At 37.3% G+C, this 144179-nt stretch overlaps 1 protein-coding gene and 1 long non-coding RNA gene across 2 annotated transcripts; both read right to left on the reverse strand.

Moving 5' to 3' along the window:
- Positions 1–34319: 34319 nt before the first annotated feature.
- LOC137764116 (uncharacterized) lies at positions 34320–94691 on the reverse strand. Its single transcript, XR_011073916.1, has 6 exons — positions 94511–94691; positions 90894–91074; positions 61257–61364; positions 56151–56218; positions 36700–36893; positions 34320–35091 (listed from the first exon to the last, which is right to left on the reverse strand). It is a non-coding gene; the product is annotated as an uncharacterized lncRNA (long non-coding RNA).
- A 37041-nt stretch (positions 94692–131732) lies between these two features.
- Positions 131733–140838, reverse strand: AREG (amphiregulin). The gene is made up of 6 exons (XM_068542152.1): positions 140556–140838; positions 139207–139455; positions 136399–136600; positions 135523–135678; positions 133448–133559; positions 131733–131988 (listed from the first exon to the last, which is right to left on the reverse strand). The coding sequence occupies exons 1-5, from the start codon at positions 140614–140616 to the stop codon at positions 133466–133468; spliced, it is 762 nt and encodes a 253-aa protein (XP_068398253.1). The 5' UTR covers positions 140617–140838; the 3' UTR covers positions 131733–131988; positions 133448–133465.
- Positions 140839–144179: the final 3341 nt, after the last annotated feature.

Below are 144179 nucleotides of genomic sequence, written 5' to 3' on the forward strand. Positions count from 1 at the left end.
AGATACAGTCTCAAACAAGCAAGATCTTAGAAAATACAGCATTCATTAATTACTTTATTAGTGAACATAATCTAGTGGTCCTGACCCCCATATAGTAATATTTCCTTTGCTGACTGCAATTTTGCCAAAACAAAAATAGGTAAGCACTGAGTGAAGGCCTAAGTGCTACATTAGGCTCACTTGTCCTCAGTAACTGACTTCTTGAACTGAGAACACCATGGCATTTTTAAGTGTAAGTAGGCACCAAGGACAAGTCTTTGGCTTTAGTTTGAGTCAGTTGGTAAGTCTATTGGAAGTAAATAGGAGTGCCGTTTCATCTTCGTAACCGCAAAAACACTAGAGTCTCTCTACAGTGTTTCATATAGAGTTCACACCATGGGGTTACCTTTTAGGAATTTTAAAAATCAGTATATTTAGTGTTTAAGAGCACAGCCTTTGGGATCTGTAAAGGTGGTATATAGCTCTGTGATGCTGGTTGAGTAACTTAACCTCTCTAAGCCTCAATTAGTCTTAAAATGGAGGTAATAATATTGTGGTCAAATATTAATCAAGTGAGTGTACAGAAAGCACTTATCAGAGGACCTGGAACATAGTAGATTCTCTGTAATCAGTTGCCCTTTTGCATGTTATAACTTAGATTGAGTCTGTAAATTGGACTTGTTTTTACCGTCAAAAGTACCAAAACTTATTTACATAAAAAGCAAGATAATGATTGTATTTTAAAACTCAGTCCTTCTGATCAACAAACATTTGGTGGACACCTAGTCTCTGTTAGACCAGAGTTAGATGGTAATGGTACAAAGATGAGTAACATGTGATCTCTAGTTTTAAAAAGATTGTGGTCATAAAGGAGAGATAACCACATACCCAGAATATTCTAATATTATATTCTAATATAATATGGAGATTATTTAAAGGAGACGGACATAGAGTTTCTCATTCGTGTTTCTCAGAGCGTCTTCTGTAGAACATCTTATCAAAAGTACCAAAACTTGCTTAAGAATCACCTGAGGCCTTTGCTAAAATGCAAATACTTATTTTCATTTTTTACCACTGATGCAGAGGGAATCGCCATGTTTAACAGGTGATTCTTGCTCCTAAAGCTTGGAGCACCCACTGGTTTGTAGGACCACAGAGGAAACATTCTTAGCTTAACCCAGAGGTTCAGGAATGACATCTCAGCTGAGTCTTAAGAGTGAATAGAAGATAGCTAGGTGAAAAGAGGCAGTGAGAGCTTTCAGGGCTCAGGGCTCAGGGCTCGACAGATGTGGCTGCAGACAGAAGTGGTGTGGCGTGGATGAACAGTGGGGTATTGAGGATCACTAGAGCTCCCAGTGTCATGGGGCATTGGGAGAGGGCAGGAGAGTGTGGTCATCAAATATAATGGAAGTGTAGATTCTTGGCAAATCGCCTCTGTATGGTTTTTACCTTATCCTCATGACTTTTCCTTGTCTCACATATTGAACCATCTACAAATCATGCCTATATCAGAGCTTCTACTGAATCACTAAAGAATAGTAGAATAACGGGGTAGAAGAGACACAAGGGATTTTGAAATATCCTAAATTTTCCCTTTTGCTTCTAGATAGATTAGATTTGAAAACAAAAGAGGGTATTATTCGATGCTCATTCTTTATCTCTCAGTTCGTAATAACCCAGCAGGTCTTTCAAAGCATAGTAGCAGATGCCAGCAGACCAAGAATTCCACTGGTGATATCAGGTGAGTTAGCATTCTGTAGGTTCTTACAGCTTGGTCCATGAGGTGTGGCAGCCTGCACTTTTTCACTCTTACTGAGATTTCTCATAAGCTGGGATGCCTCAAAGATAGAATATGTCACACCTTCACTTGTTGGGATTGCTTCACTGTCCAATGATCCACCTTCTGTAGTCTGTAGAATTCTCCTTGTAGTGAACGACCTTGGTTCCTTCTTAAGAACTGAAATCTATGAGCAGGGAGACTGTTAGAAGTTGTGGTTTCATCAAGGGGAATGAGACACAACCCAAAAGCAATGGCCAGACTTAATTGTGTCCTCTTCTAACAATACCACTCCCAGCGGTCTTTGATCCTCAGGGAAGCATGTTTGCCTTGGACCCAGCATTTGGCATTGATCTAAATGATTTCTATCTCAGGATTTAGTGAAGAGATTAATAATCTCCCAGCTTGGTGAGAAATGCTGTGCTTTATATGTAAGGTCAACAATTATTAAATTCCACTGGACATTCCTGAATAGGAAGAACAGCAGTGACAGATCTTTATCTTTGCTTATCTACCCAATGTAAACTGGACTCTCATGGTTGGAATGCCAACACCCAGTGCTGAAACATTAATTAACTCTTTGCTAACATCTTTCAAATTCTCTGGGGACATCTTATCATTTGTTTCTGTTAAAAAAATTTTAAAAAATAACATCAATAGAAATCAAAAGGATATAAAGCTTACCCTTAATGACACCCTCCAATTATACTACTTTTATTTCTTGTAATATTATGTTGTAATTGAGTGATGCCAGCAGATGTATGATTCATGAGTTTTGCTCAGTTTTTAATCATATGAAACTTTTGATTAACAATCAATTTATTATTTCCACACCCCTGCACACAAATTATTTCTCTAAGGCTTTTTATATTAATCAGAGCTCATGTTGCAACTAACAGAAATCGAGTCCAAAACATCTTAAACTTTAAAAAAGGAGTTTTTTTGGCTTATATAACTAAAAGGTTTAGAGTCAGATTCAGGTATCAGTTGGTTCAGGGATTCGATAGATTTTATCCAGAATTTCTTTTTTTGCCTAGCTTCTCAGGTTTGTGGCATATGTGTTTGTGTGTGCTGGTGGTGGTGGGAAAATGTGTGCAGGGAGTGAGTGTGTGTTTGTCAAATTCTCAGCTCTGTTTTCATCACCAATGGCTTTAGTACATTGACTAAGAATGAATTTTATCTATGATTTGGATTAAGGAGGGAGAATGCTACTTCTGGCAAATGGAAGAAGGGCGCAGAAGTTTAAAACAAAATGTCCTGGGGAAGCTGCAAATAGGTTGGTGTGGCTGGAATGCAGGGTTCCTGTTGGGGAGTAACAAGATGGATGGACAGATGCCATATAAGAATGGGCTCTGCAAGTCTTGATAAAGGACTATAGATGTTCTTAGGTCAGTAATAGGGAGTCTCTGAGCACTGAAATATCATAAAACTTGGGCTTTAGTAAGATTATTCTAGTATTAATATGGAGAGTGGATTTAACGAGGTTAAAACAGGGAACCAGGATTGCCCATGGTGAATAATGAAAGATAATGGGGATCTGAATCTGACAGAAAAAAATGGAGGTATAGAGAAGGGAAAAATGTTAAATATCTTCACAAGTTGAATATTCAGGGTTTAGTTGTAGATTAGAAGTTAGAAGCAAAGGAATAGAAGCAATCAAGGGAGAGAGAACAGGTATAAAACTACTTCTGGGCTTCCAACTTGATGAATTGCAGTCCATTCAGAGATAGGGAAAATAGAACAAGGAGCAGATTTTTGCTGGAGTTGAAGGGTGTTAAGGGACAGATATCCCAGTATGGAGCATATCATCCTGCAATAAACTCAGGTGAAGACCAGCAAGCATCACCTGTCATTGGCTCAAACGCTCATGCAGAAGAGGAAACATGGGTGCTCTTCCTCTCAGGGTGCTGCACAGGGACGTGCTTGCGCTGGGGTGCGGCTGAATATTCTGTAGGACTGGGATCCCGTGGAGGGACCCTACTCTCATGAGGCTCTTCTTTTTACTTGTACCAAACTGAGAGCAACTTTATGGGAGAAATGAACATTTGGGGACAGAGGGCAGGCAGTCAGAGCTTACCACGCAGATTTGTTGAGGGGTATATCCAAGGAAGATTTCTGAAGTTTTATCTCATTGATAAAACCTGAAGTGTTTGGACTTTTTACTGATAGGAAAGATGACTTTCTTTTAAGTCACAGGAGTAAAATACAGCTGAGTGTTTGAGATGTGAACCCCATCTACTACTGCATAGAGCATTTCATACAATTTTTCATTACCATAAAATGAGGCAAGGTCCCTCCCTGACCAAGAGAGGTGCATAATTATATACTGGCAGAGGCTAATATAACAGGAAAGGTACTGGAAAAGCAATACACCTCAATTCAGTGACAGATTTGCTGAGCCACAAAAATTACCTGTGTTTTCATTTCTCCTTGTGGGTGATTAACTAGGACGCCATGTTTAAAGTGTCACAATCCTGTTTAACCACATTTGAAACATGACTGGTTACTACCCTCATCTCTTTTAGGAGGCAAGTTAATTCTCTTTTCTCAAGCCCAGCCCCTGATACCAGCAGATATTGTGTGTAAAATGGGTTACCAAGGAGAGAGTATTTTCTTATTATGAGGCTAATAAAATGCAGTTTAGTATAAGCTCCATAATCATAAAGATTCCATGAAAAATTGTTTTGCCTTTATTTTTGGAGAGTGGAATTTCCTTGTGTAAAGCTTATGGGGTTATTCAGAAAACTGACGGTGATTCATTCCTGTGTGTCAAACATTGTGCAAACAGATAGCATAGGAAATGAGACTGACGTTCAATATGAACATATGGAGATAAGAAAATAAAGGCGTATATAACTTGACATTGAATTTTTTTTACAGAACGTTTGAGTCACTTCACTTATAAAATTCGCTTCTCCTCTTTTTTAGTTGATATCCTTTCTGCTCTAGAAAGTGGCAATGACATAGGAGAGTATCACCGGTGAACCCCTAACCCCCAATGTCAATTCCTGAGATATGAGCAAAAGTCAAAAGACAAAGGAAGATAAGGAGGTACTGCTATAATGATTAACTCCCAAGCTTTTACTCAGAGTATAAATGGAGAAAAGAAAGCTCAATCTAGTTCCATTGAACACTATATGGCATTAAACAAAGGGGAACAAAGAGGTAAGTGGACAGTGTGGGTAACTACTGAAACTTGTTTGTCATTTCTCCCTGTCCACAACTCAGCTCTAAGGTGTCCTGGAAGTGTTCCGTCTCCAGATGATTGTTAATGAAGATGAGATACAGCTTAAAAGTAATGTCCACAACTCAGCTCTAAGGTGTCCTGGAAGTGTTCAGTCTCCAGATGATTGTTAATGAAGATAAGCTTCATTAATGGGCTTAAAAGTAATGTCCCCCATTAAGAGGAATTATTTTAAGGGTGACATTTTCCAACCCTTCCTTTCAAGTGGCCTCTTTTCCACATATGATTAGTAAGAGGCCACTCCACTGCCCTGGTGGCTGGTCTACGAGGATCCAACTGTTTTGTTTTCTTCCAGGCAATGTGTATTTTAGAACAAATTATAAAGTAGGAAACTTGTGAAGGTTTTGGAAATTGCAGAATGCCAGTAAAGGAGACATTCCTAAGCCTTCCAAATCATAAATTATGTATATATTAAAGCTACATAAATAAAAGCACTTTATTTGGGTATTTGGATTGCATGCTCTTGAAAAGTCTCAATTAGGTTAATCTTCTAAGTTGTATGAAAGGCTATTATAAGTTGTTTTTTTTTTTTTAATTTTTCATAGTGCTGTGATTCTCCAGCTGAAAGAATCAAAGCATAATTACCTTAATGTATTTTCTGGTCACTATTGAATCTCTGTCTAATTTCCACAATTATTGGCCTTAAATTCCAATACCAGTTCATACAGCCTTAGGGAATTTAAGCTAATTTTAATGTTCATCCAAGCAAGACAGAATTATGCAGATATTCTATTGGAAAAAAGTGCCCATAATATATTATAAAACTAAACTATGAGTTCTAATTGTCATGATTTGGGGTTTAATGGGCAACACTGCTGCCCTCTATTATCAGATACTTAAAAACTTCATAGAAGATAAAAAGTCATGGGTGTTCACATGAAAAATATCAAATATGTGAGCTGAAATTACAGTGAAGGTGATGAACAACAAATTCAAGATTAGAGAGCTCACATAAAAACCATTGTTGCAAGATCATATTTATCTTATAAAGATTTCCCACATAGAGAAAAAACCAATTAAGCATGCGTTACAGGTTGAATTGTGTCTCCCCACAACTTCCTGTGTTGAAGTCCTAACCCCTAGTACCTCAGAATGTGATTTTATTTAGCAATAGGGTCATTCCAGATGTAATCAAAGTTAGGATGAGGTCATACCACAGTACTGTGGGTCCCTAATCCAATATGACTTATAAAAAAGAAAAGTTTAGAGGCAGACACACTCACAGGTAGAACACCATGCGAAGGTGAAGGCAGAGATTGGGGTCATAAAGCAGAAACTAAGGACTGTCAAAAATTTCCAGTGAACCACCAGAAGCTAGGAGAGCGGCATGGAACAGATTACATCCCTCATAGTCCTCAGAGGAACCAACCCTACCAACATTTTGATTTTGGATTTCTAGCCTTTAGAACTGTGAGGCAATACATTTCTGTTGTTTAAATAGAGCTTTCACAATTGGTAGTGCTTTGTTGTGGCAGCCCCAGCAAATACAGCATGCTTTTGAAATTAAAGACTCACACCTACATTTTCTGAAAAGAGTGAGAGAGTTTTCGTGGTCTTCTCTGTGTCAATTTGTTTATCCCTTTAAATCAGGAGTCTCTAAGTGTGCCAGGAAGAGTCACGTAGCTCCTCTGAAAAATGTCATAAAATCCAGCTCTCTTCAGGAATATGAGTTTCTAGTGAACTAGAAAATGCAGTTAGAGAAAGTGTGATGCCAATATCTTCCAGTGTCCTGGGACTAGTGGCTTCTGGCCATAATGCTGAACTTGAGCTTGGGTGATTTTTCTACCACAACCCTTCTCTGTGGCCTACAAGCATTTGAATTCAAAATCTGAACATGACAAGAATTCTATCAGTATGGGACATGGAGAGGAGGTTATATAATGAGAAATAAATATTAGGCTGGCCTAAAGTATCTTTTCGCTAACATTGAATTCCAGAAAGCAACAAGGAAATGTTGCATCATTTTGATGGAAAAGTATGTGATCCTCACATTTCATATATAGTGAATTGTTCATACAACTAGATTATGAAGGTATAATGCCAATGAAAAGAAAAAATCTCCAAAAAATTGGTAATGCTTGTGGTAGATTGTATTTTCCAGTGACACATGCAACAGTATTGCCTCTTGAATATAGGTGGGATTTTGACTTGCTTGTAACAATTGAAGTGCAATGAAAGTGAGGCTGTGTGAATCCTGAGACTAAATCATGAAAGATGATACAGTTTCTGCCTTGTTAATTGGGACTTTGGCCTTGGAACTCTTTGATACCGTATAAGAAGTTTGACTCATCTGAGCTGTCCTTGCTGTGAGGAAGCCCAGGCCACATGGAGAGGCCACACAAAGGCGTTCCAGCTCAGAGTGTCAGTTGAGAGTTCTAGACTGAGCTGACATTTGAATTGCCAGACATGACTTCAGATGATTTCAGTCCTCAGCCTTTGAGTTTGCCCAGCTGAGGTTTTCAGAAATGTGGAACAGGAAGAAGTCATCTGAACTATGTCATTTAAAATTCCAAACCATAGAACTGGTGATAAAATAAAATGGCTCTTTTATGACATTAAGTTTCGCAGTGGCTTGTTATGTCACAACAGTAACTGGAAAAGTAGCTTGGTGAACATTGCTTCTTGTGCAGAAGTCCCATATGTGTGCTTTGAAATGTTTCTTTCTCTTTAATCCACAGTCTTGCTGGCAAGCAATGTGTTATTTAGGAGCTATTTATTAACCTTGGAAGAAAATAGAAAACATTTCTGATTTGTTCTTCCTTCCTTTAAGAGGGGTTTCTACAGTTCACTACTCTTGAGGGTCTCTCTCAAAGCCTCAACTTTTAAGACCTAAATCTTCATAGATACAATCATGTCCTTCTCTTAAGCAAAAAATGTACATTTTTATATACATTTATGTGTTACTTATTTACTATTTTGGCATAAAAACTTTCTTTATATTTTCTCAATAATATAACTTAAATTAGACTACTGCAAGAAAACTGTTATTAATATTTTAAGATATCTTATGTAATTTTCTCAAGTTTTCTTAATACATAAGTAGTTTAGGATTTTAGGTCTCTTGGTTTAACAAAGTGGCTTTGCTACTATTAATGTCTAGGAATGTTAGGTCATTTTTACTAAAAATAAGTTTGGTTGGAACTTAGAACATGAAATATGGTGTTCACCATTGGTTTTCAAGTTTTTCTCTTATTATTTTAGATGCAGGGCACTGGTATTATATAGATTTCTTCCTTAGTGCTTGAGGCACATGAGAGCATACCCAACTTTTGGAGGCATTAAGAAGAAATTAGAGGAAGGTGTTTGCTTTTAAGCCTTGAATTTTCTTTGTGTATACAAATATAGTAATTAAATAAAGTTCTCTTTCTTTATTGTAACCAATTTCCTGTCTATAGTGGCAGATCTCTTTTATCTTAGAAGTTGTATTCACTGCCCAGACTTACATTCTAGGAAGCCCAGGACAGTCAATGGTAACGATTAGGGTAATTTTTTGTTGCTATTTACAGATGACCTCAGACTTTTACTTCAGTCTCTTTACAGAGTACAGGATACTAGTACAATTACACTGCGTTTACGTCATTGGGTGTTCTTGAGAAAAGGCTTTATCTGTCTCGTGTCAACAGATGATTTTCCCCAATAGAAAGGATAATTAGATCAGAAAGAAATCTCAATTTCCAGGGGGCCAATGCCTGAACCTGATTAAAATCGTCTATGACGATGTTGGGCTTATCAGGGATCTGAGGAGCAGTAGAGGTGGCCCCATTAAGCAGAAAGTGTTTTCACAGTGGTGGATTGTTTTCTCTGTGCTTTAAGGCCATTCTGACCTTGTGTGTAGGGCATACCTGCTGAAAGTTAAGTAGATTTTAACAACCAGGTTGTAGATTGCGGCACATTACTTTTGGGTCAATTGTCAAGATCTCTCACATTTGTGAGCTCACACTATTGTTTGTAATAATCTAGTTTCCTATCATCTAAGGTTTTGTGATTCATGGTGTGGTTTATGGAATAGTAACTTCAGTGTTACATGAGAGCTTGTTAGAAATGCAGAATTCCAGGCCCATCTCAGACCTACTGAATCAAAGATTTCCTTTGAACAAGGTCCCCAAATGATCCCCCATGCACATTAAAGTTTGAGGTACACTGCTCCGAGACAGGAAGTCCTTGTAACTGAATGGGCACAGCATTATAACACTGAAAGTCCATGTGTCCACTCCTATGTATGTGTGGAGAGAGAATCAATTGGGGATTTTTCTGTCCTAATTAGTATTTGAGGATATGACACTGATGGGTGCTCATTCTGTAAAATCATTGGGATGATAGTCTCACACTTCTAAATATTTAGCAACAGTGCCCTTTGTTTTCATTCATTAAAAAAAAAAAAGGCATAGTACTTGAAGAGGTATATGGAAACCAGGAAATGGTTACATACTGTTGGGCAGTATATAAAATTTCAATCTTCTGAATGTGTTCATGTGTGTATGTATTTGTATAAAGAAATGTGGATGAACTTGCTTCAGCATGATGGCTCTGATCCCCTCAGCATGGTTGGTGAATTAGAGTGACTTTCAGTTCCTTCCAACTTAATTTTCCAGATTTTCCAAATTTTCTACCCCGAGTCCTTTCAATCCTTTTATTTAGTCAACAAATATTGGGTTGGCCAAAAAGTCCATCACATCTTATGGAAAAATCCAAAGGAAATTTTTGGCCAAGCCAATATTTATGTACCAGGTATGTCTGGTTGGAAGACAGAGGCTAGAGAAAAGGAGACTCTCTAGGAATCATGAGGTAGCAAAGGAAGGGAAAAGGTCAAGTGGGAAGTTTCCAGGTCAAGCCCGGTGGAGGACTTCCTTCCATGGATTCGTCTCATTCTTGTGTCTCCCTGTCACTGTGCACAAGCTTCAGCTTTGCCTGAGCTTTCTTTTCTCTGGATGTTATGCACACACTTGTCATTGAATCCAATTTTTGTCCTTGAACACAAACACAAATTAATCAATATATTGGGTTGGCCAAAAGTTATCTTCATTTTTTTCTGTGAGATGGCTCCAGTAGTGCTTAGTTGTCTTTAACTTCATTCAAAACAACCTTGTTAAATTGTCTTGTGAGAGCTGTCATATCAGCATCCATTTAAAAAAAGACATCAAAATTGGTGAATTTTTGTGTTGAAGGTGGAAGAAATAGCAATATTTTCAGCATATTATGCTTTATTAAATTTCAAGAAAGGTAAAAACACAACTGAAACGCAAAACAAGATTTGTACAGTGTACGGAGAAGGTGCGGTGACTGATTGGATGTGTCAAAAGTGGTTTGTGAAGTTTTGTGCTGGAGATTTCTGGCTGGACGGTCCTCCATGGTCGTCGGGTGGACCAGTCTGATAGCAATCCAATCGAGACATTACTTGAGAACACTCAATGCTATACCACGCGGGAGATAGCTGACACACTCAAAATGTCCAAATCAAGCACTGAAAATCATTTCCAGCTTGGTTATGTTCATCGCTTTGATATTTGGGTTCTGCATAAGTTAAGTGAAAAAAACCTTCTTGACCGCATTTCCGCAGGTGATTCTCTGCTTAAATGTAAGAAAAACATTCTGTGTTTTAAAAAAAATTGTGACGGCTGATGAAAAGCGGATACTGTGCAATAATGTGGAATGGAAAAAATCATGGGGTAAGCGAAATGAACCACCACCAAACACACCAAAGGCCAGTCTTCATCCAAAGAAGGTGATGTGTATACGGTGGGATTGGAAGGGAGTTCTCTATTATGAGCTCCTTCCAGAAAACCAAACGATTAATTCCAACAAGCACTGCTCCCACTTAAACCAACTGAAAGCAGCACTCCACGAAAAGCGTCCAGAATTAGTCAACAGAAAGCAAGTAATCTTCCATCAGGATAACGCAAGACCTCATGCTTCATTGATGACCAGGCAAGAACTGTTACTGCTTGACTGGGAAGTTCTGATTCATCCACCGTACTCACCAGACATTGCACCTTCGGATTTCCATTTATTTCGGTCTTTACAAAATTCTCTTAATGGAAAAAATTTCAACTCCCTGGAAGACTGTAAAAGGCACCTGGAACAGTTCTTTGTTCAAAAAGGTAAAAAGTTTTGGGAAGATGGAATTGTGAAGTTGCCTGAAAAATGGCAGAAGGTAGTGGAACAAGAGGGTGAATACATTTTTTAATAAAGTTCTTGGTGAAAGTGAAAAATGTGTCTTTTATTTTTACTTAAAAACTGAAGGCACCTTTTGGCCAACCCAATATCTTGTACAAATACAAAAATAATCGCTGACTGGTGAGGGGATAATTCTCACATATTTCATAATAGAATCAGTTTTTAACCTCTGCCATGTTTTCATTGTCTGATAGGACCAGGTTATTTTTAAGAAAGATTGAAATAAAATTTTATCTTAAAACAAAATCAAACTAAAAGCCCTGCTTGTTACCAAAGGACTTAATTTTTGCAGGTTCAGCTTCCATCTGTATATATGTCAATCCATATTGAGTTTGGATAATCTTGCAGCAGGCTTCATCCTGAAAGCAGCCATTAGCTATTTGTCAGGATTTCACTCTCTTTTTTGTACCCATCGGTCTCCTCTGGTACATATGACTGCTGTCTGTTCTGGAACAGAGTGATCTGCTCCTTTGCCCAAAGGCTGGAAAGTGCATTTAAAATGTATTTTGCTCTATCATTATTTTTTCACGGTATTTCTGAGAACACGGGGCCTGGTGTAGTTTTGGGCAGTAGTTTGACCAGAATCCAGCTCATTTGTTATTCAAACATATAGTACAAGTAATTTATAGAATCTAATCTGGAAATGATAAAATAGTAACTGAGCCACCCAAGGCATAAATATTGCTGATTCATTCTGACTTATTCTTAGTCATGCATTTATTGTTTAAGTCAAAAAAATAATGATTAATAAATAAATACACCCCTTGTTATATGCACTCCTTTGAAAGCAAATCTCCATGCTTTCCAACAACTATCCTAATGACTGCTTTTAGGCAATTGACTCCAGGACCTGATAGTAGAACAGGGGAATATTCTCAATTTCTGTTAAATAATTTAAAAATAAAAAATGCCATGGCCGCAGGGAGGAAGTGGCTCAGCTACCGGGAGGCATAGCCCATTTATTTAGTTAGGTCTAATTATTCTGCTGCACATACTAGGCAACAGGATGGTCCCTACAGCCACCCACTGTCCTCCTTTCTTGCATTTCTTCCTAGAGCCTTGAGGCTGTGTCCTTCGGCTCACTCTGCTGGTCAGCTCTTTTGCTCTCAGTTCTGTGTCTTTAAGTATTCTCTGATATTCGCTTTGCCACTACAATGCTTTATAAAATTTGCAGTGAAATGGAATCCTTGACTCCATTCTTATATATGTGCCAACCCAGCAAATATTAAATGTTGCAGAAAATCACCATGCTAAATTAAATAAAGACAGAGCTCAAGGTGAGAAACATAATAATTACTTTAAGAGACTTGGGCTTCTCCTTGCTATTGCCTAAATAAAAAAATACAGACATGTTTATCAATCTTCCTTGCTCACGTTTTCTTCTGCACTATTTTATATAAGATATGGCTTTAAAAAGATTTTTTTTATTGTAGCTGTGTTCGGTAATGAATGTTGACTAGACTTACCATGGTGATGCTTTCAAAATGTATCCAAATATTGAATTAATATGTGTACACCTAAAACTAATATAATGTTATATGTTAATTATGCCTCAAAAAAAAAAAAAAGGTATGGCTAATCTCTGAGAACAAACCCTTTGTGTAAATCATCTAATTTAGCACATCTTTTTCTGCTACAAAAGTGCACTGCGGCAAGTCAAATATTACAAAATATACCCTCTCTGGGCCTTAGTTTCCTCATGTGTATAATAAGGAGTCAGATTTTGTGAACACAAGGTTCGTTCCAAGTCTGAAATCTCTAGGTCCTGCCATTTCTAAGTGGTACCTGGGGCCAGCAATGGGAAGGCAGATGATATATAAGTAAGTTAGCCACACTCCATTCTATGCTAACCTTGGGCTGTATACATGCTTCATAGAATTTAACACGTTTTGTTGTAACTATGTATTTTCACATTATTCTTCCCTTCTAGTCTGTGTGTTTCTTGACAGAATACTTAACATTTACTTCTCTTTATATACCCCACCCCATGACATTTTCTGTACCTTACTAGGTACTAAATGGTTTTTAGATGACCATATAATTGACCACCATCTACAACAGGAGTCTGTAAACTATGGCACGTTGGCCAAATCTGTCCACTGCCAGTTTTATAAATGAAGGTTTATTGGAACACTGAGTGCTCATTCATTTATATATTATCTGTGGCTGCTTTCCTACTACAACAACAGAATTGAATAGTTGTGATGGAGACCACATGACTCAAAAAGCCTAAAATATTTACTGTCTGCCTCTTTTCAGAAAAGTTGGCTCATGCCTGGTCTGGAGCATAAGAAATAAATTATTTTCTAAGAAACAGCCCAAGAGTCCCAGCACCCTAAGGTTAACCCTGTTTTCCCACAATCCCCTGAGTATACACCTCTTCTAAAATGTGTGACAATATATTTGTAACCTGTCTTTTCCACTTGACTCTGGGTATCTGATTAGCTTTCTAGGGGCCCTGCATGATATAGGTCAGTGGTCTCTTTCAAACTTTTTAGCCACTTAAACCTTAGGAGAATTTTGGAAAAACTAGCATATTTTAAAGTTGAGATCTAGAATGTTTCATTAGACACTTAGATTGTTGCAAAGGATATAACTTTACGCAGATGTAAATATTCACACTTTAAAATAAAACTGTTACATCCAAGAGTGTTCCACACCCAGTATCATCCATCTAAAGAGATTTTGGCTTCCAGTTAGGATGGAGAAAGGCACAAGACAAAATTGTTTCTACTCTAAGTTTGAGAACAAGTCAGAGAGTCTACAAAATCATGGTTTGTAGAGCCCATTAGAGAACTGAGGTTGCAAGTCCACCTGGTGAGCTGAGATCCAAGGGTAACAGGCCCCTCTGAGGAGAGGCAGGACAGAAGCGAGCTGGTTGACATTTGGCCCAGCAGCGAGAACAGGGGGTTGCCATAGAAGTGGAATTTATGGGGTGTGTGAGTTTGGTGTGTCTTTAGGAGCTCATTCACCTGCCAGCTCTGTCCTTGAACTTCTGCCTTGTGCTTACGAGAAAGATCCAGTCAGGGGTTGGGATCAACTGCAGAGGGGCAGAAGGAAACTTCTGGGGTGAAAGTCCTGTTCTATATCTTGTGTTGGTGGTTACAAGATGGATAAAATGACCAAAATTCATCAAAATGATTCACTTAAGAGAAGTGAATTCTACATAAGCAAATTATATTTCAGTAAAGCTGAAAAAACACAAGTTGGGGTATATAACAAGTGGCAGAATTTTGTAAGCAATATGATACCCCGTATGTAATTTTTAAAACATGAAAAAAGACAATATTATTTATGGATAACAACATGCATGGAAATGATAAACACCCAATTCAAGATCAGGCGACTTTGGTGGAGGCAAGAGGAGAACAGGATAAAGAGGAGGACACAGTGGGCATTACCTGAGTATGTTGTGCATTATTTCTTTTTCAAATATCTGAAGAAAACTCGACAAAAGTTTAAGATTTTATATAGATGGATGATGACTTTACAGGTACAGTATTTGAAATATTACCTTTTGGGATTAATGGAAGTAATCTGGAGTTAAACTCACACAGTACAAAATTTAAACAATAAATAATATCGACATCATTTAAGAAAAAAGGGGGAGGTGATAGATGAAGGTAGAGGAGGGGGCAGCACATTCAATGTGTGGATTTTTTTTTTTTTTTATGTCTTTGCAGCTCAAGTAAAAATCCGTCCAAAAGCACAATTATAAGTCTTGCCATTCCTTTCTGTGTCAGAGCACATTGCCCTTCTTTTTTGGGAAAAATAGATCCCTACTACCCAGTGAGGTTTTCCCTTTGTAAATCTGAAGGAGTTCTGGTTGCCAGGTCTACCATTTGAATCTATCTTTGAGGACAGTCACTTAACACTTTGACAGTAAAAATGTATAACCTCTACAAGTGTAACACATCAGGACCCTATGGAGCCTTCCTGGGACTGAACCCCCTCCCCACCATGTCTTCCACCTGCCCCTTGTTTGTAAAAAAACTTTAGCCTTCTAGGCCTTCCCTGAGTTCCAAAGCATAAATTTAACCAGAGAAGTGAAAAAATGAAGAAGCAAAGGGAAATAGTCAAGCAAGGCAAAATCATAGTAGTTTAGCCACTCAACAATATCAAGGACTTTTAGTTCCTCCTCAAGGGCTATAGATAATATTCTGAACCATATCCTTTGAGCTGCTTTGCAGACACTGAAACCCCTACCTGGTGGAAGAAGTTAACTGTATGCTGCCCACAAGCACGCAGACCACAGGTCAGTTGGAACCAGAAGGTTGATGATGTTGACTCTGGATTACCTTACCACCAACCAATCAGAAGAATGCCGATGAGCTGATCATGAACCCCACAACCCTCCTCCTTTACCCTGTCTTTAAAAATCTTTCCCTGAAAGCCATCAGGAAATTTGGGTCTTTGAAGCACTAGTTGCCTGGACTCCTTGCTTGGTGTCTTGTAATACATGCCGCACTTTCCTTCACCACGTCCCGGCATCAGAAGATTGGCTTTATTGCCCTCGAGAAAGTGGACCCCAGTTTGGTTTGGCACCATGAGCAACCAAAAGAGAATGATTATATTTGGACATTAGTTCTCTGGGATCCCCAAATTTGTTTTCTTCACGTCATGAGGGGATAGTTACTCAGCAAATTTCTGCTTCAGGTCCCTACTTTTTAAAAATAAAGTTTCCTCCCTGAGCACCTTCACCTCCTACCACTTTTGGTCACTTCCACCCCTTCGTAGTGTGTGGATTGATCTGGGGGAAGATGTTAGCCCCTGCACAGAGAGACTACAGAGATTTCCTGCTCCTCCTCCTCCCTTTCTCCTGACCTTGTCTTCCTTCTCTTTCCTCCCCCTGTTCTTCTTCTTCTTTTTTTTTGTTCTTCTTCTTCTTCTTAACAGGGATGGCAATTGAAATCTTGGTTATGCTTTAACACCCATGATCTTTTCCTATTTTTCAGTACCTTTTTTCCTGACAATATTACAGCTAAGAACTCAGAAATACAAGAATTTCCATTTTAAAATTTTCTGTAAATAGATTTAAATCTATCTTTGAGCCTGTATCTTACTTTTCTGGTAGAAATTAAATTTCACCCATTATTAAGGTGCCTTCTCTTCCCATGGGCACGTACCACAGTATTGGGATGTCTCTGTGGGTGTTACTCATTACTTCACACTTGGTGAGACCACCTTTGTTCCAGTGTGAATGGTTCCTAGCGTCATAAGTCACTGAAGCATGGACATCTGGGGGCTGAGTTTCCATCAGCCTGGGGGCACCCTGGGGGCATCTCTTTGAAATCTTGAGGTCATGTTGCCTCCCCTAGATACTGCCTCTGATAGTAATTAATGTTTCCATCTTCCACTACATAGAGACATCTTTATAATTGTGAGTAATCTCTTCTTTTTCTTCTTTTCATACTCAACTATGATCATTCTCCCCTACAGTTGCCCTCCAAGGTTCTCATCCTTTTTACCTCCCTTTCTCAGTGGGAAGCATCATCTCTTCAATGAGCTTAATCATTTAAAAGGAAAGAAAGAGCTCTCCTCTTCAAGCATCAACTATTTTCTGCCCTGCAAAAATCTCAAGGCAAGTAAATATAATGGCCAGGCCACATACTTGAGATGGGTAAAGAAAAAAAACAAAAACAAAAAACATGAGCTAATTATATTCTAATACACTATCCTGAAACACAAATGATAGAAATGATTCCTGAAGATAGCCACAGTGTATTTTTGAATAACTCACCTCTGGGTTGAAAAGGCATTTGTAAAATTCTTTAGCCTCCTTTAGACAACTAACTTTTAGAGTTAAACTTTCCTATGTTAAACTTCTCAACTCTGTCACTTTCTAATTCTGAAATCTTGGATCTCTGAGGTGAGCACTGTGATGTGCCTCCCAGACTCCCCCTCAGTGAAGGATCTGTTGCCTCAACTTGGGAGTGATTTTTGCAGACAACCTTCAGTCGTCAGCCCCTCCAGGGCTTGCCTCCACTGCAAAGAGCCTCCTCCCCCAAGGTCATGCCTTTCCCTGGGATGGTCCACAGTCAGTGACTGATTGATGCTGAGATGAAAAGGCCTGGCTGTACTTGCCTAACTTTGGATGACTCTGAAAGGCGTTCTAGCTCCAGAGTTCTCCCTGGTTGGTTGAGGCTGCCCTTGAAACTGCATCACAGCTCCACTTCTTCCTCTCCCTCTGCCCATTACTTCACCCTCCTCTCCCTTTCACTAGTGTAGATCGCAAGCGTGCTGCTTAATAAACATCCTGCCTGCAAAACTCCATCTCCAGTCTGCTTGTCAACCTGCAACACTTTTTAAACGCAACTTCTTCATGTATCACAGAGCTATTGTAAAGATTACATGAAATAGTATATGTCTTACTATAGTGCCTGACGTATTATAAGTCCAATAAATGGTGGAAACTACAATTATTGTTCTCCAAAATCATTTTGCTAACTGATATTCTCAACCACTCCTCTTTCTATATTTCTAGTCGAATCTAGTCAAATCAGAATACACAAATAGAGAGCATCTTTGTATTCAATAGTTAAAAGAGAGTCTATAAAACCAGACCAAGAGGATAAAAATTCTCTCTTTCCTTGCTATGGTTGCTGAATTTCTCTATTGACCATATGTTGCAACATTTCTGCAAACAATGGCTTGAATTGTATTCTTCTGAACTAAAGTAGGGAGTTCTAACTGTGACACGACACTTGCCAAAATGTTTTCATTTTGATGCCAAGACATCTTTGAAAAAATACTGTGTATACCTTAATTTTGTCAAAATGGAAGTATCTATAGATATTTACAGAGAGGTGGGTAACTGAGAGTAGAAATTCCAATATCTGAATATAGTTTTTGTTTAACCACCCTCTTTGAAAGTTCCTTGGCCCACTGTAATGCCCTGAATTTGACTGTTTTAGATTAGCTCCCTTCCTTCTTCATGACAGGATGAGAATATAGATATAGCTTATTGTTCTCCAATTTAGTGTGCATGACAGTTCACTTAGGAACATATAGAAAATGTCAGGATTAGGGTGCTGCTCTCATAGGTTCCGATTCAGTGTGTTTGAGTTGTCAGGAATGGGCATTTTTTAGCAAATGCCCAGGTAGTTTTGATGCTCACTGTGAGAAACAGTTGCATAGCAAATGGCTCGATTAATTTCCATTCAATCCAGAGAATAAAGAAGAGGGAATAAGTCTAATTTGCCACACCTAGGATTTCAATTAGCGTCCTGTGGAATCCACATGAGACACTATTGAAAACGTTCAAACAGTCATCCCTGTTCCAGGCTAAACTTGTCATGACACCCTTATTATTAGGTGAATTTTTAATGTTGTGAAGCATGGCTTGACCTAGGATACAGCACTTACTTGTTTTTTTCTTTCCTTACCTCAATGACCGCTCTTTCTCAGTGTTTGTTGGGTTTTCCCAACCTCTCTTGGTGTATCCCAGGACTCAAACCTTGGTCTTCTCCTTCCCTAGGTCATTCATTCTCATGACTTTAAACAACATCCATTGAATAATAATTTCTAAATTTGTGTTTCCAATTTTGAATCCCTGAGCTTCAGATTCATATATCTGTCTACTGGGTAGGTCTACTTGAATGCAGAATTGGCATTCCAAATTTAATTTGTCCAAAACTGAGATCTTAATTTTGTCTCCCCAACAATTTATCCCCTTGACTCATGTATCTCAGCAAATAATAACTCAATTCATCTATTATCTCAGGAACTTAAAATCATTTTTTACTTGTATTTTTATCTCCCTCAGGGTCCACATCAAATGGATCAGCAAACCTATTGGCTATACTTCCAAAATGTATTTGCTATCCAAGACTGGATTTCAATAGACTGTACTTTTCACCACTTTGATAGCTATTACCCCAAACAAAGCCACTACTATTTACTGTATGAATTCCTCTCTGGATCTTCTATTCCTGCCTTCCCTAAAATATATTCTCAACAGAGCAGCCAAAGTGATACTATTAAAACATGTCTGGTCATATTAAGACCCTTCAAAATTTTCCAACTCACTTGAAGAGGAGTAAAAATCCATGACCCTACCATGTGTCTTAGTCTGCCTGGGCTGCCATAACAAGGTACCAAAGGCTTGGTGACTTAAACAACAAAAATTTATCTTTTCATAGTTCTGAAAGATGGAAGTCTTGGTGGGGGGCAGCACCATCAGTCTCTGGTGAGAATCCTCTTTCTATTTCGCAAGTGGCCACTCATTTCACTATGTATTTACACAGCAGAGAGAAAGAACAAGCTCTCTGGTATCTCTCCTTATAAGGGCACTAATCCATCTAACCCTAATTACCTCCCAAAGGCCTCACCTTCTAATATCATCACGTTGGGGGTTAAAACTTGAAAATACAGATTTTGGGGGGACACACACATTCAGTCCATAACACAGCATACAAGACCCTTCACAATCTGGACCTTGACCTTATTTCCTACCTCTTTTTTTTTTCACTCATGCACATCTAACCATCTCTGTATCTTTGCTCTTCCTTGAACCTTCCCAGGCATGAGCCTACCTTGGGGTCCTTGCATTGGCTATTTCCTTTTCCTCATATGGCCAAAAGTTTCATTCCCTTACTTTATTCAGGCATTTGCTCAACTGTCCATTCATCAGAGATGACTTCTCTTAGCTCAAGTGCACCAGGAACACACCTCTACTCAATGTTGGGTTTCTTAGCTTGTTGCAGTGGGATAGGCCGCACACCATGGTGAGCTGTGTGGTGTACCAGGAAGAGTGTGTTGGAAGAAGACTATCACAGGGCTCAAGTTCGTGCTAGGTAATTTAGGGGAGGAGTCAACGAAGCATTGTTATGCTCTGAGGCTGTCAGAAAATGAGGGCAATTTCATAATTGGGCACCTTAACCATTTTTAACTAAGAGGAATGTAGTGAGGCTAAAGCTGTAATTGCAAAGGGTCAGCAAGAATTAGCTATTATTCATATTAGTTTGATGAGGGGGATGTTTGGTTATTTTTGTAATTTGCACGGTGTTCTTGTTTTTATCTGTGCTCAGACATGATTACTATTTGGTCTTGTTTTGCTCTTGCTCTAATAGAATTACAACAGTGGTCTTATCTGGTTTTAGTTCTGTAAAATTGTTTATGTTCAGCAGGAAGACACTGTGGCCATTTCCAGGTTGATAGCAGTCAGGGGCTTTTTTTCATACTCAACCTGAAACACGACTTCTCATTGTTTCTCTCCCCTTATACTACTTTATTTTTATTTCTTATTTTTCTTCTTAACACATGTCACTCACCACTATAGTACAGCAAACATATTGTTTATTTGTCCATTATCTGTACTCTTCTACGTGTAAATTTCTATGAAAGTCAGTATTTGGATTCACTTGTTTCATCCTCCGTACCTTTTTATTCTCCCAAATATAATAGATGTTCAATATGTATTTGCTGAATGTATTTGCTCAATAACTTTATAATTTTCACAAACACACATTAAAAACAAATCAATATATAAAACGGCCAAAAGATGAACAAACATCATCTTCATAGTGTATGAAGTTAAATATAATTCAGATGTAAATAAAAGCACAATGAACAGATGGTTACCAAATGACATGTAGTAATGAATGCTGTATTACTATAAATCATGGTGTGACTTTTACAACAATCTTCAAGTACTTGACTATCTTTTACACAAAGTAGAACTAGTTTTTTTTCATCTCTGCAAGAAAAATTGGGATTAACATAGATATAAAAGTAATTCCCCAACTGGGCAGGCTGCTAAAGATAGACTAGTTAATACATATGAATGAATTATTATATAACTTTTAAGAAGAAAATAAAAAGTACTAATTTGATAATATACATTCATATTTTTTTCACACCTGTACAATAAAGTTTTCTTTGAATAATTCTCATAAGTAAGTGAAAGGGAAGAAACTTACTTTTATGAATTATACACATACCCTGTTTAAGGCCACTGCCCATATTACTTTGCTAATATGCTGCTTATCTTTAAAAAGATGTACTGTGTGCATGTGTGAGTACTCATCCACTATGTGTGTATACACATTCCTCACTCACCACCCAGTGAGCTGATTACTAGTACAGCAAACAGAACTGAAAACCTCCTGCAAATATTGCCAGCCAGTAAATGCTCAGGGACGCTGTCTGGAGAGTGGCTGGGTCAGCGTGCCCTCAGTTATGAAATTAGTTATGAAAATTTCTGAAGCCAGAGCTTCCTAAAATATTTCCTCTTTATTTTTATTTTCCTCTTGAGATCTCATTATTATTTCCTTTTTGAGGAAATAGGTCATATTGATCTGTTGTAAAAATTGAAAACACAAGATGTTAACATTTGAGGAAGTGAAGAAAATAAAGCTTCTATACTTCTAAGTTCTATGTCTCTATGATCAGAGTTAATGGAATAACAAATATATCAGATCAGCCAAATCCAATAATGATAATACATACTAGCCATCACTTATTGCCACTGTGTATCAGCTAATGTGCTAAATGCTTTATACTCAGTCTCCTTTAATTCTTACAACACTGAGATTTATAATTCCCATTCTAGAGAAAGAAAAACAGAGGATGAAAGATATCAAAGTTCACCTTATAATTAGCAAAGTAGGCATATAAACTGTGGTAGATAGAACAACAACTCCTCAAAGAAGTCCATGTTCTAATCTTTAGAACCTGTGAATATGTTACTTTACATGGCAAAAGGGACTTCATGTGACTAGATGTGACCACAGAAACAGAGGTTGGAATGATGTGCTTTGAAGATGAAGGAAGAAGCCATGAGCCAAAGAATGAACATGGTCTCTAAAAGCTGGAAAAGGCAAGGAACAGATTTTCCTTTACGGCTCCCAGCAGGAACACAACCCTACTGACACCTGGATTTTAGCCTTGTAGACCCATTTCAGACTTCTGGCCTCTGGAACTATAAGATAGTAAATTTGTGTTGTTTTATATCATTAAGTTTGTGGTAATTTGTTACAGCAGCAATAGGAAACTAATACATAAACTAAGGTCTGTCTAACCCCTCTGCTATATTGCCATATGATAAGATGTGTATTTTAGCTTACTCACTAACTGATTGGTTACATCTGGCAAATTAGGCTGAAGGACAACAAGAATCACCCTCTAATTAATGTAGGTCATATCGCTTCTGCATATTTAGAAATTACTTCATGAAACATGGTCTCTGTTTTGATTGTGTATGTTAAGGAAGTGTATTCTTTCAATGAGTTGCTCCAGATGAAGTTATTTGTGTGCTCTGTCCAAAATAGATCATTAATTTATTTAAGAAAGAGTAATAAGCAATTTTAATATCGTATTCAGTCATCTGTTTATACTTATTGTATAACTGCTTAATCTGCTAGTTTTAACATGCATGTTGATTTGTCCACTCAAGTTAATCTCTCTGTGTGTATGTTTTGAAAAGTATGAAGGTGAAAACTCGGCTATAGTTAGTCCATCATCAAAATAGATTTATAAACCAGGATCATTATAACTGTCTTTATCAGCAATCTTCCTTTAGCAGGTATCTCACTATGGGATTAACAATTTTTCCCCCAAATGCTAGTTTCTCTGTAAGGTGATCTCAGGTGAATTGCCCATCATTAAAGGAGAGAATCACAGTGTGTTAGTTTCTCTTCCACATCAAAAAGTGAAGTTTGACAAATATGGAAACTTTCTGAAGGAAGATGATAAATGTCCCCATGCTGGGACTGCCTCCTTTCATTTACCAAATATTTACTGAGTATCTACTAAGTGTTGTAGGAGCTAAGATCACACTGCTGGGAAAACTAGACAAAGAATGGGGTTTACTTTCAAGTGTTCAAGAAAAAAAAATAACAGTAACATAAGGATCAGAAGAAGTTCCATGAAGAAATAATAGTAAAATTGAAAGTGAATATGCTGTGAGACCAATATTTGGTTCTAACACCCAGAACAGAAGAAAAAGTGGAGAAATAATTATCTCAGGGTTAACTCACTTAATTATGAATGAATAATTTGGGGGAATTTAGATCTTATTTAGAGCAAAAGGAGAAAGACCATTAACTACAGATCATGCATATTGGCTCATCTGTTTATTTGACACAAGCATTCACTAATATTCTTTTCACCATAAGCCCCTCTGTACCAAAGACTGGATCTCACAGGGACAATGGCAGGAGACAAACGCTTCAACATAACATTCTGGACTTGTCTTGTTGTATCTTTTAGTCTATACCACACAAGTTTCTACTGAATGTTGCCATTGGATGTGGTGTGTCCAAGAAAAATATCATCACTTCAGAAGTTGGCTTTGGTTGTTTGATCATCATTACTCCATCTTTTGGCACCTTTGGGACTAGTCATTATCTTTCAAAGGTAAGCTCATGTGAGGCATTGGAAAACACATTCTCAACTTCCAAGTAGAGTTTTATGTCCCCCTAATCTGAACAGCATTATACTGAATATCTGGAAAAGAAGTCTTGCTTGATTTAAACCTTTCCTCATTGTCTATAGGTAAAATCTCAGGTTATTTATGTATCTCTAAAAAATATGAGTAACAACCAGAGTTGATTTGTTTTCTATTAACACTCTTTAATAATATAATCTATGGCATTTTGGAGGGTTGCCTGACATTTCACCATTAAGCAGATTACTAATAAGGATTTTATATATAAGGATACTGCTAAGTGGTCTGCTTACTGGGAGTTCTCTGGAAATAACTGAAGATCAAATATAAGCCTGGTCTTACATAAAGGCGTTAAGAAAATATTTTTTCTTTTCTTGATCTTTTATGCTCTTTTAAAATTGGCACTGTCTTCCCTCTTTGGGAGAGACTACAGTTTATTTCCTTTTATCGTAAAGAGGTAGGAATCATCCTAGTACTTCTGCCTGAAGTTGTGATTCACCAACCTCTTTGACGGTTTGACCCATTAGCAGTAATAATATCTCGAGGTCTTCTGGTGTGGTTAGGAGGACAGAGGGGAGGGATGTCTGTTCCTTTTATTGTTGCACTTAGACAGAATTTAAGGCCCATGGCAACAGTCCAAACACAATCTTCTTTTATTATCTTATTGAGGACAATATAGGGCAAGTTTTCCCTTTGTCTTTTATATGTTAAAAGTTCATTCATGGGTGCATACATTCACTTATTCAATAAATACTCTTATAAGCACTAGGGATATAGCAGTGGATAAAATTAGACAAATCTTTGACCTCATGGAGACTACATCCTGATGAAAATGTTCTTTTCACAGGGAATTTGCTGATTTTACATATTCATCTATTCTTCTTCCTTACTGCAGATATGTGACATGTCATTTGGAAGGGCCCAAAGACCTTGTATAATTTTACTTAATCCCATCTTGTTTTCTGGGAGAGGGGAAAAATTATTACATGGGATTGTCAGAGAGATTTTAGGCCCCCAATAGAGGATATTCCCAAGGATTTTTCTACAATAGAGACTTTCCCATTTACTTCCTGCATTTACTCAGAATTCTGATTGCAGGAGACAGAAATCAAAATCAAATTAGCCAAGTATAATGGGGAATTTAGTTCCTGGAACAATTGGGAAGGCAATGCTAAGGGTAGAACATTGGGGGACTCAGAAGCTGCAAATAATGCTGAAATCTCTCTCTCTGTTTCTCTCTGTCTCTGTCTCTCTCTCTGGTCTCCAGACTCTGATTCTTTCCGTACACTAGTCTCATTCTATCCTTATTCAGACAGGCTTTCTCCAGGTGTCTCTCGTGGATTTGTTGTGATGTCTTACACAGAGAGGCATACTTTACCTCTTGAGAGGGAGGCAACCTTCGAATGAAGGAAATCTCTATACTCTGGAGAAAAGAAGTCATGGCTACAGAGAGCTGTAGGATTATATCATTTCTGCTCAGTGATCCTAAATTGTGCATAAAATACCTGTGTACCAAAGTGCCTATCCCTAGGACAGATCATGTGATCATGCCCACATGAAGTTGGGAAGGCAGGCACCATTCCCAGAGCAAAGGATACTGTTCCCTGAAGAGATGGGAATGGGATACTGGGAAGAAGTTGCCAACTCCCTCCTGCAGTCTCTCTGCTCAGTTGAGCTCATGGGCAAGGATCATCTCTGCCCTCAAGTGTATGGGAAAATGTTGGTCCTTTTTCACCTTGGTGCTTTTCAAAATACAAGTCCATGAAGATGGATTTCCACTCTTCCCTCAATACCTGGGACAATGCGTGGCACATGGTAGCCAGCAAAAGTTGGCTGACCGAATGAGCAGGAAACTACTAGAGGATATTGTCCATAAAAAATAAAGTAAAGCAAGAGAGAAGAAGACACAAAATCTGAGAAACAGGGTATCCAGTATAGGATGGAGAGGATAGAAATTCCCAATATGACAGTAAAGCAGCAGACCTTGAGTTAACCAACTTAGACTGGTGCAGATCAGAAAGCTTGGAGAGAGATTATAAAAAGAAGATGGAATTTGTAGACTACAATGTACTTAATGTTCGAATACAAAGAAAGAAGATTTGCACAGTCAGAGAAGAGTTTGGATGAAAATAGTGATAAATACACAGAAAAAATGACAAAGGAAGTTAGCAAGGTATACCCTGGGGATTCCAAAGAACTTGAAAACAAAAAGACAGGAAAGCAAAAAAAGGTGCTCAAGGTACATGAAATGGCTCCACTGTCAATAACATCTGCATCATCATAACAAGGTAAATAATGAAGAGTGATTCATGCAAACTTTTAAATAACCACATTGGGAGAACAGAGGCGCAACTCTCTCCATGTATATGGTGGGACTGTGTGTAGCGTATGAGAAAGCACTAAGTTGTTAACATCCACAATAGATGGATGAAACCAATACGCAGGGCTTAATACTGAAAAATCAAGAAGTATCAATGTAAGCACATTTTCTAATGGTATGGAAATAAATACAAAAATAATCAGTTAAACAAGATGTCTCTTTGGCATAAGAAACATGGTTGGGGGAACAGGAAGCAAGCCTTATGTAACTGTGTGACTCTCTAACTATGTGCATTAACTTTAATAAAAACTACATTTAAAATACCTATAATATCTTTTTCCATGTGTTGGCAGCCTTTGATACCAAAATATTAACTGATAATTTTCTATTCCTCTTCTTATCTTCCCTCCTTTCTCCCACACATAACAAAAACTGTTTTCTACTTTGTAAGGTAAGAGTCCTAGAAACCTCTCAAGCCTTTCTTCTCCAAATGAATGACTAATGATGAGTTTCAGGTAGTAGGACAGCTAGTGAGGAGACAGTTTGAGGCCACTCTCAGTGCTCCTCCAAACATTCCTCATGACTTACCACCTGCCTGAGCTACTTCTAGTAAGGCGGACTTCCCCAGAGAGCTGTAGAAAGGTGGGCAGTTTTGAGATTGATTCTGCTCTGGTTACTCTATTCCAAAAGCCTTGTGTAGCCCAGAGGTCTTGGGATGTTAAAGTGGCCATTTCTAGTCTAAGTGTCTTGTTATTCATCTCCAGTCAGGCTTGATAAGCTCCCTAGAGTGGGGAAATGTTGTCTGCACTCTTTCTTAATAAATGCGCTTAGAACAACTGGTCACACCCAACTTCTTGTCTGTGAAGTAAGCATAAGGTAGAAAATCCATCTGAGATACATGGAACAGTCTTTGTTGTTTCTGAGAGCACAGAGTTTCCCTGTTTATGTATTGTAGTGTATTATTTTACTATTGCTGCTGGGAAAAATCACCACGATCACAAATCACCATAAACTTAGTGTTTAAAATAATACAAATTTGTTATCAGTATGGTAACAGTTCTGGAGGTCATATATCTGACATGGGTCTCACTGGGCTAAATCAAGTTACCAAAAAAGGCATATTCATTTCTAGAGGCTCTAGGTGTTTACTTGCTCATTCAGGTTGTCATCAGAATTTAGTAACTTGTGATTGTGGGGCTGAGATTTCCATTTGCTTGTTAGCCTTTGAGGCCCATCCCTAGATTCTAGAAGATTCTCACATTCCTTGGCTCATGGCAATGTTCCTCCACCTTCAAGTCCAGCAATGGCAGGTCGAGCACCTCTCATGTAACATCTCTCCCTGACTCTCCCTCTGTCCTCTGACCCTTCTTTCTTTATCATCTCTCTCTCTGACAACAGTCAGGAAAGATTCTCTACTTTTTAAGGACTCTTAAGGCCTTTAAGGCCCCACCCAGATAACTCAGGAAAATCTTTCCATCTCAAGGTTCTAAATGTTAATCACATCTGCAAGGTCCCTTTTGCCATGTAAAATAGTATATTCACAGGTTCTATGGATTAGGAGGTGGACATGTTTGGGGGCAATTATTCTCCCTACCAAACTCAGCTTCAGGGCAGAATTAAGAAGATGAGAAGAATGAAGGAGGAGAAGAAATACAGCTGGTGCTGCAGCTGTATGTGTGGTCTGTGTGTGTGTGTAATGCATACAGCTGTGTGTTTATGCCTGTGTATGTGTGTGTTTTAACACATGTGTGTGTACAAACACAGTGCGTATGTATAGGTTGTCATTATGAATAGATAACTACCTTTTTAAACTTGCAATCATATGAACAAAAACTTTAATAACAAAAGATTATAAACATTATGTTGATGTTGCAAAGGATAGCCTCCTTTCCCTCATTCTTTCTTCTTCAAATTCACTGGACTCCAATTCACAGTGCGGGCATGGAGATATTAATTACAAGCCATTCTGGCTGGGTCCAAATGTGAAGAAAATAATCTTTATTCCTACTTCCAGATGTAAGAGTTCTAAATTAAGACTATTAAATGGGTCACTTTCTCTGAGTTGAATTTTCTGTGGAGGAAAAAGCTTCAATGATTTAATTGGTTGTTTAGTGGAGTAAGGAATATTAAACTGCTAACTCCATGGAGACATAGCCTTTCTGTACAGCTTTGGAAAGTGTCTTGAATATAAAATAAAACTTTGTTATACTAGATTGCCACTGATTCAAAGTCTAAGGTTATTTGAATAGGCACTAAGTAAAACTGTATCCATGTCGTTCGAGTTGGATCTTGTTATGCAACTAAATATTGTAAACAAGATTTTAAGACAATATGTGATTGAAGAAAAGTGTCTTATCTTTCACTCAAGCAAGTAGCTTAAAAATACAGTTGATACAAACAAGCAATACTCACTCCTGGTTTCTGTATATAAAATTAAGTACATGTATATAAAATATATTTAGTAACAATTATGTTCTTACTTTTAAAATTTCACTTTATGGGTTTTCAAAACGTTTAACATGGTCAGCTTTATGAACATTACCTCAAAAAGGTTATATAATAATTTGACGGGGCTGCCACTCTTTTCTTGCATAGGCTGCAATTACTGAGGTTTTCATGAATATGAATCCAGTAGGGGAAATTTTTTCAATACCAATTGCCCTCATGCATAAGATCCTAGACATTATTTTATACATTCACTGAAGTTTTATTGACAGACTGCTATTTATAAGACTGGGAATCATAAAAATCAGACCAAGTTTCCACTTAATAGTTTTTAGAAGTTCATCGCCTGTGAAAGAATTCTAAGTCCTTATGACAATTTTAATATAAAAAACATGACATTTTGCTTTGTTTAATGTTTTCTTTTGCTGATTAAAAAATGAATCAGATGGCCAACAGACACATGAAAAGATGCTCAATATCACTAATAATTAGAGAAATGCAAATTGAAAGTACAATGAGGTATCACTTCACATGGGTCAGAATGACCATCATTAAAAGTCTACAAATAATAAATGCTGGACAGGGTGTGGAGAAAAAGGAACACTAGTACATGTTGGTGGGAATAAAAATTGGTGCAGCCACTATGGAGAAGAGTATGGAGGTTCCTTACAAAACTAAAATTAGAGTTACCATATGATCCAGCAATCCCACTCCTGGGCATATAGTCAGAGAAAACACTAATTCAAAAGATACATGCACTCTAATGTTCATAGCAGCACCACTGACAATAGCCAAGACATGGAAGCAACCTAAATGTCTGTCGATAGATGAGTGGATAAAGAAGATGTGGTATATATATATATATATATATATATATATATACACACACACACAGACACACACACACAATGGAATATTAGTCATAAAAAAGAATGAAATAGTGCGATTTGCAGCAACATGGATAGACCTAGAGATTATCATATTAAGTGAAGTAAGTGAGAGAGACAAATATTATATGATATCACTTATATATAGAATCTAAAAAAAGATGATACAAATGAACTTATTTACAAAACAGAAATAGACTCACAGACATAGAAAACAAACTTTTGGTTACCAAAGGGGAAAGGTAGGGGAAAGGATAAATTAAGATTTTGAGATTAACACATACACACTACTATATATAAAATAGATTACCAACAAGGACCTACTGTATAGCACGGAGAACTATATTCAGTACCTTGTAATAACCTATAATGGAAAAGAATCTGAAAAAAAAAATGATAACAGTCACTTTGCTGTACACCTGAAACTTACATAACATTGTAAATCAACTATACTTCAATTTAAAAAATGTATTTTTGAAGAAACGGACTAGCTCATTTTAAATTTTATATAGAAAAGCAGACTGTTTCCATTAATACTTTTTTAAAAGCTCATCACCAAGAAATAATTCCTTATGACAATTTTAATATAAAAAGCATTTTCAATGTTTTCTTTTGATTAAAAAGGTCATCTTTTGACAATCTTAAAAAGAAAAACAAGGGTAGACAAGCTAGATTACATGATTTCAAGATTTACCAACCTATAGATATAAGACAGTATGGTAGCAGTATAAGGATAGACATATTTATTATTGAAATGGAATAGAGAGTCCAGAAATAGACCCAAATGCATATGGTCAGTTGATTTTTAATAAAGGTACTAAGGCATTCAAATAAGTGAAAAGATAATATTTTCAACAAATGTTACTAGAACAACTGTATATCTGTATGAATAAAATGAATCTTAAACTTCACTTCATACCATATTAAAAAAGGAACTTGAAATAGATCATAGACCTAAATGTAAGAGCAAAGATGGTAAAACTTCTAGAAAAAAATATTTAACCTAGATATTTACTCAAGAGAAAGAAAAACATTTGTATATTCAAGGACTTGTTTGTAAATGTTCATAACCGCATCATAGCCAAATAATGGGAAAACTCAAATGTCCATTGACTGGTGAATGGATAAATAATTTGTGATATAGCCATTTGTAGAAACTGCTAAGAAATAAATATAAATAATATGAAAATAGGAATGAAAAGGATTAATCTCAAAAATCTTATACTAAATGCAAGAAGTAAAAAAAAAAACCAAGACTACATAATTGCATTTTTTTGAAATTCTAGGAAAGGCAAAACCATATGATGTCAGAGAGTAGATCAGTGGTTGCCTGAGGCTGTAGGGAAGGGAGAGAATTCATTGCAAAGGGGCATGAAAACACTTTTAGGGAGCTAGAGTTATTTTATATCTTGATTACAATGATGGCTTTACAACTACTAAAATTTATTAAATTATGTACTTAAAATGAGTATATTTTATTATATGGAAATTGCACTTCAACAAAGCCATTGAAAATGTGTGGGGGGGAAGACTTCCCAAGAAATGAACCTGAAGTGCCACTGACACATTTTAAATGACAATTTACTTGACTCTCTGAAGGAAAAATAACAAAGTTGTATCTTTAATTTGATTATTGTACTATTAAAATCTTTGTATCTTTTGGATGAAAGAACAATTTTTATAGCATAGACTCTGTCTGTATTAACTCTTCCCACTCTTTCCCCAACAACTGTAATAATGGCCCAATAAAGAGTTATTAGCAGGTCTAAAACAAAGTAAAACCTGGTTTCTTCAACACTTGTTACTAAAGTTCTCCGAGAAGAGAACTACTAGTACCAATAAACATAAGAAGGATCGTAACCTCACATCATAAACTTTAAAAAAGTGACCATGATTCAATAAAATTTAAAAAAATAAAAATAATAAATAAAAAGTGACTATGAAAATTAGAAACCTTGAAAACTCTGGTGTGGTATAGTGGGAGAAGGCCCTCAACTTCACCTCTATCCTCAGTCAATTGACAGATTCATGAGAATTCTCATGAATGCTTTGTACTTGTAAAAAAGTAAACTGGGGTGTAAATGGGAAGATCTGGGACAACTTAAGGAAAAAGACTTAGAGGGAAGAATGGATGCCAAAATTTACCATCTTATAGGTCTGTTGAATCGGGGTAGATGAGAAAAAAATCTACAGGAGAGAATTGCACTTGTGGTAGAGCGGGCCCTGGTACTTGATGTTCCTCTGGTTCTCAAAGACAAAACCATGGCCAAGTCCTCTAGCCGGGATTGTGGCAAGGCACAGCCGAGTTCTTTGCCTTTCCCCCTCTTACTCTCTCTTTGAACGTTGGCTAGAAATCAACTCTCCGTCCTTATACTGAAGTTCACTAAAGATAAATTAATTGAAGGTATGTTGTGTAGAATGTCAAGGAGAAGTCATTCAAACTATATGAGAGACAAGAGATGGTACAGCACTGCTTAATTTAAGCACGAGACAGATACAAAGAAATGGCATGGCAACTAAACAAAATAAAGGAAGTGCCACTAGGTACAAAAATATCATGAGTCCTATAAGGTAAGAAAACATAACTACAGAAAAAAAGATTGTCCTACAAATTTGTGCTGTAGAAGAAAGTAACAAGAATATAATTCAATAAAACAACTTCTAAAATCTGAAACAATAGAAGAATGAGATAGAAAAATCAATTTCAAACTAAGGAAAAATATCTAAATATGATAGAAATAGCAAGTAATATATTAGACATGGTCAACAGACAAATAAATGGCTTGATGCAAAACCTTGAGATAATCATAGTTAACATAGAAGGAAGAATAGAGATTGAAGAGACCATTTTAATTTTTCCTTTCCAATATGTATGCCTTTTCTTTCTCTCCCTTCCTTCCCTCCCTCCTTCCTTCCTTCCTTCCTTCTTTCCTTCCTTCCTTCCTTCCTTCCTTCCTTCCTTCCTTCCTTCCTTCCTTCCTTCCTTCCTTCCTTCCTTCCTTCCTTCTTCCTTATGGCACTGACTAGGACTTCCAGGAAAATGTTGTATAGGAGTCGTGACAGGACACCCTTGCCTATTCCTTAACTTAATGGGAAAGTATTCAGGCTTTCACCATTTCTCAAATTTTTCTGTGATGAGGTTCTCAGATCTCAATGTCCAGCTGCATTTGGTAGATATAAAGCTATGTGGTATTCAAAGATATTCAGAATAAACCATTTTTTCAAGTTCCCTTTCTGATCATCCCATATATTTCAGATGTTATAGGCCTTCCTTTGTAAATGAGAGATAACACAGAAATTAATGCCAGTGATTTGCAGAAAAACCCAAATAGCTTCTTTGACTTTTTGTAGGCTTATCTAAGATGAATATATCCACAGATAAATTATCTGATTCTTATTTTGTTCATTGGAAATCACAGATAAACCATTCTATTTTCCTCTTCCCCTCATGAACACTAGGATATTTATACATTTTCAAATAGCTAGACTTTCAATATGTTCTCATAAAGATTTAAAAATTCTATCCCTTTTCACTTCCTGATCATTAAGGGTGCGTAAGCACGGGACTGAAACATTTTATAACTAGGACATGTGCAGTGGTAGGTTGTTCCAAGGACTGTTAGAGTTGAGACTGCACCATCTGTAGTTGCTATGAAGCCATTGTGACTATCTAGCTGGTGAAGAAGGTTGGAGCCATATTTGGGAATACATTCATGCTGCTGACCTGTGCAAGGAGTTCTAGTTCAGTCCTTTTGTGTTTTGCTAATTTTGCTATTGATATCTCTGTCCTAGGTCCTGAAGAGTGGATGTGGTAGTTCTTCTATTGCTGTAAGATGAGGCAGACCACATATGTTTTACAGTTATCTATTTATTGTTTGAAGAAATAGTGCTCAACTGTTTCTTTATCTGCTAAGGCTAAAGCTAACAAAGATTTCTTTCTTTTTCTCCTTTCTATTTCCCAGTTGCTCTGAAAATAGAAGTAACTGTTAGTTACTTCTTTTAAATTATTTCATGTATCATTTCTTTTATCCACCTGCCACAACTGATACAATGACGACTGCTCATTTTTTTCTCTTTTAACAAGACCCACTCCATCTGAATATCCAGAATAATGTGTATGGTAATGTACTCTTTATCCTTCCCTGCTCACAAATTGATTATTTCAATAATTACTGAAATCAAAAGACTTAGCCCAAATCATGTATATATCTGTAACTTCTCATGCATTTATTAATTCCTTCCTTTCTTCTTTCAATCTGTATATATGGAAAACCTACTATCTATATTTGTTAGATACTGTTCTTTAGAGTTGGAGAAGAAATAGTAATAATAACAATGATAATAATAATAATAAATATTAACCCTTCAAAAACATATAATTAGAATGGGAAACAGAAACGTAACAAAATAAAGAAAAAGAAATGTTGTAAGTGTTGTGATAGCATTAGGAAAAGTGTGCTATGGATGCAAAGAAGTAAAAGATGACAGATTCTGTTTAACATGGAGTCAAACAAAATATCTGTTAAACAAAAGAAAGAGGAAAGTGTTCCTAGATGTTTGTAAGTTTCTAAAATATGTAAGATCATACACCCAACACTGGGAGTAAGAAACATAGCCATACTGTCAACTGCATCTGACTTTAAATTAAATGGAATATTCCGTATCCTAACACTTGTCCTCTGCAGAGTAACACAGGAAAGAAACTACTTCATAGACAAGAGAACACGTTTTAAACACAAGGGTCAGTGCAACCTGGGACCTGAGAAGCCCTGGAGCTTTGAAATTTCCCAGGAAATAATAGACTTCTATTATAGACTTCAAGTCTTATAGCATTGTCATCGTGATTAAACAAAATCAATATACCTTTATCAGCACAGCACTTTAAGAAGTTTTATTCTAAAAAAAATAACATGCACATGAATATTACAGAGGTGTCTAAACATGAAATGGTCACAAGTATAGACCCAAGATTATATGTAAATCAAAGGGAAATTTCAGCTTGTTGCTCAGTGAAATGAATGTGAGACATCTGAAACTTTATTTAGAAAAAGGACAATTCTTTCTTTTCTAGGAAAGACATTGATTGTAATCTGAAAGTCACCACCATAGTTCAGTAAAAGCACCAGTACACATACCCAGTCCCATGTTATTGATAAAAGGTAGTTGGAGGACCATTCAGAATTATATTCCTTGATTGGTTGATTGATTGCTTGACTTAAAACAATGTCTTGAAAATTATGAGATGTATAGAATTGGACTAAAATTCAGTTTAACCACACAGCAATTTTACTTAAACTACTTAGCACTGGTTTCTACTACCTGGAAAATGTTTCGATGCTGAGTTGCATTGTCTGTTGACTGTGACAGCATTAGATTCTCTTTGAAGGGTTACTCTCATTACCAGGAAAGAACATGATTACACTCATGGTCAGAATGCACAGTACCTTGGGAATATGAACATCCCTAATTTCTTGTTCAAACAAACATGCTATGTGGTTTGTTTGAAGTCTTTTCTCATGACTATCTGTTCTCACAGGACAGGTGAAGGCAATGATTCCTTTCTTACTAATAGTGCTCTGCAACTCCAAAAACATTGCATGTTTCTTAGCGAGCAGGAACATTGTGGGTGTTGATAACTTTTTGACATTTATTGTTTAAAAATATGCACTCATGGGAAAAACATAACAGTTCAGAATGAAGTGTAAAATCCCTTACTCTTGCACTCCCTCATTCCAACAAATCTTCAGAGGTAACCACTTAACAGTGTTTCATGTTGCCACTCAGTTATTTCCCATTTATATATATGCATATGTCCATACCTTCATTTTTTACTTAACACAGGTCATACTTCACTGTCTTGAGAACGTGTACTTTAACCTGATGAACAGAAAGTAACAGAAAGTTCAACATTTCCTTGTCATTTAATCATTTCAGAATAAACTCAGAACTTTGAAGTTTTCTAAGCTCAGTTAAATTTTTAACCATCAAATCTGATATGGTCACTACCTTGATTAACAGAGTAAAGACTCTGGAGCAAGTCTGCCTGGTTGGAAGCCTCATTCCATCACTTTCTTGATATACGGCTTTAGGCAAGTTGCCTTAACCCTTTGTGCCTCAGTCCCCTAATCTGAAACACAGGACATAATACCACCTGCTTTGAATTGTTGTACACTGAGTTCATATCTCTTATATGTGTCAAATAGATATTGGCACATCCTAAACACTACATTTTATCCATAGTTATAAATATTATTATGATTCAATGGCCTCTTATTGCTCTAGGTCTTAAACCTATAAATTTACTGCTAAGGCTCTACATGATCTGCCACTGCCTGTCTTACCAAACCACGCCCTGTTCACAAGTTCTTGAAATGGATCAGGCTTCTTCACCCCTTAGGTCTTTGTACCTGCAATTTCCCCTGTCCTCCCTTCATTTTATAGTACCCTACCCCTTCTCTGGGTAGCTCTCACATCCTTATGTCTCAACTGAAAAGTCACTTTTTGAAAAAAAGTGTTCTATGGCTCTCAAAGTCAGATTTCCTCTTATGAAAGTGAGCAATAATCACTTATTTATCACCCATAAACACTCATGACTGTGAAAGGAGGTAGTACTGGCTATTAATCTAGGATGGTAGGCATACATGGGAATTCTCCAAGACCTACTGGGATGTACACATTTTCTACCTATACTACATTACTATAGCATCTTTTACTTTTCTTCTATACATAAATTTACAATTGTATTTAATTAATTATGCAAGCATTTGTTAATGTCTTATCTTTCTGCCTGTCTGTCAGCTCAGTGTGTCTTATTCACCACTGTGTTGCCAGCTCCTAGAATACTGCCTAGCACACTGTCCCCAGAATATTGTTAAGTGAAGAGTGAGTAGTGGTCCTTGTTGTATCAAAATCAAAGCAGGTTCCACATTGTGCCATTTCAGACCAGTCATAGGTACAGAAGACTGACCTTTCTCTCATTTGAAGAAATCATTAATCTAGCTTCCCTCTTCCTGGTCTTACTTAGGTCTTTGCCTGAGGCCTCCTTTGAAGAGGTAGCAAATCCACTGTTGTGTGATTCCTGTATAGGTCTAGAACTCTTGATGTTGTGTCCTTAGCTTGACAGCTTTCCTGTACTTTTGGTTTACAAAGGTATATCAGTGTGCATGTGTCTGAGGCAGCAAGTTAAAGCGGTTGCTGTTATTTGTGTAATTATAGGGATCTGGGTTAAGGCCAGGAGAATCTGGGGCTATACACACTTCAGTGAGTGGCTTGGGCAACATGCTTATTTCTATACAACTAACTGTAGCATGGAAATAATTATTGAAATAGAACCAATATTTATATTATCTTGAGGTTTCTAACCGTACAATAGAAGTAATATTTAAATGGTCAAATATTTTGTAGAATATCCAAAAATTTATTAATATTTAGAACTATAGGTAAAAAGTACAAAAGAACATTTTCCAAAATTTATAGAATACGTACATTTATTGACTTGGTTCTTCTGCATTGCCACAGGTAAGACATCAAAGTAGGTCATATTTCAATAATGGTAGTTCCCATGTTTGGGTTCTTTGTAGATTACTGTGGATGCAATGTCTGACTCATTGGTTTAGGAGGATTAGGTGTGCATTCCTCCTGGATCACATTCCATGGGTTATAGCAAGGTACACACTCCGCTGAATAGGAAATTGGATCAGTAAATGGAAACTAGGTAGAGAATAGAACATAAGCATGCAAGCTTTTAACAACACTATCTTTTTTTGCCTCTGGACCTCCCTGACACAACCTCATTGCATTACCTTCTTTGGAATGAATTTAGATTATAATTTTATTTATGTTTCAGTGCAAGAATTTAATTAGTAAACTAGTTATATTCTAGAAGGCTCTCTTTCACCACCATAGAATGCTAAAGTGTTCCCTTAAAAACCCTTCGGAAAAAAAAAAACAAAAACCCTTCGAAAAGTCTTAGTTATTCTAGAGACATTTATATATATACCTTTCACTCATGCCACTGATTCCTTCATTCATTCAGCATGATATTTACTAAGAATCCCCTCTTGGATATAATGAATCAGTGAAATTTTAAAATGAGAGACAGCAACTTAGGCTCTTTGGTTTCCACCCTTACTATAAAAGGCCAAAGTTGAAGTCCATTCCCTATCTAAGGTTTCATCAATGTCACTCTAATGCCAAATCTCCTAGAAGAAAAAAAAAAAGTTTTATGATCTCATTTCCTATTTCCTTGAGAGGTTTCAGGGTTCAAAATCATTTTCTGGTTTCCCATGACTTTCCATATTTCTAAGCTGTCACCTCTAGTTTATGTAAGGTAGTATAAGACAATATTCTTAGGGTCCCCTGCACCCAATAAAATCTTAACCAGTTATATTTCCTTATCATTTTTCCTTCTTATTTGTGCTCTAAATATGAAAGATCTCTCAAAATCATGAACTGACAATTGTTTATAGTAGTTGTTAAGATTTCTCCTTTGAAACTATAACAAAAGGTGATACATCTTTTATAATAATAGGAAGTATTTTTTTCTTCATATTCAAAATGATCTTGATAACAATAAATTACTTAGTTGGAGAACAGATTTTTTTCACTGAATACAGTTGGAATATTTCTGCTGAATTCGTGCTGTGTCTCTATGATAATAAAATATCCAGCCATTAGAAAAAATGAATTGGTTCATTAAAGTCATCTCTAATTTTGTCATCTTTTTTTTTTTTTCTAGTCAAGCTTAGCTGGCTTTAAAATGTCTCCATTTGAAGAATGTAAGAAGTATATCTGCTTAGTTTTTGCCTCCATAGTTAAAACTAAACATGAGGAAAAAATGAGGTTGGAGGTGGGTTGAAAAGGAAAACAAAAGTAAGGAAAAATAAAAGTAAAACTGAGTTTTCTTCTCACTAATTCCATAGGCACATTCAACTTCTAAATTCATTAGGTGAAGATTTTTAGCCTTTTTATTTTTGTATATTGTTAAATACTTCCAAGAGTCAAATTCAGATCCAATTTTCAGCTCTTCATTTTCACTGAAGGTTGTATAGTCAAAAGAATATTTTTTTTTCAATTTGGTAGAAATAAGTCACCTAAGAATTTTAATGTAGTAATATATTCCTGCCTTTAACTATCTCCATTAAAATACAAGATTTGGGTAAAGTTATCACCATTCCATTTCTTTTGAAAACAATCAATTACAAGAAAAACAAATACAGAATATATGTGTATTTTCTATTTCTTCCCCCAAACAATTATTTCTCTATAACCTCTGGAACCAATAATTTATTTTATCCAACTTCAACCTGTATAAAAACTAGTAGCAGAAAATCCAGAAGTTATCTTTGTAGTAAATTTGGTGGTTTAAGAATAGCTAGTTTTCCCGGGTAAGTAAGAGACAAGAGTATCTTAGGGGAGTGATGGCTAAAGATACACTGCATTCAGCAATTGTGGCATAGTTCACTATATTACCAAACTGTAAGCATTTAGATAGGAACAGTCCTTCTCAATTCCTCAGAATCCTCAAAGGCTGACATTGTTTAGGAACTCCTTTCCAAAGTGGTCCTGTTAGGCTAAAACGTCCCAGTAGGTTTTTTTGTTTTTCAATTGGAGTATAATTGCTTTACAGTGTTGTGTTAGTTTCTGCTGTTCAATGAAGTGAATCAGCTATATGTATACATCTATCCCCTCCTTCCCACCCCACCCCCCATCCAACCCATCTAGGTCATCACAGAGCACCAAGCTGAGCTTCCTGTGCTTTATAGCATGTTCCCACTAGCTATATATTTTATGCATGGTAGTGTATATATGTCAATCCTAATCTCCCAATTCGTCCCACCCTCCACTTCCCCCCTCCACCCCATGTCCACATGTCCGTTCTCTATGTCTACATCTCTATTCCTGCCCTGCAAATAAGTTCATCTGTACCATTTTTCTAGATTCTACGATATTTGTTTTTCTCTTTCTGGCTTACCTCACTCTGTATGACAGACTCTAGGTCCATCCACATCTCTACAAATGACCCAGTTTCATTCCCTTTTATGGCCGAGTAATATTTCATTGTATATATGTACCACATCTTCTCTATCCATTCATCTGTCGTTGGACATTTAGTTTGTTTCCATGTCCTGGCTATTGTAAATAGTGTTGCAATGAACACTGGGGTACACATGTTCTTTTGAATTATGGTTTTCTCAGGATACATGCCCAGTAGTGGGATTGCTGGGTCATATGGTAGTTTTATTTTTAGTTTTTTTTCTTTTTTTTAAACATCTTTATTAGAGTATAATTGCTTTACAATGGTGTGTCAGTTTCTGCTTGATAACAAAGTGCATCAGCTATACATATACATATGTCCCCATATCTCTTCCCTCTTGCATCTCCCTCCCTCCCACCCTCCCTATCCCACCCCTCTAGGTGGTCACAAAGCACCGAGCTGAACTCCCTGTGCTATGCGGCTGCTTCCCACTAGCTATCTATTTTACATTTGGTAGTGTACATATGTCCGTGCCACTCTCTCACTTCTTCCCTGTTTACCCTTCCCCCTCCACGTATCCTCAAGTCCATTCTCTAGTAGGTCTGCATCTTTATTCCCATCTTGCCCATAGGTTCTTCTGACCATTTTCTTTTTTTTTTTTTTAGATTCCATATATATGTGTTAGCATATGGTATTTGTTTTTCTCTTTCTGACTTACTTCACTCTGTATGACAGTCTCTAGGTCCATCCACCTCACTACAAATAACTCAGTTCCATTCCTTTTTATGGCTGAGTAATAGTCCATTGTATATATGTGCGACATCTTCTTTATCCATCCATCTGTTGATGGACACTTAGGTTGCTTCCATGTCCTGGCTATTGTAAATAGAGCTGCAGTGAATATTGTGGTACATGACTCTTTTTGAATTACGGTTTTCTCAGGGTATATGCCCAGTAGTGGGATTGCTGGGTCGTGTGGTAGTTCTATTTTTAGTTTTTTAAGGAACCTCCATACTGTTCTCCACAGTGACTGTATTCCCAGTAGGTTTTAACCAGAGTGTAGGGCTTGGTATTAGACTGTGAAGAGTATCTACTAATACAGGCCAGGCAGGTGTAATGAAATCATTCTGGATTTCTTTCTTAAGCTTATGATGGTGAAACGATGGTGTTTAATTTTTTAAATAATTTTTACAAAAATTTGGAATGCTTATGAATGGGTACACAAAGGGAATGTGTTGAAAGGCACAATGGTTGAAAGCATGACCTTCAGGGTTCCACGGACTGGGGCTGGCTCTGTCCTGGCATCATCACCTACCAGCTCTGTGTCCTGGAACAAGTTACCTGGCTTGCTGAGCTTGCGTTTTCGTGTGTCCTAGGGCACAGTGAAGTCTGGGGTAGATATACTTGGTTGTCTATGCAAAATCCACTCCCTTCCTGCTTCCTTGCTAACACAGCAACTAATTCGCTCAAGTTTTGGGCATCCTTGTAAACAGAGCAATCTGGACCTCTTCTCAGTCTTAAGAGGAAAATATTGATTAGGTTAAACACTATTCACCATGAGAGAATTGTTATTTGAAATAACAGATTTCCGTTATTATTTACACCATTTTGAATCTGGTCTAATTCTAGCTCTTGCAGCTGAAAGCATTTGAACAGATACAAATAGTTACCTCCATATAGTTGTTTTGAAAATTAAATGAGATGACTCATGAAATGAGTGCCTGGCACAGCTCTCAAAAGTACTTACTGTTATGATTATTGATGTTGTTGTTGTTAAAACTGCTATGCAATGTTCCTCATGTCAGAGGAACAGTTGCTATGCAACTGCTTCTGCAATGTACCTCATGTCAGATTTCAGCATTAGTTTCAGGCAAAATTATGAGGCCTGAATTGGAAGAAAAAGGGGGGAAAATCATTTTCTACAGCCTATTTTCCTCCTTCAGGATGTCCTTCACTTGCTTTTGTATCCCTGCATACCGCCAACCATGCAGAAAAGGGATTAGTGATTATAACATATGAAGGTATGATGTTTAATAATTTTTAACCCAAAATAATGATACCCCAGTGTTTGAATTCCAAATACCATATTAAGTTAGTAAGAATTTGGGGTAAGTGAGACCTCTCTATCTCTAAAATGTTATCACATAAGTTTACACCTACATCTAAAGCCAAACCTTCCAGCATACAATTGGTCACTAAATCCCATATAGTTTCTTATCTAGTCACTGCCTTGTAAGAGAAGAATTCCTCTCTCTGGTGTAATTGTTAACACTGGATAATTACTGGGTGGTCCTGAGCATTTCAGATCAGGATCTGTTGACAGTGAGAGTACTGCTCATTTTTAAACCAGTTAAGAGAAGCAAATTTGTTTTTTTTTTTTTTTTTTTTTTGCATAGGACTTTTGGGGGGTTTTAAACTGGGAAGATGTGTCTCCCTTGCATTTCCAGTGGACATGGCCACTGTATTTACTGTTCTAAAGTTGCGAAGAGTTGCTAATTCCTTCAAACCATGAAAAGGGACGGGTGTGTGCTGTACATTGACTCACAAAAAGATGCAACCTCAAGACTTTTCAAGATTATTTCTTCCTTTAGAGCTCTTATTTGGTGTGAGATGCTGCAACACACTTCAAAATGTAAAGCAAATTATTAGGTGTGACAGCTAACTATAGGGGAAAAACGGACAAACACTACTTCTCACTTCTATCTCCCCATAAGAAGAAAGACAGAAATCTGAGTATTTTCCCAAATACCTAGAGTGCCTTGAGATCAATTTTATGACTGATCTGCTAGGCAACTAACTATACAGAAGACAGCCCTCTTCATTCCAATGTCCCCAAGGGGGGCTTTAATGGGACTGTTTCTTCCGCTGGGTGTTATCCTTACTGGTAGGACTAGCTAGATCATTGGCAAAATCAGGGTAAAATGAAATGTGAGGCCCCTTGTCCAAAAATTATTAAGAATTTCAAGACAGTGGCAGCAGAACGTTAAACCAAGCATAAGGACCTTCAGATCCTGACCTTGACACTGACCCTGACCCTGATCCTGGCCCTGTGAAGCTGGTCCCACTGGCAGGGGCTGATTTTACTAATCTCTCTGCTTCTTTAGAGTTGGGCACGTGAAGCAGTGGTAAGAGCATGGAGGGAGACAAACCTAATTGAATGCCTGGCTCTTTTCCCTCTAAATGTGTGAATGTGAGTGAGATGCAGTCTCAGCCTCCTGCACAACGCTGCTCCGAGGCTTAAATGCTCAGGGCACCCAGTGCAGCACTTTGCAAAAGAGAGGCTGAGTGAATGGTTTCAGAGGGCCTGGGTTTAAATTCTGGAAAGATCTAGTCTTTTGTCTGGGTGACTAGGACCCCATTTGAGTGAGTGTTAGGTCATGCTTTTCTGACTTTACTCTCTTCTGTAGTCCACACCCTAATGTCAGCTTACAGATAACTGGTGAATGTGGTCATAAGGAAAGCTGAGTGAGGGATCTTGAAGAGGTCAGCATATCAGAAAAAATAATTCAAAAGGCTCAGCAGTATAATATTTGCGTAGTAGATGGCATGTTGTCATCACTAATAATGGAAGATACTTTCCTTTCCTTTCTTTTGTTTTAATTTGTTAACATACTCCAAATAGAAAATTACATTCTAATATTTTTCGCTTTGAATTGACAACTGTAATATATTTCTAGTAAAAAAGCAAATATCTAGATTCTAATTAACAGAGAAAGAGGGTGCTCCTTTGGAAATAACCAGCTAAAATAAAATAATCATTTGTTTGAACTTCATAACTCGTGTTGGAAAAGTGGTTGACTCGGCTATCTACTTCTTGTGCTCACATTTCTAAGAATGGTCATAATGAAATTAAACAGGTAAGAGGGAAACACATCATGTGTAGTATTAATTCTCATATAGCTGAATTGAATGTCAAAGAAAGCTTTAGATCAGCAGTAAAATAATCTGCCCAGGTTTCTTGTCACTCTGTACTTAGGATTTCTGCCCATCCTTGAAAAAAGTTGTGACAGGAGAGAAGGAAGTTTCCCTTTGCACTGGGATTTAGTCCTTGAATATTCCTCCAGTGTTGACTGACACCTGCGAAGACACATGATTTTTGGAAAACCTTCTTTTAATAAGAGAAGATATTGATGCCTGGAGACGTGAAACAAACATGATACCTGGGGCTATGCAGTTTACAGGAATGATGGTATTTCCATGTTCTCTGGAACTGGGAAGATTGTCTCATCCAACAAATATTTGTTCTTCCCGGTGAATAAGGATCTGCCCAGTGTACTTATTGCTTGATTGTGTTTATGCTCCTTTGTGTTTGGCTCTGTCTACATGGGTGTGAGATTAGACTTTTAACCCCCAAGTGGTGGGGCTGGTGCTCAGTGTCATCTAATAATGCCTTCAAACCCCTACGTAAATCTATAAGCCAGGACAGTCTGGCTTGATATCATGATTAGGAATCTATTTTGAGATTCAGGCCTCACATAATACACATACAACATGAGGCCAGCCAGAAGTCGTAATTTTTAACGATTGATTTTTGACACACCAACTCATGATTAGCAAACGTGGGGGCAATAAGAGGATGAAGGGAATTGATTACATAGAATAGAATAGACGATATTCTCACATAAGCTTTTCATAGAAGCATCAGTCGTAGGCACCCAGCCCTGTAGATGAAGGAAAGTGGATGGCCACACCGGTAAGACTCCAGAAACAATAATAAATATAAAACCTATGAGGAATAATTAATCAAATGAAAAAAACTTAAGAGGCTCGATTTTCTCCTCCTTAATCCCAGTTTGCGCCAAAACTGTCATGGATCCTTCAGAGAACTAAAACTCCACAAAGTTTAAAATATACAAGTAACTGACAAATGAGAGATTATAGTGAATAAGTTCTGAAATTTTGCAGGATCTTTGTGTGGCTGTCTTTGACCTGAAAATAGGAGCCTTTTGTTTATAGCCATTAGTGCATTCATTCCCCAGTGATAAAGTGGTGGTTTCAGATGATTGGCTATGGGCGTGGAGGTGGACCAGAAGTTAGGGGAGAAGGTGGTATATGGATGGGATTCACACCATAACACAGAAGGCAGCAGTGATGTCAGAATCAGTCAGACTCAGGTCTAATCCAGGCTCTCCTGTGTTCTTTTGAGAAAATTATTCACAAGATCTGAACCTTGAGTTCATAATCTCTGAAAAAAGGTTAAACAATCACACCTACCACAATGAATTGGAGTAGTATAATGCAGTAGCTAAAAGCATCAGATCCATCCTCATAATAGATTCATCACCTTGGTCAAGTTACTGAACCTCTGTATGCCTCAGTTTCCTCACTTTTACATTGCAGTGAATGACACCTACTTCGCACAGTTGCTTTGAGAATTAAAGCTCCTGGCACTTAATAATTGCTCAACAAATGTTAGTTATTATTCATTTTCAGCAAATAGATATTGAGTACTTTTTATTTGTGGGACGTTGGCCCAAACCACTGATGAAACTAACTAATGTACCTTGGTCATAGAAGACACCCAAGAAATATTTGATGAATGAAAGGGAAAGCAAGCCTCTTTGTGTGTCCCTAAGATTTGGTTAGGCTTTGAATATCCAATCCAGCATTCTTTATGTGTCATTGGACAAATGGCTGGTTGTTTTTTTCCAACTGGCATTTCTGATTCACAGTGAATAGAGTCCAAAGTATTCCTTTACCCAACAATCAATAAGATTAACAGGAAAAGATAAATGATTCGCTGTACTCTTCTGAGGTATTTTTGTTTTGGACCAAGTGGTGATAGGGACCAAGCCAACAAAAGGAAAAGATTAACGAAGTGATCACAGGGATCTTTCTTAAAAGGTACCTGAGATGGAAAATAAAATACATATTTTTTCGACTGTCAAGGTCAAAACCCATTCAGGGAGAGCATTCACTGCACAATGGCTGTCAAGATACACTAAAGCTTGCTGGATCCACTTACCCCAATTCATTAGGGCCTTGGAAGGTTTTTTTGAGAGATCATAATTATGCACTATGCAAACATATTCTCAACTACAGTTTCAACCTGTTGATATTTCTAATAGGCTAATTTGCTTGAAATGTAAAACTCTAAAGAAGTAGACTTTGTAAGTAACAATAACAAGAAAAAGGCAAAAATGATATGTCATCTAACCTGACTGTTCAGTGCTACATAAATGCTATTGATTGTGCTTAAAAACAAAGTATGCCAACATCTATGGCGCATAAACAAAATACTGTGACACAAGCACATTAGCTTTTGGTGAGAGCAAATGCCAATATACACCCCTGAAATTTCAGAGGCATTTTGCAAGCACGGGCATTAGGGAGGATCTGCTGGGGTTAGGATGGATTGGCACCTCAGAACATTCTCCCTATTGTTATGAATAAATGAATCAGCCACTTAATTTCTATCCTTTCTGAAACATGGGGAATTCCCAAGAAAAGATTTCTTAATACTCTGTCCTGAGCAACAGAGAGCAAAGAACTTTAATTGCTTCGCTCCGTTTCCCAACTTACTTATTTTTTATTTTTAGTTCTTAGTAGTAGGATGAAATAATAGTCAAGGGTTGGGAGAGGAGAATGAGCATGAAACGTGGTTTATAGATTAAATATTTTTAAAGCCTGGTTTGGTAGAACATTTAAAAAACAGATAGAAAGTAAAACAATACCTGAAAACATCATAATTTATTTTTATGATAACCATTTGTGCTCATGTTTAAGAAAGTCCAGGTCTGTATAACCTTGACCTATTTCTCATTTTTGAATAGTTTTTTATACCATTGTGGTTTCTGCCTCCTAACATCCATTTCTTCTTCCAGGAGTACATCTCTGATCTTTCTTTGAAGAATTACTTCTATATAGCTCATCACCTGTTAGGTTAAGGTGGCACTAATCTCCCATCTCCAGTCTAACCCAACTACAGGGGCTCGTGACCTAGATCAGGTAATAAGAGCATTCTGCCACTTTGGCCTCAGGGTTGGCTCAGAAACAGGCTTGTCCCCAGTGAGGACAATGGACTCAATCCCAGGACATATGTGTTTGCCCACTTAACGAGTTATCAGGCTATGACTCTGGAGCTTCTAGGCCCTATTGTAAAGGAGAACCTACTGGAGAATGAAGCCAACACAGAGAATCACAGTGGTGTTTGGGCATTTGCCTTCAGTCATATCTGAAGCTGGAGCTAACCCTAGACATCTCAGTATCTAGGCCAATAAATTCCTAATTCTTTTTTCGGGGGGGGATGAGGAAGGTGGGAAAGGGGAATAGTTTTTTTCCAAACCTAGTTGGAAAGGGTTTCTCTAAATAAGCCATACTGGAAAACACTCTATTCCCTTTGTTTGGAAAACCTTCTTGCCTTCTCTTTACCTCTCAAACGTGTGCTCTTTTTCAAGGTTCAGCTCAAACCCCACCCCTTCCAGGAAGTCTTCCTTGACTATCCCAGCCTAATCCCTTCCTTGACTCCCTTGACCTCTTACATGACTCAGTGTTCTTAGTTCTTATTCCTTGTCTGCCACGGATTGTTGACCTTGTCATGCTAGTTTCTTTTTTTTTTTTTTTCAGGTGATGATCTTATTTCCTAAAGGGTAAAGCCAGTCCTTAAAAGTTCTATGTTCTTCAGCCTTTGCTATAGAAGGTTATAGAAAGAAAGTGAGCAATATATATCTGTGGCTTTAATTAAATGCAATGAAAATGTATACAAGTACATTTCTTATCCACTTGTTAGTCCAGAATAAAACCTTGTATGAAATACATGGTTGCACAGTCATAAGGAAGATAAACAATTACCAGGGATTGCAGCTATGCAGATGATACTATCTGATGTAAAGGGAAGGGCAAATAGAGAGTATCAGAATTTTCAACTCATGTATATTATATTGTGAACACGTTTTTATTGCTAATAGATAAGGGACTCAAGGCCAGTATCTTCTCTGTTTATCATGTTTCACTCACAGTATTCTCAATATCAGTAAGAGTCTTGGGCACAAACAAGATATAATGGCATGTTGAACTGAAACCTAAAAACTGAAATAAATTTTAGTTATTTAAACATCTCAATCAGGAGTCAGTGCCACCACATTTAAGATCATTTCAGCACAATCACCAAGCTTCAGGTAGAGACCACACCCTTGCTTCCCCAAAGACCAAAGATGATTGCTGCCTTACTCCCCTGAGCACTCAGCTACTGCAATCTTTTTGCCTTGTTCAGCCCTGCATGTTTTACTAGCCTCATTCTACAATCTGCCTGCCACCAATTTGTAAAACTTACTCATATCAGTAGACAGCTGTATGAGGATCAAATCATCCAGATTTTCCTAGCAACACTGACTTACATAAAGGTGTTGTGCATATACCGTAAGTCCAGAAGGTTGTAAATAAAGTTTCCAACGAAGAGCTTAAGGTCTAACAAGAGAAGGAAACCTTACTTCACACTAAGTGAAATAAGCCAGACAGAGAAAGGCAAATATCATATGATATCGCTTATATGTGAAATCTAAAAAAACAGTGATACAAATGAACTTATTTACAAAACAGAAATAGACTCACAGATATAGAAAACAAACTTACGGTTACCAAAGGAAAAGGGGGAGAGGAGGGATAAATTAGGAGTTTGGGATTAACATATACATACTACTATATGTAAAATAGATAGCCAACAAGGACCTACTGTATAGCACAGGGAACTGTACTCAATATTTTGTAATAACCTATAAGTGAAAAGAATCTGAAAAAGAATATATATATAAAAAACTGGATAATTTTGCTGTACAACTGAAACTAACACAACATTGTAAATCAACTATACTTCAATAAAAAAATGTTGACAGTTCTTATCTCTGAATGATTATATGTCTTATGATTTAAAATTTTGGGGTATACATTTTTCTGATTTATTAAATTAATTTTTTATTTAAAAAAAAGGAGAAACCTGAACATCAGTCTTTGCAATGTAAGAGGAGGCAAGGAGAGGGTCCACACGACAACAGACCCAGCTCCCCCGCCCCCAACCCTCCCAGCGTTCCCAACCCTACACTTCTCCTTCCGTCCTGGTGGACTGAGTTCATCATAGATCTCAAGAACTCTAAAAAAGAGGAACTTGGGATAGTTAAAAGCAACACAATTTTCCTAGTCATACAGTAAATTAGCAGCTTTCAAATCTCAAGGTTGCAAATCACAGCTCTGAGTTTATGATCTCAGATTCAGCTTTTTTCCAGTCTCACCACCAATTATGCTTTTTTATTAGAGATGGGAAAGTGGTTTTCTGAATTTTTTTTTTATAATGTTGCTTCAATTAAAAATAAGTCTTTTTGTTCCAAATATACATTTCATCAATTCTGCTTCACAGATGGTATCTTATAACATAAATCCTCTGTTAGACCATTTCCTTTCCCACACTGATCACTGCAACGTTCCTTTGTGAACGTTTATTTTCCTGTTCTCACTGGTAACTGGTAACTGGTGGCACTTCAAGGTGAAGAAGTTGTTTTTCTTATTCATTACATATTTGACTAACGCTAGAAATTACTTCCAATTCCAATCTCTCTGCTTATCCTGTTACTTGAGAAATTTGAGTTTGCTGCTGTATGAAAATAGCAATTTGGGAGGACCTTCAAGATGGCAGAGGAGTAAGACGTGGAGATCACCTTCCTCCCCACAAATACATCAAAAATACATCTACATGTGAAACAACTCCTACAGAACACCTACTGAATGCTGGCAGAAGACCTCAGGCTTCCCAAAAGGCAAGAAACTCCCCAAGTACCTGGGTAGGGCAAAAGAAGAAAGAAAAAACAGAAACAAAAGAACTGGGACAGGACCTGCACTTCTGCAAGGGAGCTGTGAAGGAGGAAAAGTTTCCACACACTAGGAAGCCCCTTCACTGGCAGAGACAGGGGGTGGGCAGGGAGGAAGGTTTGGAGCCACGGAGGAGAGCGCAGCAACAGGGGAGCAGAGAGAAAAGCGGAGAGATTCCCGCACAGAGGATCGGTGCCGACCAGCACTGCCAGCCTGAGAGGCTTGTCTGATCACCTGCTGGCCGGTATGGGTGGGGGCTGGGAGCTGAGGCTCGGGCATCGGAGGTCAGACTCCAGGGAGAGGACTGGGGTTGGCTGTGTGAACACAGCCTAAAGGGGGCTAGTGAGCCACAACTAGCTGAGAGAGAGCCCAGAAAAAAGTCTGGACCTGCCTAAGAGGCAAGAGACCATTGTTTCAGGTTGCACAAGGATAGGGGATTCAGAGCACCATCTAAACGAGCTCCAGAGATGGGCGGGAGCCGCGGCTATCAACGCGGTCACCAGAGGCGGGCATGAAATGCTAACGCTGCTGCCACTGCCACCAAGAGGCCTGTGTGCAAACACAGGACACAATCTACACCTCTCATCCTAGGACCCTGTTCACCGTGCCACTGCCAGGGTGCCATGATCCAGGGACAACTTCTCTGGGAGAACACATGACATGCCTCAGGCTGTTGCAATGTCACGCCGACCTCTGCCGCCGCAGGCTCACCCGGCATTCCATATTCCTCCCTCTCCCTGGCCTGCGTGAGCCAGAGTCCCCTAATCAGCTGCTCCTTTAACCCCCTACTGTCTGGGAGAAGAACAGATGCCAGAGGGCGACCTACATGCAGAGTCAGGGCCAAATCCAAACCTGAACCACAGGAGCTGTGAAAAAAGAAGAGAAAGGGAAATTTCTCTGTGCAGCCTCAGGAGCGGAATAAATCTCCACAATCAACTTGATGTACCCTGCATCTGTGGAATACCCGAATAGACAGTGAATCATTCCAAATTGAGGCAGTGGACTTTGGGAACAACTATAGTCTTGGGGTTTGCTGTATGCGACTGACTAGTTTCTGATTTATATGTTTATCTTAGTTTAGTTTTTAGCGCCTATTATCATTGGTGGATATGTGTACTGGTTTGCTTGCTCTCTTCTTTTTTTTAATTACTTCTTTATTTTTTATTTTAATATATTTTAATTTTTTATTTTAATAACTTTATTTTATTTTATTTATTTCTTTTTTTCCCCTCCCTCTTCTTCTGAGCCATGTGGCTGATAGGGTCTTGGTGCTCTGGCCAGGTGTCAAGCCTGAACCTCTGAGGTGGGAATGTTGAGTTCAGGACATTGGACCACCAGAGACTTCCTGCCCCACGTAATATCAATCGGCAAGAGCTCTCCCAGATATCTCTGTCTCAATGTTAAGACCCAGCTCCATTCAACAACCAACAAGCACCAGTGCTGGACAACCCATGCCAAACAAATAGCAAGATGGGAACACAACCACACCCATTAGCAGAAAGGCTGCCTAAAATCTAATAAGGTCACAGACACCCCAAAACACACCACCAGACACGGTCCTGCCCACCAGAAAGACAAGATCAAGCCTCATCCACCTGAACACAGGCAACAGTCCCCTCCACCAGGAAGCATACAAAACCCACTGAACCAATCTTAGCCATTGGGGGCAGAAACCAAAAACAACGGGAACTATGAACCTGCAGCCTGCGAAAATGAGACCCCAAACACAGGAAGTTAAGCAAAATGAGATGATAGAGAAATACACAGCAGATGAAGGAGCAAGGTAAAAACCCACCAGACCAAATAAATGAAGAGGAAATAGGCAGCCTACATGAAAAGCAATTCAGAGTCATGATACTAAAGATGATCCAATATCTTGGAAACAGAATGGAGAAAATGCAAGAAACGTTTAACAAGGACCTAGAAGAACTAAAGAGCAAACAAACAATGATGAACAACACAATAAATGAAATTAAAAATTCTCTAGAAGGAATCAATAGTAGAATAACTGAGGCAGAAGAATGGATAAGTGACCTGGAGGATAAATTAGTGGAAATAACTACCACGGAGCAGAATAAAAAAAAAAGAATGAAAAGAATGGAGGACAGTGTCAGAGACCTCTGGGACAACATGAAATGCACCAACATTTGAATTATAGGGGTCCCAGAAGAAGTAGAGAAAAAGAAAGGGACTGAGAAAATATTTGAAGAGATTATAGTAGAAAACTTCCCTAATATGGGAAAGGAAATAGTCAATCAAGACCAGGAAGTGCAGAGAGTCCCATAAAGGATAAATCCAAGGAGAAACACGCCAAGACACATATTAATCAAACTATCAAAAATTAATTACAGAGATAAAATATTTGAAAAAGAAAGGGAAAAGCAACAAATAACATACAAGGGAATCCCCATAAGGTTAAGAGCTGATCTTTCAGCACAAACTCTGTAAACCAGAAGGGAGTGGCAGGACATATTTAAAGTGATGAAAGGGAAAAACCTATAACCAAGATTACTCTACCCAGCAAGGATCTCATTCAGATTGAACAGAGAAATTAAAACCTTTACAGACAAACAAAAGTTAAGAGAATTCAGCAACACCAGACAAGCTTTACAACAAATTCTAAAAGAACTTCTCTAGGCAGGAAACACAAGAGAAGGCAAAGACCTACAATAACAAAACCAAAACAATTAAGAAAATGGTAATAGGAACATACATATCAATAATTACCTTAAATGTAAATGGTTTAAATGCTCCAAACAAAAGACATAGACTGGCTGAATGGATACAAAAACAAGACCTGTATATATGCTGTCTGCAAGAGACCCACTTCAGACCTAGGGACACCTACAGACTGAAAGTGATGGGATGGAAAAAGATATTCCATGCAAATGGAAATCAAAACAAAGCTGGCGTAGCAATTCTCATATCAGACAAAATAGACTTTAAAACAAAGACTATTACAAGAGACAAGGAAGGACACTACATAATGATCAAGGGATCAATCCAAGAAGAAGATATAACAATTGTAAATGTTTATGCACCCAACATAGGAGCACCTCAATATATAAGGCAAATGCTAACAGCCATAAAAGGGGAAATCGACAGTAACACAATCATAGTAGGGGATTTAAACACCCCTTTTCACAGATGGACAGATCATCCAAAATGAAAATACATAAGGAAAAACAAGCTTTAAATGACACGTTAGACAAGATGGAGTTAATTGATATTTATAGGACATTCCATCCAAAAACAGCAGAAAACACTTTCTTCTCAAGTGCTCATGGAACATACCCCAGAATAGATCAGATCTTGGATCACAAATCAAGCCTTGGAAAATTTAAGAAAACTGAAATCATATCAAGTATCTTTTCCAACCACAATGCTATGAGACTAGATATCAATTACAGGGGGAAATCTGTAAAAAATACAAACACATGGAGACTAAACAATACTCTACCAAATAACCAAGAGATCACTGAAGAAATCAAAGAGGAAATAAAAAAATACATAGAAACAAATGACAGTGAAAACACGATGATCCAAAACCTATGGGATGCAGCGAAAGCAGTTCTAAGATGGAAGCTTATAGCAATACAATCCTACCTCAAGAAACAAGAAACATCTCAAATAAACAACCAAACCTTACACCTAAAGCAATTCGAGAAGAAGAACAAAAAATAAGCCAAAGTTAGCAGAAGGAAAGAAATCATAAAGATCAGATCAGAAATAAATGAAAAAGAAATGAAGGAAATGATAGCAAAGATTAATAAAACTAAAAGCTGGTTCTTTGAGAAGATAAACAAAATTGATAAACCATTAGCTAGTCTCATCAAGAAAAAAGGGAGAAGACTCATATCAACAGAATTAGAAATGAAAAAGGAGAAGTAACAACAGACACTGCAGAAATACAAAGAATCATCAGAGATTATTATAAGCAACTATATGCCAATAAAATGGACAACCTGGAAGAAGTGGACACATTCTTAGAAAAGCACAAGCTTCCAAGACTGAACCAGGAAGAAATAGAAAATATCAACAGACCAATCACAAGCACTGAAATTGAAACTGTGATTAAAAATCTTCCAACAAACAAAAGCCCAGGACCAGATGGCTTCACAGGCGAATTCTATCAAACATTTGCAGAAGAGCTAACAAATGGTCTTCTCAAACTCTTCCAAAATACAGCAGAGGGAGGAACACTCCCAAACTCATTCTACGAGACCACCAACACCCTGATACCAAAACCAGACAAAGATGTCACAAAGAAAGAAAACTATAGGACAAATCACTGATGAACATAGACTCAAAAATCCTTAACAAATTCTAGCAAACAGAATCCAACAGCACATTAAAAGGATCATACACCATGATCAAGTGGGGTTTATCCAAGGAATGCAAGGATTCTTCAATATACGCAAATCAATCAATGTGATACACCGTATTAACAAACTGAAGGAGAAAAACCATATGATCACCTCAATAGATACAGAAAAAGCTTTTGAAAAAATTCAACACCCATTTATGTAAAAATCCGCCAGAAAGTAGGCATAGAGGAAACTTTCCTCAACATAATAAAGGCCATATATGACAAACCCACAGCCAACATCGTTCTCAATGGTGAAAAACTGAAACCATTTCCACTAAGATCAGGAACAAGACAAGGTTTTCCCACTCTCACCACTATTATTCAACACAGTTTTGGGAGTTTTAGCCACAGCAATCAGAGAACAAAAAGAAATAAAAGGAAACCAAATCGGAAAAGAAGTAAAACTGTCACTGTTTGCAGATGTCATGATACTATACATAGAGAATCCTAAAGATGCTACCAGAAAACTACTAGAGCTAATCAATGAATTTGGCAAAGTGTCAGGATACAAAATAAATGCACAGAAATCTCTTGCATTCCTATACACTAATGATGAAAAATCTGAAAGAGAAATTAAGGAAACACTCCCATTTACCATTACAACAAAAAGAATAGAATACCTAGGAATAAACCTACCTAAGGCAACAAAAGACCTGTATGCAGAAAACTATAAGACACTGATGAAAGAAATTAAAGATGATACAGATTGAGAGATGTACCATGTTCTTGGATTGGAAGAATCATCATTGTGAAAATGACTATACTACCCAAAGCAATCTACAAATTCAATGCAATCCTTTTCAAACTACCAATGACATATTTCACACAACTAGAACAAAAAATTTCACAATTTGTACGGAAACACAAAAGACCTCAAATAGCCAAAGCAATCTTGAGAAAGAAAAATGGAGCTGGAGGAAACAAGCGCCCTGACTTCAGACTATACTACAAAGCTACAGTAATCAAGACAGTATGGTCCTGGTACAAAAACAGAAATATAGATCAATGGAAAAGGATTGAAGGCCCAGAGATAAACCCACACACATATGGTCACCTTATTTTTGATAAAGGAGGCAAGAATATACAATGCAGAAAAGACAGCCTCTTCAATAAGTGGTGCTGGGAAAACTGGAATGCTACATGTAAAAGAATGAAAGTAGAACACTTCCTAACATCATACACAAAAATAAACTCAAAATGGATTAAAAACCTAAAAGTAAGGCCAGACACTATAAAACTGTTAGAGGAAAACATAGGCAGAACACTCTATGACATAAATCACAGCAAGATCCTGTTTGACCTACCTCCAAGAGAAATGCAAATAAAAACAAATGATAAACAAATGAGACCTAATGATAGTTAAAACTTTTGCGCAGCAAAGGAAGCCATAAACCAGATGAAAAGACAACCCTCAGAATGGGAGAAAATATTTGCAAACAAAGCAACTGACAAAGGATTAATCTCCAAAATATACAAGCAGCTCATGCAGCTCAATATCCAAATAACAAACAACCCAATCCAAAAATGGGCAGAAGACCTAAATAGACATTTCTCCAAAGAAGATATACAGATTGCCAACAAACGCATGAAAGGATGCTCAACATCACTAATCATTAGAGAAATGCAAATCAAAACTACAACGAGGTATCACCTCACACCAGTCAGAATGGCCATCATCAAAATTTCTACAAACAGTAAATGCTGGAGAGAGTGTGGAGATAAGGGAACCCCTTGAACTTTTGGTGACAATGTAAATTGATACAGCCACTATGGAGAACAGTATGTATGTTCCTTAAAAAACTAAAAATAGAACTACCATATGACCCAGCAATCCCACTCCTGGGCATATACCCTGAGAAAACCGTAATTCAAAAAGAGTCATGTACCACAATGTTCATTGCAGCTCAATTTACAATAGCCAGGACATGGAAGCAAACTAAGTGTCCAACGACAGATGAATGGATAAAGAAGATGTGGCACATATATACAATGGAATATTACTCAGCCATAAAAAGAAGCGAAATTGATTTTTTTGTGGTGAGGTGGGTGGACCTAGAGTCTGTCATACAGAGTAAAGTAAGTCAGGAAGAGAAAAACAAATACCATATGCTAACACATATATATGGAATCTAAAAAAAAAATGGTTCTGAAGAACCTAGGGGCAGGACAGGAATAGAGTCGCAGACATAGGTAACGGACTTGAGGACACGGGGAGGGGGAAGGGTAAGCTGGGACGAAGTGAGAGAGTGGCATGGACATATATACACTACCAAATGTAAAATAAATAGCTAGTGGAAAGCAGCTGCATAGCACAGGGAGATCAGCTCGGTGCTCTGTGACCACCAAGAGGGGTGGGATAGGGAGTGTGGGAGGGAGGGAGACGCAAGAAGGAAGAGATATGGGGATGTATGTATAGGTATGGCTGATTCACTTTGTTGTTCAGCGGAAACTAGCACAACCATGTAAAGCAATTATACTTCAATAAAGATGTTAAAAATGTTTAAAAGAAAAGAAAATAGCAATTTGAAGAGATGAACGTTTAACAAATGCTATAAATAGCAACTGACGCTCTTGTCATTATAGTGAACTACAGCTCCACACCCACTTCCTTTACTACTGTCTGTCATTAGCTATTATATTTGAAGTGAAACTTGTTTCTGGTACAGTCTGTACAATGAACAAGGAAACCATAAAGAGATCAAAGGATTAGTGGAAGAATTTGTTCTCTTTTACACACAGTGAATAAACCTGACTTTCAGGCATTCACACTGGCCAAAGCTCCCTTGGACTTACCAAATTTCATGCGTATATCCTCTTCTGCTTACTTCTAAGGAATATCCCAAGTGCTTAACATAAGAAATCTAGTAAACAACAACAAAATATTCATGGAAAGGCGTTACTTCCTTAGGTGTCTGAATGGGTAATTATCCTAAACTCACTCTACAAATCCTAAGACCCAACCCTTGCTGTATAGCCATGCAGCACGGTATCCATTTCTAAAGCAGCTTCTTTCCACTAATCTTGGAAATGTATTTATACAAGTGCCAGATTTGCAGTTTCCATGAGGAAAGGTATTTGTAGAGGTAAAATTTTCCAAGCCAAAAATTACCTTGTTCCTCACAGAAACAAAAAGTATTATAAGAAAATTTGTCACAAACGTGGATAGAGGTGTTGGCTTATCATATCTTCTGAAATATATGGCTATTTAATTTGGTTTCTCTACTCCATCGTTTCTTCTTTCTAAGAATAGGACCGATGTCCTGGTCATTCAGGCTTCCATGAGGTGTCTTTGGGTTTTGTTCTCTGTTCCTGCTGCTTTTGGTTCCAATGTGCTTAGTCCCTTTTACCCTCGGGAGGTGCACAGGCATCCAGTGCTGGAGTCTAGGATGGCTGTGCTAGCTTCTTGTGTTGAGGAGACGCATAGAGGCTTTGGGGACCGAGAAGGTGCCGTCTAAGGTGCTCTCTGACTGAAGACGCTTCAGTGCCATTTCCTCTCTGCTGCTCCCAGCCGGTTGGAGCAGGACACCTTGTGAAGTGGGTGAAGTGGTCCCTCCTCGAGGTTCCAATGTGAACTGGGCATAAGCTTCTGCTTTTTTCAAACTACCCCTTCTTGTACATGAAGTTTCTATCACTTCACTACTCACTCTCGTCTCGGGGTGAAGCCCAGGGACGTAGGGATGAAGTAGATGCTGAAGTATATGTTGCTGTAGGCAACATCTTCATCCCTGTATTATACTCAGTTTTATAGAGTGAAATATTGAGCTAAGGACCTCAGTCTCTGGAGTTGGTCTGACTTGGTTTAACACCTGACTCATCCATTTGCCAGCTGTGCGACCTTAGGCAAAGCTATTTCTACACCTTAGTTTACACATCATAAACCATTATAATAGTATCAACCTCGTCAAGGTTTAAGTGAATTACATAGTACCTGGGAAATAGAAAGAGTGAAAGCAAAGTGTTATAAACTTCTGAATCTTATTGATACCGAAAGAAGAGTTATTTTCTCGGAACTGCCTCACAAATAGGAGCATTCTGAGGGCACCAAACAAAGTTAGTCATAAGCAGCACTTTGAGCCTATGATAACCTCCTCTCTACATAAAGACTTCTACAAACTAGGAGAACTGAACTCAGTGATGTTAGAGATGATGAAACAGCAGCTGTCCCATGAAGAAATTATTGAAAGGAATATAGACAAAAATATTTGGAAAAAGTATTATTAGATGTGTATCAGGTAGTTAATGAACAGGAAGGAATATTATGTTCTCATTCTAAATAATAGTCACTTTCATAAATAAATGTACATTTGTAATTTTGTATTCTTTTTCTTAAGGAGGCCCCCAAAGTTTCATCCCCCTCTACAAATCTGAATTTTGTCACTGAAATGCCCTTAATCTTTTCTAAAAATAATGAACCCATATAAGAATTTTATGCAAAATCCACGCAGTTTTTTCCTACAAGTTCAGGGAGTTCATCTGTTCCCTTAAAGCTCATCCATTGACCTCTCGTTAAGACCTCTGGTTTTAAGGAAGAATCAGCTAAGTTTGGTATTGTATACAAAACAGTTGTAAAGGAATAAGATACAATTGCTGTTCTGAATTTCCTCACAGGCACCTCAGCTTTACTTCTCTTCTTCCCCCCTTATTTCCCCCAGGTTCTCATAAGCCTATGGCTTTTCTGCAGCCCAAGGTAGTAGGTAAAACTTTGGAAGGCTGATGGCCTGGCACAGGTGAAGAGAGGTTTAAGTGTTCTTACCTGTGAGCTCTCTCTAAAACAAACATTCCTCAGAAGAAAATTCACACTTATGAGGGGTAAAGAGAGAGGAGAATTTTTTTCCTGTTGCCAACTATTTCAAATAAATCATTGGCTTCCCACATGCTCCCATAGCAACTTGTGTTTATACCTACCTCACCACACCATGCTAATGTGATCTGATTATTTGTCCTTCTCCCAGACTATGAGGTTTTAGCAAATAGAGATTATATTACTTATCATTGTGATTCAAGTTTGGGAATATAGTAAGTCATTAATAAATGATTATTGAGTGAATGAATGAAGAGAATGAAAATAACTAAGTTTTGTTAGCTACTTTTTATACCTGTTGAATAGAACCAAAATTTCTTTCCCAAACATAATAACCACAAAGCATCCTACAGTTATGTTACTAAGAACTTTTATTCCCTTTTTAGCCTAAACACATATAGCTAGCCAATGTAAACTAGTAGCAAAATCTGAGGTGATATCTGTGAATAGGAAATATCTTTGAGGTTGCAACGGAAAGATTTGTGCTACATATGGATTTCTTTCTACATTCTTTTCAGTATTGCTGGTTCGTGGCCTCTGGGTGCATTGAGAATTTTAATAATTAAAACATGTCTGGTTCCACCAGGAGATGGCGCACTGGATGACATACAGCAGAATGCACATGTTATTTTTGTAACAAAAATATCAAATGGAAATTAAGAGTCTGCTTCTAAAGCAAGCTCATCCTGGGCTGCTGCTCAGTTGACTTTCATAGCCAGATTAAAGACTGCCCTTAGGACTGACTGTTGTGCTTCTCCTTGGCTTGCCACCGTAAGGGCTTGCAACGCTAGAGCCACTTTAAGGGTTAGAAATTTCCTGCAATGAGTTTAGTAGATGAGTTGAGGTGAGTTCCCAGAAAGAGCCCTAGATGTGGAGCTGATCAGAGTCTAGGTCTTTATCAGCTGATATCTTTTCACACTTTGTCCTCACTGGAATGTTTGAAGCTAGTGAATGCCAGTTCAGAGTGATTTAAAAGCCCTGGCTCTTGGGTTCATTGGTTCTCTTTTATAAGATTGCTTTGAATTCACATAAGGAGTGTGTGTGTGTGTGTGTGTGTGTGTGTGTGTGTGTGTTGCCTAACTCTTAAAGGCCTTTACTCTGGAGCTACAGTTGCACAAGTTATTTAATCTCTTTGGACCTCAGTGTCTTCCAGGGTAAAATGGAAAGAAAAATAGAAACTCACTACCTCATAGATGTGTTGTAAAGATCAAATGAGTTAATGTATACAGAGCACTTGGAACACTGTCTGGTATGTAAGTGCTATAGAAGGGTTAGCTATTTTTAGTATATTGCATCAATATAGCATTCCACTCTTCATACGTTATACATATTGTTGGGTTGTATTATTACACCGGGCAATGAAGGGAAAGTGTCTAAGTGGAAAGGGCACTGTCTGACGTATTCCCTGAAATATTTTAAGTTTTGTAATGAAGTGAAGGAAACTTTTGAAGCAGAAAATCCTCTGTGGAGTTTCAGGGACTGGTGAGCACATGTGTTGTTGATCCGTCCAATCATCTGGTGTCGACTGAAAGTGCATGAACAAACCCGGGGATTGATATTAAAGGCAGTATATGCAACTCCAGTATAACCAACAAAAGATAAATTTTCCTAACTATTCTGTAGTTCTAGGGGTTCACCAGTAAGAACAGTACTCCAGTCTTTAGATGGGACCCTGAAGGCATAACGTCAGGGTTTCAGCCAATGAAACAAATGGTGTAATTTAAATAGTCTCCTTGCAAAACTGCTCACACCAAGCTCACCAAGTGCACTTACCTTTCCCTGAGTTCATCTTACTGGACTCATCTACAACAGTTGACTTGAAACCCTCTCGCCTCTTGACTTCCATAATGCCATGCTCTCCTGGGTTTCTTTCTACTTCCTTAGTCCACTCATCTCAGTGCCCTTTGCTGACTGCCTTCCTCCTCGTCTCTAGATGCCATAACTCCTTGGGGTTTTGTCCTAGGTTCTTTTCTCTCTCCCTATACTTTTCCCCTAATGATTCAATGTGTTTTTATGGTTTTAAACACTATCTAGAGAATAATAAATGTCACAGTTATATGGTGAGCTTAGACCTTTATTCTGACCACAAGAATCATTGTATTCTACTTCCTAACCGACATTTCCAGTTCCATGTTTCTAACATAACAAGTGCAGAAGTAAACTTTTGATCTTTCCCCCATTTATTCCTTCTCCTGTCATTCTCATCTTAATAAAGGGCAACAGAAGTCTGGAAATTCACCTTGATTATCCCTTCTCTGTTAGATTCTATTTTCAAAATCTCTTTAGAACACACACTTCTCTCCATTCCACTGACACCAGCATAGCTCAAGGCACCCTACCTGCTATCTAGAATACTCCTTATTTTATCTTAAATTACCTCCTTACTTTGTGTCTTTCCTCTATCTAACACTTTCTCCACATAGGAACTTGAAAAATCTTTCTAAACCTGCACCAAAGCACAGATAAAGAACCAAATGTAGGGAGGTTATGAGAATAACGTCAAGTGACTAAAGGGCAGGGCTTTTCACACACAGCTCTCTCTCCTTTCTGGTTTCCACAGGCCTGCTGCCCCATTACTACATACTTTAGTGCAAAGTGGTGGCCGCACTCATAAATATGTTTTATTGACTTTCGGAGTGTTATTATTTTCACTTTTCTCAGTGGTGCCAGCCTTTGTGATTCGCTCCACTCCAATCCCAGTCAACATGCTTAGAAAGTTTGTTCTCAGCATTAACTACCTGTCTGACACTGAGGTCTCTTAGTTCCCCAGCATTGTCCACTCAGAGATCTCAAAACCCACTTCATGTCAGTCACCTGCTCACATCACCATAAGGTTGACTTCAACATCGTTCAACACTGCTCCACCCGCATGTTTCAACATGAGGTTCCTCTCTCTGATTGCAATCTTCTTCTCCCTCCTCTGCCAGCTCCTGAGACTGACGGTACCACTCCTGAGTCTCATCAAGCCTCTAAGTCATCAGCCTCCTCCTCATCTGCAATTTCATCGCTCCTTTTCTGGAAACAACTGGCCTTAGGAAGCCAAGATTTCATCTCAAGAAGAAAGCCACTTCTCATCCCTCTGACATAGCCAAACATACCTGGGAAAATCTTAACGCAGTAGGGTAGGGTCCAAAACAAAATCATGCAGTCATCTCAGTTGTCCCTGTGAAGATGAGCATTTCTTCCTTTCATCTGTTTTTGATGTTCTATTGAAGTAATCATAATAGGTATTTTAAACATTTTTCATTAGTTAAAATTTTATTACTTAAAATAACTTAAAATGTATGGCTTAAAATTACTTAAAATTTCATCCCGTCACACTCCAAATAGAGTGGCTTTTCAACATTTTTGCTGAAATAAATCAAAATAAGTCATACTAGAACACTCACTTTCTCTTTATACATATTCAACTTCTTTCTCTCCTCACCCCACCTCACACACTCATAACAGGATAAAAAGTAAATATACAGTTTGGAATTCTTTAGAAGAGTCAATGACATGCAGTCCAAGTTTTTATTTTCCTTTAGATTACTATCTGAAAAGACATGCTTTTTTAGTTCTCTTATTACAAGTAATCACATTTGATATATTAGGCCTTTATCTCCATCTTTACAAAGAAAAGTTTGACATATTTAATTAACGTATTTCTGAAGCTAGCCAGCAAGAAAGCTGTCAAAGCAAAAACTGCTTTTCTGATCAGATTGATGCCTAATCCACACAAAATCCAGTAACCCTTCTAAGTTATAATAATTTGTCAGAACTAATTTCTATAGAACTTTCAACACAGCTTTAAATAATTTGGATAAATTTCCTTCCTGTTGTGATATTAGGACATTTTTTTAATGCTTAAATTTTGTGTACAGTGCCTTCATCACCAAGACAATAATATAATTAAACATTGACATAATAAATTCTACAGAAATTTCCAGCTGAAATTCATTTCATAATTACCATATACTAGAACTAAGTACCTAACATAGTATCAATTCCCTTAATCCTATGACAAGCCAATTAGAAGTGTACTATTATTATCTCCATTTTACAGCTGAAAAACTTAGGTTAAGTTAGTTAACCAAGTTTACACAGCTTGAGCTCACACTTAACCATGAAATTTTATATCTAATCTTGTTCAGCATCATATTATTGAATATAGCATAGGATCCTACACATAAATCAGTATGAAAGCCTAATATTGAAAAGCAAGCATATAGTAACAGCATCAACTTAATATCCATTGGTCAAACTCGGCTGACTGTTCAAAAAAGGGACTGGTAAATAGAATTTAAGTATCTGTATTCACAAAGCCAACCTAAATAATTGAACACATACATAGGTCAACAATTATGTCAGTCTAAACAACAATGATTGACATTTATATCTGCTCAGTTTATCAGAAGCTTCTGATTTCTAACTGAGACTGAGCTGTTAGCTATGAATATTTTTTCTTGGTGATTAAGATTATATATTTTAACACGTATATTTATATCTAGTACCTTGTCCATGGAACTAGTAATTTAGTTTAAAATTTTGAATTCATTTAGTGCAAATGGATTTTAGTTACCAAAGTTGTAGTAGGATTTCCACTGCAATTCTTTTCTCTTTACTGCTCGTGATTTAGTGTGCTGAGCTTGAAGACTGAAGCTTTCAGTTCAAGGCCTAACTTTACTATTTACAACTACTAGTCATTTGACCTTAGGCAAACAACTGAAGTTCCGTGAGTTTCACTTTTCTCATTTGCAAAGTGAAGATAACAATACCTTCCCTGCCAACTGCACAAGGCAGGTAGAAGGGTCAGGTGAGATAACACGTATGAAAGTGCTTCTGATACTGCGCAGTACAATTCTAGGTGTCAGTCACCTACCATCTGATTGCTCATATGAAGGCAATAAATTTCTCCCCAAGAAACAATGGTATAAAATTTAGGACTGTGTTAACTTTCCTTAAATAAGGTAACAATAAAACAAAACCCCTCTACATATTAAAAAAATAGTAGTTTCTACTTCTTATTTTAATTATACCACTTTGGAGGCATGAATTTGCTTTTTTCCAATTGTCTTGGCAGACTAGAATTAGTTCAGTACTGAAAGGAGGTTCAGGGCACATGATTGAAGCTTTCTTTCAGAGATTCTTTTATCTACAGCGTGGATATAAAAGAGGCATAAGGAAAATATATTTCTTGGTCCATAAAAGAATATGTTCTTTTGTTATTGCTAATGCTACATAAATTTAAGCCATCTACGTATTTAGATGTCTTCTTGGCAAGTTTTTATTTTTGAAAGGAAGTCTTTTACTGGAATTCAGATATTCTTGTTAAGCCATGTGAGTTGTTTCACCTTCTGAGTTCAGCTACTTCCAGGAACAAGACATGGGGTGTCATATTCTCATTCTTTTGAAACTCATCACAGTGAAGAAGAAGTCAGTTATGGTAAATAAAAAACATGAGTAAAGCAGCACTGAATGACACACATAAAATATAGCTTCTGTATCGCTTACTCTTTACCAGAGAACTTAGTATTCTCCTTGTCACAATCACCTTCCTAGCAATAAAGCTGGGAATTATAGCCAATAAAACAGACCGATGTTACTCCACGATTTTGTGGAATAAAAGTGAACACAGACTTAAGAAATAAGATAGTTTGACAAATGTCAACATATCTTATTTAGTAGCTTTTGTATTTGTGGTAATAGAAAAAGAAATGTTTCTATTCTTAGTGAGAACTATCACATGATTTTGATTAAGGGTTAAGGAAGAAAGAGATCCCATTAGGAGTTCTAAGGATTGCTAACAGTGAGAACCAAGACTCAATCTCTCTAAGCTACAGTGTCTTCTTATCTAACATGCTTCTGAGAATCAAATGAAAGTTCATTCATTCATTCACCAAATAATGGGCACCTACCGTATTCAAGAAAGTGGTCTAGACACTGTGGCAGACTCAGTAGTGTTTATAATAGCCTCAGGTTTTATGAACTTAAAATCTAATGAGGAGATCAATGCCATCAATACCCAGAACAGTAAAAACAAACTGAAAGTGTTAAGAGCCAGAAGAGGCTAAAACAACATGATATGGAAATTCATGTCACAAGAAAGTGCTTTGAAATTGTAAAATGTTACACAGATGGACACTATCATAATAGGTCAGAATACGGAGAAACTGAGGGAAGATTTTGATGATTTGTTCCTGTAAACATTCCCCTTCCCCCATATTTACCTTGCTTAATAAAATAGGATAGGAATCAATTACCTAATACAGTGTCTTGCAAACTTTATATGCTCAGTAAATATTTGTTGAATAAATGAATGCTTAACAATTTTTTTCTCAAAGATATTTAAAGGAATACTTGGTAAGAATTATTCTAGTTGGAAACAGAAAAGCACTACTTAAATTATTCTTAATTAATAGTTAGAATAATAATGCTATTTTAGAATCTGTTTTAATCAAATGTATTTCATGACATTTTTTTTCAGATGAAAGAGCCCATTCATAGATTACTTGTGTGAAATTTGGGTGCTTATATGCTTTTTTATATAAAAGTAGAAAATGTATTGATTTGGGAACCAGAACTTCCACAGGAGAATCCTTGTTCTGACACCCACTGACTTTAGGAAAGCTACCATTTTGAACCTGAGGTTTCTGACTTGTAGAATCATAGACTAGAACAGATGAGGTTAAGAGCTCTTCCAGCTTTAACATATTCATGCCTCAACACAGGAGATATTATGGAAGACATTTAAACTGTATAAAATTCACTGAAGTTACAGTGGGTTATCACCAAGTTCTAAAATGATATTACTATATTTTTGGATTGATAAACTGTGCTTAACTCTATAAGAATGGGAAAATTTTAAAAGCATATTAAGATGTTATAATGTAGGTAAAAGTACTAGCTCTGCATCTGCCCCCTCCCCTCACCACACATACACTTGGGGAATATTTGGGAAGTAATAAGTTCTACATAGTTAAGGCTAACTTAGTGGCATCATTATAAGTGAAATGGAGTGATTCTGGATAGTCAAAGAAGAAACGTTCAGTTATTCAAGGATACACCCATCTTACCATTCTGCTTAGACTTTGTTTCATGAGGGACAAAAGCAGCTTGGTCCATCACTTGCTGAAGCAGTACATACCAGCAATTTTATTATTAATAAATTTAAGGGAATTAATGACACATCAAATGTGTTACACACTAATCATACGACTATAATCAAAATGGTCTTTTGAGCAATATGTTCCTGAAGGTGACTGAATGAACCTTTCTAAAGATAGGAAGTCTCAGTGATCTCAAAGCAGTTAAGATAGCGAGACAATGTACTATTTATGAAGCGTCTGCATGTGTGTGATGCTGTACTAGGCTGTTGAATACATTTACCCATATTAAACCTGGTCAGAAACTAGACAGCCTTGTTTTCATTTTAAAAATAAATAGTTTCAGGAAAGCAAGCTGCTTACCATTGAAGAGTTCACTGGATTTGAATTCAAGTTTCTGAAACCTCAAAGCCCAATGTTCTAACAACCACTCTACCACATCCCATTAACTCTGCTTAAGTGTACAATATTATATTTTAGGAGATAAAAATAGAAATTTTAAACATGAGTGTGAAGCGATTTATGCAAATCAATAACCTTCTGGATAACCCATGAGTTCACATGTGTAGGGCTGTGTCTGTACAAATTCATTCTTTTTTCCAGAGAAGTAGCCCTTGCTCATCCTCCTTCACTTTCATCTTGTCATTTTTTGGCCTCTTTCTGGTTCTTTTTAAATGTCACTTCTTAAGCTCTGGATGATATATTAAACAAGATGGACTTAATTGATATTTACAGGACATTCCATCCAAAAACAACAAAATAACACTTTCTTCTCAAGTGCTCATGGAACATTCTCTAGGTACATTATATCTTGGGTCACAAATCAAATGTTGGTAAATTTAAGAAAATTGAAATTGTATCAAGTATATTTTCCAACCACAATGTTATGACACTCGATATCAATTACAGGAAAAAATCTGTAAAAAATACAAACACATGAGGCTAAACAATACACTAAAACAAGAGATCACTGAGGAAATCAAAAAATACCTAGAAACAAATGACATTGAAAACACGATGACCCAAAACCTATGGGATGCAGCAAAAGCAGTTCTAAGATGGAAGTTTATAGCAATACAATCCTACCTCAAGAAACAAGAAACATCTCAACTAACAACCTAACCTTGCACCTAAAGCAATTAGAGAAAGAAGAACAAAAAATCTCCAAAGTTAGCAGAAGGAAAGAAATCATAAAGATCAGATCAGAAATAAATGAAAAAGAAATGAAGGAAATGATAGCAAAGATCAATAAAACTAAAAGCTGGTTCTTTGAGGAGATAAACAAAATTGATAAACCATTAGCAAGGCTCATCAAGAAAAAAAGGGAGAAGACTCAAATTAATAGAATTAGAAATGAAAAAGGAGAAGTAACAACTGACATTGCAGAAATACAAAGGATCATGAGAGATTACTACAAGCAACTATATGCCAATAAAATGGACAACCTGGAAGAAATGGACACATTCTTAGAAAAAAACAACCTTCCAAGACGGAACCAGGAAGAAATAGACAATATCAACAGACCAGTCACAAGCACTGAAATTGAAACTGTGATTAAAAATCTTGAAACAAAAGCCCAGGACCAGGTGGCTTCACAGGCGAATTCTATCAAACATTGGGAGAAGAGCTAACACCTATTCTTCTCAAACTCTTCCAAAATATAGCAGAGGGAGGAACACACCCAAATTCATTCTATGAGGCCACCATCACACTGATACCAAAACCAAAGATGTCACAAAGCAAGAAAACTACAGGCCAATATCACTGATGAACATAGATGCAAAAATCCTCAACAAAATACTAGCAAACAGAATCCTACGGCACATTAAAAGAATCAAACACCATGAACAAGTGGGGATTATCCCAGGGAGGCAAGGATTCTTCAGTATATGCAAATCAATCAATGTGATAAACCATATTAAAAAATTGAAGGAGAAAAACCACATGATCATCTCAATAGATGCAGAAAAAGCTTTAGACAAAATTCAACACCCATTTATGATAAAAACCCTCCAGAAAGTAGGCATAGAGGGAACTTTCCTCAACATAATAAAGGACATATATGACAAACCCACAGCCAACATCGTTCTCAATGGTGAAAAACTGAAACCATTTCCTCTAAGATGAGGAACAAAACAAGGTTGCCCACTCTCACCATTATTATTCAACATAGTTTTGGGAGTTTTAGCCACAGCAATCAGAGAAGAAAAATAAATAAAAGGAATCCAAATCAAAAAGAAGAAGTAAAACTGTCACTATTTGCAGATGATATGATACTATACATAGAGAATCCTAAAGACGCTACCAGAAAACTACCAGATCTAATCAATGAATGTGGCAAAGTAGCAAGATATAAAATTAATGCACAGAAATCTCTTACATTCCTATACACTAAAGATGAAAAATCTGAAAGAGAAATTAAGGAAACACTCCCATTTACCATGGCAACAAAAAGAATAAAATACCTAGGAATAAACGTACCTAAGGAGACAAAAGACCTGTATACAGAAAACTATAAGACACTGATGAAAGAAATTAAAGATGATACAAACAGATGGAGAGATATACCAATTCTTGGATTGGAAGAATCAACATTGTGAAAATGATTACACTACCCAAAGCAATGTACAGATTCAATGCAATCCCTATCAAACTACCACTGGCATTTTTCACAGAACTAGAACAAAAATTTCACAATTTGTATGGAAACACAAAAGACCCCAAATAGCCAAATCAATCTTGAGAAAGAAAAAGGGAGCTGGAGTAATCAGGCTCCCTGATCTTAGACTATACTAAAAAGCTACAGTAATCAAGACATTATGGTACTGGCACAGAAACAGAAATATAGATCAATGGAACAGGATTGAAAGCCCAGAGATAAACCCATGCACATATGGTTACCTTATCTTTGATAAAGGAGGCAAGAATATGCAATGTAGTAAAGACAGCCTCTTCAATAAGTGGTGCTGGGAAAACTGGACAGCTACATGTAAAAGAATGAAATTAGAACACTCCCTAACACCATACACAAAAATAAACTCAAAATGGATTAAAGACCTAAATGTAAGGCCAGACACCATCAAACTCTTAGAGGAAAACATAGTCAGAACACTCTATGACATAAATCACAGCAAGATCCTTTTTGACCCACCTCCTAGAGAAATGGAAGTAAAAACAAAAATAAACAAACAGGACCTAATGAAACTTAAAAGCTTTTGCACAACAAAGGAAATTATAAACCAGATAAAAAGACAACCCTCACATTGGGAGAAATACTTGCAAATGAAGCAACTGACAAAGGATTAATCTCCCAAATATACAAGCAACTCATGCAGCTCATTATCAAAGAGACAAACAACCCATTCCAAAAATGGGCAGAAGACCTAAATAGACATTTCTCCAAAGAAGATATACAGATTGCCAACAAACACATGAAAGGATGCTTAACATCACTAATCATTAGAGAAATGCAAATCAAAACTACAATGAGGTATCACCTCACACCAGTCAGAATGGCCATCATCAAAAAATCTACAAACAATACATGTTGGAGAGGGTGTGCAGAAAAGGGAACCCTCTTGCACTGCTGGTGGGAATGTAAATTGATACAGCCACTATGGAGAACAGTATGGAGGTTCCTGAAAAAACTAAAAATAGAACAACCATATGACCCAGCAATCTCACTACTGGGCATATATCCTGAGAAAACCATAATTCAACAAGAGCCATGTACCACAATGTTCATTGCAGCCCTATTTCCAATAGCCAGGACTTGGAAGCAACCTCAGTGTCCATCGACAGATGAATGGATAAAGAAGATGTGGCACATATATACAATGGAATATTACTCAGCCATAAAAGCAAATGAAATTGAGTTATTTGTAGTGAGGTGGATGGACCTAGAGTCTGTCCTACAGAGTGAAGTAAGTCAGAAAGAGAAAAACAAATACTGTATGCTAACACGTATATATGGAATCTAAAAAAAAAAAAAAGGTTCTGAAGAACCTAGGGGCAGGACAGGAATAAATACACAGATGTAGAGAATGGGCTTGAGGACACGGGGAGGGGGAAGGGTAAGCTGGGACGAAATGAGAGAGTAGCATTGACATATATACACTACCAAATGTAAGATAGCTAGCTAGTGGGAAGCAGCTGCATGGCACAGGGAGATCAGCTTGGTGCTTTGTGACCACCTAGAGGGGTGGGATAAGGAGGGTTGGAGGGAGACGCAAGAAGGAGGGGATATGGGGATATATGTATACGTATAGCTGACTCACTTTGTTATACAGCAGAAACTAACACACCATTGTAAAGGAATTACACTCCAATAAAGTTGTTAAATAAATAAATAAAAAATAAATGTTACTTCCTGAGCAGGCACATTTTGATTTCTGACGTATAAAACTCCCCTCTGACCCTTAGGTCTCCTGGTGTCTTTCCATGTTAACGTTTGTTCCCCAAGCCTGACCCTGTAACGTCCATGGGGGCAGGAACGTATCTGTCTTATTCACTGTTGTGTCCCCAGCCACCACTATGTGACCTGGCATTTGACTCACAAACAAACACCTGTTGTATGACTAACACACGTATCCAACATTGTGGAAAGTGCCACAAGACTCTCAGGATGTCTGGTCCTTAGGTAACCTATGCGGTATGTTTTATATTATAGGATTCTATACAAAATGAGAACTTTAAAAGTCTTATAGTGTTAACAGATTAAAGAATGGAGCCCCCAGTAAGGACTGAAATTGTTTCAGGGTGACTTATGCGTAAGTAAGTTCATGAAGCACTGCTCTATTTTGTTTTGTTCTGTTTTGTTTTGTCAGTTCCAAAGAACTTCTACCAGTGGAGAGGTTGGTTGCATCAGCATTGCTTTCATTTGTAAACTGGTACAAGTAACAGGTAATAAGGCCTCCTTTCTTCTGCCTTTTTGGTTATACTTCTCACTGCCAAAAGATGGCAGTGTGATAGAGACTGACAGCCTTTCTGAGTCTGAGCCGACCAGCAGGCTGAGTCGTTGGCTGCGGTCCTAAAGGGCCGACCTAACCTTGCAAAAATCTCAGGCTTCGGAAGGATATCTGAAGTGGAACCTCTGCGCTCCCCAGGAGAAATGCACCTGCCTGTTGGGTTTGTTACCTGCCTTTGTTCAGGAGACAAGAGCTCCAGAAAGTGTATGTTCTATTACAATGAACAAACAAATTTGAGCCACAAATGAAAAAAGATATTATTTAAATGCCAGAAATAAAAATATTCCTGAATTCAAATTCCAAATGTCAATGCTATGCTCAATCCGTAGCCTCCCCTCACTGATAGGCCAAAGTATGTCTCCTAAAAACTATTTTCTTCTATGAGAAGTTAAAATGGGTATACTTGTCTTCCTCATTAGCTTTTAAAAAAAAATTTATTTACAGCAAAGCCATCACTAGTAAGGCTGAGCTTTGGCACGGGTGTAGACGAAGTGAGGCTGTCCTAGGTCCCTTCTTCCTACCCTTAGAGCTTCCTTCTCCTCTTGGGGCTGCTGTTGTCAGGGGCCTAGACCGAATCAGGTGCTGGCTGTCCACCAGTGTGCCCTCCTCTGAAGGCTGCCTCAGGCTCTAACTCAGTCTTTTCTGCCCTCCAATAAGACTGTTCTTCAAGAGCTGTCTCCTTGTTGGAAAAACTCTAATCAATGATTTTCAAATGACTATTAAAGCACACTGTATTGCTGGTCATTTATTCATTACCCATCACTCACAAATGGAGCCCCTGCAATGCATCAGTCACTACTACATATGGGGGTTACCTACACAGAGGCCGTGACTTCACGGTCAAAGCTGGAGAGACAGAAAATTAACAGTTAACAATAATCATGCTTCAGATAGATAAATTCTGAGGCAGAGTAAAGAAGGCAGTTTACTATGGCAATGCATAGCAGTTTTTGGACTGTAAGAGTATCCTTTTCATCTTTGTATCTTTAGTTCATAGTGTAATGCCTGACCCATGGTAGACATGCAATAGATACTTCAGCCTAAGCTTTTATTGATGAGACACTGAGACAAGCTGATGGGGGTGATATTTTCGGATCTCTCACTGTTCCCATCATATCACCACATGTTGGAAAAAAGAAATCTCTGCCTACCATGAACTGCCTCTGCCTGTGACAGTAGAACTGAAACAGAAATTGTGTTTTACTTCTTTTTTTAAAAATTCTTTTTACTTTATTTTTTTATCAAAGTAAAATTGATTTACAATGTTGTGCTAGCTTCAAGTGTACAGCAAAGTGATTCAGTTATACATACATATATTTCTATTCTTTTTCAGATGTTTCCCTTATAGGTTATTATAAAATATTGAATATAGTTCCCTGTGCTATACAGTAGGTCCTTGTTGGTTATCTATTTTATATACAGTAGTGTGTATATGTTAATCCCAAACTCCTAATTTATCCCTCCCCCCCACTTCTCCTTTGGTAACCACTTTTGCTTCTTCTTAATGTTGGTTTTGAATTGGAGAAGGAAGAAAGACTTGTTAGACAGTAAGACAGTAAAATGGAGATTGGAGTAACTTCCTAAAGCTCAGCTCTGCTCTTACTACAAAAAAGCCACTGGGGCATGGGAGGTGCCATGTGGCGTTGGGCACTGTCCCTAGCAGTGAATAGACCTCATTTGTTTGACTTGGCTAATAAATGTGACTCAGGCATGCACACCAGCAAAAGTTCATTTCCTTAAAAATTGGTTACGCTTTTGTCTGATGTATTCCGCCCAGAGGTTTTAATTTACCTCCAAGGCATCTCCTAAGCAGTGCAAACACTTCTCTTAAGTGTTTAAGAGAATGTTCTGTCTTTATGGATAAATGAATCAATATTGTGATGATTTACTTTACATATTTTTAACTGCTTTACAGTAACCAGACCAAAACACTGTCAGTTTCCTGGGTGATCTATCTATAAATGACCTGTGATACAGTTCACAGCAACTTTCTTGACTTTTCTCTAGAGCTGATTTCTCCCAAGGATAAAATAAGTATATCAGCAAGATTCTCTCTCCTCCTTACTGTTTTGAATTCAGGTACATCAGGAAAGAGCTCAGTGCAAGCAAAGAGGAAAATCACCCAAGGGATGGAGCCTTCACTGCTGTGACTGCACGTCTGGAAACTGAGGACGAGCCAGTTGATCCGGCACAGTGGGGCGTGTGTCTGTTGAAGTTCCCAGGGAACAATGGCTTTCACTGTGCAGGCTGCCATGTGGGAAACAGATTTGTTTATGTTTTCCTTTGTGCCATTTTGGGGGATAAGATATGGTTGCTCTTTTCTTTATCCCAATGCCACAGAGGCAGCAGGGAACTCTAGCTTCCTGGTCCCAAATACAAGCCTGTTATTTCCAGAAACTATGAAATCCAATGACCTGCTTGAGGTTCTGTTATTGTGATAGTGGCCTTTTTACCTCCAAGGGCAGGAGGAGGAGGTTTTCTTGTAGAAGAAGAGGTAGATTTCAGGAAGTTCCCAGACAGTCCTTTGCCATCTCTCCTTGGGAGGGAGGAGAAACGATATAAGGCAAAGGCAGATGGGATGACACCTTCACAAGGCAGGGTACCCACCATGGGCATGTGAAAGATCAATGTGAGCTCGAAGGCTGTGTAAACTTGTCTGCCCCAGTCAGAGGCACATACATAATAAAACTTTCCACCTTTAACTTACCATTTTATGTAGAATTTTCTCCTAACCTAGTCTTTTAACACCATAAAAGTTTTGAGACAAAAAAAAAAAAGAATTTTTATTAAATTTAACTTGCATGTGTATTAAATTGCCAAGGTTAGCCAGACATGGCAAGAACAGCTACCTCTCTTATAACTTCTGATTTCAAATCTTCTGTTCTATCAATTCAATAAATGTATTCATCTTTGTCAGATGATGGGACCCAACTTCTGACCTGTTTATGAAATTGAGAGAATTTCGTAAATAACAATAGAAGGTAAATTTGATTTAGAACATAAGTGTATGGGGGATATTTGGTCAAACAATTAATTTTTAAGGGTTTCTAGCCATTACCTTGTAAGCTTGTCACTATGTATTGGTAGGCACAGTTTTAATGAAAAAAAAAAAAAGACACCCAGACATAATTGGTAGTAAAACAATTAATGTATCTCCTAGATTTTATGTAACTGTGAGTACTGCAAAAACATAACATGAAAAGCATACGCTTTTTTCAAATTCAAGTCCAATCTATTTATGCTTATAGATGTAATGGAGCTTACTAGCTATTGAGGATAAATGGAAAGATAATGGGTTATATAGTTCTCATTGTCTAATCAACGAAAGCTGATCGACCTCAACATGAGAAATTTTGTTTGCCTTGGCATTAAATCTCTAATGACGTATATTTCCCATTTATGATCACGGCTTCCCAGCCATAACCACACATAGCCCCCAGATCCTCCTTTTTTTACATGGGAGGTTACAAAAGAAGCATAAATCCCTGTTAATATTGCAGCTAACCCAGGTTAGAGTGCCCAGAAAATTATTAAATTACAGAGGAAAATATAGGCACAATGGCTGACATGGTACAAAATATTAAATATTGTGGCAGTGGTAGGGAGGACTCAGTGGTTCAACTTCCCACATGTCTCAGTCTCATAAGTTAATAATGTGTGATTCTATCCATGCTTTTAAAAATCTACATTCTCTTTACCTTCTGTGGCTGGAAGTGAAGAACTTCAAGGGAGACATATTGCATGATGGGCGTAGCCTGGGTCCCTGAGTCATTGTTTGAAGGAGAGCTGTGCAGGAGAGTTGCCCAGCCCCCACTGGGCTATTACATGAGCAAGAGACCAACTAGGCTATGTTAAGCAATTGAGATTAAAGCTTTGAAATTGGAACTGATTTTGCCACTCGATATTAGAAAACCTATTCTAGCACTCTTTCTAAAATAATAAATTTTCCTTTTAGTGCTAGTGTTACAACAATTTGACATTTTGGAGAATTTAAATGGTGAACCATACTGCTACATAGTCAATCTTGTCATTATATTAACAGGAAAACTGTAAAACATTAGATTTTGAAATTTTAATGGGTTTAGTCAATATGTGTTGGCAGTATGCACTAAGTCTTTCAGGGTGGCTTTGACCAAGGCTCTTCAATTAACTTAGGTTCAACTAGAATTCCCCATTGTGAAATTACATAGTTTTACTCTATATGAAATTTTTTAATGAGAATCTTTAGTTTCATAGTAAAAGGAGAAAAGAAAGTTGTTCATCCATGAGAAGGATAATCTCTTAACACAAAATTAGATATGGCCAAAGAGAATAAAGAATAAATAACCATAAAGGACATTGGTCAAGAAAACTCTTTCTATAGAACAGTATCAAGATCAAATCAAGGAATATTCCTCACCCTAAAAGAGAAAATCTTCATAAAGTCTGTCCCGTAGGATTTCAGAATTGCTATGGACCAGTGATTGAAGGAGGTCACCCCACAGTCCTCCTTTCTGAATGAGAATGCTTATTGCAGTTGTTTTGTCCTTGTTGTATAACAAGTGTGGATGTGCTTATGCTGGAGGAGGGACAGATAACTTCACAATTTTCTCAAACTATGAGGGGTCATATTTGTAACTCATGGAAGGACCAACCTGCAGAAATTATCCAGAGATCCTGAGCTTAAGCTCAGTGTCGTAACTGCTAAGACTTTGGTTTTCTCCCCTGGAAGCTGTTAAGTGTATTTGGAGACTAGAAGAGCAGACTGTGACAGAGACTGCTAGTGTTCACCAAGTATTTCATGGGCCTTCTCTACTTCCCAACTTTTATTACAGTTGAGTTGGGGTTAGGTGGCTAATTCTGGTCAGTGAACTATGAATGTAAATGAAGTGTGTCACTTTTGGTTGAAGGTAGTTAAGATTAGGGCAATCTTCTGTAGCAGCAAATGAAGAACCCAAAATGATGGAGTTGAAAGATGGGAGCTCCTGGGCAAGTAAAAGATAGTGCAATAAAATTGCCTGACCTACATGGAACTGTGGCATAACATGAAATAAATTTTTGTTGTGTTACTTCACTGAGACTTTACTGTATGACTCTTAAAAGCTGACTTTAATGATCTAATAAATAAAATATTATAATCACCACTGACGTCCTAACACACAGAAAATGTTAATTTTATTTTACAGGAAGCCCCTATAGAAATCAACATTTATTTCATCATATATCATTTGAGCCAGCTGTCATGACAGATACAAAAAAATTAGGACATGTTCTTTTCTCTCCTCTCTGAAATTTCACAGTCCAGTTTTCTCACCTGCTTTCCTAAAAGACAACGCATGACTAAATTTCAGTTCAGGATTTTGAGGTAGCTTCAACTAGCTGCCAGGAAAGCTCTTAAGGACTCTGAGTAAGAAAATACCAGGCACTCCACCTTTTCTGAATAAAGACAGAATCTTGAAGAGATCATCAATGAGTTCAGCTTACCCAAACGCAAACTTTAGTTTGCATATCACCTCCTGTGTCTTAACTACTCATGTCTAGGTTAAGGGTCTCCCTATGTGCTCTGATAGCAGCCTGTGTACTCTCTCTCTCATACTTTTCATACAATATTGTGATTGTCACTATTTCTCGGTAAACTGTAAATTCTATGAAGGCCAAAACTTTGTCTATATAGCTTACCATTACAACTCCAGTACTCTTGCTATTATTTACTGTTTCTTAGAGAATAATTCTCATGTATTATTTTTCTCTTTTTCTCTAATTTATTGACAATCCTTTCTATTGATATATATTCATAGAGAAGATGATGAGTTTAGTTTTGAACACCTTGAATGGAAATGAAGTGAAGATGTATAGTAAGTAATTGGGTAGATGGTTCTGGACCTTAGGAGAGAAATCTGGGATGGAGACACAGAGCAGCACAGAAGTGCTAAAGCCATGAATGTGCATGAGATCAGCTAGAAAGAGAGGGTAGATTAAAAAGGTAAGATGTCTGGAAATGGAATGCCAGGAGGAGAGAGGAGGAAAAATATTGATGAAATTCTTAGAGATAGCACTCAGAGAAATGAAAGGAAAGCTACAAGAGTGAGGAACAATGGAAAAAAAGGAGAAATTTTCAAAAGGAGGAGACTCAAATTTTGCATAGAGTCAATCAAACAAGATAAGAACAGAAAAACTTCCATTGATTTTAGAAATAAAGGCATTATTAATGACCTTCACCAGAGTGGTTTCAGCATGGTGGTGGGTCTGGAAGCCAGGCTTCTGTAGGTTGAGAGATAAATGAGTGACGAGAAAATAAAGAAGAGTTCCAGAAATTTGAGAGTGAAGAAAAGTAGAGAGAGCTAACTCTTCTTACACATCCTTTAAGACTCAATCAGATAGCACCTCCTCCGCAAATCTTTCTCAGATAAAGTCACCACTTTCTGGTTTCTATCACATACAGAACACATTTGGCCCTACGCATACCACCATATTATCATTGATTACACACTCTATTATAATTGAATGATTATTTGTCTTTTCCAATAAATCAATGCTCTTAAACTTCTTGGGATTTCTGATATTTTTTAGAATCTTCTGACATCTAAAAACCACCTTTGCTAAGAAGTTCACACATGCACATACACACAAATTTGTGGATTAAATTTCAACAAGCTAAATGGAACCCTAAAAGCTCATTCAGATTCAGAAGTTCCCACGTTAAAAAGCCCTGCATACACTTTAAACATTTTATAATAGAGACTGCGTAATATTTGTTTTGTATCCTCTGTGACTGACGCAGTGCCTATTGAATAATAGGTACTCAAAAAAGGCTTGATGAATGAACGAATGAATGGATTGATGCATTAACTGCAAAGTAGAAGTATGGAAGTGTGAGCATCTAACACTGCCTGGGAGAAACAGGAATCCTTTGGTGCACCGATTTGAAGGAAGAGGTTGCCGGGATGAAAAAGTGAGGAGGGACACTTCTTACAGAAGGAACATCAGATAAAAAGATTCACCAGATTGTTTAGAGAACAGGTAATTTAATTTGAATGAAGTACAAGAAGCATTGAGGGATTATCAAAAGACGAGGTAAATAGCTGGCAGTTATTCTCTCACAGTTTTAAGTGGGTCTGAATAGAGGCTATTTTTAAAGATAGCACAACTTTCTTTGAAACTCTTTTCTAGAAAAATCTCAGCCTTTATTTTCTAGATATCTGCCCTTAAATCACACCAAAATCCTTTTGGTTAATTTAGTTAACCATTTCAAATACAGAGATTTCCAAAGGTGCAATTTTGGAAAAATTGAATTAGAAAATAGACCAATAAAGTAAAAAATTTACCTCTAGTTAAGCATATTACTCTCTGTATATTTTTTCTCACACATCACTATATTCGCAACCACTACCAGCAGTTCCAAAATCTATCCAAAAATAGAGTCAAATAATTATAGAAATTTAATATAGGAAATTTGAAGTGCTGGATCAGACTTAACAGATTAAAATATATAAATTTCAACATTTTCCACTTATGTCATTCTGTGGAAAGTAGAATTTATTGAACAGGAGTATTCGTTGTTTGTATACACAAATACCATCACCAAATTATTGGCCTATCTTGGGGATTTTTTTAAAAATCTGTCAATAATGTTGAGCTAAAAGAACTCTTTGATTTAAAAGATTTGAAATACACGTGTTTGGAATTCCTACCAATAAGAAATCATCATTGACTCTCAGGTGCCCTTCTTGTCTATTTTTCAAAGACCCCAGAACTCAATCGGAATTCCCAGAGCTGCAGTATAATTAAATATCTATTAGACTAAGTCAATATTATAATAATCTCCTTTAATTATTCACAATGCTTAATGCACTTCTCTGTTTTTTATCCATCTGTTCCTTATTATTATCCTAAGAGGTAGTTATCACACCCATTTCATAGTTGAAGAGTTACAGAGACATCTGTGTTATGTTCTACTCAAAATAACACAGCTAGTAAAAGGCAAAATGACACCTTCTAGATTTGTGTGGTCAACTCAACTTCAATTCCAATACCTTTTCCAAGGAAGAAATTTGCCTTTTGCTATTGGCAACATCACCATTTGGTATTTGAGATAACTTCAGTGGCTGAAATGGATTACTGCTGATTCATTATTCATCATAAGACTCTAAAATAAATTGATTAGTATTTGATAGATACAGATAATGCACATTGACAGTAAACTCTAAATCCTAGGATGGACTGAAACAATGTTAAGTTTTGTAACTATAACATTGTATCTCTGAAATTTTACTAGAAACTCTCTTGCAAAAGTCCCAGGCTGAGTGTGGGCAGTGGGTGGAATTATTAACTAGAATTCTTTGGTTGGCTTTGCTCAATTCAGTTGGTCAAAACATGGTTCAGAGGAAGGGAAGGATGTGGGTAGAATCTATTTGGGCCAGTTCATTTACTTTAACCTTGCACAGTTGTATCAACAATGGAAACAGAAAAGATTATACCCTCCTAAAATAAAGTGAATGTTTCAGGGGAAATCAAAGCTATTGCATGACTACAATTAAGAAATCAACATAAAGTTCATGGTCCTTTTGTGGTTGGATCATCTCAGTAGCATCATCTTCTCAAAGAACAGTACATTACTCTCATTAACCAAAAGGTCATTATCAACACTGTTAGTCACCAGTATATAGTACAGTTTATCTGAAACAAATATTTAAATGATCAGTGGTGAGAATCAATTGACTATACATGAGTCAGGATAGAGTGAGACTCTAAAGTTTTCCTGAATTAATGTCATTTTAAAAGTTTCTCTTTCTAGAGCTTACTCAGCACCATAAAATGCTAGTAAATACAAAAGGGTTGTTTAAGTGAGTCAGAAAGGATTTGAACCTTTGTGTTCTCATTTATTAAGTGATCCCAGCAAGTTATTTATCCTCTCTGGGGTCTCAGTCTCTTCATCTGAACATGGGCTGACAATAGTACCTACCTCAAGAAAGTTTGGTTAGATTCAAGTGAGAGAGAATAGCTAAAACTCTTGCTGTAATGCTGCCATATAGTAAGTATCAATGGATGTAAACTGGTATTATTATTATCATTATTATTAATTTATTTTTATTATCCCACTGAGAAAAATTTGAGCTGGAAGGACCAAAGGAGATTTAATATTTTGATAAGTATTGCTCCCTCCCCAATGAATGGGGGAGTCTTATGGAGGGGAAATATTTGAAGGGTGGTAGGGAGAACATAATAATATTGCCACATCTTTTGTTTTAAGGTTTCATGGTACAGCTTTGTTTGATTTGAAATTAATCCCCAGACTTACATATCCACATTAACTTTAATTGCTAAAGTATTCCAAAAGCCTAGTGTCATTATTTTATGTAGATAAAATCCTTTCTGTAATCATTACCACATTCTTATCCTCCTCTGTGCTGTGTTCTAAACAGCTGAGCTAAGCAACCAAGACAAAGGCTTGTAGTTCATAACTCCATCCACAGTCTATCCCATGGAATTTCACAATAGATTCTAATGAAACTTCATAGGTAAAAATATTATGGTTGTGATATTTGGTCTAATCCATCTTAGAACATATTTAGAAGGTACTGCCCATGTACATTGACTGAAACCATCAAAAAGCACTGAATCTTATGTTTTAAAGTTTTATTATTAATGTATTAACCAGATTAACTCTGTAGCAATGTAACACAGCTATTCTACATACCTGAGTTACCAATATCACCAGTAGCACAAGCCAAATTAATTATTTTGGAAAGAGTACCAGAATTGGAATTGTTAGCTACTTGGGTTTAAAAGGGCTGATTTGTATTATTCGTACTGCTTTTCACATTCTTTAATAAGCAATTGTGAGCATAAACTAGGGCTGTACACATAGGGCATCAGAAATATTAACAGGGAATTTGCAATATTATTTCATTCATCATGTGTTTCCAAGTAATTTACATTAATATAAACAGATTCCAGAGAATGGTTTCCTTACAAAGGCATCTTTGCACACTTCATTTACTACACTACATTTAAGGTCTCGGGAAACAATTTTTGATTGGCACAAATGTTTATGATTACAGATGGTGTGATCTCCTAGAGATGATGCTGTGGAATGTTGAGGTTAAGGCTGAGATGGGTTTGTCTTGCCAGAAAATGATGGTAATGTGTGGGAGAGGCTGAGGATGATTCTAGATATTATGTTTCATGAATAATAAGGATTCTCTTTGCAAATTTATAGTAATAGGATTAGAAAAAGTATTGTCATAAGAAATGTCTTTCTTGCTCTCTGAAATAAGAGACCTTGAGAAGATTATGTTACAGTGTACTTCTTCAGCTAGCACTCTGCTAGCTTGAAAGACTCTCAAAGGGATATTTGATGCAATTTTCAAAGATCAAACAATCATGCCCATGATCAGGGGTTTTTACCTCTTTCTGCTGCTTGGATATCAAGAAAACTAGTTTGCATTTTAAAAATCATCTTACATAGAACAATTGGTGGAGAGCAGTAGAGAGTAAATGGTAAAATGAGAGCCTGAATCTATGTCTCTTTGGTGAGCGTAAGTAACGTGCTTTGCTGTGCACAGAAGGGTTCAAGTCTTTGGTTCACCTTCACCTTGGATTTTCTCTTTGAAATAGAATTAGTAGCTAGATGGATATCGTTCCATTCCAAAAATCTACATAAGGGTATTTTGCCTTGATCACTACAATGATGTGAGTGTTAATTTCATTTATCTGCTATTGTGCTTTAAAATACTTCCCCATTTATATAAATCCAAGATCTTGCTTTGTGAAACTTTATTCATCCAGCCACATTCTAAACTTAATGAATTTGCTCTTCAGGTTTAACTATAATTAAATAGAATTCCTTGAACAAGATGTTGTTTGGTTTTCTTTGTTTATTCTTATAATAATTTGTAATTATGGTAGGAACTAAAATATTTTTAAATCTAAAATGTTTACCCATAATTCTGTTATGAACTAAACTATTTTTCTTTATATTTCATTCAAATCCTTGTCCACATATAGTCACTGTGCATGTATAATTTGGCGAATATTCTTTTTTACATTTAAAAATAAATCAGAAGCATTTTATAAATTTCAGCTATGTATTCATAGTCATAGTTTATAATAGTTTAACAATAGTTCACTAGGTAAAAGCTACCATAATTTCATATTATACAGTAGCCATAGTCCTAAAGCAAATATATCATAAGGAAGAAGACCTGCGGTTTATGCCTCATAGGTGCTTAGTTGTGTTGAGATGAAATATTGGTGTTGTGAAAAGTCCTATTTGTACATTATTTGGGACAAGTTAGAAGTTGATGATTGAGAATATGGGTACAACATATCCAGATCTTGTTCTACCAAAACCCCTTCCTTTTATTTTCATAGAAGTAAATGCTATAAGGATGTTTAGTAACAACCACATTGCCTGCTATATTCTATCTTTAGACTCTACACAGACTTTGAAACAACTATGAGAACTTACAGTCTGGGCAAGACTATATTCAGGCCATTCAGGTGGGTCCTCATAAAACCTCAACAACGCATCCATTAGGCAAAGTAATTCAACAGATTTAAGGAGATACTGTATGTTAGAATAATGATTGTTCAACATTTGTTAGAAATACAAGTGTTTTAATAATTAAGGTAGGTAATACACATGGGGGGAGGGGGAGATTGTGTGGAAAGCAGTACCTGGCAATACCAAGGGCCCTAGAAGATGCTTAGGAATCAGAGATAGTTAACTTTAAAACAGCATAGTTAGAGAAAAAAAGGGAATTGGGGATCATTTTTGAAACCAATCTTGACAATGTATTCAGGAGTATAAGAAGGCCCTTGAGCTCTGCTAGTAATCATTTCAGATGGGTTTTACCACCAGCAGTAATAATAGTGAAGTTTAGGAAGGGACCATAAGTCCAGAGATGTTATCTTGCTGATGAACCCACATCATTTGCCTTTGGAGTCAGGCACTTAAAAGGGCATAGGACATTGATAGATGACCTCCACACAAAGGTCAGGGTAACATTAGGTCTATAACCAAGTTAGAATCCCACAAAATTTGTAATGTTTATGTAATGGCTAATTTTTTATGTCAACTTGATTGTGCTAAGAGATGCCCAGATAGCTGGCAAACATTATTTTTGAGTGTGCCTAGGAGGCTGGTGCCACTTAGCATTTAAGTCAGTAGACTGAGTAAAGATCTTTACCATTGTGGATAGGCATCATATAATCTGTTGAAGGCCTAAATAAAACAAAAAGATGGAAGGAGGGCAAATTTGCTCTCTCTGCTTGAACTGAAACAACCAAACAACCATCTTCTCCTGCCTTTGGTGCTCCCAGTTCTCAAGCTTTCAGACTCAGGCCAGAACTTACACCATTGGACCCCTAATTATCAGGCCTTCAGATTCAGACTGAATTACATCACTGGCTTACCTGGTTCTCCAGCTTGCAGATGGAAGATTATGGGACGTCTCAGCCTCCATAACTGGGTGAGCCAATTCCTATTTTATATACATATATAGGAATTATATATATATACTAACATATATATAGTTTATAATTAGTTCTATTTCTATGGAGAAACCTGATAAATATAGTTTGATCACACTCGTTAAAATTTCTATCAAAAAGAAATTGATGGAATATAGGAAAGAGATACTCCTAACATATGCTGGGTCATGTGCCTAATCTGAAGCATACAGATATGGAGAAAGTACCTGAGAACAAAATCTAGTTGTAAAAATGGTCTGGTATACTAGAGTAACTAAAAGGAAACACTAAATGATTCTGTAGGAGTAGCATGTATCTTTTGCAACCCCACCCAAACTAGGAAGAACAGAACTTATAAGATAAGAAATCGGAGGGCTTTGAGGACAAATGACAAGGAGTGACCAAGGAATGTATTTTATTTTAGCAATAAGTGATGATTTTGATGACTCACAGTACGAATAGTTTTCCCAACGAAGTATCAAATATCTACTTTGAAAATTGTGAATCTCCAAGGTCATTCAGAGGACAGACTAGTCTTTAGAAGACTTTATGAGACAGGTGTGTGTTCTAACAGAAATATCTCACCTTTAATACATAATACTTCAATCAAATATGGTGAATGGAGAGCAAATAAAAAGAATAATCCTTTCAATAAATGAAAGAAGGATAAAGCAAGAATCTGTTTTTATCTGAATGAGGACTGGGGCATAAGCATCTAAGGGAACAAGATGTGTACCTCATGAGATCTTCAAGGAAAGGCCTATGGGTGGTTGGGAAAATCTATTGACGCCTTGTACTCCTATAAATACAGAAATTGCACAAGGTCTCTGAAGAATGGTTCTTTAGTTGTTTGATGGAATTTCTAGCATACAAAGAGTGTGGCTCACAAAATTAATCTCAGGCAACTGAGGCACAGAAATCACCTGGTTTAAGAGGTAGCCCAGTTCCTCCAGCATATGAGAGATGAAATTAAAATTAAAGTTCCAGGAAGTCTGTGGTGTTTCTAAAATCTATGTGCCAAGGCTTATGCCAGGTAGCAGACAGATTGGGTCCTCAACTATATTTGCATTTCCAGGGTAGCCACTGAGTATAGACACTCCAGGCACTATTAAAACTTTATGGGAGGAGGGACAGGATCAAGATGGTAGAGTAGGAAGATGCTGAGCTTACATCCTCCCATGAACCCACCAAACTACAACTACATATAGTACCACTCTCTGAGAATGACCTGAAGACTAGCAGAACAGCTCTTGTACAGTTAAGGATATAAAGAAAAAGACACATTGAGATGGATAGGAGGGGTTGAGACACAATCTAGTCAGGACCCACATCCCTGGCATGGTGACCCACAAATAGGAGGAGATATCACAAGCACAGCAGTTCTCCCTAGGAAGCAAGAGGTTCTAGCCCCACATCAGGCATCTAAGCCCTGGGGACAGGCAATGGTTAGAAGAGCTTTCATAACATCTGTCTTTGTAAACCAGTGGGGCTTATGTCTGGGAGAGCTAAAGGGCTATAGGAAACCCAGACTCAGCTCTTAAAGAACTCATGTACAAACTCATTCACTCTGAGACAGCATAGAGGCAACAGTTTGAAAAGCACCTGGTGCTCTAGCCAGCCTGCCATGACACCTCTCAAATGTACCCACTCAAGCTCCAGCCATCTCACCAAGGTAACCATGACCTATTGCACTCCACGACCTCCCTGACCCATGCCTTCTCTAGCCCTTGGAACACATAGTCTATATAAGTGATGCTCCTACACAAGGCCATGGTTTCAAAACCAGGAAAGGTAACTGTTTTGCCTAATTCATAGAAACAAACATGGAAAGTCAAACAAAATGAGGAGACAGAGGACTATGTTCCAAATGGCAGAACAAGATAAAACCCCAGAAAAAAACCCTAATGAAATGGAAATCAGTAATTTACCTGATAAAGAGATCAAATTAATGTCTCACTAAACTCAGGAGAAAAATGAGAACCACATAAACAGCAAGTATGAAGGTTAAAAGACAAAAGTTGTAAAATCAACTTTAACTACAATAAGTACTTAATGGATACATAAAATAAAAAGAAGTAAAATATGATATCAAAAACATAAAACGTGATGGGGGAGTAAAAATCTTATGTGCTTTTAGAGTGCATTTGAACTTAAGTGACTATCAGCTTAATACACATTTCTGTATATATAGATTGATAGATATGAACCTCATGGTAACCACAAACCAAAAACCTATAATAGATACACAAAAAATAAAGAGAAAGCAACCGAAACATAACACTAAAGAAAATGATCAAACCACAAGGGAAAAGACTAAAAGAAAGGAACAGAGAAGAAGTACAAAAAAAGCCAGAAAACAATTCACAGAATGGCAATAAGTGCATACCTTTCAATAATCACTTTAAATGTCAATAAGCTAAATGCTCTAATCAACATCCTAGGGTGGCTGAATGGAAAAAAAAAAAACAAGACCTATCTACATGCTGCCTATAAGAGACTCACTTCATATATAAACACACACACAGACTGAAAGTAAAAGTATGAAAAATGATATTCCATGAGAAATGCCTTGAAAATAAAGCTGGGGAAGCAATACTCATATCAGACAAAATTGACTTTAAGGCAAAAGCTGAAACAAAAGGCAAAGAATGGCATTACATAATGACAAATGGGTTAATCCAAGAAAAGGATATAATATTTGTAAATATTTATGCACTTAATATAAAAGCACCAAAATATATGAAGTAAATATTGACAGACAAAAGGGAGAAACTAATGGTAAGAGTAGGAGACTTTAAATAACACCTCACTTATATCAATAGATAGATCATCCAGACAGAAAATCAATAAGGAAACATTGGTCTTTAAAGACACATCACACCAGATGGACTTAAGAGAAATCTATAGAACATTCCATCAAAAAACTGCAGAATATTCATTCTTTTCAAGTGCATATGAAACTTTTTCCTGGATAGATAGCATGCTAGGCCACAAAACTAATCTCAATAAGTTTTAAAATATTAAAGTGATATCAAACATCTTTTCTGACCACAATGATAAGAAACAAGAACTCAATTACAGGAAGAAAACTGGATAATACACAAACACATGGAAACTAAACAACATGATACCAAACAACCAATTGGTCAAAGAAAAAATCAAAGAGAAAATCAAAAGATACCTTGAGATAAATGAAAATGGAAATGCAACTTTCCAAAATCTATTGGATGCAGCAGAAGCAGTTCTAAGAGAGAATAAATAGTATAGTAATACAGACTTACCACAAGAACAAGAAAAATTTCAAATAAACAATCTTAACTTTACATCTAAATGAACTAGAAAAAGAATAACATACAAAGCCAAAAGTTAGTAGAAGGAAGGAAATAATAAAGATCTAGCAGAAATAAATACAATTGAGACTAAAAAAAATGGAAAAACATCAGTAAAATTAAGAGCTAATTCTTTGAAAAGATATAAAAAATTGATAAACCTTTAGCCAGACTCATCAAGAAAAAGAGTTTCCAAATAAACAAAATCAGAAATGAAGGAGGAGTAGTTACAAATAATACTACAGAAATACAAAGAGACTTCTAAGAGACTTTAAGAGAAGTCTAAGAGACTTCTATGAACAAGTATATGCCAACAAATTGTACAACCTAGAAGCAATAGGTAATCTTCCAAGATTAGAAACATAATCTTCCAAGACGGAATCAGGAAGAAATAGAAAATCTGAACGGACCAGTTATTAGTAATGAAATTGAATCAGTAATCAAAAAACTTCCAACAAACAAAAATCCAGGACCAGATGAATTCACAGGTGAATTCTATCACACATTGAAAGAAGAGTTAATACATAACCTTCTCAAACTATTCCAAAAATATTGAAGATGAAAGGAATGCTTTCTAAATCATTTTATGAAACCAGCATTATTACCCTGATACCAAAACCAGACAGAGACACTACAAAAAAATTACAGGCCAATATTCCTTATGAGCACAGGTGCAAAAATCCTCAATCAAATATTTGCAAACCAAATTCAACAATACATTAAAAGGATGATATATCATCATCAAATGAGACTTATTCCAGGGATTCTAGAATGGTTCAGTATCCACAGATCAACCAACATGATCCACCACATTAACAAAACAAAGAATAAAAATCACATGATCATATCAATAAATTCAGGAAAAGCATTTGACCAAATTCAACATCGATTTATGGTAAAACTCTCAACAACGTGGGAAGAGAGTGTTCATATTTCAGCATAATAAAGGTCATGTTTGAAAAACCTACAGCCTACAGCTTTTCAATGGTGAAAAGCTGAAAACGTTTCTTCTAAGATCAGGAACAAGACAAGGATACCCACGCTTGCCACTTTTATTCAACATAATATTGAAAGTCCTAAAATGTATCTTGTATGTTTTTGATTCTTTGATATTTATTTTAACTGGCTTTATAATTAGCAACATGGTCAACTTTTAAACATTAGCAATATGTATTTAAGAAGAATAATTTCTGGGTTTAGAGTTCTCTTTATTTCCATCAGATTGAGTTTGGTATTGAGGAAGGGACCCCATAAAGATTGGAGGAGAATTGTCCTAACAGACTGCTCACTTCTTACTCCAAGTGGACTAGCCATGACTTGGGTATGTTATAGATTAATATTTGCTCCCCATTTGTCTAGCTTCCAGGAGGAAAGATTTGCCTAAACACAGGTGACCAGTTGTCCTACCCTTTGTTCCTCCCCAAGAAGGTGGACTGAGTTATCTGGTTCGTGAATGACAGCTCTAACACTAGGTCACATTGTAGAATACCATTCAGCTTTATCAGTGTCTTAGCTAGCTTTATCTGTGGCAACAAACAATGTCAATACATCAGTGCATAACAACCACAAATATTTGTTTCTTGCTCATGTTACATAGGAGCTGCAGGCCAGCTGTACCTTTGCTCAGCTCTACTGTGTTTGGCAGAGCCTGGCTATAGCTTGACTCAGCCTGGTTTGGTGTCATATGTCTTTTCAGTTCAGAGATCCAGGCACTTGTATTATCCCTTATCTGAGGCATGCTATTCTAATAGGTGAGGACAAACCTCTCAAATACAACTTGAAGCTTCTACTAAAAAATGGCACATATCACATCTGATTACATCCCATTAGCCAAGGAATACCCCAGGACCCAGCCCAAAGTCAATAAGAGAGGGACATAAACTCTTCCCAAATGATGCAACAAAAACTTACATGACAATGAGTGGGAACATACAACCCTGTCATAGGGAAGAAGCAAATAATTGGGAAATTATACTTCCATTTTCCACAATTACCTATAAAGGAAATATTTTTCTTTCCATCTTCCTGAATACTAAGTGTATCAGCTAAAATAATGGAGAATGCAAGGGTCATTTATGTGATCTTCTAAAAACAAACAAACAAATAACCCCAAACCCCAAACCAAACTAACTCTCATTAATATTTCTCAGTTCTTCTATTTTTTGTGAATGTCATAGGTGTAAAATGGTAAAAATAGAGTTATCATATGATCCAGCAATCCCAATCCTGGGCATATATCTAGAAAACAGCAAAAACTCCAATTTGAAAAGATACATACACCCAATGTTCATAGCAGCACTATTTACAATAGCCAGGATATGGAAACAACCTGAATGTCTATTGACAGATGAGTGGAAAAAGAAGATGCAGTATATATATATATATATATATATATATATATATTTACTCAGCCATAAAAAAGAATGAAATAATGTCACTTGCAGCAATATGAATGGACCTAGAGATTATCATACTAAGTGAAGTAAGCCAAACAGAGAAAGAAAAATATCATCATATCACTTATATGTGGAGTCTAAAAAATGATACAAATTAACTTATTTACAAAACAGAAATAGACTTACAGATATAGAAAACAAACTTATGGTTACCAAAGTGGAAAGGGAGGGAGGGATAAATTGGGAATTTGGGATTAACAGATATACACTACTATATATAAAAAAGATAAGCAACAAAGACCTACTATATTGCACAGGGAACTATATTTATTATCTTGTAATAACCTATAATGGAAAAGAATCTGAAAAAGAATATATGTATATATATATATATATAAAACTGGATTACTTTGCTGTACACCTGAAACATTGTAAATCAACTATACTTCAATAAAAAAATAAATAAAATAAAAACCAAACCAATTCTCATCAACATTTCTCAGATCTTCTATTTTTTGTGTGTCATAGATGTAAAAAGGCATAATATTTTTATTTAAATGTTTCTGATTGCTAGTGAGGCCAGATATATTTTTGTGTGTTTATTAGCTACTTGATTCTCCCTTCTTCTGAGGTGTCTGTTCATATTTTTTACCTATTTCTTAGGTTTTTTTCTGCTGCTTATTGAGTTTTATGTGTTCTTTATATATTCTGAATATTAATGCTTTGATGATTAAATATGTTTCAAATAATATTTCAGACTAAGGTTTTACTTTTCCCTTTTTAAAAAATGATGTCTTTTCCACCTAGAGGGATGGGATAGGACTGGTGGGAGGGAGACACAAGAGGGAGGGGATATGGGGATATATGTATACATATAGCTGATTCACTTTGTTATACAGCAGAAACTAACACATCATTGTAAAGCAATTATACTCCAATAAAGATATTAAAAAAAAAAAAATAAGATGTGAAACTACCTTTGAGTATCTGTAAAGGAGGTGGGTGTAACTGGTTTAAACCCCTTCCACACACTGAGTATATAAGGTTGGGAGCTGGATTAAAAAAAGAGAGAATTTTTAAGAGAGTATTGATGTGTTATGAGTCACTCCCTGCTCTGTGGAAAGCGGGAAAGATCTTTTCCCTCAACTAAATCCTAAAGGAATGGGCTTTAACATGACAAGAGAGCTTGGTATGCATTTCCAAGAAAGTGTGTGACAGAATGGACTTATGTCATACTTATAAATCCAAAGTGGAGGGAAAGAGCAGGGTGTTGAAACAAAGGATATATGAGTATTCGTCATGGGCATGATGTGGGTGAGGTGCAAGACTGAGATGGGATTACTTAGATCCTGCCCAAGAGAACCACCTAGTAAAACAGGGAGTCTTAACAAAAAGAATCAGGAAGTATAGGCACTGGTTGCTTAGGAGTTAAGAGGAAGTCACAGGCAATGAGCTGGAAAGAGATGCCTTTGCAAGCTCAAAGGAACTGCAGTTATAGATACACAGTAACGTGGAGCTGCTCCCCAAGGCACCTCATGAGAAAAACGTGCCAGCTTTAAACACCTCTCATGTGCAGAGAGCACCAACGCTAGACTCACCATACCAACCAAGAGGTCAGACGTCTGGAGGCAGAGGAGCATTGTTGCTATGTGAGCAAAGAGAGAAGCAGCTGACCGCACCTCTTTTTACAATGCATGTGGCAATAAGCTTAAGTTGAGGGAGGGAAAATGTTTTAATTTTAGATGTAGTTTGATTATAAATGAGACTGGATCTGTTACTCACTGAACTAAAATTATTTTTCTTATTGGAAATGTGTATAAGAATTTTTACTATGTGAGAACAGTAAGAAAAGTCATTGACTCTTCCTTGGTTTTCATCCAAGGGTCAGGGGAACAGCTATTCTAGATACTTTCAGGATATCTACTTCCCAAATTCCTAGATTTCATTTTAAGCAAACATGAATGCCAAGACTTCCATATTTATAAGATTGGAAATACCTATTTATGAACCAAAATTGGGTGTTTTCCTTCCCAATTATAAATGTCATAAATTATTTTATTTAATCCTAACAACCAACTTATAAAATGGACTTTACAAAGTTGGAAATTGATGCTCAGAGTGATTAAGAAACTTTCCTAAGCTCACAGTTAATACGTGAATGAGCTACAATTATCACCCTGGGCAAACAGCTTGACTACATCACAAACAGGGCATTTTCTATGCCAAGTTGCCAATTTTTATACCAAGATGTTACCTTATTTTGATTTAGGTGCCCAGTAGGGTGGTTCCTCAACACCTAGAACTTTCTATACTGTATTGCAATTGCTTGTTTAATTCTTTGCCTCCAATTAGGGTCTGGGAATGCCAAGATGGCATCTACCTCTTCCTTGTTGCCTATCTAGATTGTAGCACAAATAAAAGGGATTCAATATACATTTTTCAAAAGAATGAATAAGGAAAAAAGCTGATATAAATTATGTGTTGTGTTATCAGCATTATACTTACCATGGAATTAAATCTTCCCTTTGGATGGCCCTGAGACTGCTACTAGACAGTGCCATTTATGCCTCTTAAACGTTGCAAGTTTCAGTTCGAAATCTGATGTTGAGATCAGGGCAAGTTGTTCAGTTCAGACAAAAAAAGTATTTGTTGAGCACAAACGATGTCTTAGGAAATTTTCTAGTTTCTAGTAGTACAAAAATAAAGACATTTTCTATGTCATCTAGAAACTTACAATCTAAAGACAAATGTAGATGCACACAAAGTTAATTTTCAATATGGCAACTATAAGGAAAGAAGTATGTACTGGTTAACTTATCATGGTCACTTAACACAGGGAAAGCTACCTGGTTGAGAGGGCAGCTGAGATGACTTGAAGCATGAAAAGAAATGAATCGAATGAAAATAGAGGAAGGGTGGTGCTTCAGATATAGGAAACTGCATGCATAGGTGCATGGAGGTGCAACCGTGTAGCATTTCTGAGGAAATACAGGCTATTTGATTTTATTAGGCATGACATGAAGTGGGACTAGAAAGCTAAAAGTGCCTAAATGAAACAAGTAAACGAATCATTTCCTATTGTTCATTGTAGGTACTCTTCTGCATGCCATGACTAACAATGAAATAATAAACATAAAGAGGCCTATTCTTCCAGGGTTAGCAGGAAGAGGAAGAGATGGACCTCGGTCAGCACCCCTGGAGGAGTCTTCCTACCCACCATCTAAGGTCTTGATGCATTGCAATGAATGCTCTCACACTTTCCCCAAAGTATCATCTCATCCAATGAAAAGGACCACAAATAGAAAGTGAGCAGAGCTTTAGTCATGTTGGCAAGGACAGAAATCTAGGTAGGGGACTTTCACCAGAGCAGAACTACCAACTAAGGTCTGAAGTGAGATTAAATAAGGAGGGTAGACACATGATGGGAGCGGTTTAAGATGAGAAGCAGAATAGGTGGGAAAAGTGGTTGTCGGACTAGGTCAGTGTCCTATTTGGACAGTTGAGAAAATAGTGTAACAGCATTAGGCTACTAAAAACTGCTCAGTGACAACTTTCTGCAGTCATTCTTCCTTCCTACTTATGACATGTAGAAAGGTCAAGGACCTACAGCTGAAGGATTAGACAAAAGCTGTGTCAGCTTTGGTTCTAATAGTCCTCATCTGATTAGAGGGTATCCCTGCTTCTTCCTAATGCTTCGGATCTCCAGGGTCCAGATGAGCTGAATACCCTAAGGTTCCTGCTCCTCGCCATCTGACACATCTCTTGGGACTGGGACTGAGACCCCTGTTAGTCCCCATACTGTTTGTACTGCCCCAAAGAGGCCACTCCAGAAAGCTGTAGGGTGACAAGGAGAGCAGGTGAACAAATCTGAATGTAAATATATTTAATTTCTAAGTTTGTTTATTTATTTATTTATTTATATTGTGCTTTTATGCATTTAACAGGCACTGATTGAGTGGAGGGAGAGCCTACCGGCAATGTAATACAAAAGTTACCAATCCAGGCTTTGAAATCAAACAACACTCAGTTTAAATCCCAGATCTGCCACTTCCTAGCTGTGTGACTTGGAGGAGGTTGTGTCTCAGGGACTCCATTTCCTCATCCCTCAGCTGGAGCTATAAATGTTCACCACTAAATGTTATATGGTTTCCATAAGATGCTGCAGGTGCAGAGCCTAGCACTGGGCTTTCAACAGAGTAAGTGCTCAGGACACCATGGCGTTAAGAAAAATTATGATAGTAAGGAGGAGGAGGAAAAGGAGAAGATGAGGCAACATGCTTCATGCCTTCCCACAAAATAGTGGGGGGCTGATATAAAGAGGGGAATGGAAGAGAGGCTCAAGTGTTGGAAAGGAGGAGGAGAGAGGCTGTCAGCTGACTGTGCTATAGCCAACTTTCAGGCTTTGAAATGGATCACAAGTACCTCATATGGAGGAATAATATTTACATTTCTTTCCATTTTCATTCATTAGGCTGGATGATAAATGGACTTCTATTAAATCTCCCACTGACACTAGAATCTCTAGCGAGCGTGTGTATGCTTTGTGTCCAAGTCCACTGTAGCTGTGTGACCCTTACTTATTTAGCCCTAGGAAGTCTTTAATGCAGAGAGTCCTTTAAGGCTCTCCAGTTTGGATGGGACAGTTAAGTATAGTCTGCTCTCCCCACACAGTACGGATGCCCCTGATGTTATTTTCTTCACTGAAACAGGGTTATAATGGGTCATTTCTTCCCTTTGCCTTTTTGCTGCTTTTGAATTATTACAAGAGAGATATTCTCATCACTTTTTTTTTTGAGGAAAAAAGATTCACATAAGAATCTTAGACCTTGTGCTATTTGAGATTCCTTGCCTTATTTATATCAATGATTATATTAGGGTGAAACATAATACAAACCAATAATGCTTTTAGGGGTGTACAATTATTATGTGAAGGGCAGTCATGAGCCACTCCCCTATATACAAAAAGCATGTTAGATTTATGGGTGATGAATAGGATCAAACCCACAACCATTTTGCTGTAAGAAAATTATTCACTTGTTCTGCATGTGCTGGTGGCAGACTTCGTCAGGTTTTGACTAATTATAAGTAGGTAATGCTGGGGTGGGACAGAGGTTTGGGTTAATAGTTCTTCTAGCATTTAGAAACTCTTATCAGGAAGCATATGTAACAACATTTATTATTTTAATAAAAATGTGAAACTGGTCCCAAAATGAATTTGATCACCACACACACCAGATTTTCATGCTACTTGGTCTCTGAGTGCAGCTACTGATTGTGTGGCTTCTGGATCCTGGTGCAATTCCACAGAGACCCAAAGCTGAAGAGGACAAGGGTTGAAGCAAAGCTCAGAGACTGAAGGCAGCCATTCTTCTGGGCATGAGGAAAGAATAGAATCTAGTACTTTCGTTCCTTTGTTATCAAGCAGTTTTGAAATTAGTCACTGGCCACATGTGACTGTGGAACGCTTGGAATGTGGCTGGTCAGAATTGACATGTTCAGGAAGTATGAAATACACACCATAGGCAGCTTCAAGATGGCGGAAGAGTAAGACGCGGAGATCACCTTCCTCCCCACAAATACATCAGAAATACATCTACATGTGGAACAACTCCTACAGAACACCTACTGAACACTGGCAGAAGACCTCAGACCTCCCAAAAGGCAATAAACTCCCCACGTACCTGAGTAGGGCAAAAGAAGAAAGAAAAAACAGAGACAAAAGAATAGGGACGGGACCTGCACCAGTGGGAGGGAGCCGTGAAGGAGGAAAGGTTTCCACACACTAGGAGCCCCTTCGCAGGCGGAGACTGTGGGTGGCGGAGGGGGGAAACTTCAAAGCCACTGGGGAGAGCGCAGCCAGAGGGGTGCGGAGGGCAAAGCGGAGAGATTCCCGCACAGAGTATCAGTGCCGACCTGCACTCACCAGCCCGAGAGGCTTGTGTGCTCAGCCGCCGGGGCGGGCGGGGCTGGGAGCTGAGGCTCGGGCTTCAGTCGGATCCCAGGGAGAGGACTGGGGTTGGCGGCGTGAACACAGCCTGAAGGGGTTAGCGCACCCCAGCTAGCCGGGAGGGAGTCCAGGAAAAGGTCTGGAGCTGCCAAAGAGGCAAGAGACTTTTTCTTACCTCTTTGTTTCCTGGTGCGCGAGGAGAGGGGATTCAGAGCGCCGCTTAAAGGAGCTCCAGAGACGGGCATGAGACGCTAAGGCTGCTGCTGCCACCACCAAGAAGCCTGTGTGCGAGCACAGGTCACTCTCCACACCGCCCCTCCCGGGAGCCGGTGCAGCCCGCCACTGCCAGGGTCCCATGATCCAGGGGCAACTTCCCCGGGAGAACGCACGGCATGCCTCATGCTGGTGCAACGTCATGCCGGCCTCTGCCGCCGCAGGCTCGCCCCGCCTCCTCCATACCCCTCCCTCCCCACCGGCCTGAGTGAACCAGAGCCCCCGAAGCAGCTGCTCCTTTAACCCTGTCCTGTCTGAGCGAAGAACAGACGCCCTCAGGCGACCTACACGCAGAGGCGGGGCCATATCCAAAGCTGAACCCCAGGAGCTGTGGGAACAAAGAAGAGAAAGGGAAATCCCGCCCAGCAGCCTCAGGAGCAGCGGATTAAATCTCCACAAACAACTTGATGTACCTGCATCTGTGGAATACTTGAATAGACAACGAATCATCCCAAATTGAGGAGGTGGACTTTGGGAGCAACAATATATATATGTATTTTTTCCCTTTTTCTCTTTTTGTGAGTGTGTATGTGTATGCTTCTGTGTGTGATTTTGTCCGTATAGCTTTGCTTTTACCATTTGTCCTAGGGTTCTGTCCATCCGTTTTTTTGTTTGTTTGTTTGTTTTACTTAAAAAAATTTTTTTTTCTTAATAATTATTTTTTATTTTAATAACTATTTTATTTTATTTTATTTTGTCTTCTTCTTTCTTTCTTTTTCTCCCTTTTATTCTGAGCCATGTGGAGGGCAGGCTCTTGGTGCTGCAGCCAGGCGTCAGGGCTGTGCCACTGAGGTGGGAGAGCCAAGTTCAGGACACTGGCCCACAAGAAACCTCCCAGCTCCACATAATATCAAATGGTGAAAATTTCCCAGAGATCTCCATCTCAATGCCAAGACCCAGCTCCACTGAAAGACCAACAAGCTACAGTGCAGGACACCCTATGCCAAACAACTAGCAAGACAGGAACACAACCCCAGCCATTAACACAGAGGCTGCCTAAAATCATAATAAGGCCACAGACACCCCCAAACACACCGCCAGACGTGGACCTGCCCACCAGAAATACAAGATCCAGCCTCATCCACCAGAACACAGGCACTAGTCCCCTCCACCAGGAATCCTACACAACCCATTGAACCAACCTTAGCCACTGGGGACAGACATCAAAAAAATGGAAACTGCGAACTTGCAGCCTGTAAAAAGGAGACCCCAAACACAGTAAGTTAAGCAAAATGAGAAGACAGACAAACACACAGAAGATGAAGGAGCAAGGCAAAAACCCACCAGACCTAACAAATGAAGAGGAAATAGGCAGTCTACTTAAAAAAGAATTCAGAATAATGATAGTAAAGATGATCCAAAATCTTGAAAATAGAATGGAGAAAATGAAAGAAACGTTTAAAAAGAACCTAGAAGAACTAAAGTGATGAACTTTAAACTAACAAACAGTGAAGAACAACACAATAAATGAAATTAAAAATATTCTAGAAGGGATCAATAGCAGAATAACTGAGGCAGAAGAATGGATAAGAGACCTGGAAGATAAAATACTGGAAATAACTACTGCAGAGCAGAATAAAGAAAAAAGAATGAAAAGAATTGAGGACGGTCTCAGAGACCTCTGGGACAACATTAAACGCACCAACATTCGAATTATAGGGGTCCCAGAAGAAGAAGAGAAAAAGAAAGGGACTGAGAAAATATTTGAAGAGATTATAGTTGAAAACTTCTCTAATATGGGAAAGGAAATAGTTAATCAAGTCCAGGAAGCACAGAGAGTCCCATACAGGGTAAATCCAAGGAGAAACACTCCAAGACACATATTAATCAAACTATCAAAAATTAAAAACAAAGAACAAACATTAAAAGCAGCAAGGGAAAAACAACAAATAGCACATAAGGGAATCCCCTAAGGTTAACAGCTGATCTTTCAGCAGAAACTCTGCAAGCCAGAGGGAGTGGCAGTACATATTTAAAGTGATGAAGGAGAAAAATCTACAACCAAGATTACTCTACCCAGCAAGGATCTCATTCAGATTGAACAGAGAAATTAAAACCTTTACAGACAAGCAAAAGCTAAGAGAATTCAATACCACCAAACCAGCTTTACAACAAATGCTAAAGGAACTTCTCTAGGCAGGAAACACAAGAGAAGGAAAAGACCTACAATAATAAACCCAAAACAATTAAGAAAATGGTAATAGAAACATACATATCGATAATTACCTTAAATGTAAATGGATTAAATGCTCCAACCAAAAGACATAGACTGGCTGAATGGATACAAAAACAAGACACGTATATATGCTGCCTACAAGAGACCCACTTCAGACCTAGAGACACATACAGACTGAAAGTGAGGGGATGGAGAAAGATATTCCATGCTAATGGAAATCAAAAGAAAGCTGGAGTAGCAATTCTCACATCAGACAAAATAGACTTTAAAACAAAGACTATTACAAGAGACAAAGAAAAACACTACATAATGATCAAGGGATCAATCCAAGAAGAAGATATAACAATTGTAAATATTTATGCACTCAACATAGGAGCACCTCAATACATAAGGCAAATACTAACAGCCATAAAATGGGAAATCAACAGTAACACAGTCATAGTAGGGGAGTTTAACACCCCACTTTCACCAATGGACAGATCATCCAAAATGAAAATAAATAAGGAAACACAAGCTTTAAATGATACATTAAACAAGATTGGTTTAACTGATATTTATAGGACATTCCATCCAAAAACAACAGAATACACACTCTACTCAAGTACCCATGGAACACTCTCCAGGATAGATCATATCTTGGGTCACAAATCAAGCCTTGGTAAATTTAAGAAAATTGAAATTGTATCAAGTATCTTTTCTGACCACAATGCTATGAGACTAGATATCAATTACAGGAAAAATCTGTAAGAAATACAAACACATGGAGGTTAAACAACACCCTACTTAATAACCCAGAGATCACTGAAGAAATCAAAGAGGAAATCAAAATATACCTAGACACAAATGACAATGAAAACACAACGACCCAAAACCTATGGGATGCAGCAAAAGCAGTTCTAAGAGGGAAGTTTATAGCAACACAATCCTACCTCAAGAAACAAGAAACACCTCAATTAAAAAACCTAACCTTACACCTAAAGCAATCAGAGAAAGAAGAACAAAATACCCTCAAATTTAGCAGAAGGAAAGAAATCATAAATGTCAGATCAGAAATTAATGAAAAAGAAATGAAGGAAATGATAGCAAAGATCAATAAAACTAAAAGCTGGTGCTTTGAGAAGATAAAACTGATAAACCATTAGCCAGACTTATCAAGAAAAAAAGGGGGAAGACTCAAATCAATAGAATTAGAAATGAAAAAGGAGAAGTAACAACTGACACTGCAGGAATACAAAGGATCATGAGAGATTGCTACAAGCAACTCTATGCCAGTAAAATGGACAACCTGGAAGAAACGGACAAATTCTTAGAAATGCACAATCTTCCGAGACTGAACCAGGAAGAAATAGAAAATATGAACAGACCAATCACAAGCACTGAAATTGAAACTGTGATTTAAAGTCTACCAACAAACAAAAGCCCAGGACCAGATGACTTCACAGGCGAATTCTATCAAACAGTTAGAGAAGAGCTAACACCTATCCTTCTCAAACTCTTCCAAAATATAGCAGAGGGAAGAACACTCCCAGACACATTCTATGAGGCCACCATCACTCTGATACCAAAACCAGACAAAGATGTCACAAAGAAAGAAAACTACAGGCCAATATCACTGATGAACATAGATGCAAAAATCCTCAACAAAATACTAGCAAAAAGAATCCTACAGCACATTAAAAGGATCATACATTATGATCAAGTGGGGTTTATCCCAGGAATGCAAGGATTCTTCAGTATACGCAAGTCAATCAACGTGATACACCACATTAACAAATGGAAGGAGAAAAACCATATGATCATCTCAATAGATGCAGAGAAAGCTTTCGACAAAAGTCAACACCCATTTATGATAAAAACCCTCCAGAAAGTAGGCATAGAGGGAACTTTCCTCAACATAATAAAAGCCGTATATGACAAACCCACAGCCAACATCGTCCTCAATGGTGAAAAACTGAAACCATTTCCACTAAGATCAGGTCAAGACAAGGTTGCCCACTCTCACCACTATTATTCAACATAGTTTTGGAAGTTTTAGCCACAGCAATCAGAGAAGAAAAAGAAATAAAAGGAATCCAAATCGGAAAGGAAGAAGTAAAGCTGTCACTGTTTGCAGATGTCATGATACTATACATAGAGAATCCTAAAGATGCTACCAGAAAACTACTAGAGCTAATCAATGAATTTGGTAAAGTTGCAAGATACTAAATTAATGCACAGAAATCTCTTGTATTCCTAGACACTAATGATGAAAAATCTGAAAGTGAAATTAAGAAAACACTCCCATTTACCATTGCAACAAAAAGCATAAAATATCTGGGAATAAGCCTACCTAAGGAGACAAAAGACCTATATGCAGAAAATTATAAGACACTGATGAAAGAAATTAAAAATGATACAAATAGATGGAGAGATATACCATGTTCTTGGATTGGAAGAATCAACATTGTGAAAATGACTCTACTACCCAAAGCAATCTACAGATTCAATATAATCCCTATCAAACTACCACTGGCATTTTTCAGAGGACTAGAACAAAAAATTTCACCATTTGTATGGAAACACAAAAGACCCCAAATAGCCAAATCAATCTTGAGAAAGAAAAATGGAGGTGGAGGAATCAGGCTCCCTGACTTCAGACTATATTACAAAGCTACAGTAATCAAGACAGTATGGTACTGGCACAAAAACAGAAATATAGATCAGTGGAACAGTATAGAAAGCCCAGAGATAAACCCACGCACATATGGTCACCTTATCTTTGATAAAGGAGGCAAGAATATACAGTGGAGAAAATACAGCATCCTCAATAAGTGGTTCTGGGAAAACTGGACAGCTACATGTAAAAGACTGAAATTAGAACAGTCCCTAACACCATACACAAAAATAAACTCAAAATGGATTAAAGACCTAAGTGTAAGGCCAGACACTATAAAAATGTTAGAGGAAAACATAGGCAGAACACTCTATGACATAAATCAAGCAAGATCCTTTTTGACCCACCTCCTAGAGAAATGGAAATAAGAGCAAAAATAAACAAATGGGACATAATGAAACTTAAAAGCTTTTGCACAGCAAAGGAAACCATAAACAAGATGAAAAGACAATCCTCAGAATGGGAGAAAATATTTGCAAGTGAAGCAACTGACAAAGGATTAATCTCCAAAACATACAAGCAACTCATGCAGCTCAATATCAAAAAAACAAACAACCCCATCCAAAAATGGGCAGAAGACCTAAATAGACATTTCTCCAAAGAAGATATACAGATTGCCAACAAATACATGAAAGAATGCTCAACATCCTTAATCATTAGAGAAATGCAAATCAAAACTACAATGAGATATCATCTCACTTCGGTCAGGATGGCCATCATCAAAAAATCTATAAACAATAAATGCTGGAGAGGGTGTGCACTGTTGGTGGGAATGTAAATTGATACAGCCACTGTGGAGAACAGTATGGAGGTTCCATAAAAAACTAAAAATAGAACTACCATCCAACCCAGCAATCCCACTACTGGGCATATACCCTGAGAAAACCATAATTCAAAATGAGTTATGTACCACAATGTTCATTGCAGCCCTATTTACAACAGCCAGGACATGGAAGCAACCTAAGTGTCCATCAACAGATGAATGGATACAGAAGATGTGGCACATATATACAATGGAATATTACTCAGCCATAAAAAGGAATGAAACTGAGTTATTTGTAGTGAGGTTGGTGGACCTAGAGACTGTCATACAGAGTGATGTAATTCAGAAAGAGAAAAACAAATACCGTATGCTAACACATATATATGGAATCTAAAAAAAGAAAAAAGAAAAAAAATGGGCAGAAGAACCTAGGGGCAAGACGGGAATAAAGATGCAGACCTACTAGAGTATGGACTTGAGGATACGGGGAGGGGGAAGGGTAAGCTGGGACAAAGTGAGAGAGTGGCATGGACATATATACACTACCAAACGTAAAATAGATAGCTAGTGGGAACCAGTCGCATAGCACAGGGGGATCAGCTCAGTGCTTTGTGACCACCTAGAGGGGTGGGATAAGGATGGTGGGAGGGAGGGAGATGCAAGAGGGAAGAGATATGGGGACATATGTATATGTATAAGTGATTCGCTTTGTTATAAAGCAGAAGTTACCACACCATTGTAAAGCAATTATACTCCAATAAAGATGTTAAAAAAAAAAAGAAATGCACACCAGATTGGAAAGACTCAGTTTGAAAAAAGAATGTAAAACACTCATTAATAATTTTATATTGATTGTGTGTTAAATGCTAATTTAGATATTTGGTTAAATAAACTTCATTATCCAAAGTAATTTTACCTGTTTTCTTTTTACTTTTTATAGTGTGGCTCTAAAATTTAAATTCAAAGTTATGTATGTAGCTCTCATTATGCTTTGACTGGACAATACTACTCTAAAACCTTGCCTCAAAGTAGATAAATGATTATTCTCCTGAAGTCATCTACTTTCATGTTTGTGTCCTTTCACAAAGTGTTTATCAACATTTATTGCTTTCCAGTTAATTTCAGTCAGCTTCTCTTGAAGGCCAGGTAAACAACGTAGCTGGAAAAAGTCCAATGCATTTTCTTGCCTAATCACATGAGATGTTGCATCTGTATTTCTCTTAAACCACAAATGATGAACAGTCCACAAACACTTCATCTGGTTTATATAGTCATCAGCTGAATGTTCTTCCTGTGGGTGTAAGAATAACAGACAAAGGAAATTCCATAGAAATTTTCCAGTTGCTTTTTAAGATGCCATCAATTGTAAATTTGTATCAGATACCAAAATGTACCATTTGAATTACACGGGAAATGACCATTGATAGGTACAGAAACTGTAAATTCAGAGAACAAAATATACAGTAGTTTAGTTAATTGTATGCTGAACAAGAACACAAATATTCATTCCTATTAACATGAAAGAAATGTGACACAGAGGCATGAAATGAGCAAATGTTGTTCGAAAAATGGCGCTGATAGACTTGTTTGATGCAGGGTTGCCACAAAACTTTAATTTGTAAAAAACACAGTATCTGAAAAGCACAATAAAGCAAACTGCCATAAAACGAGGTTTCCTTGTATATATAATTTTATATATAAATAATCTCCTATATAATAAATAAATGTATATTATATAAAAGGAGATTTATTTTGAAGAATTGGCTCACACATTGAAGGAGGCTGAGGTGTCCATAATAGAAGGCACAAAGGGCATGTAACAGGGATACCTAAGAGAGCCTGGAGGGCCATGATCAGGGAAGACATCTCTGAGAAAGTGACATTTCAGCCGAGGCTTCAAGAATCAGTGAGGCCTGGACAGGATGTGGAGAATGGGAAGTGATAGGCCTATGGGGGGTAACTAAGGATGGAGAGACTCTGGTACCTTTGAAGAGCTGTAAGAAGGCCGGTTGGCTGGAGCACAGTGAGAAGAAGATGAGGCTAATAAGATGAAGTAGCTGTGGACCACTCACACAGGGTCTGATATTACATTACTATCCTTTCTGGGGAGACAAGTAATAAAGTGCAGACCCATGCTCAACAACACTAACCACAGCAGTAGCAATGGAAATAGCACTGCTGAGGGTTTACTCTGTGTTGTGCCCTGCTCTGGGAGTTTTAAACTTAATATTGTATTTAATCTTCACAACAACCTATTAGGTGGTTATTTATTATGTTCCATTATATTGATAGGATATGGGTATTAGCTTACAGAGGGTGGGCAATTTTAAGTTGATATGGCCAATAAGTGACAAAGCCAGGATTGGAAAGCAGGGTTTTCTAATTCTAGATTCTGTATTTTTACCAGAGTTCTACCCTGAATATTGTCTTATACAATATTTAAGTGAACCCCCTTGCATATGAATTAGCTGTAATTGTTGTTTCAAAGTCTTTTTTCAAGGCAAGCATTGTTTTCATTTTCTCCTTAAGCAAAGCTTATCAAAAGATACCTCCTTCCCTTCCTCACAGGATTCTGTCTAGCAAACCCAAATGAGAATTCCCTTGCCTCTTGATTGGTAGAGGTTTTTTGCATGGAATTTGGGACAGATGGGTAGGGAGATTTAGGATTTATAGACCACACATTCCTTGTGCTGGTTCCATTAAAACACCTAATAGTCTAGGTGAGAACAATTTATTCTTCCTGAGATGGTTGAAGTTGAAAAATAACATTTTGTTAAATTTCCCCAATACGTTGAAGACTCTAATGGAACCCACTTCGGAATCTAGTGATATGGTCCAAAAGATAGTTTTAGAGTCCAACAGACCAGGGCTGAGTTCAAGTTCAGCCACTTATTAGCTTTGTGATCTCAGCAGATTAATTAACCTCCTTGAATCTCTGCTTCTAATCTGTGAAATAGGGATAATACAGATAATAAATAAGGGTAATAATAGTACCTACCTCACCTGAGTGTTGTGAGGATTAAACGAGATAATATATATTCCAAGCTCAGTAATTGGTAGCCAGCCATTATCAATCCATCTTTTGGAGACATTGAATACCTTATGGGTTCAAATCTTAGGGCAGTCACAAAAATAGTCAACCTGAAGTATAATGCTTTGAATGATATAGCCAAATGAGACATAAAATGCCAAATAGTAAAACTGAATAACACATCTAAAATAACAAAACACTTGAAAGAAAAATCAAATTTAAAAATCCCAAGGTCATTTCTCTAAGAATGTTTTATTTTTCTTTATAAGCTCAGCATTTAGTTCAATGCTAGGAAACCCAAATCCCTCAATAAATGTTTGTGTAATGAATGGGCAAATAATAAAGGAAGGAAGGAAGGAAGGAAGGAAGGAAGGAAGGAAGGAAGGAAGGAAGGAAGGAAGGAAGGAAGGAAAGAAGGAAGGGAGGAAGGAATAGACGGATGAATACAGCGTCATTTGTTGAGCTGTGCAAATGTAAACTCAGTGACTGTCAGACGCACGTGTGACTCCAAACTGAGTCTAGCAAAGAGAAAGCAATGTGAACCTACTTACTTGGAAGATAGCCAGAAAGTAAGGTTAAAAAATAGAAACGCCATCAGGATCAGCAAGAAAAACTGATGAAGCCTTCCTAGTCCTATCCTTCCTGGTTATAGAGATATGCGTTAAGAAAATCATTGCTTAATTTTAGTTTTATGGACCTAGTTGTAGCCTAAATGATCTTGCAGAAGAGACAGCTCTGCATTCACGGGCACCTGTGCCTACAGTGCACACCCTCAGATTCAGTTTCAAAGTTTATGCTCAGAAATAAACATTTCCAAGACATAGGGTATTTGTCTGTCCTTCAATTCATATATGCCACTCAGTCATAGGTAGTTTTACAGGAATTTCCAGCACAAACTCCTACTGTCCAAGCTAAGAGTTTTAAATAGTGCATTGTTTCCCCAGAAAATACCATGTATCTAATTTTTGAGACAAAACAAATCAGAGGCAAATGCTTGGTTATTTAGGGAATCAAATCAAAATGTATTGCAGATGAATTAATTAATGCAAACAGAGATTGACAAAGGTGGCAGAGTGTGTATGTTATATGTTGTCAGCAGAATTTTAATGTTCAAGAAAAGTCACGCACATAAGTCGAGAGTGCTATTTACAGAATTTTCTTCTCATGAATATATATATATAAAGCATTGTGTACTCGAGATCTGATATGTCTGTATAAACGGAGGGAATCCAGCAATTGACCATTAAGGGCAGAATTTAGTTTATTACACCTGCAGAGGGCTGGGGACAAGGTTAGACTGTTTAGGAGAGTTGTCTTTCCATGGCTCAATAATTTTCCATTCTGTCTTTGTCAAGAAAGTTATGGAAAGCAGTCAATAAAAAGTTGGCTTACTGCAACACAGTAAGATTGAACTGTAGAGATTAAACATGGCTGCATTTATTAACAGTGAACACAAGCTGGATGTGGGCCCTCTTCACATAATCCTTTGTTGGCTTAGGTACAGTAGTCAGCATTTATCAACATGTATGTTAACTATGAATGTTTTTGTTTATATTAGTGAAGAATGTAAAGACCGGGGAAAACAGGTAAAAAACAGTGTATTAAGCACAAAAGGAAAAGAAGAATTAAGGTGATTAATAACTCATTTCAAAGAATACGTTTGACAATACACACAATTTACCAGTGTACCTGTGGGCATTTGTCTTTATAATTCTACAATGTTCATCACCTTGACACCTCTGTCCTACATAAGAAGCATGAACACTGAAGTAGCTCTTATGGGGAAGAGAATACTATTATTAAGCAATAACAACAATAAAAGACCAGTCTGCGCCACATCAATTTCTCCTTCATTCTACATTTGCTGGAACTCATGGATATTTTCTCCTCTTGCTACATATATATATATATATATATATATATATATATATATATATATGTATATATATACACATATATATATATATTTATATATATATATAAATATATATATATATGTGTATATATATACATATATATATATATATATATATATATATATATATATATATACACATACTTGATGTTAAGTAGATTATATATTCTTCCTGGGCAAACAGTGTGTCTTCTATTCCTTTTGCACAAAATTATTTCTTCTCTATTCTTTTAACACTTCCTACTTCATTTATTTTATAAAAATCAACATGAAGTATCTGTGGATGAATGCATAAATAAATGAATAAATGAATGAATGCACAAACATGTTTTTAAACTGCTAGACTATAACCTCTTTGAAGGTAGGAAACTTGTCTCAACTTTGCCTATTATATCATGACAAGAGTGGCCAAAACCCCAGAAAACAAAAAATTCCCTGAAACAAAAAACAGTCTCAGCAAATACACAGGGATTACCCCCTCCCAAGCCCCAAACTACTGATCCTAGACTAGATGTCAGCGTCCTTCTCAGTCTCAAGCCACTTAAGACCCTTCTCAATGAATTACAAATGGCCCCTGTATCTGAGGCATCTCTGGCACTTAGTAGGTGCCCAGTGAGTGTTTGCCAAATTGTGGATGTCATTTAAGATTTTCTATTAAAACAGAGACATAAATGCAGAGACAAAGTGAGAGGAATGCAGGGATGTCATATTGGGGTTTTAACAAGAAAAATAAAAATTTTTATTAAAGACAGTTTTATTGCTTTAAGTGGAAACACAGTAAGGGTCTTTATTTCTTGTGTTATTTCCTCATTTCCAAAGGTATGAAGAGTGATATGCATTTTTTAAACACGTATCCAGGCTAACAATCACTGAACGCTCTGACCATAGATAACGCTCTTATCTACCCAGATTGTTTGCCACGACTCCACACGCTGCCATCAGAGACCCACGGGCCTGGAGCAGCAAGCAGGACCAGGAAGGAGAAGCCATTTCCAGAGATTATAGTTCTCAGGGGTTTAAAGGCAAAAGAGGCCTTCTAGGTGAAAATAAGTACCTGCAACTAAATCTTGCATAAGCGTAGAGCAATAGTCTCTGGGCTCTGCATTAGAAATACCTCTTTGTTTCATATTTGTGGTTAATGCCACCCAAATGGTAAACTCACTTAAACCTAACATTCTGATTGTGGGCAGTGCCAAAGATTTAACTGGGAATGCTGTTATGTTTCCATCCTATGTCCTTGATTTTTCAAACAATTAGTGTGTCTCTTACAATCAGAGTCTCTGACAATTAAGGCTATTCAAAACCATGAAAATCGGGGGTTCTAGCTTCAGAAAAGTGAGACAAAACATTCTTCCAGTGCGCACTAGTCTTTATTTTTAACTTCATAGCTCATAAACATTGGTATTAATTAGCATCCTTTTACTGCACCTTGCATTGAATTGTAATTATTTGAGTCTCTGTTCCTACTAGTAGACCCTCTATAATAAGAAAGTATCTTATGCATTTTTCCATTCCCAGCATTCAGGATTATGCCTGGAACTCCTGGGAGATCTTTGAACCTTCCCTGAAATTGAATCTGTGCATATCTTTGAATTCTCCAAGCTTTAGTTTCCGTGGATTAGGAGCTCAACGTTCACATGTGAGATGGAGTTACACATAAGCAGAGGAGTTCCCAGTACAACAGGTTATAATTACAGGCAGGTATGGGTAGGAAATAAAAATGTTTTGTTTTGTTTTGATTTGCTTTTCAGATACCCTTACAAGATAAAGAAATTAGCTGGATTCATTTGAATATTTCTCTCTCAGTTGCTTTTTAGAGAGTCAGAGAATTCATATGCCTTTCAGATTCTGCATACAAGAGGATGGTGCTTTCCACCTGCTTGGGAGAAATACAAGCTTCTGTCACTGCTGCTGACTTAGAATCATACACATACAGAATAGAAAGAAATCTAGTCCCCACTGTCTAAAGGTTTAGTGACTCCAGAGGAAGATAAACATTTAAAGTAGCAACGGGATGTGTTTACCATTGTTGAACACCTCATACCATTGAAGAAATCTCTGCTCAGGCTCTGTTTCTTTTCAGGCATTTCCTACATTTTTGTTGTTGAGTTTTGATAGATCTTAGAAAAGTTTTATCTTTTTCTGGTTGCCTGATACCTGAGGCTGGGGCAGAGCCTGCCATTCATCTCAATCTAGATCCTTATCCCCCCGCTTTGTCTGTTATTTGTGCTGGGTCACAACTGACTTCAAAGGTGACTTTGGATAAAAAATAAATACAGCTTGGTGGGAAAGGACGAGATAATTGGATGCCTTATGTTGTAAAAAGAAAGTTCTTCAAATTTTTCCTAAGAATAAAATTCTCTGTGCGTTTTTACGCAGAATCTGACTTTGAGTCATTCTGTAATATCAATAAAGTATCCTTTTCTGTCATCTCTAAGGAAATAAATTTTCCCAAATCAGAACGAGAGCATTCCTTTAATTTTAAATGATATATCTGCTCCTGTTTTACTTTTAACTACCACTGAACATATAGAGTAATGTTAAACATAGAGACAATCTTTGTATGCTTATGAAAAAGTCAATGACTTTTCATAGGCGTTGAGTCCAGTTATTAATTTGGGGAAAATATGGGAACAAAAGGAACAATCATCTTCTTTTTGTGTTCTGGAAGGTGTGAAATGGAGAATTATCCTGATTATATGCTCTCATGCTGCCAGTCTCATGCAGATGCTATTGGTGTAAAAGTGCAGTGCAGATTTTTTGTCCAGCTAGTTCTTCTAGTATTTAACAGATAATCTCAAGCACAAAGAGAATATATTTATTTTTGTCTGTGGCTGTATCCTACAGATTGTCGACACTATTTGGGGATAATTACAAGATCTCCACTTCCATTGGATGTGCTTGCTTACAGCTGGGATTATGGGCTTCTTTGCAAATATACATATGCTGGGATAGCTCCAGTCCAATCTCTAACAACATATGTAATTAGGTGAACTGGTGATGCTTCCAGCAAAATATATCACTTTATTTGACGAGATGTCCACAAATTTCACCTTCTCCCTTTCTGTTCTGACAGTTATGACAGCTGATCTCTACATACGTTGTTCAAGACCAGAGTTTGCTGATTTCTTATGTACTAATTAAGGCTCTATATTATCCAGAATGAGATTGCCACATTCCTATGCGTAAGGAGATTATACTGTTTGGCAAAGGATCACATTTACTTTGCAAACAATACTTTGATCTCAACAGAGTGTGGTCTCCTTTCTCGGGTGATCCCGGATTTCTAAAATGCGTTCGAATGTACCACTGCCTCATGAGATTAGATCTGTGAACATAGTTTATACTCTGAGGCAAATGCTGGGAAATACACTTCTCACTCCCCACGCTTCAGCTACCACCTTACAAAATAGAAGTGAAAAGTTACACGTGTGGAAGGTGTGATGAGTGACAGTTATAACCTGGCCAATCTGCCTTGGCAAAGAGTGCCTGGGAGAACAGAATCTGCTCTTTGGGGAGGGAGGTGATACCAAGTTACTCTTGTCTGAGGCAGGTCAGTGCTATGGCCTCTACCTGCGTGTATGTGATACAGATGTGCTAGCAAAGTCATCCCAAACAACTAGTGCCTCGTCTCTGCCTCTAGACAAGGAGCATAGACACTGGACAAGAATGAAGGAGAGAAGGTATCTCATTAGAAAACACCATTAGAGAAACGCTAGATGCATTAGCAGTAGTAACATGCTCTCTCAGGGTTGAAGATCTCTGTAAAAAGACATAAGAGATTCTTATCCCCATTTCCCCTGGCCCTTTCTTCATGGTTCTTTCCAGCCCCTTTAGCTCATGGATGACTTGTTTTTCGGCTGAATCAAACCTCATCATATGTGTTATGACAAACTAGTAACATTTGAAAAGATGGATAACCTCTAGTGTTGGCAAGAGACGCACTTTACGTTGTTGCTGGAATTCAAAATGGTATGACCTTGAGGGTTGGGGGCAATGTGACATTATTTTTTCAAAATGTGAAGTATGCATACTTTGGGTATGGCTCTAGGAATGCCCTTAAGCAGGAGGGTGCTGGGGGCAGCCAGAAGCTTTCTAGAGCTGATTATGTGCATTTTGACTTGTATCTAGAAAACTGAAAAGCTAGGAAGGAAGGGAATATTGCTTTTACTTTACAGGTCTCTGTATTGTTTTATATTTTTTTTTCCATGAGCATTACCTTATATCTTGAAATTTAAAAAGAAAAGATAAAAATATAAGCAGAAGGAATCAATACATAGTGATATCCAAATATTGAACTTCCTAATGCTGCATTTGAACAAGTACAAAGTGAGATTTCTGCATCTGAAAACCCTTTTGGAGTTCATCCTAAAGAACCTCCATCTGTGTTGATGATCGCCCACAAGTCTTCCACAAGACTCTCAACCTCACAATGTTGAGTAAAGATGCAGCCCGCCCCCTCTCCCCAACCTCATGACCAAGCTCAGTTTCTCTAAGTAATTTTAAAGTGTGATAAGAGCAGTGATTACTCACAACAGCAATGACCAGAAGCAGCTAGAAACGAAGTTTCTGAAGATGAGCTCATGTAACTAGTGGCTAGGCTGTGCTGGTGATATTTGACCTCAGTCAAACGGTGCTTGATTCAGAATGACTGGTCTCAGCAGCTACAGCCCTAGAACTTAAGAGGTCCCATGGGTATCGAGAGGTAATTCTAGTTTGTTCTTTCTCAGACACTCAACATTTCAGCTAAGTCGCCAACCTAGTTTTGTTCAGAAAAGGACATTAGAAATATCCTCAAGCTGTGGTGTGCTGGGGCCATCTGGGACTCACTTGCTAACACTGGTTGTGTGTATCCCTTCCCAACTCTGAGTTTATTAACCTCATGTCACTGAAATGGGATATGATAGGAATATTTACACGAGGGATATCAGCAAATGCTGCAAATCCAGGCTCCCCCAGCCAGTTAAACATTTATCTGCACACCACTGCCCCAAAGGCTTTCTAAATCATTAACCCAGAAACTTTGAAAGTTGTTCAAAGACTTCAAAACCACACTATCTGCCTTGAGAAACTCAGAAGGCTGACTTCTCCTCTCTCCTCTCAAGAAGGAGCAGTCACATAAGAAGAGATGAAATGCTTAGGTATTGCCTGTCCAAGGAGACATCAGTCATTCTCCAGAAGTTTCAGAAGCAGATCCAGAAGAATTGTTAGCCTAATTCTTACTTTACAAATCCCCTCACTATGTCCTACAAAGCCTCCATCCCTAAAATGAAAGGAGGAAGAGAAATATTTCTCACCATGATCTGGGTGGTGAATGAACTTGGAGGAAAAGAAACGGCCCAGAGAACTCATCTCTGTGTACCTGAGCCCTGTCCCCTAAAGGTCCACATCCACCCAGGACAAAAGTCCCACTCAGAATGTTTCTTCCCAATCTTTTTATTCCTCTTTGTTTAACAGTAGCTATTGTGGCCTAACTGAACTTTCTTGTGATGAAATCTGTTTATTTCTAGAACAAATCAAGAGGCAGCAATAGAACACTGCATTGTTTTCCTTACTGTGAGCATTTAAAAAGAAGTAAACAACTGAAAACCAGCAGTGACAGACACTGCACAAGCAGTACTTCTCCTTCTCACCCAACCTGTCTGGGAGCCCAGCCTAAGGGGATGGTGGCTTCAACACACCTCTCCACCTGACACACGGCTCTCACTGCCAACAGCATTCCACATCTCATCCAGTCAGTCTGAAAAGCCAACATGCCTACCCCCAGATCACTGAGGGAGATAAAGCCAGAGTAATAAAGCTTTTGACTAGAAAGGACTTCAAATGATCTTGCCAGCCACCTCATTTTTATAGCTGAATAAACTAGCACAGAAATGTTAGGTGACGTGCCCAAGATCACACAGGGAGTAGCAGAGCCACAGTCAGAGTCCAGGGCTTTCTCACTTCAAAGCTGATGTTTGTAATCATCACATTGTAGTCAGTTGAAATCTTTATCATCCCTCAAAGTCCAACTGGAGAAGCTGCACTTGTCATTCCTTGGACCTCAAATGGGTATCATTCCTGCCTACTCTGAACCATCATAATGTTCTGCATTTTCTTATCATGCTCTGTTTTGTATTAAAATCACCTGTCTTCTTATTCTGTTTTATTCCTCCTCCTGGAATATATATTTCTTGAGCTAAAATTGGGTCTTCCTTTTCTCTGTTGCTGCCTTGCACTTGGTATGTGTTTAATAAAAATGTACTGAATGGAATTGAATTGACCTGAGATTTGAGTTCATTGTTCTGCAGTAGTTATCACTTGCACATGCATGAGAAGCAACTCAAGAGCTTATTAAAATGGAGATTCCTGGAATTCTGATTCAAGAGCTCTTGAGAGGGTCCCAGGGACCTTCATTTTCAACAAGCCAACAAGTGATTCTGAAGCATAGATCTATCTGTGCTTTCTTTCCAAGTCTCTCTTGTAACAAGTATAATTTTGAGATACTTGGCCAAGATTAGAGGTGTCATTGAGTTCCCAGAACATGACAAAGATTACAGGTCTACACAGTGTTGGATCCTATAGTCTTAATTTCACTAACAGAGATCTCTAATTTAAGCGTTCTCAAATGGGCTGTGGGGTAAGGAATTTAATGTTCTGTCAAGTGCCATTCTCACCAAACTCCCCTGCTCCTCAAGCTGAGACAAAGTTCTCTAGCAGTGTAGAAGGAGGGACAAATAAAGTCTTTCTGTCCATGAAGTCAATGTGGAACTCATACCTTCCAAGAGTACGCAGGCATTTTAGAAAGAATAAAGAGCTTAAACAGAGACTCATTACAACACCGACACTCTGCAACATGATATGCTCATTTAGTTAATGTTTGTAAAGTGCTTTGATCTCATAAAGCAGTGAGATAATCCCGGGCCTTGTTTACTGAGTGCTTCTCTTCCCAAGGGCTCAAAGTGATTTATAGGGAGCAAGCCCAATTCGTTGCTTGCCAGTTCAGAGGGGCACTCAGAATAATTGGGGGGTGGGTGCCTTGGAGCCAGACTGAAGGAGGGCACTGTGGGTGTTGTGATGGTCCGTGTTTGGGAAGATCACAGACCCCTGCCAAGCTCCAGGAGGTAAAGCTGATCTTCTGTGCTCACATATCACCTGTGTAGGTTGCCATCAGAGCATTTATCATGCTGTAGAGTACAGTCAACATCTGTTTATGAGTCTGCCTCCCCACTAGACTATGAGTTACTTGGACAGAGAAATTGTGTCTTTCAGCTTTGCATGACCTGGCCACTGCCCAACTCTCCAAGTTTAACTCACACAGCTTTCCCTCTCTCTCACCACCTCCAGCCAAACTGGTCTTTCTGTTTCTCAGACACACCAAGCTTCTTTCATCTGTTGGGCCTTTTGCACCAAAGTTATTTACCACCATGGCTGCCTTCTCAACATCCAAATTTCAACTCAGCTGTCACCTCCTCAGGTGACCCTGACCATTCTTAGCTAAATGTGTTACTTCCTAATCAGTCTCAGTCATATTACTCTGTTTTATAACTGTTTGATTTTCCTCATAGAACCTATATTTTCTGACATCATCTATTTTTTTATTTCATATTATTTATTTTTTGTCATTCTGATGTCATTTTTGGGGAAGTGGTGGCTATCTTCATTTCTTTTCTTTCTTGTTTCTATTTTATTTCTTCTACAATGGTCTGTAAGCTTCTAGAAAATGGGGACTATCTACGTCATTCATCACTGCAACTCTAGTACCTAGCAGATTTTAAGTGGTCCGTAAAAAAAGTTGATATAAATATTGGTTGTTTCAGCATTTTATACAGCACTTAATAAATACTTTTTAAATAAACGAATACATGAACAAATGTTAGACTAAATGTTATGCTTCAGCATAAATTCCTTACTTCACTAAATTGCTGGTCAATCCTTTTGTTCACAAAGTATGACAGGTTAGGATTTAATATACCTCTGGTATAAAGTGATAATCTTTGATTTTCAACTATCTTTCATCCTATGATACATCCAGTCTTCAAACCTGTTCATTTTTCTATTGCATTGTTTCATACACCTTTCTTTTCCTTTCCCACTTCCATTGCTCCTCCCTAGTCCATAATCGTAAAATTTCACATCTACGTATTTCAATATTGTCTTTAACAGCAGCTTCCACACAGCCCACACTGATGGGTGCTGCACCTTACTGGCAGATTTTGCTGTGTCTCATCCTGTCACTAGCCCCCTCCAAAAGCTCCAATTATTTATCCTCAAACACTTTGGCACCTCTGTTTGCCAGCTGTGAGGCCATGGGCAAGTTACTTAACATAACTTCCTCTTCCGTAAAAATGAGTCTGATTAATAGTACCTAACTCATGTCTTGTCATGAAGATTAAAGGAGTGAATTAATTCATATAAAGATGGTCACAGTTGTAGGGAGTCACCAAATGGTAGCTCTTCTTATTTTCTGATTAATGACAATGGTCATAGTAGTAAAGCTGAAATGCTTTAGCTAGAGTTTTCCACTCTGCTCCAGGACTATCCTTCTATCTTAATTTTTCAACACCTTGACCCCACTATTAGCTTTTGTTTCCATCTTTACTTTCCTAAATCCCAAACATGATTCACTTTTTTTCATCCAAGAGACTATTATTTCTTCTTGTTGCAAATTTGATGAGGACGATCTTATTGATGATGCTGATTTTTGCCACTCTCCATTTTCTATCACTCCTCTGAAATTCTTCAGTTCTCTCTCCTGCCTTCTTAACATATCATACTAACTTGTGAAAACTGTCCCATCACTGTATTTCCTTAACTCTTGTTTTTAATGTGTTTTTTAATTGTAACCGGACGGCTGATACATGGGAGACCTTTGAATCCCAAGGAACCCAGCACAATGTACAGCATCCTTTTGTTCTTGTGTAATTCCTTGTATTAGCCAACTGTTCACACTGAAAATACTGACATGAAAGGAAAAGGAAAGATAGGGCCAGCCATAGTTCTTTGTCTCAGTCCCTCCTTACTCAACTGTAAGCTGAAGTTAAAGTATTGACAGAATGTGTACATATCAAGAAGTGAAATAAAATCAGTTGGGTTAGTTTTGCCCAGTGTTTCCCCTATTCCGGAAACAAAGAATTACATATGTATGTGTAAAGGAAGAATTGTGTAATTTCAGTGATCCTGCAAACAATGAAGTGCTATTATATTTGTTTTTAAAAATCGATATTGCACAATATAAACATGAATGGTAAAATTCAGGCTAATAATATACAGTTTTAAAGTTTGTTTTACTTAGACATTTAAAAACACCATGATAGGTCAGAAGAAAGTCTGCAGAAGAAATGAAAAAGCTTTGTATCTCAGTTCATTTAATGGCACAACTTTCCTGCTTTTTGAACAAGCAACCCCTCATTTTCACTTTGCACTGGACTCCACAATTTATGTAGCTGGTGACTATTAATATTAATGCAATTTCACTTGGGGCTTGAGAATATTGAGATTATACATGCATTTTATACTCTGATTCTTATGAAGTTAACTTACCTGACTGTACAAGGGTTTAGGGTAAAGCCTTGAAACATATTTGCGTCTACATGTTCCTGGTTCCAGCAGAAAGGGGACTTGAAATATGGTTCTTGTTTAGTTTTTTTTGTTGTTGTTTAGAAAAAAAGAAATCTTAATTGTTGTTTTGTTTTTCTCTTCCTTGCTGTCATGTTTATGTTCAAAAGGTTATCACATTGATCCCAACCTTATTGCAGCAAACCTATCACCACTCTACCAACAAAGCTCATCAAGTCAGGACTATAAGTTCCCCTCAAATTAAATGATGACTGAACCATAGCAAAGTCTGCTAGAGCTGAATGGCTCTTGGCCCAGAGTGGCCTTCACTGTACAAACATATGTAAATATATCCAAATATAGAAATCCAAGCTTTCAGAACCTCTGACCCACTTTTTTTCCCCTCTTTCACATCCTTCTTTTGCAGCTGTTTATAGGTGGCATGTCTCTTATCTATTGGTGCCAGGCCCTGCTTCTTGTGCCAGCAAGAACTGGCCCCTTTGATGCTTTGTAGTCTATGACTTCAACACTGTGAACTTGGTGCACTCTCCCAAAGCCACACCTTCCCCTGGCAAGGCCAAGGATTCAGGGCCATGAGCAAAACTGGAGTTGAAGCAGGTTAGATGAGGACATGGTGCCTTGTTTTAACAAACTGTCAACAACTTGAGGAGACTCATTGAACATTTTAGTTGGCAAGGTAAAGAGATCAACCTAAGCTGTCAAGTTGCCCAGATTTGAGGGAGTCTTCTTTTTTAAATAAAGTTATTTATTTATTTATTTTTGGCTGTGTTGGGTCTTCGTTGCTGTGCGCAGGCTTTCTCTAGTTGTGGTGAGCAGGGGCTACTGTTCTTTGCGGTGTGCAGGCTTCTCATTACGGTGGCTTCTCTTGTTGTGGAGCACAGGCTCTAGAGCACAGGCTCAGTAGTTGTGGCTCACAGGCTTAGTTGCTCCATGCCATGTGGGATCTTCCCGGACCAGGGCTCAAACCCATGTCCCCTGCGTTGGCAGCCGTATTCTTAACCACTGCACCACCAGGGAAGTCCCCAACCTCTGCTTTTACATAGGAAGCTTCACCCAGGGATGGCAGTTCTACCCTAAAGAGCTTTTGTTGTGTTTGGAAAGGTAATCTAATTAATCATCTGGGCCTTCCCAGAACAAGTTCAAACAGTACCTTTCCCTGAAATGTCTTGCTAGATCTCTGAGCTTTTTCCTCTCACCTGTCTCCTGCAGCTCTTCCTCCCATTGGAGGTGTGTGATTGTTGTTAAGATTCTCATTCCTTGGAAAATGTGATTTATTTTTTTCTAATGGAGAAGAAGACACACTTTCAGTAAGGATAGTTTTAATTCATTTTTTAAATTTCCTCTACAAGTATTCTCTATTTTTTCTTTAAAGGAAATATATAATGTGTTCGAAGGAGCCAAAATTAAACAGAGACTTATATGCTGTATGGGAATGGTTTTTGTCCCCGGAAAATGAAAATACATCTCAAAATTCATAATTATGCCTCTTCTTTCAAATATTTTTGATGACACATTAATTTTATTCTTTCTCTTCCCAAATGAAGGCAATATACTGGTTTATCATAGTAAGTTTCTGACCAGGGTTAAAAATTTGTCACTTTGGCCATCTAAACTGTATATATCTTTCACTCAGTTATATTAAGTTATTGCCACTTTGATCTTTGTATTTTCCATTCATTTTATGAGATACTGATAAAAATGTAAAATGATATGAGTAATTTTAACATTTTTTAAGTTGCAGAAGAGTTTATTCAAATGAGGACCTCCTTAGAAGGCCATTCAACACAGAAATAGAAGCAGAGATTCCTGATCAAAATAGGAGCAGAGGACATAGAACCTTATGGAATAGCCCCCAGAAGATAATTCTGAGGCACATCCAACTTTTATGTTTGAATACCACTACAACAAAATGTTTAAATAATGGCACAAATGAAAGTTGTCATACTAACAACAGGGCCAATAAACTCCAAACTGAATTCTTGGCTGACAGAAAGTCTGCCACACCATGACTTGAAATGTGTGCAAATTCAGGCATAAATGTTCAAAGAAGTTTATTAAAATCTAGTTTAAGAATGTAAGTTTATAATGCATGAAAGTAGAAGTTGAAAATTAAATGCATGGAAGTTTAGGACTGCCTTTATAAAAGGGAAAATTAAGCTGTCTATTGCTTTTGTATAATGTTACTGTCTATCAGGGCATCTGACATATAGTAGATAATCAGTACATGTTTTTTAAAATGAGTTGAATAAGATTACTTTTATGCATTTTTTATAGGGCTGATATGTAATTTATTCTTGACATATTGTATTAATGGCGCATGGGTTGTATCTATTGTCACTTTATTTAAGGTGAGACTAGAAAACAAAAACATGGAGGTTAATTTCTCCAGTCTTTTGGATGGTAGAGGATGAATGACCACAACAGTGACATCTTGCATCATGCTTCAACCTGTAGTCCCGCTATGCTTCAAGGGAAGCCTGCAAGCTTGAAGCAATGGTAAAGAAAAAAGAGGGCATGGTGCTTCATGATCTGGTAGAAATGTATATTATTTAGAGCACAACCTTTTCATTAGCTTTGAGTGGGGTCAAACAAATCTTTGCAGTATGTAAGTAAAACTCTTTGGGAGAAATTACTATTAAGAATAAGAGTTTGGGGGAACCACATTGTATATTTAAGTGATCTGATGACCATGGCCACACACGCCTGTCCATGTGCAGTTGTACCTTACTCTTCTGGCAGCTGATAATCTAGAAAAATTGTAAAATTGTCAATTTTACTCAAATGGACCATTAACTATGACAAGACGGCTAAAGAGTTCATTTTAGTTTAAGATAAAAGCTTATTCTTGACTAGAAGGAAAAGTCTATATATAAATAATAAACAGAACTTCAGAAAACATGACACTTGTTCTTTTTTTCATTGGAACTTGAGCAAAATAATGCTGTTTTGGATGTCCAGAAAGTTTTGATTGGATGTTGGATATTTTAATACTATGTTGTTGAGTGTCTGGATTTTGTTGTCTTCCTTTAATATTTATTTATTTTTTTTAGTATAGAGGTACATTAGTTCAGATCAATTTGATTTTTTTTTAACTGGTTCTTAAGCTTCATTTGGCTTTTCAGAGTTACTTCTAGTCTAGTGATAAGACACGACTCTACCAAAGTCTCTATTGAAACTCTCATGTGTTCAGTGAGGTTTTTCCACAATAGATGGTATGAAGTTGAACATCTTTTAGTCCTGTTAGAGCCCTGGGAATTTTCCGTTCACAGATATCCAATAGCTGTTCTTTGCATGGCCTTGTGGAATTTTACCCTAATTATGCAAAGTTTAATATTTAATCAAAAGTTTGAGACCTCTCTGCAGATTTCTGCACCTCTTTCTTTGCATATGTTTTATCTCTATGGTATTCTGCCCCATAAATTTCAGCTGCCTCAGCCACCTTGTAGTCAAATCTATGTTTTCTCAGCTTAGTGAGATTTCCATCCTCTGCTTAGGTTTCCTCTCCCTATGCTGGGACACATTAAGTACCTCCAGGCAGAAATTCAGGATAATAGTAAAGCCCACCTAGTTTGCTCTCCTTTTCTCAGGATCACAATCCTCCACTGTCTGTTGTCCATAGTCTGAAAAGAGTTGTTTAATTTTTTATTTCTTGTTTTTTAGTTGTTAACTGCACGAGGGAAAGTTCAGTCTTAGTTACTAAATCATAACTGAAAGTTAAATTTTTGCTATAAATCGGGAGCAAATAGATAAATTTTGCCATGGAAAATCCTGCCATTCTAAAACACAAAACCTATCATATCCAAGTAAAAATATTTCCTGTTTATTTTTCAATAATCCTATTGCTTATGGAGAATTTATTCCGTAAAAACTAATAGTCACTTAGTCTTATAAAATAGAGATTATAAACACTCTAAAAGATTCTGTGAGTCGTGGAAAATTGTGTTGTGTTTAATTACAACCTATTTTATTGGCTTCCACCTTGTCAATGTTTCTATACCCAGGTATATGTATACACACACACACATATATGTATATATACATATTTTTACAACAATAATGATAAAAATGACAACATATTGCTCAGCCTAAATGCCCACTTTATTCATCAGATTTTCTCTTTAATTGTTTGGGTTGCTTCCAAGAATGTAATCCATGCAAAAACATCAAGCTTTGCCATCACTGAGGATTTTCACAGGAATGTGATGCAGTCTCTAAGGACAATTTCAGTGGAAAGTTTGAGTATCAATGGGCTAAGAATAGAGCTTCCCAGCAGGCCAACATGGACTTTAGTAGTTAAATTCTGATGTATTTCCAAGGAAAAAATTAGTCTCCAATGTGCTCGAGCTGCTGTTGTTGTTACACTTTCATCCATTTCTTATGATAGCATAGACCTACAATCCCTTATCAGAAACTTTTGAAACCAAATGTACTATGAAATTTAGAATTTTTCTGGCTTGAGGAAGGTAATACATTACATATCCCATATATTTTATAGTATCTCCAGCTGGGACTGGGCAACATGGAAATCATACTCTTTGATAGTTTTGCAATGAAATGAGTAAATATTCTCACTAACTGGAATAAACAAATCGAAACAACAAAAAAGTTGGTTTTGGAGATTTTTAGACTCGGCAGTTGCAAATAAGGGATTAAGGATAAGTATTTAAGGTCTCTAAGATTCTCTAAGAAGGTCCCTAAGAAGCCTCTAGGAAACAAAATATGTTCAGATATTGATATAATCATAATATGCTTATATACATTATTCATTAGATTAAAATATACGTCAGTGAACTAATCATTTATATTTTGTTTGGAAACAACAGATAAACTTTCATGGAAAACATTTTTTTTCTTAATTTATGAGTTTAAGTAGCTTACTAGTGAAATATCAAATAGATAATATTGAAAGAAATAAAGGGGAAGTAATTTATTACCACTAATAATCATACTGTTCAGGGTGTTACGACATCTATTCTTTTTATAATACTACTGTTTGAAAAGCATTGACAGATATTATTTGATGCTTGTCAGAATCCTCTGTGGCTTATAAGATGGGTATTATTATTAATCTCAATTTGTAAGTGAGAAAATTGAGGCTTAGAAAAGCCACCTGTCTGTCAAAGACCATTCAGGTCTCGCGGTTGGGACTTTGGCTGGCAAATCGAATGCTCATTTCACTATATTTCTCTGACAGTACAGCTGCAACAAAATTTTATTGTAATATATTTCTCATTGTAAAGAAGTCATTTGTTCCCTCTATACGGGTTAAGAAGTGTTCATTTATTCATTTACTCATATGTTAAAAATAAAGTGTACTGGGTATTTACCATGAGTTCTAGGCACAGCACCAACTCCATAAAACAAAGAATTCTAACTTACTTAGCTTTAGGAATTGCCTTTTGGAAAGAAGCAGAGGAACTTGATCAACTAACTGGGAAGACTAAAATAAATAAAATAAAATTCCTAAAATTTTTATAAGGCTCCTTTGTGAATAATAATCAAACTAGGCTTATGCCCAAGGAACCATTTCAGTACTAGAAGAGAGGTCACCGACAGCTTTTCTAAGAGCCTTGTTTTCAGATGAGACCAAGGTTAAGTGTTGAGGTACCTGTCTGAGGCCCTATAGCTCATGAAAAGCCAAAGAGTCTGTTTACCAGACCAAAGTCCCTGACTCGGAGTTCCGTGTTCTTTCCAGCATTCCTTTCAGTTCATAGTATTTTTAAGGATAGCTTATCTTCTCTCAGTGGAGGGGCCTGAACTCTCGTAAATGAGGGAAAATGGCATGCAGAAAGGGGAAATGCAAAGTCCACAGCAGGTCCAGGCCTGATCAGGAAAGGACACAAGCTCCCTAAAGACCCTTCGCACCGCATTGACAGTGAGCACACGTGCCGCTATGCCTGTGGTTGTCAGCGTGGTCAGTTGCTTGGACTCTGTGAAGTCCTTTGGGGACTTTAGTGACAGATCAGCCGACTGGGATTGAATTAGGTGGCACTTTGTTTTCCTCGCCCATGATTTGTCTCTAATGAAATCCTGAGCAATTCAGATCCTCTCTGCTAACTTTTCATTGATGGCTACTGAATGGGCCACATCTCCAGCCCTTGTTTCTAGCACTGAGGCTATTGGCTCTAAAAGCCTCCATGGAATGAGTCATGTGCTTGAAATGATCCTGGGGGAACCCAACAGGCAAGCTGCCAAGTCACCTGCAGGTGGTCTTTGACTAAGAGAAGTACCTGAAAATTAATGCCTCACTCATTTCAGGCCATTCTTGGAATCCCAGAATATTTTAATTAATTACCTGTTTTAATTAATTAATTAATTAAATGGTTAATAGCTAAGCACCTGGGTTATTAAGGGATCTATGTTCACATGCATGGTATGGTAGAGCCCTTAGGAGCCAGTGTCCTGGAATAAGGCCTTTCCTATTGTGTCCTCCTCCTTTAAGGGTAAGGATCACAGCGGTATGCAGTGTCTTATTCTAGAGCACACATTAATATTTCTGAAATAAAATGAGTATATATTCCCACTAATTGGTATGTGAATGAATGTCCATGCTATATTCACATGTGTTTATGATGCTAAACTCATATAATATAAAATACCTTTTAAGTAGTACCATATCTGTATAAGTAATATGCTTATTCTTAAGTTCATTCTGGGTGTATATCCAATTATTCTCTTAACAGTGAAGTATGATTTCCATCAAATCTTCAGCCTGCAAAATGAGAATCTTGCAAGAAAAAAAAAAAAAAAAAAAAGAGTTCAGGAATTCTCCCTACCTGGAAAGATTATGCACAAAATGAATTGGAAAGGAGAAGCAAGTATGTAACTCAGTGATTCATACAGAACCTCAAAGGGCCTTTGTTTGTGGCCTAAGCAAGGGTTCAAGTCGGCCCTCCTGAACTTTGGTTGTTTGCCCATCCCTGTGAGTTTTCACAACAAGGTGCTTTGCACATTTCCAATAGTACAAGGAAGAGCTTCTTCATGGCTCCCGAGTCCAGCGCCATTCTTATCCTGCCCATCTTTCTGCATTTATTTCCTCCTCCACTTCATTCCTTTCTTGGTAATCTTAACCCGCTAAACTCATTTATTTTCTTCCCTAGTATTGGAAATTTCCTCCAACTTTCTCCCCATAAATGAAGAAACCTGCTTCTTGTGGTTCCACCAAGCATCCTTATATTCTACAGAAGGGTTAGAACTAGGATTAAAGGAGTTTTTATTTGCTTACAAACATCTAGAATAGGAGCTGAGTTTTTGAGAATACCAAACAACTTTTGAGCTCATTAGAGAGTTAAAAAAAAAAAATCAAGGCACATAGGACCTGTTAAAGCATTTAAATCCAGAGTTTCTTAATCCTGGCCCATGGACTCTTGCATGGTTAAGAATGAATTTGAAGGAGTATGTGTGTCCCTTGTAATTGGAAACAACAAAAAAATATGAATGGGTGGGGAAAGCTTTCATTTATTTTCACAAGATTTTGTGATCCCAAAGAGTCCCATAGTTAGCTCTATAGTAAAAAATTCAGCAAACCAGAATGGCTGGAAATTTGGGATTTCAATCATTCTCTCCTGCTCCCTTCAGTCTCTAAACAACTGAGAATTGAAAAAGGTAGCCCAACTGAGCCCAGATAATTAATGGCAAACCTTGACTGAACAAGGATAGTAGGACCTGAGCCTCAAATGGGGTTTCCTACTTCCTCCCTTCTGAATTAAAGACAAGTAGGACTAAAGATGTGGACTCGCCTGACCTACCCACCTAGTTACAGGCAGAGAAACTGAATGAAGTTCAGCCTGCTTGCTCACAGTTATCCAAGGAGAAGGAAGAGAGTAAAAGTCGGCAGGTCCGAGAGCCTTGCCTTTGCAAGTCAATGACAACCCTTCTGATAACCAAGGGCCAATGGATTTTTACCTATTACTAATTCACCAAGTAGGTAAGTCATTCACCTTATATGAGGGAGAATCAAGTAAGAAGGAAAAGGAGAAAGTGGAAATATTATAATACCAAGGGGAATTCACTTTGCCTCTGTGGAAATGTGGTATGAGAGTTAGGGTTCCTGGCTAACAGGAAATGTGATGTACATCACTCACAATCTACTTTTTGTTGAGCCCTGTGGAAGTAAACTTAGTAACCTCAGAAATACAGCTTGTGCATTAACCAGAAGGAAAGGCTGATAATGTCTGTCCTCTACCCCTTCCAATATTGTGCCTAATAGAGCTCAGCATGGAAGTTATGAGAGCAAGACCAAAGCATGACACCTGCATTCCATTCCTAAACCCATCATTTGTGTGGCCTTGGGCAAGTTATTAAAACTCTGTGCCTTAGTTTCCTCACGTGTGATATGGGCACTTAATATTTAATAGGGTTGTTGTAAGGAATAAATGAATTTATACATGCAAAGTGCTTAAACCTCATTTGACCATGGTAAACACTCAATTAAAGCTAGTTGTTACTTGCTAAAGCTTTGCAGTTTGTCCAGTAAGAAAGTCCTTCAGACATTGTTCTCCTGTCCATACAATTTTATGTGTCATAAATTTTATTCAGAAAGTCTTATCCTTACTGTGTCCATTCATCCCACTTTCAAAATTATCCACAAAATGTCCAAGGATTGTCAAAATGATGGGATGCTCTACAGCATTAAAAGTTATATTATAGAATAATATTTAATGATATAGGAGAGATATTTATAATATATTTCAAATGAAATAGAATTTTTAAATCAGTGTGAAAAGTACGACAATTTTTTTCTTAAATAACAGATATATGTTGATAAAGTATTTGGAAGAACGCGACTTAACATTAAAAGAGACCATAATCGTCACTTAGCCTAACCTCTCCATACTACACAGATTTCACTGCTGCTACCTATTCTCTCTTGCCGCAGATTCAGACATATTCTTGGCTTACATGTTTTCATTCAGAAATGCAGGGGCATCAAAGTCTACTGTTAGATCGCTCTCGGATGTTTCTTACTTGCATTAAACAAAATCAACCCTTAAAGGATTGAAACAATAGAAACGTTTTATTTTCTCTACAGTACCAGGATAATTATATTTTCGAATGGATAAGCTTTAAACGCTTAACTAGAGTTTCAATTCCACACACCCCCCCACCTCCCCAGTTCTCTCTCCTCCAGGCTAAGCCTTTTGTGTTCTTCCAAGTTTCTTACCTCTCTCAGTTGGCAGTGCCACCACCCTAGTTCAATCTACTTTTATCTCTTACCTGACCCATTGAAAGTCTTGAGTCACCTCAACAATTGATCTGCTCCCTCCCTGTCCTTCTCTAGTTCATTCTCCAAACAATGTAGTTTGTTAATCCGATCATGAGACTTTCCACTTTTAAGTCAAACTCCCCACTGCACTCACACAAGAATCTAAACGTCAATGCCCTGTGGAAGATTTGGCCCACTGTCCCTCCCTCTTTCTGTCCTCATCACAGCTCCTCAAAGGGGCCAAACACCTTCCCACATTGTCTTACTAGGTGCCCCTACACTTCTCTTCTCACACTGGTCCCTTCTCAATCTTTAAGTATTTAGCTAATTCTCAATACTTTCCCATCACTTCCCTGCTCCTATTCACCCTTCCCTCACTGTTAGGTAACCATTCTTTTGTTTTATGTGACTTTTTATATTTAATTAACATAAGTATTACTTAATATAATTTGTGACCTTTGTAAAATGTGTATTTACTTAACATAAGGAAATGTGAATTGTCTTGGTTTATGTCTTATTTGCTTGAGCACTACCTTTAAGAATTTTTAATTTAGAAAAGTCTACCCGTACTACTATGAGTGCACCTCATTTACTTCTAAGAGCTGCATTGAATTTCCCAGTATGCACCCACCACCTTTGACATTTGCATTATCAGGTAATAGACACCTAGATTGCCTCTAATTCCCCACTATCATAAGCAACACAACAATGAACATCCCCATGCAAGTTCCTTTGTGGGCCTACATGTCTCAGGAATATGTTCACTCTAGGTAACAGGGTATATTTATTTTTAATTTGATCAAGTACTATTATAATGGTAGTCCATGCTAAACTCCAACCAGTAATGTTTAAGGATCTCTATGTCCACAAGCTTCTGCCAACATTATCCATCTTTCTATTTTTGCAAGTTTGATGGGCATAAAGTGATATCCTGTTTTGTTTTGTTTTTTTTGGTTTCTATTTCTGCCGTTTCCAATAAATTTGAACATTTCTTTATATGCAGGACCATGATGTATATATAGATGTGTGTTATATACTTACAAGAGTGTCCAGCCGAGAATGTGAGTGCGAGCTGAGTTCCAGCCAATGCTCTGTGTGCTCTGGCATGGGACTATAGCTATCTAGAGGAAGGGCTGACTTCCATTAATTCTGATCAAAGCAATATCTGGGTTAGCACTAATCCAGATAACACACTTATTAGTCACTTAGGTTTCAAATTCTAGGAATTCCTTGCCATATCCTTTCCCCTCTTTAAGCCAAAAGTCCTGTATTTTCTCATTGATTTTTAGTCATTCCTTGCATATTATAATCCCTTTTTGGCTTCAGACATTTCACATATCTTCTGCATTATGTCAAGTGTCTGTCAGATTTGTCCATGACATTCTTTTTTTAACCAAATTTCTGAATTTTGACATAATCAAAAATAGTCTATTTTTCTCTTCATGTATTTTAATCATGAGTTTTTGCTTAAATCCTTCCCCAATCTTAATTCACAAGGGTATTTTCCTGCATTATTTTGTATTAACTTTATAGTGTTACATTTTACATTTAGATATTAAATCTTTGTGGGAGCCACCTTTGACTGTGCTGTAATCTTATTTTATTTTTCTTCACATTCAGAGATCCTTTTCTCAGCAATATTTTCTAAGCAGTCAATTTTTCCCTATTACTTTACAGTGCTACCTTTATCATGTAATAAAATGTCTCTGAGCTCTCTGTGATGTTCCATTGGTCTATTTGTCCGTACTTATTCTAGAGCCGAAATGTTTTACTACTGTAATTAGTAAATGTTTTTATATATAAGGCTCCTTTTTTCCTTTTTTTTTCAATATGGAAGATTTTCATGAATGTATTTTCCCATGCAAATTTTAGAATATGATATATGAAGTTCCTCACAATACCTAGTTGGAATTTTGATTAGCATTTTGTTGAATTTAAAGATTATTTGGGAAGGGAATTAACTTATTTACAGTCTGACATCTAAAAGAAAGAAGTGCCTAACCATGACAGATTTCTTTGTTTTCTTTTAACTGGTATGTAAATTTTTCTTAAATGAAATCTTATGGACTCATTGTTAATACACATATATCTTATAGTTTGCTAGCAAATGTGAATGCCATTTTATCTTTTAAGATTGAGATAATTTGTCATTGAAAACTACTATTAATTTTGGAATTTTATTTTATATCTAGTAATCACATGAAATTATCTTATAAATTCTAATACTTGGCATACTGATTATATTGGTTATTCTTGGTAGCCTATCATATTATCTGCAAATATGAACAGATTTACTTCTTTATTATAAATTCTGATATCTCTTATGTTTGTTCCTTTTCTTTCAACTTCAGTTGGAATTTTTGTACCACATTAAACAGTAGTAGTGATAATGGGCGTCCCTGCCTCATTCCTAATCTTAAAGGAAAAGCATCTACAGATTTGCTACAAAGTATAAATTCTTCTGTATGTTCTAGTATATAGCTTTTATCAAGCTCAGGAAGTGCCCTATTCCTGGTTTTTAAATTATTTTAAATTATAAGTAAATTTTGCGCTTAAATGCTTTCTCTGCCTTTAATAAGAAAATGCTTTTGAACTCTAATTTGTATAACAGAAAATTCTAATTTTTTTACTCTATTTTATATAACAATGATATACTTTCTTATGTTGAACAATCCTTGCGTTCCTGGTAAAAATCTCTACTTTCATGATGTAATTTTTAAAATATACTTGTAAATTTTCACATCTATGCTTATAAGTAAAATATACCCTATTTTTTTTTTTCTTATATTGCCCTTGTACAGATTGGAACTGTCATCATACAATAAGCTGAGCATATTTTACTCTCTCTTTATATTCTGAACATATAAAGCTATATGGGTTGGTTTTCTTTTTGGGGGGTTGGGGGCATGAACTCTGATCACTCTTTCCATTTTTTTTATTGCATATTGGTTTAAGTTTTCTGGTTTTTTCCCATTAGACATTTTGTATATTTTTTGGTATTTTTGTAGAAATTTATCCATTACATCTGGGATTTTTATATGTTAGTGCCATATTGCAACCATGAAGATAGAACCTATCCTAATGAGGAAAAGGACCTAGATATTTGGTATTATTATTATACCATTGTATAAAGCAAACTTAGAGTATCCTACCTCTATACATCATTTATTAGAGATAATAACATCTCTTTAAGTCACTAAAATTTATTTATGGATATGAATCCTAATACTCTCTTTTTTTTCTTTTTTAAAATTTGTTGCAAGAGGGAGGGGGATATATGTATATATATAGCTGATTCACTTTGTTATAAAGCAGAAACTAACACACCATTGTAAAGCAATTATACTCCAATAAAGATGTCAAAAAAAAAAAAAAGAGTATATAAGTCTCGCAGTTAGACAACAGTATGAAGGGCATGACCCCATTTGTATAAAATTGCATGTGTGTTCATATAGAGATGTCTGGAAAGGTATTAACAAAATAGGTTTTCCTGGGTGATAGCATTTGAGCTATTTTTTACTTTGTACTTTTAAAAACAATCTGCAATAAACATGTATAATTAAAAAAAAATTATTGTTCCTGTAGTTATTTCTTCTTTTTCTTTCTGCCTTTCATTTTTTATATCCTCTCTTTATTTTGATCAATTTTAACAGAGGTCTATCCTATTAATGTTTCCAAAGAGTAAGATTTTGGCTTTGTTTTTCAATTATCTTTATCATTTGTTTCTCCCCTTATTCAAATATTTTTATTCTTATGTTCGTTGGGTTTATTCTATTGATCTTTATCTAAATTTTGAGTTAAATGTGTAGCTTAAGTTGTTTCCCTTTTAAGACTTTCTTATTTTCTTATAAATATATTTAAATCTACAAATTGTCTATTAAGTACTATTTTAGCTGTGCCTCACAAATTTTGACAAATAAAACATTTTCTTTCAGTTCTAAGTATTTTGAAATCTTCTTTAGGATAATATTTAACTCAGGGACTTTTATATTATGTTAGTGTCCAGGCATATACCAGTTTTTTTTTTAATCCTTTAAAAAAATGTTCTAATTGTATTGCCTTGTGATCTAAGCTGCCAACCACCTCACCACCAGCACACACACACATATATATCTGAAGCTGTTTATGACACACTTGGTCTCCCTAGAGAGACCTGGAAGAAGGTTGGATTGCACTGTGCAAAGCATCACTATGCTTATAGTAAATGCTCAATAAATATTCATTACATTAATGATTAAATGAACATAGTATATATGTATATATATACTATGTATATATAGTATAGTATATATACACATATGTATGTGATTTGAGAGATTGGAAGATTGGAGGTTAAGGTGAATATATTCACACAAAGTATTACTAAGGAATTAGGTTGATCTCTAAGACACAGAAGAAAACACATGTCATTACTTTAGTCATACCTCAAAGGTCAAATCCAACTAACAAAGTGAATTATTAATTACTGAGAGGATAACTATCTAGTTTGACACTATCTGAATCTTTTACTCTGCCATTTCCTTCTGTTATTAACTTTACAGATACTTCTTAGGACTTATGAGATGTTACATTTCAGTAACCTATGCTTGCCTGGTACATAGCTGGAGTTTAATAATTATTTGTAATTATTTATTGAATGAACTGCAAATTAGCCAAGAAGTAAGAGTTACGTTGTTCAGCAGTAAGCCACTTTAGTCACTTTGTGCACCACCCATACACCCTAGTTTGTTTCTGTTTCTAAGCACATTGACCCTACCTACAGCTCACCTGTATTTCATTTCCTGAGGACTTTCTCTGGCTACCGGAGTTCACTTTGCCTACACATAAGGCAGGCTGGAATTTCCAGGCAACTACATCAAGCTACACCCCAGGAGTAGCTCTTAACCAATTATTTGAAAATTTATGAATAAAATTTATAGATAAATATTTCAGCTTTCTTAGATTTTGGGTGGGCTAACTCTAAGATATACATTCTGTACTGTGAGGGAAGTTGTATAGTTTGGGTAGTTTTGGGAAGACGGAATAGGTAGATAGAAAGGGTCAACTTATCTGAGTCTTGAAGAAATAAACCAGCTACCTTACGAGTGGTGGTTTTAAGCCATGTTAAATTGGTATGCAGATAGCATCCTCCAAACCAAAGCAAACACCTTGACTACAGGAAAAGTAGGAGACAGAGGAGTTTAAGTGAAGCAGCTCTGGAGCCACAGAGCCTAATTCTCTCATTTACTAGCTGTATGACAAGTTACTTAAACTCGCTAAGCCTTACTTTTCTTACCTATAAAATATATTTACCTTCTAAGGAAGTTATGAGGATTAAATGAGTTTCTATGTATAAAACAGTGTTAAGATATCTGAGTACTCAATAAATTTAAGAGATTATTATTTTTATTATGAAGGTAATAGGGTTTTTTTCCCCTTCTCCACTGTAATTGTTTTACTAAACTTTTGTTTTAAGGACTAAGAAAGGACATGGGATAGCAGGCAAGTGCCTAGAACCTTCACAGTGACCAGTGACTATGGTAGTCTGGGTCCTCCCTCCAAGCGTTTGGTGACAACAGGGAAGATTTGTCAATTCAAACATATTTTTCTGCAAACTCATTATACCCTCCTTTAGTAATCTTGAGCACTTATGTGGCTTCAGTTACCATATATATTTTGACAACTCCCTATCTATAATTCTTCCCCTCGCTGCACTTCAGACTTGTATATCTAACTGCTTAGTAGATGTCTTCTAATATCTCAAAGTAACAGGTCCAAAGCTGAATATATTATCACACTTGTAGACCTGATTTTTTCCTCTCACCTACTCAATCTCAGATGTGAGGTGAGGGACAGGGTTGATTCAGTTGACTAAGTGACTGGGCCGGTACTTATTTCCTCATAAATCCATTAAAAACTAGAAAGGATGATTTTACAAAGTAGAGAAGAGACATTCTTCATTCAAGGATAAATAAAAAGCCATGCTTCCCTCCTAGAATATTCAATAAGCTAGTTCAAGAGATTCCCTACTTAAAATTATGTCACCATCTCCCTAGCCACCGAAGCCAGGAACCTGAGGGCCACCCCAGATTTCTTCTCTTCTCTGTCTTATTGCCGTCAGCCTTGTTTTCAATAATAAATCACCTTGTTTTTGTTTTTTAATCTATAAAAACATCTCCAAATACATGCTGAGTCTCTTTCCCTGCCTTAACTTCCCAACTTCAAGTGTTTTTCTTTTCACACTTGGAATATTTCAACTGCTTCCAAGCTAATCTTCCTACCTCTGGCTTCCTAACTTGGCTCAAGTTCCTTCACCATATGGTTGCCTGATGACCTACTTGGAACACAAATTTGATCAAGTTTCTACCCCTGACCAGCTGGCTTGAATGATTCTTCATTTAACTTACAGTACAAGTTAAATGCCCCGTGTGACCCTGTCGTTACCACTCCAGCTTCTGTTACAGCCTCTATTGACTTTACCCTCTCTGTTTCAGTAATACTGAACTATTTTATGTATTTTCCTTTTTAGCACATACTTTTTGATGACTTTGTAATTTTGCTTGTGCCTATAATGGCTTTCTCTATATAACTCCTACTCATCCTTCAAGGATAATGTTAGGTGACACCTCTCCAGGAAGCCCTCCCTGACTCAGTCAGCCTGGGTTGGGTGAGTACTCCCCTAAATCCCATGGATTCCTGGTACCACATCTCATTCAGTTATTTACTGCCCTGTACTGACAAGACATACTCTCTCCCACCAACTTGGTGGTAAATGTCTTGTATTCCTAGCACTCTATTTGAATCATCCACAATAAATATTCAGTAAATGAAGTTGAGGAAAATGTGTACTGTAGATGTGCAAGCAGAGGTGAATCACAGGTTCTCAACACTGGCTGTAAATAGGAAACATCTAGGAATCTTTAAAAAAATACAGGTATCAATGACCCACACTTGTCCATTTAAGTCAGAAGCTCTGGGAGGGAGGGCCTGGACACTGACATTTAAAACTGAAGTGATAAGGTAGGTGAGGCTGGGAGCCAATTGGTTAGACAATCACTGGGCATGGATTTGGTGAATGCTAGAGACAGATGTAAGTATTGGTGCTTGAGGTACCTTTCATTCATGAAATTCTATGAGATGATTGCTGGAATTATGCTTATTATTGGTTCATTTTCTAAAAATATTCCCTGCACAATATAACGGTTGTTTTGTTTTTCATGCAGGTAACTCAGCTGACCAGCCAGGAACCAGACTGAGTCATTCCACAACATTAATGTTCTTGAAAGAACACTCATCACAAATACACATGTATTTGTTTAAAATAAGAAGAGAGTAAGAAAAGAGTAGCAAGTGGAGAAAAAGAAGAGTGGGTTTTAGATACTTTTACATTTATGTCATGATATTAGGGAAAGATGTCTCAAATCTAAATACTTCCTGGTTCTCTTGAAATGCCGTATTCAAACCTTGTCTCCTCCTTGTTTATGGTGATAATAATGATGGGCAATATATTTTCCTTCTTTTATAATATCTGTGTTTACGGTAACAGAGAGGCCATGCCATGTGTTGATTTTAGAAGCTTTTCTAATTAACAGGACTTGGAATAAGTTCTACATAGAATAAGAAAGACCATTTTGGGATAGTAGTATTTGTGGGAGGGCTAAGTGATTCTGGTTTATAATTTTCCCATTAAGAGTGCTTTCTAAGAAAAGCAGTAAGTTTTGGAAATGAACACAAAAACAGTAAAAAAGGGAAGGAACTCCTTTTAAAATGATCATTTAAATGTTAGGAGAAAAATAACCCTAAAGTCTCACAATGTCAAAACTAATATTCAAACTCTCAATCTGTTTGATTAAAAAAGTTTATTGAGCTGTAAAATAAATACATTTCCATTAAATATTAAATAAATTATTTACAACTTGAAAAAATACTTTTTATCTCCATGCATCTTTATATACAGAAATAAGACTTAGGGTTAAAAAGTGACCATTGAAAGTTTAAAACCATCAGAACGGAAAGGTTCTGTTTTCTCTGGATCCACTGAAAAGAGGAACCAATGCATCACTCAGGGTTGTGACTTGGCAGTGACTCGGATCTGATACTCTGTTAGAAAATAAAACAAAGTGTTAGAGATAAACTCAATTCCAACATAGCTTTAAGAAAATGTCAAAGAATAATCAGGAGTCAGAATTTCTGTCAACTTTTTTTCTAGGATGTCTTGTGAAAAATGCTAAGAGCTTTTCATAGACAAACTATCCGGTTGACGTGAATCTTTCTTTCACATCAGCTTTGGTTATATGCCTACTTAGGTAAAGACTGCATGTGCTCAAACCTGTTTCATCAAATTCTGCTTAATAAAACTGCAGCAATAGTCATGAGAAATAGTTTTCCTAACCAAATCTATGCAGTGGATATAATTAAAAATGAAGATGAAGTGTCTCAGTGTATTTATGATATACAGTTAATTTAAGATAATTGGTACCAAGGGCATAATAATAGTAGATACCAGTTATAGGCAGCCACTATGTGCCAGCTCAGCATAATCCTTTTCCTAAAGTCATTCTGGACCTCCTTTGAGAAATTTCAATTGCACTAAATAACCAGAAATCAACCCTTATTCATGCTGGTGGTTTTAGCTTCAGATCATTAAGCCAATTCATTAATAAATTTTGATGAATAAGTATTGAGTATAGAATTGTCATGGATAATTATCTATTTCATGACTTATTGAGCTAATTCTGTAACAGGCTCAGAACATAATGCCTGTACTTAACCAATGCTAAATATAGTGGTTCTCCAAGCATCTGGAGTGTTGATTAAAAATGGTACTACTGACTTAGTAGTAGAACTACAATATATACTCTGACCAAGCTGCCTCTCAAATCTGAACCCCTTCTCTCCTCCTATTTCTTTTCTGTATAAGGGTATTCCACCTGCTGTTTCCACTTCCTCCCATTTGTAGCGCAAGCTCCTGGATGCTGGCTCTTCACCATGTGAGCTCAGCCTATCAGTTCAACCTTATCTTCCCCAACGCCACTTGAACTAGGCCATTTCTCAAACATTTCTAAAATAATCTAGCCCATATCACACTATTTATCTTCCTTTCCCTTTATAATCTCTTGTCCCCATCTCACCAGTTCTTCGAGGCTCACTTCCAGTGCCATCCATATGGACATGCTTTTCTGCTCCCTAAATGTATCCCACTGGATTCTATTTCTCCTTCAGTGGGAACTCCTCATATTCCATTGGTTCCTTCCTCATGACATATTTTACTTCCCCTAGTATTCTCATTCCTTACACTTTTTTTCTATCTACTAAACACTAAGTTGTCTGAGAACAGAATTTGTGTCTCCCTCATCTTTATATCCCTTATAATAGTAAGGACATAGTCCCTTCTCAGTACTGAACTCCAGCTCATGCTCAAAGAATAACACTTTAATGTAGCCAATGTTCACAGTGTATAATTAAGAAAACATGCTTTGCTCATTTTTCTTCATATAATACATGTTATATTTTTTTTAATTGTAGGATATTATATAAAGATATCTTTTAAAACTCAAACCTGTAATATTCTCTTTAGTTATGCTATGGCATGTGCATTTCCATTTTCTTGTTGAAGTTTCTTTCGTTCTTCAGCTGCACCTTCATATTCCCTGAAGTATCGTTTTCGAAGCCTTCCGAGAACAAGATATTCTACTGTTATCAAAGTTCTATTCATCTATATATTGACTGGGGTTTCATGAGTATAGGGAATTCCTTTCATAAGTTGTTATAGACCGTTGCACACTTATGGACCACTCCACCAAAACAAAACCTAAACCCAGCTAAAAGTATCACGAATGTTCTTCTCAAGGGGATCTTTATGTTGACTTTACATAAACATATTTTCAAAGTACTGAGATTTAAATAAGTGTGCCTTGAGATGCAAACTTTCAGAAAGCATGAAACACATTCATACCCTGCCCCCCCCCCCACCAATTTAGCACAATTGCCATGCACAATTGGGAGAAGAAGATAGTATAGTTTTACCAGAGAAGGACTGTATGCTTGTACAAATTAATCTGAATGCTTAGTTTTTTTTTAAAAAAAAAACAGGCTTACAAAACAGAGTTTTATTTATTTCTAAATATAATAAATACCTCTAGTTTTATTTATTACTACTTACTACCAAAAAACTCAATGGTCTGAAATGTCTTAGTGTTGTACAAGCAATTCTATTTTTAGTAGGTCTTTATCTACTAAATATTACTATTAAAATCTTAAGAACTTTTGTTGTGACTTTCGGGGAAAAAATCAAGTTCAATTATGAAAAAGCAGCAACTATGTCTTAGGCAAGTATTTGCTATGTGTTTCAAATACAGGGAGAATACCAGAGAAAAGGACAACATGACAAAGTTTTTCCATACTTTTCCAAAGGATTATTAAATATCTCAACTTGAATAATTACAAGCTTAAATAATTCTTTCAAAAGATCTTCCCTAACTGGCAATTTCTTCTTCTATCCTTCTATGTCAAATAATAATGGTTTGTCTGAGGGAATCTTTGCTAAATACATTTGCATATTTGACTTGAGGTACTAACAGACCGAAATAATTTCTAGGGTGTGCAAAACAAATTTAAACCACACATACAACTTTACGTGCACCATAAAACAGTATTCTATGTGTCATTTTATCATTATCTGATCTGAGTTTAAAATAATAGCAAACAATGGCAGAAGATAACCCCTTGTTTCCTGAATGGCAGGAGTAGTAGATCATGTACACAGTCCAGCTGTTAAAGTAATTTACCAAGACCTGAAATTAGAATAATGAGTCTTGCTTTTCCCCAAGCTCTAGTAGCACATGAGTCATTATAGAGCCATTCACACCCTCCCCCAACATCCTTAATTCACTGACTTTTGTTTGACAGACAATGCCATTTTTACATACCCGCCAGTGTCTACTACCTGGGACAGTCTAGTTCTAGCATTCATTGGTCATGCAATGAAGTATGTGGTCTGTTATTACAAGCACAGGGAAGATACTGCAGGAATGAAACAGTAATAGAATTGTCCCTGCTTCCTATGCCATGCCATATGGAGGAAATTTATTTTAATAATTGAGTTCCCATATTGCACTTGACAATAATAGGCATAAACTCTAATATGTCAGTACACCATGCTATAAAAGTCCTAACTCAGAATTTTGCATTCTAATAGGAGCAGAAGACATATTTTCTTGGCTCCTGGCTTGAAGCTCTTTGTGATTTTTTAGTACCAAAGCAATATCTCTGACAACCTACTATGAACCAGGCCTTAATTAGCTTCTGGGGGCTTGTTTTAGCTTAATATAGTCATAGATGATATCAACACTCTGAGATTTGGAAGTAACCATGAGTAGCCATATAACATGAAACAAAACTATCACTTTACGTTCAAGAAAAGGGTTTCATGTATTAAGTTTCAATGGTGGCCCAAGTAATATCCATTTGACCATATTCTATGAGTTGTCAATGAAGTATAAAGATATAACCAAAGATCATATGCCACCAATAGAATAACTCACCTAAAATATGATACCACATTGTGATAGAAATACTGAAAAAAATTAACCCGGCATTATTTTATTAGGGATTTTTAAGATATGCCTTACTTACAGGAGTGTAATAATAACAGCAATAGCTGTGAAGCTCATGGCGGAGACAAAAGCAGCTATAGCTGCTAAAGCAATTTTTGATAAATCACTGTCAGCCATGCTGTGAATCTTCATGGACTTTTCCCCACATCGTTCACCAAAGTAATCCTGATGACATCTGCAAACACCCATATTTTAAAATTATAATCACTGAAAAAATTCCAATAAATTTTATGTTTGCTTTCCAGATCATAAACAACCACTAATTCTAACATTAAAAAAAGTCATGCCATACATTTATTTGTATTTCAAAACGATGAGACATAGAATGCATTTGAGCCAAAGATCTATTAGTATAAGAAAAAGTTGAGATTCGTTTGGGTGTGATATTCCAAGAAGACACACATTTTCATTCTTTGTGCTCCATGTATGACCAACTGATGAGGTCAGTGACTTGTTATGGAGCTAATACATTCCACTATCATTTAATGTGCTAGCGGCTTTTGGGGGGAAGGAAGCTAGAACAACATTATGTGAAAACTACCTTTAGTTCTTTTTTTATCAAGAGGTTTTGTAAATATATATTGTAAAATGATGGTTTTCACCAGGGTTTAGCAAACTATCGCCCATGGGTTAAATCTGGCCATTTGCCAGGTCTTTTACAGCATGCAAGCCAAGAATGTTTTTTCTGTTTTCAAATGGCTGTATTTTAATTGGTTATACGAGTACATACTTCACCTTGACCCACGAAGCCCAAAATATTTCCTACCTGGTTCTTTAAGAAAAAGTTTGCAAACCCCTGGTTTATATATTGAAAAAAATAAATGGTTTTCTGCAGTTAGGGGTTTCAGACACAGTGTTAGAAATATAGAATTCTACGTAATTTAGGAAAACTTACTGGCATGATACTGTTTCCAGGTGCTCTATAAATTTGCATTCTCCATGAATGCAGAAATTTTGGAATTCTGCATCACATGGATTTTTCTTCTTTCTATTTCTTCTATTTTTTCCATTTTTGCCTCCTTTTTTCTTTCTTTTGGGTTTATCTGAAGTCTTTGAACTTTCAGTTTTGTCTTTCTTGGGCTTAACTACCTGTTCCACTAAAAAAAAAGATTCATTGATAACAGTTTCTCTTCATCTGGAATACCATTTTGGAGACATAAGAGAAAGAAGTCCTAGCAGTGAGAGCTCACAGGGATAACAGCTATATTTGTCTCATTATTTAACACAACTCATACACAATAATTGAACAAAGAGAATATCTGTATTGTGTGACACTTAAAGATCTGAACCCCTTTGTTATTTTATTAGCTTAGAAACATATTTTGAATTTATTTGTGTCAGTAATATTATTATTATTGATAATAGGAATAATAGGAGTTACTTGTCTAAGAAAATCCATGAAATATTTTAAACATTTTTTTCACTGCTAATACATACCAAGTTCTTGGTAATGAGCATTAATTTAATTAAACCCAAATCACAGTTGAATGTATTGTTACTATCCAGATGATACAGATGAGAAAAATGAAGTTGAGTAAAGACAAGTAAGTTGCACTAGGACACGTAGCTAGAAAATGCCAGTCCTGGGATGTTAAAGCCTATTATTTCCCTACCATATTATGTTTTCTCTTGGAAAAAGTTTGGTTCCATTAATTAAAATGGGATTCGAGTATATCTGGTGATTTTCTTTACTCATATTGGTCTTGTGCTCACTATCATAATTGGGAATTAGTGTGTAACACTTGAAATGAAGAAAACAGAATTATACATTAGAGTTGATCAATTTTCTCCAACTCCCAGATTACAACAGATTATAATTAATCGATACCTTCTGGGGGCTCATTTCTATGATCAATCTATTTGAAAAAGGGGAGTCCAGAAATATTTGTACTTGCTGCTTCCTAGATTCATCCTAACTCTTCAGATCCACAGAAACCTTTGTTCAGGGTTACAGTTATGCGGGGTATAGTATACCCATATGCTAAATATAAGAAGAACCAGTTTCCATGTTAAAGCTGTGCATTTTGTTGTACTAATTCCTGAATAGTTTTATCTGAGCAAGTATTTAGCAGAGTCCAGTGGAAAGAGCAAAATATCATAATGTCATAATAAAATTAGTCATAATGGTCCTGCAGTACCCACTAAATAGAGAACTCTGGAAACATAGGGAAGGGTATCAAAGATAGAACCCTATGATTAAGGTAATGACCAATAAATATTACGAAAATTTTAGCATTTACTATATCAACATTAACAATAGTCAAATTAGGAGCAATGTTTAATAGGTGGCTATGCAATTTTTATATTGAAACTTTCCTCTGATGATAAGAAAAGTACCACAGATTAGGATAATTCCTCTAACAGAAACATTTCAAATCAATATGATGCACTTTATCAGATATATTACAATTTTTAGACAGAGACAAATGGTCACTATGCTGAAGTGCTTCAATAGACATTAACCCCATGGATCAATTTCCTCTCTGTTTTACAATGCATTGCAATTTTATCCACTAGCCATTTTCATCACCAACAGTTCATTTGGCCTTATGAAATGTTAACTTGAAACATCTTTAAGACAATAGTTTCTAGAGTCTTAATGGTCTAGTCTCATCCCCTGCAAAAATAAGAATTATAGATGGACCCCTTCACCTTATGTATTATAAAAGCACAAATTCTGAAGCAAAGGAGGAAAGTGGAGGGATCGATAAAGCTTTTCCCACCTGCCACTTAACCCAGTCACCATCCTCGTGGTGTCACCTGCTCTCCCTTCACCAGTTCTGGGAGCTAGACAGATGGGGAGGATTCAGGGAAACTACAGTCAGGAAAGAAGGGTCCTTAAGTCCTGCCTCCATAGTGGATGCTCCTAGGATATTTAGATCTGATTTACTGATGATCTGCCCTCTAACTCCAAAGTAATATGAGGGTAATGAACAATACTGACCTCTTACTTTGGTACCCTCATTTTAAGCAAATGCTCTTTTTAAAAGATCAGATAACAGCAAAAGAAAAGTATAGGTCACTATTATTTAACTGACAAATGAGATTTGGGGTTAAATAGTGATTTTAGCAATATAAAATCCATGCGTATTTGTCCTTCTTTAATATTTCCATAAGGTGGTATTACTATTATTATTACCAATTTCTCAACATCTAATTCACAAAGGCTAAGATCCAATCGTTCTTCTCCCATTACTTCTTTCTGTTCCCTTACTCGTGTCAAAATGCAGTTATTTAGAGAAAAGCGGTGGTGGGGAGTGGCTATAAAAGCTGAGATACTAAGTATATAGGACTTGTTGATGTTTAATCTGTTTCACAGATTGGCGGGGGTGGTCGTGTGGCAGAGTATCTGGGACCAAACAGATTGGAGTTTCTCATTCTGGCTGTGGAATTTGGGGCAGAATGCTTAACCTTCTTGAGCTTCAGTTATCACATCTGTAAAATGATAACAATTCCTACTTCACAGAGTTGTGAAGATTAGACTTACTAGACATAAAACGTTTGTTAGAGTTACAGACACATAGGATGTGCCCACCAATAGCTCTTTCCATCTCAGTTGCTAGCTTACCTAGTGGGGTATACAACAGTCATACACGCAAGAAAGCCCCTGGGACATCTGGGGAGCAGCTTTTCTTTGGAAGCAGCTTTGCTCATGCAAACCATACATCTTATAGGCTACACTGTCACCTTATCCTCTACTCACCTCTGACTAAATCATCTACAATATAGCCAGATATTTGTGGTTCGTTATCGTACTCTTCTGCATAGTCAGAGTCGATGTCCGAGGAGAGTTCGCTACTAGAAGGCATTTCACTCGCAGGAGAAATCTCACTTCCCGAGGACATCTGACTCCTTGAGGTCACCTCAAATCCATCAGCAGTGTGGTCCCCAGAAAATGGTTTCCCTTTCCCAGAGTAGGTGTCATTGACGTCTAATCCAGCAGTATAATGGGCTATGGGAGCAAGAAAAAGGGAAGAAAAGAGAAAGTAAAGCAGAATGCCTTTTCTCACCAGTCAGTTGCATTCGGGAGACAGGTTTATCTTCAAAGCAGTTATTGTACATGTGCTATTGTTTGTGATTGAGTCACTTATGAAAGCAACTTCACATTTTGCCAACACATGGCTGTTTGTTGTGCCAGTTACAGAGCTTCTTTCATTGTTTTCTTTTCCACAGACAGCCTACATTAATTTCCACACCAAAATATATATATATATATATATATATATATATATACTACCAAGTAGGCAAATTAATGTCATATAATTATTTGAGAAGTAATATCTAAATATTGTCATAACTTCACATACCAAATGCATTTGTAGTTTCTAGAATGTTACCTGTCCCATTTTAATAAACAGGTTCTAGAGATAAATACCAGATTTTCCTAACACGTGCTGACATTTTTAACAAGAGTATGTATATAAAATGTAAAAAGTAGTTGATAATAATTATTCTTATTGCCATTGTTTCTTATTATTGTTCTCACATTGAGTAAAACTAGGGACTAGGTAAGATTTGGGGGCCAGAATTAAGCCCCTGCTTTATCTTTTAGGTCTCAATAAAGCAGCGTCAGAGTGGTACTTTTAACTTCTCCCTGGGACGATGAGAGGCCCTCTAGAAAAGTAAAAACAAAATCACTTGACAGTGGAGATGGAGAATTTAGGCAGGAGGTCGCACTCCTCGGTCCGAGACTTAACCACTCTTCTCCAAGATCTGCGGAAATCACTTCACCTCTCTGTACCTCGGTTTCTTTATCTTATCTTTATCTTTATTTGGATCACAGGATCTCTAAGTTCTCCTTCAGCTGGACTCAAGTAAGAGTACAAGGATTCTCAGGCTCCCTCTTGCTAGCTTGGAACATCTAAGACACCCACCCACTTTTCTCTTCCACCCAGGGAGTATCCACAGGGAGGGAGGGACCTCGATCACCTCCCACGGGACAGAGCCGGGGGCGCCGAGGGGCGGTTGTTTTGGAGAAGCAGCAGCAAAATTCAAGAGGTGCCCGCGGTGGGAGAAGCGCTGGGCAGCAGCTCAGAGCCGGGATGTCCTCACCTGAGCCGAAGATCAAGAGCGACAGCACCACAGGCGCCGGCAGCAGCAGCGGGGCTCTCATTGGTCCCTCGGAGCGGCGGCGTCGCGGTCTCTGGGGCAACTCGGCCGGGAGCTGCTGGAGGGAGGAGGAGGTGGTGGGGAGAGGGGTGACAAGGGGAGTCTTGCGGCCGTGCTCGCAGGCCCGGCCGGGCTCGGGCGCTGGAGGCAGCTCCTGAAGCTCGCCTCGGGATCCCTGGGCGCCGGCTCGCGCGCAAGGTGTGCGAACGTTCCGGAGGCGCGGCGCGCACCTGCAGCTTTATAGGCCGGGCGGGCACCCGGGCATCGCCTGTGACGTCACGGCCGCCGCGGTGGGTGGAGGCGGGCGGCAGCCCCGAGAGAGGTTACTACCCCCAAACCACACACGGATGCCAGACGCCCCACCTTCTGGGACCGTAGAGAGCCGCTGGGAGGAAGTGAAAATTAAACCCCTCGCTGCAAGCTGAAAAAAAAAATACCAGATCTATGTTCAAGGGAAGGAGTGGAGTTTGGGAGCTAGTATCTGACATTCAAAAATCCCGAACTTTCAAACTCTCTGAAAACCCTCCGAATATACTTTGGTTGATCTAGTATTACAACAGACAGGGATTAACTAGAAAAGTTCCATATTAAGATGTAAATGTACTTTAAGACCAAGAATGACTTAACAATAGCCCGATGTCTTTAACAAGAATAATGAAATGAATGACTTTAACAAGTATAATGAAATGCATTAAATGACTAGAGAGCACACCTCCTAATGAGAAGCTGCTTTATTTACCATATCTCAACCGGGGCTCTTTCCCACCCACTACTAAGAGGCCAGAATTTCCAACCACCTCCCTTCTGGTTTCTTTATGTGTCCCAGGGCCCTCGTCAAAGTTAGTATTTATTGATCATTTATTTTGCAGAACAGTACACTAAAAATATTACCAGTACCATCTCATTCAAAAACCTTGCTAAGTATCATTTTCCCTGTTTTACAAGAGAGGCTAATGTCAGCTTTACAAAGCAAGGAGGACTTTACACAGCTGGTCATGGCAGAAGTCAGATAGATTTAACTTCAAGTTCATCTGACTCTTAAAATCTCTTTCCTCTCTGATAAAGGGATTTAGACTAAACTTCTCTTTGAAAAGAGAATTTCTGGGAGAGAATAATATTTAACATAAAGGAATAATCTCTACTGGTAGCATGTTGGCATTTGGATGAAGGGTGGTCCTAAGATTTTGCCTCTGGAATCCCAAGATAAAAAGGGCCAGCTTTTAGGGCCCATTTAGAAGCTAGTAGGGCATTTTAATCATGACAAGTAGATAATACGAAGAGAGAGGGAGAAAGCTGCTTAATTTGACTAACTTTGATGTAGAGGCAACTCCAGAACTGGATTTTTCTCTACTTGAGGAATCGAAAAAAGCACTGTTCTCTCTTAGTGTTTCTTTGTCCTGAAGATACGTATCTCTTCCGTGACTGTTCCAGTAAAACAGCTCTTTTAGGAATGTGGTCCACAGTGCATCTGTCCTAATTCTGGGAAACTTTTTAAAAGCTACTTATTTTTTAATGACATATCATAATAAAGTAGGCTAAATAGTACCATATATTTAGTAGGATAAAATAAACAGTCATGAATCATGTCTTCTCCCCTATTGGACACTTGTGGAGAACATATTTTGTGTAATCCACTTGTTTTATGTTTTATGCAGGGAAGTAGTAAAGAGGGAGATTAAATGATGACCAGCTCCCTGATCCCAGTAGCTCAATGAGGTGAGAGCCAGATGCATAGGAAAGTAATTCTGTTACATCAGATGGAAAGAAGGATTGGGTGCCATGAAAAACCAGGATGCAGTTTAGTTTTGCCATGTGTATCATGGAAAGTTCTGTGGAAAGATGGAGAGGCCACTCAATGGCCTTCCCAGCAGAAAGTGTAAATGGAAAGAATACCTGAAGTCGAGGTGTGACTGAGAGCAGAAAACCAGACTAGAAACATGACACTGTCCATTCCAGAGTGAAGCAGGGGCCTGCATGGTCATCTTTTTTGGTGAATGAGACAGTTGTGATTCAGAGAGATTCACAGTCTTACCTGCAGATTTCAAAAGATGGTGGAGATTTTGTTTAGCTTACAGGCTGTCAGCCTACACTGGTGCATCTTTCTGCTCTCGTAGGTTTCGATTTTGTTCTAGTCCTCTTCTTCCCTTTTTCTTACTCTTTCTTCTTATTGAGGTGAATGCAAGTTGTGCATATCTGTCATCGAAAGTGTTTTACTTTGAAGTGAAAGGGGCTCTTTATAATGGAAATTATTCTGTCTTTTTCCAACTGGAAATTTAGGGGGTGATCATTTACATTGGTGTGGAATATAACATGGCATCGTAGGGACAGAGTGCTTAGATTCAAACAAGTTGGGTTTTCATATACAAATTCCACCATATAGTAAGTTACTTAATATTTGAAAAATTCGGATTCCTCATCTAAAAATAGGAATAAAGATCCCCGCCTGCTGTTAAGCAGATTAAATGAAATAAGATGCAGAAACATTAGCACAGATCCTAGCATATGGTGAGTGCACAATCGATGGTAACTATTATTAACCTTGACGTTATGATAGTTACATTATATTAATCACATTGAAGAACTAAGTGACTCTTATAAATGCAGCTACTCACAGAGTAAGTGAATAATCTCCTCCAATATTTTCAAGCCATGAACTTTGTACCTACTTCACATTAAGATTAAACATTTTGAACATCATGGTTCATCACAGGGTATCATTGGCGTCATCATAGTTGCATCACAATGGCAGCACCCCTTGATGACTCATGGCATTCTGGAATATATGCATGAGAAGAAAACCAACCCCATGTAAGTGTGGGATTCTTTACATTCTGCATGTTAAGTTGAGACAAGGAGGAACAATTGCAAGAAATTCAAGTAGAGAAGCAACTCTTCTTTACCCTGATAAATTGATGGTTCCCTCATCTAGTATAAGGTTAAGGGCAGCCCTAAAGACAAATGTTCCTAGCCAACCACACTCATTTTGGTGCCTAGTATCTGGATCCTGATAATATTTTATATGTATAGTGGAAACAAACTCACTTTGACTCTGCTAAAATGTGTGCTGTAGAACCCAGAGTAGAATTATGTGTTTGTTCATACAGCTGATCTTGAGTTTTTACAGATAGCACCAGGGTCTGAGTAAATATTACATCATGGTCATTGTTATGCGTCAACAAATGAACTCCCAAACTAAAATTAAGAAATTCTCTAAAATATGAGCAACATTTCATTTATTAATAAATACATTAACTCCATTTAGAGGTCTATCATTTTCTACTTTTCACCTTGGAATTTATCCATTCTAAAGAATATATAATTTCTAGTTCCTTCAAAAAGAGACCTTAAATGAACTTGATTTATCTTGACAGAATAAAATACATTTACTTGCCCTTTATATCTTTCACATGATGGCTTTTGCAGAGCAAGGACTAGCAGATGGGACTGAAAGCAGTGAATGATTTGGTACAGTGGAAACTAAATAAACGTAATATACAATTCACTACATTTATACACACAAAAAATCAATCCTCTAGGTAGTTCATTTACTCATCAAATATATTTTGA

This window comes from Eschrichtius robustus, chromosome 4 (assembly GCF_028021215.1).
Source record: "Eschrichtius robustus isolate mEscRob2 chromosome 4, mEscRob2.pri, whole genome shotgun sequence".
Lineage (NCBI taxonomy): Eukaryota > Metazoa > Chordata > Mammalia > Artiodactyla > Eschrichtiidae > Eschrichtius > Eschrichtius robustus.

Bases quoted from the DNA above. Each gene is read 5' to 3' on its own strand.
- AREG (XM_068542152.1), bottom strand. From the start codon at position 140,616: ATGAGAGCCCCGCTGCTGCTGCCGGCGCCTGTGGTGCTGTCGCTCTTG. The intron at 139,456-140,555 runs GTGAGGACATCC...TTGCTCCCATAG, and splicing joins GCTCTTGATCTTCGGCTCAG to CCCATTATACTGCTGGATTA. The intron at 135,679-136,398 runs GTAAGTTTTCCT...GGGTGTTTGCAG, and splicing joins CTGGAAACAGTATCATGCCA to ATGTCATCAGGATTACTTTG.